Source organism: Gambusia affinis, linkage group LG19 (genome assembly GCF_019740435.1).
Source record: "Gambusia affinis linkage group LG19, SWU_Gaff_1.0, whole genome shotgun sequence".
NCBI classification, from domain to species: Eukaryota; Metazoa; Chordata; class Actinopteri; order Cyprinodontiformes; family Poeciliidae; genus Gambusia; species Gambusia affinis.
Window position 1 is genome coordinate 24,427,242 of NC_057886.1, and position 133,525 is coordinate 24,560,766.

Genomic DNA, 133,525 nt, shown 5'->3' on the forward strand with positions numbered 1-133,525 from the left:
AGCGAACTTTACCGTGGTCCCACCACTGTCTCCTGCAGCTGCTTCAAGAGAGAGAAGCTTCACCGGACCGACAGACTCGATCCCTGAGTTGACCCCGAATACCGGCTTCACAAAAGACAGCGGTCCTCTGCTATCCAGTAAAAAGGTCAGGTCCAAAAGTACTCTACAGAACCTGCGTTAAAGTCCTGAATGAAAGAACTCTGAGGAATCGAGCCGTGAGCGTCTGGGCTGGAAGAACAAACCTCTCAGTGCAGGACCCTCCAGAAACCTCCTACAGGAAAACGGACTGGCGATCTCCAACGGAGAATCTTACATGGCGCCACAAACTCGTTTTTATCAGTTGTTAGTCCAGGGGTTTTAAACGAGTGTCCTTTCTGTGGGCTGTCTGAGAGTTTTTCATGTTTTTATTGATTGTAGGAGAGTTTTTAGTTTATTGATGAGTGTTTTACCAGTTCTATTTTTATTAATGGACTGCGTTTTAACAAAGCCAATAAGTCAAAGGTCAGATTTTAAATTATTTAATTGCTGAAGCAAAAATGGCTATTTATCTGGTAGAGATGGACTCCAGGCTGCAGCTCAACTCGATGCCGTGGCTCTGGGAACGTGCAACATTTCATGCAATTATGGGGTTTTAAACAAAAACATGCAAAAACTCACGTTGTGAATAGTTTGGAGAAGATCCTCATTTTCTCACCGGGTGGGAATCAACATGCTTTAATTTAGCATTAGCTTCTGCTAAAAGCTGTCGGTGTAGCGCTTTAGCATGTTTAGCGCTGCAGGGTTAGCGCAGCTAGCTTTGTAGCTACTGTGAAGGTTTTCCAGACCCGCTTCGTTTGGCTTCAGCTTCACGGTTCTTCACTGCTTTGTGAGAAAATGATGTGAAAAGACTTACTGGATTCCTCACAGTCTAAAGGTCCAGCTTCAGGTCCAACAGAACCAGAACCTCAGGAGAACCTTCTGGTAACATCTCCTCAGCAGAAACACAGAGCTCTGAGTTCTAGATAAGCTTCTCGTTACTGGTTCTGTTGGTGGTTCTGCTGCTGACCCAGTTTTCACTCCAACTCTCAACTAAACATGATGAGGAGCAGAACCGGGCCCTGCAGATCTGAGCCAACGTGTGAAAATCCCTGACATGTTTGAGCTCCTTCATCACCGCTGGCTGAGGAAGAGGAGGAAGAGGAGCTAAAAATGGTTTTCTGCCCGGATCAACATTTTGTCATAAAAGATGAAGATTATCAGCGTTTGTCTCGTCGTCAGAAATAGCTGCTGTGTTTCTAGAGCAGATTATGGAAGATTAATTATATATACAAATATTACCGTCCAGAACCAGAACCTGGCTCTGGAGGACAGAAGTACTTGGATGAACCCGGTCCCGTCTGGACCTCCATATCCATCAGAACCCTGACTCAGAACCAGGCCACAGGTTCTGGACTTTACCCGACCCAGTTACGGTTCTGACCGGTCTCCCAGGTTTTCCAGATCTTCCTCCAGAATGTTTCGGTTCAGAGTGACGACGGTTCTGACCCGGCAGAACCTCCAGAACCTAATGGGTTTAACCAGCTCTCCATCCTCAGAGACACGCCCACTCTGGTTCTGGAGGTTCTGGAGGTTCTGATGCTCCCGGGTCACTCTGAGGGTGAAGTCCCAGGAAACGGAGAGAATCACCATGGCAATGAGAAGAGTAGTCCATTTCTGAGTTCCTGTTGTGTTTTGGACCTCAGAGGCCACCGTCCTTCTGCTCCCCCCTGCAGCAGCATGTGCCCCTGTGGCAGCGACTGGCCCTCTGACTGAAGCACACAGAGCTCACTGCTGCTGCCCCCTGCTGGCCCTGCAGGCGTTTTCTCAGCAAAAACACAAAACACTTCCACTAAGCTGGACAGACAACAACCTGGTGGTGGAAGAATCATGCTGAGGGATGATTCATGAAGGTTCCAACATGGAGACACTTTGCTTCAGTTTATTTCCTCAGCAGCTCCAATTGTTCAGGTGCAGTCTTTTTGCGATTGGTTGGTTTTTCTAAAGCAGATTTTTCTCTGGGCTCTGATTGGCCGGCTGCTGTGGCCTGATCACCTGAACATCCGGCTGATAGAACATTGGTTGGTTTTTCTAAAGCAGATTTTTCTCTGGGCTCTGATTGGCCGGCTGCTGTGGCCTGATCACCTGAACATCCGGCTGATAGAAGTTCTGTTGACTTTAACCTCCTGACCCGCTTAAGCCCAGATAGACGGGTTAATGTTTGAGCCTCTGCAGCAGGAAAACAAACGTCTCACTCAGGAACCAAACCTTCCTGCTGCCCCATGACGCCCCTCTCCTCATGACGCCCCTCTCCTCATGACGCCCCTCTCCTCATGACGCTTCGCTTCATGACGCTCGCCTCCCATGACGCTTTCTATGACGCCCGCCTCATGACGACGCCGCCTTTGGCGACGCTTCGCCTCATGACGCTTCGCCTCGCGACGCTCGCCTCATGACGCTTCGCCTCATGACGACGCTTCGCCTTTGGCGACGCTTCCTCATGACGCTCGCCTCATGACGCTTTTCTCATGACGCTTGCCTATGACGCTCTGCATGACGCCTGTTTCCCCATGACGCTTCGCCTGATGACGCTTCTCCATGACGCCGCCTCATGACGCCTCTCCTCATGACACTTCTCATGACGCGCTTCCTCATGACGCCTCGCCTCGTGACGCCGGCCACCATGACGCCCCGCTCCTCATGACGCCCCGCTCCTCTTGATGCCCAGCTCTCATGAAACTACCTCTCACTAACAGCAGCTTCTTCGGGTGATGCTCAAGCAGCAGCTGTGAAGGTGGTCAGGGTCAAGAGTTCAGGAGGTCAAGAGGTTAGGAGGAGGTCAGAGCCGTGAGAAACCTGCAGCTGCTGGTTAGACACCAGTTTAAATAAACCAGTTCCATCTTCACAAACAGCTGGTCAAAAACATTAAAATGTTTCTGAATCCAATAAATGTATTAAAACAGATTTAGTTCTTTATGTGTTACTGTCTGGTTCTGTGGATAATAAAACTGGAATTCTGAGAAAATAAATTCATAAATGACTGAAGAAGGGAAAAGTGGAGCATCAGCTTGAAGATTCAGAGGTGTAAAAATAATTTATAAAGATACATTTTTCTATTTCTAAATTCAGCAAAAACTAATTTATCATTTTGGTAGAAATTTGTTGATAAACAAAAATTCAAAATTACTTTAAACTGAATTTATTGCTGGAATAAAACAAAGTGAATGACGGAGTTTCCTCAGCTGTTTCTCTTCATGATTTATTTCTGGATTTTACTTTTTATGATCATTTATTTATAGGAGACAAAGTCAGGAGAGGCTTCAGGGTTGTTTTCCACTTCAGGAGTTAAATCCGCTTTTCCTTCACATGTTTGTGTGCGAACGTGCTGGACGAGCAGTTTCTGATGCAACATCTGTTTGTTTGGGCTGAGGGGAGGAGGAAGAGGAGGAGGAGGAAGAACCGGGAGGAACTTATAAAAACTCACCCGGAGGAAGCAGAGAAACAAAGCCGCAGCAAAACCAGAACCGAACCAGAACCGGTCCAGAACAGCTGGAAGCTCCCGAGGCGACCATGAGCCACGTCGACGTGAAGAACCTGAAACTGTCCAAGTTCGAGGAGGAATATTACGATGAGTACGACCGCTACAACCTGACGGACAAATACGCAGGTGAGGACGCGGCTCTGCTGCTCTGCGCTTCACACGGATCACAGCTAACGGGTTCTGTTTGCGGCGCAGAGGGTTCGGCCCGCAAAGGCAGAACCAAGAAGGAGGCCAGCGACAACACGAACCGCCAGAATCCTGCAGGACACGAGAGGAAGATCGTGGAAAAACTGCAGAACAGCGAGAAGAAGGCCAAGGAGTGAACCCTGAGGTACCAGCAGCATGTAGACGATTTCAAAGTGATTCCATGTTATATCATTATTAATGCAGGTTAGAAGTTAAATAAGCTCAAATGTTGACTGAAAAGATTTAAAACTTTCATTTGACATCTGGCTGGAGGTCTGTGGAAATGGGCGGCGCTGTCGATGCTTTATTTTGATCCTGTCATTTTCTATGCATCTTTGTGCAGCAGGTTGGTTTTTAAAAGTTGTGTATAAATAAACTCTGAACATTGAACTCTGCAGAAATGGGCGCGTCTGTTGTGAAATTTGACCGCTGCACTGCGGTCAAAAATCTGCCAAAAATCTGCCAATTTATCTTTAACCTTTGACCTCCATTGACAAAGTTTTCCTCTCAGTGCTTACACAAACATCTGCCGAGTTGGAAATCCTGTTTGACTTTTGGAATCTGAATGTTTATTTAGTCGTTTTATTGGTGAATTATGTCTGATGATGGATGAGATCTGGAAGAATCGTCTTTCCCTTCCTGCCAGATGCACGGACACATTAACCCTTCGAAACCTAAAACTCTTAATGTGCTGGTATTTCTCACTGCACAACTTATTGACCTGAAATATTTAAAAATCTTTGTGACAAAAGATTTCTAAAATCCAAAGGATTTTAGGCTTTGATTGGTCCAATCAGAGGTGCACCACTAAAAAGTGTGTGTGTGTGTGTGTGTGTGTGTGTGTGTGTGTGTGTGTGTGTGTGTGTGTGTGTGTGTGTGTGTGTGTGTGTGTGTGAACCCAGGGCTGGTTGGATGGATATTCCCGGTAACTGACCACGGCCTCCTTGGCGACGGATCGAGATGTTTGGATGGCAGTTTGTTGGCGCTCCGCCTGGTTGGAGCCGTCGTCTGGCTGACCCCTGCAGCTGCTGAGGCTGAGCTTCTCGGTCAGCATGCTGCTGAGTCTGGACAGGCACCGCGGCGATGCAGCTGGGATGACTGGGTGGAACTTGGAGATGCTATTAATGCTTGTTTTTATAAGACAAAATTTTATCATTAAAGGATTTTAAACAGACCATAGTTTCTGTTTCTGGTTTGCTTTGTTTGTGTCAATTATCAATTATATTTTGTGTAAAGTGACTTGAGGAAATCTCTAGTCAGGCAAAGGGAGCTTTGGAATTACATGAATAAATAAATATATTCATAAAACTTAATGTAAGCAGGGAACCTTCATCTCGATCAACCTAATTTGATGTATTGCACAATAAACCTTCAGTATGCACCTGAATGTGTATAAAATTAAAAAGTACAATACTATTTAATTTGAGTAAGTAATCGTTGTATGCACAGAGGAAACAGCGCTGACATGAAATTAAAACATTTACCAACTCTGACCTGACGCAGGAGTGGTGGCGCTGTTTGCGTCTTGAACCCAACACCCCAAAAGAAGAAATAGATGCTAATCCGAGGTTAGCTCTTGGCTCGTAAATACATAAACAATCCTGCTTGGTGAGTATTTTAGAAGCTTTCTAATAAATTATCTGGAAAATATATCAATGTTACTAATGTTTTAGATTATCATATTTATGTAGAATCTACGCAGTTGGGATTATTATATGATTAAATACGAACAGCTGCTGCTAATTGCATAACGGCTCGTTAAGTATTAAACATTTCGGATTTTTATTCGGCCTCTAAATAACCCTCGGAGCCACTTTAAAGACTAGAATATTACATAAATGTTTGACCTGATCTTGGTTTTAAAGATGGTTTAAAATATTGTTTTATTTATTTTATTCTGGAGAGAACAGAAACATTGTTAATAACTAGAGAGGTCAGTTAGAATATAAATAATGTAATGTTAATAAAATGTGCTGCAGACCCGCTAATCCAGGCGGTGTTTTCCCCAAAAAGGCGTCTAACCTCCATGCTGAGGTCAATACATTTAAACGAAAACTAAAACAGGAAAAGTTTAAGTTTTCGTGTAAAAAACGAAGAGAGAAAATCCGGCCTGCTGAGCAGCAAACAGCTGAGAGACGACTCGTTCAGAAAAACTCTTCTGCTGCTTGTTTCTGTCACAAAACAACCAAAGTTTTTTCATCCGGAGGTCAGGGTGGAGCTGCAGAGGACCTGTCTGTCTGACCCAGCAGGAGCAACATGTCAGCGGATACGAAGATCGCTGAGCTGCTCACTGAGCTCCACCAGCTCATCAAACAGACTCAGGTGAGTTCGGCCGGAGCCGCCTGCTCACCTGGCAGGAGCCTGGAGGAGCCTGGCGAATGAAGCTCCTGTTTCCTGTTTCAGGAGGAGAGGTCACGCAGCGAACACAATCTGCTGAACATCCAGAAGACCCACGAGAGGATGCAGACGGAGAACAAGAGTCAGTCAGGCTGCCGCCGCCATGTTGACTCAGGCTTACTGTGGGAGCAAGATGGAGGCCAGCAGTCCACCATGAACTGGAACTGATGTCCTTCCACTCCCACGTTTCTGGCTGCAATGCTGGCCAAGAAAGTTTTTCCTTGGACCTCTGACCCTTCCGTCTGAGGGGTCAGAGGTCCCTGCTGAAGCTGTTCCTCCAGAACCTTCAGGGCCTCAGGATCTTCTGCTCTCATTTTGCTCATCCTGACTTCACTCTGCCTCCAGCCTTCTCTCCACTTCTCTTGGGAAGCGTTGCAGCCTGAAAAGAGGAGCCAGACTGGCTGTGATTGGTTTCCATGGGAACATCAGGTGTTGCTAACCTGTCCTCTGTCTCCTGCAGCGTCTCCATACTACCGCACCAAGCTGAGGGGCCTGTACACCACAGCGAAGGCCGATGCAGAGGCTGAGTGCAGGTGAAACATTTCCTACTACCATTAGCTAGTTTGGTGAATCTCCTGCTGATGCAGCTGTTCTCTGTCTCCCTGCTGCAGCATCCTGCGCCACGCTCTGGATAAGATCGCTGAAATCAAATCTCTGCTGGAGGAGCGGCGGATCGGTAGGTCCTCTTCCAGTGAGGATCGGATCTCCTGGTGCCAGATCTCATCCTCAGCGGCTCTGTGTGTTTTTGTTCTCAGCTGCTAAGATGGCTGGAGTTTACAGCGACAGCGACCCCCCCAGGAAGACCATGAGGCGCGGCGTCCTGATGACGCTGCTGCAGCAGTCAGCCATGACGCTCCCGCTGTGGATTGGCAAACCTGGAGAGAGGTACCGCCTGGTGGATCTGGATCCAGAACTTTCCTTGCTGCTGCTTCCCCTGATCTTCTTCTGGACGTCTGAGACTGATGCTTAATGGCATTAGCATGATAGCACCATTAGCCAGAGCTAACACCATGAGTTAGAGCTAATGCCATTAGCTAGAGCTAGTGCCATTAGTTAGCATCAGGGTCAAAATATTTTCTCTGACAGATCAGAACTGATTGTTACAACTTCTGATGGATGCAGCACTATCAATAAAACATGGATGAGATTTCACTTTGTTGCAATTTGGTGCTAGCTCTAGCTAACAGCATTAGCTCTGGCTACCACATTAGCTCTAGCTAACGGCATTAATGCTAGCTAACGGCATTAACGCTAGCTAACAGCATTAGCTCTGGCTACCACTTTAGCTCTGGCTAACAGCATTAGCTCTAGCTAACACCATTAGCTCTGGCTAACGCTATTAGCTCTAGCGCTTGGTGCTATCTCTAACTTCAGTTAGCTTGTGATGAAAACACAAGCTAACAGCAGCCTCCAGTGTTTCTACCATCTTCTTTTATGAATCAAATGTTTCTCAGATAAAGTTGATTGTTTCAACCAACTGGCTGATTTGACCTCTGACCTCCTGCCTCTCTGGACCTCCCCAGCCCTCCTCCTCTGTGCGGCGCAATCCCGGCCAGCAGTGACTACGTGGCCAAGCAGGGCGACAAGGTGGCGGCGCGGGTGAAGGCCGTGGACGGAGATGAACAGTGGATCCTGGCCGAGGTGGTCAGCTACAACCACTCCACCAACAAGTGAGGTTCTGTTCGGTCCGGCTCGGTTCGGGCCGGTTTATCCAGACACCATGTTGGTCTGCAAGCAGCTCAGCTTCTCCTGCTCTGCTCTCCCTGCAGGTACGAAGTGGACGACATCGATGAAGAAGGAAAAGAGTGAGTTGGTTTTTGGTTCTGGTCCGGGTTCACACCGGACCAGAACCTCCAGAATCTCTGGAAGCTGAGAGGAACTGCTGCAAGATGGAATCATCCAATCAGAGAGCAGATCTCTGCAGTTGCTCCAGTTTTCAAGGAAATTAATATAAGGTCCTCAGATCCCATCATTTTCATGCTAATGTTTCGTTGTGAGTTTATAACAAATTGAACGTCGTCTGAGGATAAACGGGTTCAGTTTCATCGTTTAAATGATAAAATGTTCAAATCATAAATCATCGTTTTTGATGCTTCCTGGTCTAAATAACTGAATGTCGTCAGGTTTCAGTGGATTCAGTGAGTTTTGACTCTTTGCAACAGATAAAGTTTATGTTACTGCCACACATTTTCATGCAAGAGAAAAACTGTGTGTATTTATTTAAAGTTAATCTTAATACATGCCGATTTGTGCATAAAGTTTGACGCTGCACATTTCTTGTGCGTACGGCGCTTTAACGTGAGGCTCCAGGTTTGTGGTGAGCAGCATAAAGTCACGTTTCCCATCATGCATCAGTGCAGCATTGGGAGCTATTTAGCACATGTTGCAGTAATGAACTGGACCACTGAAGGAAATCTACAATCTGCTCCTTTCTCTTCTGTCTGTAGATTTTAGAATCAGTTTAATGTGAAATTCCTGTCAAGCTTTTCGGAGCCGCTCCAGCCTGACTGAGAGGCGAGCGGCTCCCTGACGCCGGCTGTGGTTCCCAGCAGGAGGCACACGCTGAGCCGCCGGAGGATCATCCCTCTGCCTCAGTGGAAGGCCAACCCGGAGACCGACCCGGAGGCGCTGTTCAGCAAGGACCAGCTGGTTCTGGCCCTCTACCCGCAGACCACCTGCTTCTACCGCGCCCTGATCCACACGCCGCCGCACAGGGTGAGCCTCCATCACCGCACGCCCACACAACCAGTCACACCAGTTTAGTGGCTGTTAAAGGGCCAGCGTCACCAAACGTTGTTGATCTTCTTATAAAGTTAGAACATAAGAATGATTCTTTCATGTTTGAGGAATCCTTTAATTTCCACGGCAAAGAGCAGGAGCTTCTTAAAGAGACAGACGCCCAATTTCAACACGTTCAATTAGGAAGTCAAATTTCTTTAAAGTCGTATTAGATGTGTGTGTACACACATAACAAAAAATATAGTTCGCTTATCCAACTGAAGGTAACATAGTTACCACATCATTCTCTAAAATGGCAGCAGGTGCCTCAAAATGCGGCGCTGGCCCTTTAAATGATCTCCAGGTGTGAAACGTTTTTCTACAGCAGATTGTGTAAACTCTGAGCCGCTGAGCTCATCGGGGCGATGCGGAGCGCCGGCTGACGTCAGCGTGTGTCTGTGTGCAGCCGCAGGACGACTACTCGGTTCTGTTCGAGGACACGTCGTACGCAGACGGATACTCCCCGCCGCTCAACGTGGCGCAGCGCTACGTGGTGGCCTGCAAGGAGAACAAGAAGAAGTGAGGCTGTGACGGAACAAACGCAACATTTCCATGGAGCATCACCTGCTGGCCAGTGCAGGAACTGCAGGGCGGAGTCACTTTTATTTACATGTAAATTGTTGCACAAAGTGCCCTGATGAAACTTTGATCTCATATCTGCATTGAAGCTTTCTGATGTTTTCATATTAATCATTTTAAATAAATAATTTCATCAGGTTTCTGACATGGAGGTCATCTCTACAGGAGCCACTTCTTACATTTCTAATTAGTTTTTATCTAAATATTTCCTATGTTTAACTTTTGTACATAATACCAACAGAAGAAGATTCAGAATAAAAATTTATTACTCATTATTTTGGTGATTCGGTTCAGAAACTCGTGTTTCAGCATCGACTTTTTCTCAACATCAGAACAAAACTAATTATTGACAAAAATGTTGGGAAAGCCTTCATGGAGAAGTCCGACTGGAGCTCTGGTTCTTCACACACAGCTGTGTCCAACGGTATTCAGAGGAAGTTGAGTGGAAGGAAAAAATGCAAAACAGCAGGCACAGCTGCAGCATGGAAAGGATTTTCAATAAAAATTATTTTAATTTTCATTAGTTTTGGATCAGAACTGGAAGCAGACCTTCAGATCTGCCAACACGAGTACCAACTATCCCACCGCAGAACCAGAGACATCAGAACCGTCTCACCTGGGCCAGGAGAACCGGAACCTTAAGGTCAGAGTCTGGAGGAAGAGTGGACCAGAACCACTGACTTCGTCCAGGACGAAGATGATTCCTCACTAATTTCTCCATCCAGACACAATAAAACATCCAGATTCACATTTTAAGATTGAAATCTTTCCAAGAACGTTCAGCAATTAAAAAAGAGTGGCAATAATTATTAAAATTCAAAACCTTTCTGTTTCCGCGCTGCAGCTTGTCTGTGTAATCTGGTGGTAGCTTCAGGCTACCTGGGATTCATTTTAACAAACTCTGAGCCCAGGTTCGGTGGAGGACAAGGACAGGCTCACGGTTCAATGCCGAAACCTTTTCCATTTGTCCATAAAATATCTAAATTATCTGAAGAACTAAAGCTGGATTTAGAAATATTTCCCTCTGCGTCTAATGAATCTAAATATTAAAATACGTATTTTAAGCCGAGTTACTAAAATACATTAACCTTTCGACAATATTTTTGTTTATATAGACAAGCTAATATAGTTAGTTCCTGAAAGCAGCGCCGATCAGGGAAAATCCCTGCAGTAAACATATTCTCCGATAGTCCGTGAATGCAGCACCAGCTGGCCATCTGCGCAGAAACAAACATGGCGGACACGGTGAGTGTTTGACAAACCTGCTGCCGCTTTTAAAACGCTTCACGTGTGGAACCAGGAGGCCTGTCGGATTTTAGGACAACTTTTAATGATTCAAAGGAGAGAAACGGAGGCGGGAAGATTTAGAGACGAGTTCAACTTTCCTCTGATACTCAAAATCTGAAAAATTAGCGTCGCTAGAACGTTCGGAGCTTTTCACAATAAGTGTCTTTTATTAAGGGTCCTAATAAACAAGAAGTAATAAAATATGCTCTATTTATCCGATAATCAGAGACTGTTTAAAGTCATTTCTTGCCATTTTGACATATCATAGTCTGATTTGATAACGGTTGTTAAAGGTTGGCTCTGATTGGCTCAGTCTGGCTCCATAATCATGAAATAAATGACGCTGATGAAACTCAGCTAAATGGACCCGACATATTAACCTCTGCTTCACGGTCCGTGATGCAGTTCGGTTCCGATCAGCCTGAACTGAAATGTAACCTCAAGGTCAGTGTTGCTCTGTTCTGGAGGATCGTTCGGACCAGATTTAACTCCTGGTTTACCTGCAGAACAAGCCCACATCGCCACCCCTCCACCACCCAGGCTGCAGGCGCTGCTCTGACATTATTGCTTTAAGACAACAGAATCAGGATAAAAACTAAACCAGGAATAAAACGGTGTGGGTTAAAGCAGGAGAGATGGAACCAGGCCAGAAGTGGGTGAAAATAAAATCAGTTCTGCCCTGCAGAAACGCCGGATGTTAAAACGGGATTTAACGACACTCCCAGTTCCTGGGCTCATTCGATGAATCTGTCTGCTCCAGAGCAGCAGCCAATCGGAACCCTCCTTCAGGAGGTCCACGTTCTGCTCAGCAGCTGACTGTCTGGTTGGATTTGACCTCTGACCTCTTCAGTTCGTCATGTTTTCAGGTGTCCAGCAGCAACCTCCAGCCTTCAGCCAAACGCAGACGCCTCAACCCTGCCGCCATCGTCCCCGTCCCCGTCTACTCCAGCAGGGTAAGACGATTTTGACCCGGTTCTGACCCGTTTCTGACCCCAAATTGGATGGGTTTTGTCTGTGTGTCCAGGTGAGCAGGAGTCTGCAGCTGAAGCCCACAGCATGCCTGCTTGGAGGGAGAGAGAACTCAGGTAAGGCACTGCAGCGGCGCTGCCGGCCACCAGGGGGCTCCACCTTTCTGACTGCATGCTGTTTCCACCTCTGACCAGATGATGGCGGTGATGAGAACCTGTGGGCGGAGTTTAACCCCCAAAGGCCCGCATCCAGCACCGCCATGGTGGAGCTCAGCGACTCCGAGGAGGAACCAGAACCTGGGCGGTTCCGATCCAAACCCGCAGAGAACCAGCTGTGAGTCGGACGGCGGCCGGTTCTGCTCGGTCTGGACGCGCCGTCGCTACCGTAGCATTGCTAACGTCTCTGTTTGTCCCAGAGGACACGCTGGCTGTCCGTCCCCGCCGCCTGAGAGCCCAGTCCAGAAGCAGTCCAGCAAGGCCCGGCGGAAGATCAGGTGAGTTTGGTTCTGGTTCAGTTTGGTCCTGGTCCTGTCCGGTTCTGGTTCTGTCTCAGGCTGTCTGTCCTCTGTCCAGTGAGATCAACAAGAAGCTGCAAGCCGTCAGCGCCATTCTGTCTCCGGAGCCTCTGGAACGGAAAACCGATCGGCGCCGGAACCGTAGGAACCAAAGGTCCGACCCGAACGATGACAGTGATGATGTCATCATCATGAGCCCGGGGGACGGGTCCGACTCGCCGCGGGAGATTCCACTAAAGATCCGCTGCCGGACTGACGTCCACAAGGTTCTGGTGCTGCCGGTACGTTCAGAACCAAACAGGTCCAAAGCTGCTCTGTCCTCCAGAACCACGACTGGGCAACATGCTGCTGGTGTGACCCGGATCAGAACCTGGTCCGGATCCACGGTGGTTCCTGGGTTGGTCCTGTGGAGGACGGTTTGGGGCCGATGGAACCAGAAGTGTAACACGGTTTGTGGCGGTTCTGTTCCAGTCGACCCGGCTCAGCGAGGTGTTGGGCCGGCTGGCCGCCATCCTGGAAGTCCCGCCCCTTCGCCTGCTGCTGCTGAGGGAGGAGCTGGAGCTGCCGGCCGGCGCCACCGTGGGCCAGCTGGGCCTCGGCATCGCAGACATCTTAGGTGAGTCACGTGGACCGGACCGGACTGGACCGGACCAGTTCGTAAACTGCTGGTGAGGGAAAAAAAAAACAATCAATCATTGGAAAGGCAAATAATCGGATCAAGAACACAAAGGATTTTCTGTTTCAGTTTTAGAATCGCTCAGTTTATTACTGATTTAACGAAACAGAAAGTGTTCCGATCGATCGGCCACCGATCATAATGTCTGATCGATCACCGTCTCTTGTTGCCGATCACAAGTATCTGACTTCTCAGCCTGCGTTGCAGCTGATCTCCTCTTTGCGTCGCACTGCAAACGCTGCGTGACGTGGAGAGAAACTGGAACGGCGAGCGAACGGGGACGTTTGCGTGTTGCGTCGGAGAACGACCTCGACGACGCAGCGCGTCAAAACGCATCAACACAACGAATCTAATAAGACATTTAAAAAACAAACACGTTGATGGATTTGGCTGCATGGAGGCTCAACCAGGAACTAAAGACGTCCGGGTCCAGTCAGCAGGTCGAGCAGCGCAGCTACCAACTCTCACCGGGTTAGCATGACGGTCAGAAAGCCCAACTAATGACCCAACAATACTTCAAGTCTTGGAGCTGCAGAGCGAGACGCCGGTTCTGTTGGAGATATTTCCCAGACGTTCACCGCTGAACGTCCAGACGGTGAACTCTGACAGCAGGAACTGGAACTGGTTTTAGAGATCTAGTGAAATGTTTCTGTTGTGTCTAAATTAGGTCAGTTTGTTGCAAGCTAATGTTTTGATTTCGCCAGATTAGGTAGTAGCATTTATAGCTAAAGAGAAAAATTAACAGGTGATTGGCACAGATCGGTGTATCTAACATTAACCTTAACCAGAACCTCCTGACCCGTCTGTTTGCTGCCAGAATGCGTGGTGATGCCATCAGAGGAGCAGAGCTGCAGCAGCAGCTGCAGCAGCAGCTGCATCAGTGTGAAGCTGCAGAGCAGAGACAGATCTTCCTCCCAGCTCTTCTTCGTCCACAGAGTTCGTACTCCTCTTCCTCTTTGCTTCCTCATCTTCATCCTCTGTGCCGTAGCTTCCTGACAGTGTAGCGCCTTCTCTCCCCACTAGGAGGCGCCGCTGAGCTCCGTGTTCTCCCAGTACCTGTCGCGACTCCCCGCCAGCGCCCGCAGGTCGGTCCGGTTCCACTTTGACGGCTCCAAGGTGGCGGGCAGCCAGACGGCGGCGCAGCTGGAGCTGGAGGACGGAGACATCATCGAAGTTTGGACCTGAAGCTTCGCTGCTGGCTCGGTTCTGTCGGGCTCAGAAACCATCAAACCCTCTCGAGTCCAGTTGGTTGGTCAACAGGTTCCGACTCCACAGCTGCGTTGTATTTGATTGTAAGGATAATTAAGTTACTGGACGGGTTCTGGTCTTTCTGCAGAACCACAAATTTACCAGATTGTGTTAATAAATAAAGATTAGAGAGTGAAACAAACTGGATCTAACTTTCATTTTCACTGAATATTATTTCATTCACTTCCTGTAGCTCCTCTGCTGTTGCCATGGTTACCAGGGTTGCTCCAGCTGGGGACATCCCGCTAATGGCTCATAGCAGAGCTAATTATTAGCTTAGCATTTGTTGCTAACTTTAGAAAAGTTTAGATTGCTTAACTTCCCCTAAATTAATTTTTCCAGGTAAATTTTAAAGCTTTAATTTTCTTGGCTGTTTTGTAAACTGTTAGTTGAATAAAGCTCAACATTTCTCAAAGGTTTGGTTAATTCTTCAAATAAATGTTTATATTCATGCTCTTATTTTGAAGTTACTGTTTACGTTGCACTAACTTTGAGGAAGTACTAATTATACAATAAACAAAAGAGGTTTAACAGCCAACCATGGCTGATAAATCCCTGGAAAATTCACATGTAAGATTTTTTCTGCCTCTTTTCTCTTTGTGATGTGTCAACATGATTGAATTTATCACTTTAGTATTAGCTCCTGCTAACTGCTGTGGTGTTGTGCGCTTCAGTGTTAGCATATCTAATGTTTATGATTAGCGCTCCTGCCTTAGCGGTAGCGCTGGTCTCTGCAGTTAGCCTGCTGCTTTTTATCCCTTTTCAAAAATGTAAGTTAAATTAAGACCTGGTTCCATTATTATTATTATTATTATTATTATTATTATTATTATTATTATTGTTATTATTATTATTATTATTATTATTGCGTTGACCTGATATAATCCCTTTCAACATTGTTTGAGGCATATTTAGGAAAGTCAGGATATTTAGCTGGTCAGTTGTTCAGGCTGCGAAGCTAAATCTCAACAGCAACGATTCTAATTATTTCATAAATTGACTTTTTATTTATTTTTGCTAAGTTTGTATTTTTGAATCATTGTTTGCCAAAATATGTAAATAAACTAATGGCTTTGGAGTCATATTTCTTTATTTTTTGACGCACTACATCTTCCACAGCCATCCCATATTTAAATATTGAGTTTTTGCCAGCAGGCTGAATTTTTAAACACATTTTAAAATTGCAACTGTTTCATTTGAACCTGGGTTGTAAATTAACCATTTAATGTTTCGTTTTACTTTTTTCATTTCATAATTGAATTTAATTTGTGAGCAGCTGTTTTAATCAGGATAAATCTTCCTGGAACTTTCTGGTTCATGAGACGTAACCAGTAAATGTGATAAATGTCCGTTTTCTGTGATTCCGCTTCGGCTCCCGGCGAACTGGCCCGGTCACGTGACCCGCTGGTCATGTGAGCCTCAGAGCGGAAGTCGGCTCAGCTGGATGATGGCGGCGGTGAACAACTGACTTTTCTAAGCGCGTCGGCAAAAACTGTCCAGTTTTATCTCTGATTCCACTTTTCCTCGAGCCGCTGGAGGAGTTTCAGCTGTAAGGTGATAACATGACTTTTAATTATTTTTTCTGACTTTCAGTGGGAGTATTTTAAACCGGCAGCAGGAGGCGGAGAGACAACCGTCCTGATTCATCCTCCCAGGTAAACACCGTCACCATGTTGGGGTTGAGGTCAGATTGGTTCATGTCGCCTTGATTTTAGCTGATGATTTTGGAGCCGAATTAAAAAGAAAACGTGCTGAAATGTTTCAAGTCCGGTTTTAGTCAATAAAAATAAACCTTTAACTTTCTGCGAGGGAAAAAATACTACAATCTGGTGAAATTTTGCTTTAGTTTGGTGCGTCAGAAAACAGATCTTCAGTAGAAATTCTGCTAAATGTGGCGCTTTAGAATAAGAAACACATTGAATCTCTACAGAATCTTCCAGAAGAAATATTTCCCCTTTAATCCCAGACGAGGATGGTGCTGCTGGGGACAGAGGACATCACAGTCTGATCAGCAAATATGGAAATCTGTGTCTGGATTATTCCAGTTTCCAAACAGTCAACATGTCAAAGTTTCTGGAGCAGATTTAAAGCCCTGATAGAAAATCAGAACCTTCCTTTTGCTTTAGTTTGGTGCGTCACAGATCTTCAGTAGAAATTCTGCTAAATGTGGCGCTTTAGAATAAGAAACACATTGAATCTCTACAGAATCTTCCAGAAGAAATATTTTTTAATCCCAGACGAGGATGGTGCTGCTGGGGACAGAGGACATCACAGTCTGATCAGCAAATATGGAAATCTGTGTCTGGATTATTCCAGTTTCCAAACAGTCAACATGTCAAAGTTTCTGGAGCAGATTTAAAGCCCTGATAGAAAATCAGAACCTTCCTGTCTTCTGGGAGTTTGTGGAAGCTGGAACAGGCAGGATCTCCTCATTCGCTGATGATCTTGTGATGTTGTGGCCTTGTCAGGCTTTTCTTCTGCTGCAGCTCTTCACTGTCTGGTGTTTTAGAAATTCCAGTTTAGTTTCTCTTTCAGCAACAGATGAAGGTGAAACTGCTTCCTCCTCAGAGATTCACTTTTCCATGTTAATTTCTGTTTTCGTTGTTCTTCCTGAAAGGCGGACTGAACTGATCTCTGGATGTCGGGCGCTCTGCCGACGCCATCTCCTGATGTTTTGGTGGGAAAGCCTCTAAAATGCTGAACCTGATGTTGCTCATCTGACTGAATTGAAGGAAATGTTGCTTATTCTGGAAATGCAAACCTGTGGATGTGCATGCTTCGACTAGTCGGTGTTTGATCATCATGGTTTTACCCGTTAACACACCTGGCTGCTGTCTCCTTCATGCGGCGACTTGTCAGCTCGCTGCGGCTGTTTCAGTCTCGGTTGCCGTCGGGTCAGAAAAGCCAGTAGAGGTCCGTCTTCAGCTCATCTTCCTGTTGAAAACCGGATTCGTATTCACAGACGTCACATGACTGCTGACAGCATTTATCAGACTTTCTCTGCTGCAGGGGCAACGGAGATCTGACACTCAGCAGAACCGCCTGTTTTCAGTCTTACTCTCCATTTCTTTATTTTTTCAGTGGAGGAAGACTTTCTAGAATTAAAACATGTTGGAAACAGAAAAGCAGCAGATGGTGAAATGGGTTGTCTTCTCCTCAGCTGCAGCCATGTCTCTGGGTCAGCGCTCGTCCGACTCGGCGCCGCTCTTCTCCTCCGACAGCGAGGCCGAGGCGCCGGAGGAGGCGGCCGGGCGGCATGCGGGGGTCGAGGAGCCGGCCAGCGGCGTGTCAGACGTCCGCGCGCGGCTCATCGTCTTCGTCCTCTGCTTCATCAACCTGCTCAACTACATGGACCGCTTCACCGTGGCAGGTAGGAGCCGCTGCTCATTTCCTCCAGATTCAGCAGAAGCCCTGACCCCTACTTCTGACCCCTGACCCCTAACACTTTAGGCTGAGGGCCAGAAATCAGGAAGCAGGTTGTTTTGGAAGAAGGTGGAGCTGCTGGTCATCGCTGTCTGATCCTCAAAAACGTTTTAGTCCGGAAGCTTTAACACTAAACCAAAGAGGAAGGCCTTGGAGAAGCTTGGAGGGGTCAAAGGTCAAACCCAAACCATCTGAAGTCCATCAGGCTCCAGAGAGGAAGCCTGCTAATAGCAGAGCTAATTTTAGCTTAGCACTTTTGCTAACTTTGAAAATATTTTCGCACTTAGCTTCCCCTAAGTTAATTTTCTAGAAAAATTCTGAAACAAGTTTTCTTGGCTGTTTTATAACCGTTCAGTTGAATAAAGTTCAACATCTGTGCTACAGTTTTCATTATGCTCTTATTTTGAAGGGGATAAAGACCGTTTCCTTTCAGTCTTTTTTTTTCCAAGTTACTTTATTTAAAACCAGAAACAGACAAGAACAAACCCAGGTCTTATGGAACATGTCGAAATGAAGAGGTTTCCTTCAGATGTGACTTGAATTGACGTTAGCGCTGTAGCGTTAGCTTCCTCTAGATACCGTGTCGTTGTAGCATTAGCTTGGAGCGAGTCATCGACAGAACAATGAGTGGCATGCAGAGGATGGATTGTTAGGGGGACGTCCTGCCGATCTGACGTATTTATGTTTGTTTATCCGTTCTGGATCAGCTGTTCTTGTTGCTGTGCTGCAGTTTTTTGCTGCTGCTTCCTGGACAAATTTCTCCTGCGGGAGACGACTAATGATCTGAGCGTGGCCTCCTTCCTCCAGGAGTTCTTCCAGACATCGAGAACTACTTCCAGATTGACGATGGAAAGTCCGGCCTTTTGCAGACAGGTGAGACGGCTTTCCTGGTCCAGAACCAAATGGATCCTGGTCGGGTTCTGGTCCAGATCCCCGAGTTCAGCCCAGGGTTGTGGACCGGGTCGGTCCAGATAGCATAATGGTTCTGGCTCGGCGCCAAGGACCTGAAACCGTTTCTTTCTTCAGTTTTTATCTGCAGCTACATGGTGCTGGCTCCTGTGTTTGGTTACCTTGGCGACAGGTACAACAGGAAGTACATCATGTGCGGCGGCATCGCCTTCTGGTCCGTAGTGACCCTGGCCAGCTCCTTCACCCCCCAGCAGGTGAGCGGCTCCAGAACCCGCCGGGCCTGGAACCGGTTCCTGTCTCTGACGGTGATTTTTGCTGCCGCAGCATTTCTGGGCCCTGCTGCTGACCCGAGGCCTGGTCGGCGTGGGCGAGGCCAGCTACTCCACCATCGCCCCCACCATCATCGCCGACCTCTACGTCCAGGAGAAGAGGACCAGCATGCTCTCTGTCTTCTACTTTGCTATCCCTGTGGGCAGGTCAGTCACCTGCAGCCTGACCTCTGACCTCTAAATCAGCTCACATGGAAATTTGAGCTTTTTGAAGTCAATAATTCCTGAGTGTTGATGAAAAAGTGGCAGATTGTTTAGTTTAAACTGGAGCTTTTCATTATTTATTCATGAAAGCTGTAAGTTAATTCAGTTTTATTCACTTGTTGTAGAAAAGTTTTACAGTGATGAACATCATCTGCTCTGATTGATGTAAGCAAGTTATAAAAACCTGATCAGGGCAGAAAATTCACGTCAGAGCTGGTTTCATCTTCAGCACTGATTGGCCGGTCCTACTGGTGACATCACAGGTTCCTGGTCCAGTCACATGATTGTTAGTGACAGATGATCAGAGTCTGATATTTAGCCCCAGAGTGATTGGGTGTGTGGTGTTCCTGCTTCCAGCGGCCTGGGCTACATCGTGGGGTCGCAGGTCAGCGTCCTGGCCCAGGACTGGCACTGGGCTCTGCGGGTGACCCCGGCGCTCGGCCTCATCGCCGTCCTACTGCTGCTCTTTGTGGTTCGGGAGCCAAAGCGAGGCGCCGTGGAGGCGCGGCCCGAGCTGCACCAGACCAGCTGGCTGACCGACCTGCGTGTGCTCAGCAGGAAGTAGGTGACCTCAGGCGGAGGAGCGGCCCGAACCTTGCCGCCCGCCTCGCCGCTGACCGTCTGTTCTCTGCGCAGCCGGAGCTTCATCCTGTCCACTCTGGGTTTCACGGCCGTGGCGTTTGTGACGGGCTCCTTGGCGCTCTGGGCGCCGACCTTCCTGTTCAGAGCCGCCGTGTTCTCCGGGCAGAAGGCGCCGTGCGCGGACGAGGCCCACTGCGCCTCCTCAGAGAGGTGGCTCCTCCCCCTCGCCGTCTGCCGCCTCCAGGCCCGCAGCAATCCTGACCCCCCGTTTCCTCCTCCGCAGCCTGATCTTCGGCATCATCACCGTCATCACCGGCGTGCTGGGCGTGTTCAGCGGCGTCCAGGTGAGTCGACGCCTGAGGAAGAAGACGCCCCGAGCCGACCCGTATGTGTGCGCCGCCGGCCTGCTGCTGTCGGCGCCGTTCCTCTACCTGGCCATCATGTTCGCTCAGGGAAGCACCGCCGCCACATACGTGAGTTCAGAACACTGTGGATTCTGGTCCAGGTTCTGGTTCTGGTCGGTTTGGTTGAATGTTTCAGTCTGTAATTATTGATCATTGATTATCAGCGTCAGACAGTCGAGATCCGATCCTCGGTGTTTCAGACATCATAACCTCCTTCCTCCTCCTCAGGTCTTCATCTTCCTAGGAGAAACCTTCCTGTCCATGAACTGGGCCATCGTTGCCGACATCCTCCTGGTGAGAACCTTCATCTCTGATATTTGCAGGTCCGATCAGGACCGGACTGTGAGGTTCTCCAGAACCTGTCTGTGACCCGGTTTCGTCCCGTCTCTCTGTGTTCAGTACGTCGTGGTTCCGACCCGCCGCTCCACGGCTGAAGCTCTGCAGATTGTCGTCTCTCACCTGCTGGGAGACGCTGGGAGTCCCTACATGATTGGAGTGGTAAGTCCTGTGGGACCGGACCGGACCCGTCTGTTTTGCAGTGGCCTAGTCAAAGCCTAAGGCTGTCTCTCCCGTGCCGCAGCTCTCCGACTCTCTGAGGAGGTCCGACTCGTTCCTGTGGCGGTTCCGCTCCCTGCAGCTCTCTCTGCTGCTCTGCGCCTTCGTGGCCGTGGTGGGCGGGGCTTTCTTCCTCGCCACCGCCCTCTTCGTGGAGAGCGACCGGACCCGGGCGGAGAGCCACGTCCCCGCAGGTGAGCCCCGCTTTCTGCCTCCAGACCCACCCGACCGGAACCAGACCTTCTGAGTGATCGATGGTTGTTGTGGTTCCAGCAGACGAGCCCATCGTGGTTCCGAAGAGCGGGCGGTCCGCTCGCGTGCCGGTGTCCAGCGTCCTGATTTGAAGCCCCGCCCCCTGCGCCTGATTGGCCCGTCCTTCAGAGAAGCCGCTTCATTGGCTGAGACGGAACCAGGGAGCGGTCCGGCCGACCCGTTTGGAGCGGCATCCAGAACCATGTAGCTCTGTTTTATAACGTCAATAATGACGTTACTCTCCTGATGAAGAAGTTCTGACCCGGTTCCAGATGTTTCTGGGTTTTATTATTTAAAATTTGCTTTTAATTCATCTTTGATTTTAACCTGATTTTTGTTAAAAACTAAATAAAAGTTTATCTTTTCATTCTTTGTGTTTTTATTGGGACCCAGCAGAAGTTCTGATGGAAACAGAACTTCAGAACGTTTAACACATTTTATTGATTTTCTCCAGAAATACTTTTTATGCAGCTCATTTCTACCCGGTTCTGGACCCGGTTCTGTTTTGGACCGGGTTCGGTTCTGGTCCTGGATCCGGTTCGGTCCTGGTCCCGGTTCTGGTCCTGGTCCTGGACCCGGTCCTGGACCCGGTTCTGGTCCTGGACCCGGTCCTGGTCCTGGTCCTGGACCCGGTTCGGTTCTGGTCCTGGACCCGGTTCGGTTCTGGTCCTGGACCCGGTTCGGTTCTGGTCCTGGACCCGGTTCGGTTCTGGTCCTGGACCCGGTTCGGTTCTGGTCCTGGACCCGGTTCGGTTCTGGACCTGGACCCGGTTCGGTTCTGGTCCTGGACCCGGTTCGGTTCTGGTCCTGGACCCGGTTCTGGTCCTGGACCCGGTTCTGGTCCTGGACCCGGTTCTGGTCCTGGACCCGGTTCGGTTCTGGTCCTGGACCCGGTTCGGTTCTGGTCCTGGACCCGGTTCGGTTCTGGTCCTGGACCCGGTTCGGTTCTGGTCCTGGACCCGGTTCGGTTCTGGTCCTGGACCCGGTTTGGTTCTGGTCCGGCTCGGAGCTGTGCTGATGCTGCTGGTTCTGGTCGGGTTCTGCAGCAGCAGCAGGTGCTGCAGCGCTGCTTCCTGTGTCGTGTGGTTTCCTGTCTGTAGGTGGAGGATGTTCAGGCGGTTGCTGCAGCCGCCGCAGCTGATTGGTCGAGGCGTCTGTGTGAAGTCGTCACTCGGCGCTGCAGAGGAGCCGCTGCGGCAGAACGGCTGGTCGGCCCACTCAGCAGCGCCGCCGGTACCGCCCGGCCGTGACTCAGACCCGCACAAGCTTCGGGTGCCGGCGTCGCCGACGCCACGCGACTCAGTGAGACGGCAGACATCTTGGAAGATGGTGGCTCTCTGGCTACAGTAGCTGATCTGGATCTTCGGCGCCGAGTCTCTGGGCTGCAGGTGGGTTCCTCCTGGCGGCTCCCTCAGCACCACTCCGCCTCCGCCGCACCCCGAGCGCTTCGGTTCTGATCGCTGCGTGAACAGAACTACAAACCTGTTCTGGTTCGTCACGTTCCGGTTTCCTGTTCTGATCCGACTGCAGCGCGAACGCAGCATCAGAGCGGCACCGTGTTCCTGCTGCAGGGAGAAGACCAGCATCAGAACCGGGACGGGCCTGTTCTGACCCGGAGGTCGGTTCCGAAGCCGTCCAGTGGAAAGGTACCGAACTCCATCTTCCTCACTGTGACCCGGCCGGTTGGACCGGTTCCAGGTTCTGATCCGGTTCTGGCTGGAAGGCAGCCTGACTTCCTGCAGTCGGTTCTGACCCGGTTGTGGAACCAGCAGGAAGTCAGGGACTGCTTCACACGTTGCTTTTTATTTCAGCGTCTTCCATTCGGTTCTGATTCTGAGCTGTTCTGGTTCCGATCCAAGGCGGTTCTGGTTCTGTGTTGTTGGGCTCATCTTGGGAAATGATTAAAATGTTCGATGAGTGAAAACTGAATCATGAGAATCGGATCATTCTGATGATTCGGTGGTTTGGACCCAAAGTAATATATGTGGTTCTTGTCCGGTCCGGTCCATCACAGACGACACCGTGGCCCAGGACATGCAGAGAAAGTTGAGTGGAAGGATAAAGTGTGAGAAATATCTGGAGCGGATTGTGGGAGACTTTCTGGGTTTGGACCACAGCTGGAACCAGAACCAGATCCAGAAGAGCTGCCACACAGACGGATCCGGGACTTGGACTATACCGCCGCAGTCCTGAACCAAAGACAAGTTCTGACAGCAGGTCCCATCCAGAACTAGAGGTTCTGGTTCTGGTTCTGTTGAGTTGTCTTTCCTCTCATTTCTTCAGATTTTCTTCCAGATCAATGTTTTGCTTCGGACTTTTAAAGTCTGGATTTCTGGGTCGCTTCAGAACATTTTGGACCAGATGACGTGATGTCGGTCGGGTCTCTTTCGGTTCTGGTTCTGTTACCCTATTTTTGACCCGTTTGGATCTTTTTGGTTCAGATTTCTGGATGTTGTTTGGGTTTAACTTGCGGTTCTGAGTCGGGTCCAGTACATGTTCTAGCTGTTGGTTCTGCTCCAGAACCAGGAGTTTTCAGATTGGGTCTGGGTGGATCTGGTTCTGGAAGTGTTCTGGACTCTGGGCCGTATTTTAGATCCGTATTGTCTTATATCCTGGAATATTTATTTCTGGGTTCTTGGTTCTGGACGGGTTCTGTCTTGATGTTTAATGGTTTTGTTAAATCCTTCTGTCGGGTCAGAAATGGATCCCGGACATTTTGTGTTGAATCGGTTTGGACTAAGGTTCTGGTCGGACCCGCTCCGGCGCAGAACATCAGAACATTTTTAGCTGCACTGAAATATTCCGGACTTCGTCTTCGCCTGCATCTCCGTGGTGTGAATGGACTCATCAGAACCGGTTCTGTTTGGCTGCAGTAACAGGTCCGGTCCAAGCTTCAACAGGAAGACGTCGGGAGCCTCCGGCCCGGCCCGGCCCGGCCCGGCCCGGCGCTGGAAGCCGGTTCTGTGTTTTTGCTCAGGATGTTGTGCTGCAGCTCAGCGAACGGTTTGATCTCGGCTTCCTGCCTCGCTTCCTTCCTGACCCGGTTCTGTCAGCCTGTTGGTTTCTGGGTTCAACATGGCTGCCGCTCCAAACGCTGCCATGGTAACGTCGGTTCTGACTGTCTGCTGAGTTCGGACTCGCTGGTTCTGAAACAAAGAGAAAATGATCAGATCCGTACGGCCGCCATCACGGCCACATTGGGTTCTGACTCAAGGAAACATGCGGTTCTGATCCGGTTGACGATGCGGTTCTGCTGTGACCCAAAGGACTGAAAGCGGAAAGCTGCTGGTTCTGGTTCTGGACCGGTCTGGAGTCCAGACTTGGTACTCTACAGACTGAACTGGATCAGAACTTCCTGTTTATTTTTACTGGACTTTGTTTCACCTGGTTCTGAGTGACTTTTAATTTAGTTCTGAAACCAGTTTAAAATTTTATTTTAAACTGGTTTCTAAACTGGTTTCAGGCTGCAGGTGAACTGGACTTTTCCAGTTTACTTTTGTTCTAAGTCGGTTCTGCATTTGGACATAAATCAGGTTAATTTGGTTCTGGACTTTGGATCCCGAAGTTTTGCTTTTGGTGGCTGAACTGGTTTTCCTGGTTTCATCCTGTAACTGGTTCCACTGCTGGTTGGAAGTTGACATTTTGGACCAGTTGGGTTTCAGGTTGCAGCTCTGATGAAGGTTTGGATTTAAATGGAGTTCAGTGTGAACCTGGTTCCAACCCCACCAGGCTCGGTTCAGACTGCGTTTTGGACCTTGGTTCTGAGTTAACTTAAAGCTGGTTCTGTTGGGTTTGTCTGGTTAGAAACTCTGCTCTGGTTCTGGTTCTGCTGGGATTATTTGTTCTGGACCAGCTTCATGCTGACGGGGAAACGTCTCTACTTCCTGCTGTTGATCCGATCAGAAACATCCGGAGCGACGGCCCGGAGAATCCGCCTCAAACCAAACCTGGAATATTCTGGAATCTTTACTGGGTTTGAACTGATTGGCAGCCATGTTTCCAGACCCAACTGGTTTGTGACCAGAACTGAACTGGGTTCAGTCTGAGGCGTTTTCCTCTTGGTTTGGACCAGCGTGTCTCAGTTCTGCATGATGTCCATGAGCTCCAGAAACCATTTCAACGACTTCCTGACCTGCTCAGCTGGAGGAACGGAAACGCCTGCTGTTCACACCTTCCTTCCTCTACAGGAAATGTTCTGACCCGGTTCGGTTCCGCTCCACTTCAGACCCACTGAACAGATTTTTAACTGAGCAATTTAACAACTGGGTTGAATTTCCATGAAATAAAGAGAAACCGATGAAAGACACTGGAACACCGGACCAAAGGAGCAGAAGCCTTTGGACGGGTCCAGTTGGGTCAGAACCCTTTGGTCCGGGTAAAGGGCTGCACAGGGTGTCGGCCGTTTCTGCTCTTTGTGCCGCCCAATCAGAGCGTCTCATAGCAGCCAATCAGAGGCAGGTTTAGTTTCTGATGAGAACTGGACAGAAACTAAAACCGAATCAAGTTCAAGGTTCATTTGGAACTGATCTGGGTTCTGCCTCTCTGGTTCAGGTCTACCTGTTCAGCCGGTCTCACCTGGTTGCATTTCGTCCTCGGATGAACGATGGACGTCTCCTGGCTGTCTCTGCTCATGATGGCCGCCGCCTTCGCCGCCTCCGTCTTGCTGGCCGCCGTCTGCTTGGACTGCGGCAACAAAAGTCCTCTGGGTGAGCCGAAGCGCCGCCTCGCACATTAAGACGTGGCAGAGATTACTTCCTGTGGTTTTACAGTCGGACCTCTGAAACCGCGCCGACACCAGAACTGTTTGATGTTTGACGTGTCGTTGTGTGTCTGCAGCCTCCATCAGCCAGACGGCGGCATCAGAGGAATACGTCCCGTAAGTCTCCTGTCTTCTGACCCGTTTGGTTGCAGTCCAGAAACACCATCAGTTCATCCACCGTAATGCTTTTAATGGCAGCTCCACATCAATCATTGAGTGCTTCTAATGCCACTGACTGGAAATGTTTCGACTGAAGATCACACTTTAGCTTGCAAACTTTTCCTTCCAGTCCTAACTCAACATTTCTCCGTTCGCTGCGTTTGTCCCTCCATCTATTTTCCTGCTAGCTGATTGATCAGTGTCCTTCTGCCTCTTCTCTTCCTCTTCACAAATCCACGCTAGTTTTTCTGCTTCTCTTGTTTTTTCATCCAACTAGTAGATCAGTGATGTTTCCATCATCATCCTGCTAGAAAGGGTTGGGTTTAGCGGTTAGCTTAGCATAACTTAACGTACCTTAACATTTAGCTTAGCGTACTTTAACAGGTAGCTTAACCTTTACAGCTAGAACTCATAAATTCCCCCATAACGACGGCCGGGTGAATAATTCAGAGTGATGAACTGGTTTTTCTTGAAAACTGATCAATTTTTGCTGCTTTTGACGACATTTAAACAAATTACCTCCATTAATGACTGAATGAGTTTTAATAAAAACTAAAATCTCTTTTCTTCCTATCAGGAGTTCTGGATTCATCGTCGTCCATCCATGTGAGTCTAAAACATCCAACAATCATCCATCCATCCAACAATCATCCATCCATCCAACAATCATCCATCCATCCAACAATCATCCATCCATCCAACAATCATCCATCCATCCAACCATCATCCATCCTAATGATTTTCCTCTCTGGTCGGTCCAGTTGCCGGTCAGGCCCGGTTGGACCAGAACCTGGTCCATTCTCCCACCACCCTGAAGCCTCAGTGAGTGTCTTCTCTTTTAACCAGTTCAGAGTTTAGTTTGGATCAACGCGCCAACAGTCAGTCAGAAGGTTTCTGGTTTCCTCAAATGAAAACGGAGGCCCTTCACATTAAAAGCCTTTTGTTTCTGTTTTTTTTAAATCTGTTTTTGTGTCTTTCAGCCCGATCCCTGCTGGTCGCGGTTCTGGCCAGCCACTCCGGCCCTACACACCGACAGAAACCGGTGGGTTGATTATACATTAGGAACCGTTTCTCTTCCTGTGGGCGTTTCTCAGCTGATGTTTTCCTTCCACAGAGAGCAACCCGAGTTATGAGAACCCGGCCCTGGGTAAGAGCCGCCATCCTTCCTCTGAGCCAGATTAGAGACGAAGCCGAGCGGCGGCGGATGTTCTTTATCTGTTCATCTGCAGACCACAGCAGGCACAACGAGTCTTCATGAGAGCGATGGAAATGCTCTGAGCCGCTCTTAAAGAACGCAGCCCACTTCCTAATCCTTCTCAGTCTAAACTGAGTTTAAACTCAATTAGCTTCAGTTTAAAGCCACAATCTGGATTTTGTTCCTAGTCAGAGGGAGGAAACTAACTGGGACGACTAGGAACTAGTGAGCTGCACCTGCTTATCTTGGCACTTGGACCTGGTCTGAATCTGTCATCTGGCTTAGACTCGTTTGGGTTAATGATGCCTGTAATTTGGACGGGACTTGGACTGAGTGAGGGACTAGTCAGGTGAGGAAACGGGTCGTTTTGATCTACAGAACATGAGAATCTTTTTCATCTTTTTCTACAGAAACGGATTTTCCCGACAGCGACGCTGAAGGCAACGGATACATGTAGGTCCGATCCGATCCAAGTCCTCTTGGTTCAGTCCAGTTCCCTCCAGAATCTGACCAGATCCCCTTTTTCTCTGATTTCTGCAGAGTGGTCCTTCCTGAAACTGAGCCGAGCCGAGCCTCCACTCCCAGTTTAGGTACTGGAAACTCTTCAGACCAGAGTTCTGATCCAAATGGACCACGCTCCATTTTATTTTGATTGGTGAAACAGACACCGATGTTTTGACCATTAGCTGGAATCAGGAGAAAAATGTTTACGGGTCACTCAGGCATTTCACCATCCAGTTTTTCTTTGTGTGTAACATTTTCCTTCAATCCAAACCCCACCAGTATAAGCTAATTATTCTTAACTCTAAGAAAACCAATTAACTACAGATCAACACAGGGTGGAGCAAGACGTTCACTTGAAGTAATTTTTAACAGCAAACTTAAGTCCACGCTAAGTTTCTCCGATCGTTTCCTATGTTGAACATTTCCACATTTTGGCTACGACTTTCCCAGATAGTATCTAGTGAAGATGTTTCTAGTGTTATAACCATTTATAAATGTTAATAACTGTTTTCTAACGGCCGCCATCATGTGTTACTAGCTTGCCTGTAGCTTCCCCCACACACACACCTGCCCCCCCTCTAACCCCCCCTCCACACACACACACACACACCTGCCCCCCCTACCCCCCCTCCACACACACACACACACACCTGCCCCCCCTACCCCCCCTCCACACACACACACACACACCTGCCCCCCCTCTACCCCCCCCCCCCCACACACACACACCTGCCCCCCCACTACCCCCCCCCCCCACACACACACACCTGCCCCCCCCCACACACACACACACACCTGCCCCCCCCACACACACACACACACCTGCCCCCCACACACACACACACCCTGCCCCCCCCCCACACACACACCTGCCCCCCCACACACACACACACACCTGCCCCCCCCCACACACACACACCTGCCCCCCACACACACACACCTGCCCCCCCACACACACACACACCTGCCCCCCACACACACACACCTGCCCCCCACACACACACACACACCTGCCCCCACACACACACACACCTGCCCCCCACACACAAAAACACCTGCCCCCCCCCACACACACACACCTGCCCCCCCCCCCACACACACACACCTGCCCCCCCCCCACACACACACACCTGCCCCCCCACACACACACACACCTGCCCCCACACACACACACCTGCCCCCCCACACACACACACCTGCCCCCACACACACACCCACACACCTGCCCCCCACACACACACACCCACACACCTGCCCCCCACACACACACACCCACACACCTGCCCCCCCACACACACACACCCACACACCTGCCCCCCCCCACACACACACACCCACACACCTGCCCCCACCCCACACACACACACACACCCACACACCTGCACCCCCCACACACACACACCCACACACCTGCCCCCCACCCCCCACACACACACACCCACACACCTGCCCCCACCCACACACACACCCACACACCTGCCCCCCACCCCCACACACACACACCCACACACCTGCCCCCACCCCCCACACACACACACCCACACACCTGCCCCCACCCCCACACACACACACACCCACACACCTGCCCCCACCCCCACACACACACACCCACACACCTGCCCCCCCCCCCCACACACACACACCCACACCCTGCCCCCCACCCCCCCCCCACACACACACACCCACACACCTGCCCCCCACCCCCACACACACACACACCCACACACCTGCCCCCACCCCCCCACACACACACACACACCTGCCCCCCACCCCCCACACACACACCTGCCCCACACCCCACACACACACACCCCCCCCACACACACACCCCCACCCACACACACACACACCCCCCTCCACACACACACCTGCCCCCCCTCCACACACACACCTGCCCCCTCCACACACACCTGCACCCCCTCCACACACACACACCTGCCCCTCCCTCCACACACACACACACCTGCCCCCTCCACACACACCTGCCCCCCTCGCTGCCTCTTCATGAACATTTCCTTCTTACCGGGCTGCAGCAGATAATCAGTCTGTTCCTGGTCACGTCTCCCTCGTCGTCCTCCGACAGCAACAAATCCCCCGAACCGCTAATTCTCCGTCCTTCTCCTCCTGAATCTGCTCCAGCGGTCAGACTTCATGTGGTAAACACATCGGATACATTTTTCTGGATGGACTCAGGTGCTGTTAGTTTTTGTATAGCTAGTTTTTGTTTTTCTGACCCGCTCAATTCTCTCAAACTCAGGTTAGCTATCGGCGCCATTTGTAATTTCAGAGGAGAGGGGCGGGGAAGGTTGGCCAAGGACGGATTTCATTGGATAAACCCAATGTCCTTCGATAAAATCAACCAATGGCTTGTCGCGGTCTAGAAAAATTACATTTAATATACTTTGTTAAATTACGAGAGCCCAAGGCTACGGAATCGTATTGTTATCACGGAGAGGAAAAATTAATACGCTATCACGTTATAACGTGATACTTATCTTGTTTAAACGTGATAGTTCCATGTCCAGCAGGTGGCGGTAGTGTGCTTTTCCTGCAGGCATAAAGAAGGCTAGCACAGTGGCTAACAGGAGTTAGAGTTTGAAACAGGAGGAGAGACTGAGGAGTGGACCAGCTCAGAGTGGGAGCCCAGAACAGATAGAAAAATCTAAAAGTTATAACTTTATTTCTCACTGGCTTCAATATAGAGCTTTTAAAACCATCCATCCATTTTCTGAACACCCTTCGTCCCTGATGGGGTCAGGAAGGTTGCTGGTTCCTCTCCAGCTACGGACAGGTCGCCAGTCTGTTGCAGGGCAACACAGAGACACACAACCATTCACACTCACACCTAGGGAGAATTTAGAGAGACCAGTTAACCTGACAGTCATGTTTTTGGACTGTGGGAGGAAGCCGGAGAACCCGGAGAGAACCCACCATGCACAGGGAGAACATGCAGACTCCATGCAGAAAGACCCCGGGCCGGGAATCGAACCCAGGACCTTCTTGCTGCAAGGCAACAGCTCTACCAACTGCACCACTGTGCAGCCCCCTTTTAAAACCACAAAATAAAATTTGAATATTTTTCTAGAAAAACCCTGGTGCTTTAAATGTAACCTTTAAATTATGATGTTCCCCAGATATTCATTTCTATCTACCTGTTGGTTATCAGTCATCCAGGATATGGCAAAACTAAAACAGGCTTTAAATAGGCCATAACTTCTATTGGCAGCCATCTTAAATAAATCAATGTTTATGAGGAATTTTATTAAGAACAGTTACTCATTAAAGCTTTCTTATTTGGAGCCTTAAATGTTTGTAAAGGTGTAGCAGAGATTAGATCAGTCAGACTGAACAAAACTATCTAAGCAACATTTGAGTTTTTTATTTCTCTGCAGGCTGTTTACTGAGAATAAAACATGTTTGATGTGCATTAATAATCATTTTGGTCCTGCAGCTTGAATTTGGTGTCAAAACTTTCTAAACTAAATCTTACGTTACATTTCACTGTAAGAAATGTTTCTGTTTCTGGTTCCCCAATAATGAGAAGAGATTTACTCCCTTGGGGTTAGCCCAGGTGTCTGTTAGCATGTTCAGTAGCTGGTGGTTAGCCTGTCTGTTAGCATGTTCAGTAGCTGGTGGTTAGCCTGTCTGTTAGCATGTTCAGTAGCTGGTGGTTAGCCTGTCTGTTAGCATGTTCAGTAGCTGGTGGTTAGCCTGTCTGGTTTCTCTCCACAGATAGTGCCGACTACGTCAACCTTGGTAAGTTTCTTTTTGCAGCTCAAAGAATAAAAAGTTCTTGGTTCTTTTTTCTCTTTGCTTTTAGTTTCTTCTCTTGTTTCAGGAGATGAAAACAAAAAACAAGCTCTAAAACTGGAACCAGAGCAAGAGCCAGAGCCAGACCAGGACTCGGACTCGGACTCAGAATCTGATCACAGTAAGTCCGGCGCTGGTCTCACCTTAGCAGAATGTTCTGGGTCCGGTTCTGATGATCCATCAGTTCTTCTGTTTTCTTCCTCCAGACTACGAGAACGTGAAGTCAGGTGAGTCAAACACCTGGTCTCTCTACTGGACCGTTCTGGACGGGACAGAAACCCAGAAACCTTTTTTCTAGAACCTTTAGTCAGAACCGGGTTCTGAAGTTCGCCTTCCTGCTTCTCTAGCAAACGGATCTCCTGCAGCCTCGACGCCAGACGAAGACGATGAGAACTACGTGAACGTGTAGGTGGAGGAACTCACTGGCCAGGTAAACCTCCACCTGTGGAGCCGGAGCCAACCCAGTTACTTCCTGCTTTCAGATGATCCGGATGGCCCAGATGGAGGGCCGGTTCCGACAGCTCTTCATCCTCATCTTCCTCAGAAGCAGGATCCTCCAGGCTCCGATTACACTGCTGTTTCACCTCTTAGCTTGATTTTTGTAAACTTTGACTAGACCTCTAGACTGACTTGCGTGGTTAATTTAAGGCTAAATAATCTGACTGACAGAGAGCTAAAGATGAGGGTGATGGACTGAGGCCCTTCCAGCCTCTGGGACAGTCTGACTGATGTGAAGCCAAAAAAAGTGTTTCTATTAATGAGAAGGGTGGAAATACTTAATTTATTTTTTTCAAATAAAAGTAGAAAGGGATTTTTTTTGTTTTGGGAGTTTTCTATTTTCCAAACAAACTTCTTGTTTGTTTGGAAACAACCTTAACCCGATGAGGAGGAGGAAATATGAACGTCTCTTCTTTCTGTCAGAATATTGAAGCTCCAGAACCGAAACACGATTTTGATTGTTCAAGATTTTCTCCATCTCTTGGATGATCCAGCAGCTTCAGAAACAAATCGGGTCAATTAGCCAATCAACTGGAAAAACTTTGTTTAGTGTCATTTAGTGTCACTAAACATGGTGACATGGTGACTGGCCTCACTCGTTCATGGACGCCAGTTTATGATTGATTGAGGCTAAATGCCCAAATTATTGCTGTTAACTTTTGATTATGTAACTTTTCAAATGACACACATGAAAGGAAACGTCTGACTTACTTGGGTAGGCAAATGCGAAGGTCAGAGGTCAACCAGTCATTCTGGATGAAATGGAGAACACAACCCTGTGGAACTAACTGGGATTAAATAAACCAACCATCCTAATCTGTTAGAACGAGCTGACGCAGACCCTTAATCTAGATTGGGTTGTCTCCATGTTTCTGCTTTGACTCTCCAGATTTTTCAATAATTGGATCAATAATTTGAATTATTGATCACCATTTATCTAAAGCTTCACGTTCACCTCCTAAGAATTTCCTTTAAATGTGACTTTTACATCCAGAAGAGGAATCTCTGAAACATTTAACCAAAAATCCAGATTAATCCAGATTAACCCCATGCCTTCCTGTTGTCAGGCATGGGGTTAAATATTTAGTTTGTTAATTCATTGTGATTTTCCAAATGATATTTGGTATTTCTGCTGGCGTTGGACGCCGTTTCATTTCACTGACGACTCCTGAGAATGTTTTTGATGCAGCATCTATTTAAATGTTTCCTGTCATCTAATCTAGAAATGTTTTTATCTGAATTAAATCAAACATTTTAGAAAAACCTGAGACTCTGGCTTCCTTCACTCGTCTGGGGACTGCAGCGCCCCCTGAGGACAAACTCCAGATCACCATTAAATTATTTCATCTGAGGACAAATCTAGAAAGTTCTCTGGAATATTTTCCCCGTATGTGTCCAGAACCAGAACCTCCACTGCTTGGATGCAGGTTCTGGTTCTGTTCATGATCCAGATCTTAAGCAGCAGAAACTAACTCGTCTGCTCCAAGAGTCAAGAAGCAGAAGACAAAAAAATCCAGACTGCAGAATCCTGTCTTCTCCTCCGGGCGCCGGCAGCCATGTTGTCCTCCTCATGTGGATCGGGTCGGCTGCTCTCTGAACGCAACGGGTCAAACATTAGGAAGCATGGTTCTCGGTTCTGGAATCAGTTCCTCTGATCCTCAAGATTTTTGTCTCGATTCTTTTTGACGATTAATTTTTCTCACCCCGTTTTCCTCCTGAGCCGCCAAGAACCGATCTGGACAGGATGGACCAGAACCTTCGGCCCAAACCAGGACAGAAGGAATAAAAGACGCCACATCAGGTTGAATGTTTCACTATATTTATATTATATCATTAAATTTGATGTAGTACCTGAAACTAACCACACAGGACAGCGCTGTCTGTCCCCAACAAACGGTCCCAGCAAAGAGAGAAAAGAGACAGAGAAAGGCACAGAGAGTCTTCCAACTGAGACAGGTGGACATGGAGGATACAGAGGATACAGAGGACACGGAGGACATGGAGGACACGGAGGACATGGAGGACATGGAGGATAAGGAGGATACAGAGGACACGGAGGACATGGAGGACACGGAGGACATGGAGGACATGGAGGATACAGAGGACATGGAGGACAGTGGAAAGGCGTCGCAGGCTGATGAGCAGACAGACACAGAAAGGCACAACTAGAAATAAGTTCTCTGAAATGTTCTAGAAGTGTTGATGATGAGGACAGCAGGAAAACAGCAGGAGCTCCGTTCATCGTTTGTCCCCAAAATTAAAAAAGGCACAAAGACATCAGAGCTGAGATGGAGACGGAGTTAGAAAACCAAACTAGAAAACTTTAATACTATTCACCTGACCATCGTTATTATTACTGTCTCTGTCCACGCTTCTCTGACTGGGTTCTGAGGTAAATGGTTCCGTCCCACTCCAGACCCAAAACCTTACACAGCGCCCTGCTTCCAGCCAATCACAAGCGGACTGTACAAGTGATGCAATTTCCTGTCAGGAATCAGTTTCATTTGGATAAAGTGACTTATTGCTCAGCTTGTTCCGAAACTAAACCAGGACAAGTGGAGACATCTGGAGGGGATTCTTCTAGAGAGCGTCTGTACGGGCCGCCGCCCCCAGGACGCGCCGCCGCCCCCAGGACGCGCCGCTGCCCTGAGGACATCTGCACGGGACGCACAGAGGACGCGCCTAACCCTAACTCTAACCCTAACCCCCAACAAGTCAAAGGGTCATTAGTGTTGGTTCTGTCAGTAGTGGTAATGTACTGGAGGTCAGAGGTCAGAGAAACCAGACAGGCTGTTGGGATCAGAACCGGTTTGGATCTGGGAGAGAACAACCACCCAGCCAATAATCCAACCTAATCTGAACAAATTAACTCCAGATCCTGGATTAAAACATCCTGAACTTCCCCGTTTCCCTTCCAGTGACCTGCAGCGGACCCAGACGAGGGGTCAAAGGTCAGGAAGGTCAAAAACCCACAGTGAGCTTCTTTCCTTCCAGTTTCTGGACTAGTCCAGAATCGGGCTCAGAACCAGAACCAGAGCCGGTAATCTGGGTCATGTTGGATCTCCAGCAGGTGAAGAACATTGGGGAGATCTGACCCTTGACCTTTGGGTCTCTGTGTAACTGGGTCATCTTTGGGATTTTCCAGGGATCTATTTGGGTTCAGAACCTTTTACTGGGTCGAATGGTTCTGTAATCTGAAGCAGGTTCTGGAGAACCGCCAGTCTGGACTTCTCCAACGGATTGCAGGCGGCGGACAGAACCGGGCCTGGACCGGTTCCAGGGACGGTGTAAGGTTCTGGTTCTGTAGCGTATGTTTGGCTGTCTGGGCAGAACTGCGTGAGGTTCTGGTCCTGCTGGCTCCACAGGCTCGGGTTTCAGTCGTAGTGTCCAGAAGGTTCTGCGAGGCGGAGCGGCGAATCGGGCCGGCGGTACCGCTTGTTAGTGTTTCACTTGTTTAGTGTTAGAACCCCCCAAGATGGCTGCCGCCTCAGAAGAAGGAGTACTGGTTGTCGACGGCGCGCGGCGCCCTCGCCCCGTCCCGCTCCTCGCCCTCGGCGGCATCCAGCTGCCGGAGGGGCGTGTCCTCCCAGTCCTCCGCCGGCCCGCCGCTTCCTGCCGCCGGATCCGGCTCTGATCCTCTCTCCTGGGGAGGGGTCGGCGGCGGCGGGCGTCCCGGCGGCAGCGGGGGGGGCTGGGGGGGGCTACGGGGTCTGCTGGTCGAGTCTGCAGGGGTCCAGGAGGAGAAGAAGAAGAAGCGATGAGTTAGAGAGAGAGAGGAGGAGCGGATGGAGGGAGAGACAGAATGGCGGTGAGTGGGAGGAGTCAGGTGGTTCTGGACTCTCAGGGACGGGTTCCCATGGTCCAACAGAACCTCTGGTTCTGATTGGCCAGCTACAGAAAGTTATGAGGTTCTACAGGCTGCAGCTCAGATCAGCCCAACTGGTTCCAGAACCATTACAGCTCTTCTTCCAACACACGGGTCAGAACCAGAACCTGGCAAGTCCGGTTCTACCAATTTTCATCATCTGAAATTATTTGTATTATTTTTGTAATTTCACTTCTTCTAGACGCTGTAATGTGCAGCAGAGGCCAGTAGGGGGCAGTGAGACATAGAGCTGCGTGGTATAGAATGGCACCATCAGGAAACCCAGCCGGTAGAGCCGGTTCTGGTTCTACACCAGGCGTGTTAAAATGATATTTCACATCGTTTGAATAAAAATGTCGCAGCGTCCAATAAGAACTTCCTGAAATTAATCAATCCTGATCTTTTGCCATCGATCAGTCGCTCCAGAATTTCAGGATTGTTTTCACAATCAAAATGATATATTTTAGAAATATCTATAAAATGTATTTCTGCTTAAGACATTAAAGGTGCCTTTTTGTCAGTGGCCACATGGATCAAAGATGGGAGTAACAGTCAGAAACATCGTTTGCAATAAATTGAAAATCGTCGATTTCCTGTGAATTTTGGAGACGGCTGAACTGAGAAAAACTGGAATTGAGCAACTGACGTGATCTGGCTCCTGGAGGGCCACCTAAAAAGTTAAGGCGGGCTTCATTTGGCCCCTGGGCCTGGCGTCTGACAGGTGCAAGGGATCTGAATGGTTCTGGTTCTGGCCGGACCCGGAAGCCGCCCTGAGAGGCCGGACTGAATGGAGACGCGTCCTCGCTGCCACACACTGGTCCTCCGGGCCGGGTCGGTCTCACTTACACACAGTCAGAGATGGGGGTTGATGGAGAGTCGGGATGGCGCGTGGTGATGGCGTCGCAGGCCGCGGGCCGACTGCCCGCCCGGTCCCGGCCTGCAGGGGGCGAGCCAACCATACAAGACAACAACAGAGAGGTCAGATGGGTCCCACGGGGGGCGACGTCTCCTCTGCTTCATGGATCAGTACAGCATGAGGATGAGGATGGTGACCCATGAGGGACAGGATGAAGGCTTCACACCTGTCCAGGGACCGGTCTGGGTTCTGCCGACCCGGTTCTGATCGTACCTGGCTGTCGGACCGCCGTGGCTCCCACGAAGCTGATGAGCGTGACATCAGAGGCGCCGCCCGACTCCAGGGGGATGGGATGGACCCGGAAGTGCTCCAACATGTCGAAGATGGACTGGAACCAGAGGTGCTGGACCCGGCACTGGCCGTCCTCGTTCAGGGACAGACGGAGGTGCTGCGGGACCCGAGACACGGAGACATGTAGCGGCAGAGACACCAAGACGGTCCGCCCCCGCCTCCTGGACTCACCTTGGCCTTCCCCTGGAAGTTGAAGGTGAGGACGTACTCTCCCCGCCGCGTCTCGCTCTGTCGGACCAGGAAGACGCCGTGGCTCGCCGGGCCTCCAGCCAGAACCAGCTGGGCCGCCTTGAGACGCGACAGGGTGCCGTGGAACCACTGGCACTCGCTGAGCGGGTGCTCCACGGCCTCGGAGGTCACCGCGTCCGAGAACAGGAACGACCCTGCAGGGGAAGCGCGTCGGACCCGGTCACTCAGGGTCCCGGTTGTTTCCAGAACCAAACCTGCACGGGTCATCGTTACCCGTCGCTTCTGGCGTCTCAGCAAAAGGCGTGCCCAGGCCAGCCCCCACTCCCCCGAAATTCCTGCCATCCGGCTCGTCCAGTGGCGCTCGAGGTGGAAGTTCTGGAGGAAGCGGATCCATGAGGGGGGAGGAGCCTCCGATCCCTCCGTAGCAGACTGACGGGTCAGAACCCGGCCGGTGAGAAGGAGCAGAACGGGGTTAGATGTTCATGAACCACCACAAAGATGCCAGACCGGTACAGAAGTTCTGATCCAGCCTTTGTTTCCACTGAACCCGGCTCTACAGTGGCCCGGATCAATGGCCTCCTCAGGGCTTTTCAGTTCTTCGGTTCTCTGGATCAGAACTTTTCCTGGCCCAGCACCGGGACAGGAAACCCAACACTCACCTTGTGAAAGACGGTCGCCGATCTCTGGCGTTCCACTGACGTCCAACGAAGCCGGACACACGCCTTCGCCGTCGTCCTGCTCGCTGCAGCAGGAAGCAGTTAGTCACAGCTGACTTCACCTTGTGTTGTTTTATTTAACGATCAATAAAGTTTCCCCGACAGGCTGACATTAGCGTTAGCTGCTACATGTTAGCATTCATACGCTACTTTAGGGTAGCATAGTTTTGCTGCTAGGCTAACACTTTTAGCACAACTGAACACAACAATAGTCTTTCCCAACGTCCAATCAGATCGTTTAGAAGCAGAAATTAACCCTGATGTAACTTCCTGAGGTTCTGCTCCGATCGGATCAGTACCTGAGACAGATGGCGTTCCTGATGTCACTCAGCCAAGCTCTCATCTGTACAGCGTCTCGGGTTTCGATAACATACTGGGCCGACCCGTCCAGCTGCGAAAGAACAGAGACAGGGCAGCTCGGATCAGAACCAGGCCCGGCCCGTTTGGGTGAGAGTACTTATAAGGAAACGTCTGGACCTGCAGCAGGAAGGTGTTCTCCTTGTCCGGGACCTCCAGCGCCGTGGTGCTCCTCACGTCCACGATGGAGAAGCAGGGAACCGTCAGCCGGGGCTTGGAGGCCTGGAACACACAGAGGTTCTGGTTCTGACCCAATACCATCAGCTGGTTCTGACCCGATTGCACTGACCTTTGGTGGGATGAAGAACTCCAGGTAGTACTCCTCTCCTCGCTCACCCCCTTCTCGGTCTCTCTCTCTCAGGACCAAACGACATTTGTGCCAGCGGCCCCCCCTCCAGGGGACGGTGCCCCCACTGGCCAGGGGCAGCACCGGGGTGGCTTGGGCCCCCGGCTGGGCCCCCGGCGCCGTGCTGTTGCTCTCTGCGCCGTGATGCAGCAGTCCGAAGGAGAAGCCGGAGAAGCCGTGGCTCCCGCCCAGCTCGTCGCTGGAGGAGCTGACGCTCACCCCTCCCTCCCGCACCAGCCGGCCCACCTTTTTGGGGGGGCCCAGGGCGGCGGCGCTGCTGGGGGGCAGCGAGTTGGAGCCGGGGTGGGGGATCTGGGTGAGGATGGGCGGTGGCGAGCGCGACAGCCTGAGTTTCTCCAGCCGGTGGCTCCACTTGTCCTTCTCGCCGCCCTCGCCGTTGCTCCGCCGGCGATCGCGCGCCGCCTCGGACAGAGACAGCGATGTGGCGCTGCTGGAGGACGAGGGTGGCAGGGAGGAGGAGGAGGAGTGAGGAAGGGAGAGGGGCATGGACAGGGACACGGGCATGGAGCAGGTGGGCGTGGGGGGCTGCGTGGCGGCGCTTCTCTTGGCGGCGCCGGAGTCCTGGACGCCCAGCGTGTAGCTGTAGCTGCAGGGCAGCGGGCTCTGTGCCGCGTCGCTGGAGGCGCTCCTCCAGTGCAGGATGCCGCGCACGCTGCCACGCACGCTGCGCCCCACGCTGCGCAGCGAAAAGCGCTTCTTCAGCTTGTTCTTGGAGGAGCTGGGCGTGCCGTTGCCTTTGGAGTCGGGCGGAGGAGTGACGGAGGAGGGAAGGAGATGAAAAGAGTGATCCGCCTCACAGGATTCGTCGTGCTCCGCGCCGTCACCGGCCGAACTCGCTCCAACCCAGCTGTCTTCCGCTTCCTGCGCACCGCTGTTCCCAGGGCCCGGCGCCGCGCCACGCTCCTCCCGCCTCCCGTTGTTCCCCCCCACCGAGGAGCAGCAGGACGACGACGAGGACGGCGGCAGCACTTGGCCCTGGGCGTAGGAGTCCTGGAATCGGTCACCACCGCGGTTCTCCAGCACCAGCCGGGACGGCGCCGGCCTGGACGCCCCCTGCGCCGCGCCCGTGGGGAGGGGGAGCGGCGGGCCCCCGGGTCCTGCCAGCGGCGAGACCGCCTCCTCTTCCAGGGAGGTGGCGTCCGATGGGGGAGCCCAGCTCATCATCTCGTCGCGTCCCGCGGCGCCGCTCGGAGGCAGCGCCCCCTCCAGCTCGCTCTGGAAGTGGTGGACGAAGCGGTCGGTGAAGCGGCGGCAGAAAGCCGCCGCCGAGTCCGCGCTGTAGTGCGGGTTCTCCAGGAGAAACGCCCGAAAGTGGCGTGCAAAGTCTCCGGCGGCGACACGCGCATGGAGCTCACAGAATTCGGTCCAGCTGAGGGACGGCGAGGGAGACGGCGTGGGCGTGTCGGACAGGGAGGACGGCGGGGCCGCCGGGCTCACCAGGGGGGACGGGGGGGGCGGCCTGGAGGACAGCGGCAGCAGGGAAGGCAACGGCGGCGACGGGGAGGGTGAGGGGGGCAAAGGGGAGGAGCCAGAGACCCGCGGGCTGGGCGGAGTCAGCAGAGAGCCGTTCATCCTGTGAAATGTCTGCGACTCAGTTCAGTCCAATCGCTTCCACATGCAGAGACAGGAAGTGAGAAAAGCCAGCAGCTCGTCCACAGCATGGACCCATAAACCTGCAGCCGATCGCAGCGCCGCGGCTCGCTGCTGCTCACATCCTCCGCTGCTGCAGCAGAGCCAGCTCCTCCAACCACCTGCAGCGCTTGACCTCACCACGCCGGCTCGCCTTCATCTGCTGACGGACGCCCAGAGAGCCGAGACCGCAAGCTGCAGGACACAGAGGAAGGGTCAACAGGAAGCTCTGCACACGGTCGCCGCCAGACGGGTCGCCGTCAGTCGGGCAGCAGCATGAAGACCAGGAAACTGATGATATGCTCAACATAAAATAAAAACCACCTGGCCTGCTCTGACTCTTCAGTTCATGTCGGAAAGCCAGAGCAGCTGGTCGGATACCTTACATATGTAGCAGATATGAGAGTTACATCTAAGATATCCGCTGCACTCACGAGTTCAAAGTGTGATTAGAATATATATGAATATTCAGGCTATTTTTGTCCGATTCTAATCAGCAGCTGTTCCATGTATGGTGACATGAGGAACAGCGAGGGCCCTTTAAATAACCTGCCACCAGCGTCATTTACCTGATCTCTATCAATTATTCCTAAACTACATGTTTTATTAGGAAGTAAACAGCCCCTGGGTTATTTCTCACCAGGGTGTTTTTCTGTAACTTCAGGAATAGCCAGTAGCAGAGAGTAGCCATTTTGCTCGTACAGGTCTGGTTCTGTTGGAGGTTTCTTCCTGTTAAAGGGGAGTTTTTCCTGTCCACTGTCACTCCGTGCTTGTCCATGAGGAGTGAATAGAAGAACTTTTTAAACCAGTATGACCCACTGGAACTGCACTGCTTGACCAGTAGAATCAGCTGGAATGACTGGACTGGAATTATTTTTGAGCCTCCAGAGGACTTGCGTTGGAAATTGGTGATATCTAAAGAAACTGAATTGAAACTGTCTCTTTAAGTGGATCATTAAATGAAGATCCTTCCAGAATTTTCCAAATGGATCTAATTTCACCTGCAGTCGGTTATTGTAACCCGGGGCAGCAGAATAAAAGAGGAATAACCTCCGAGTCCGTCCAGCACCAGAGGCTGCTAAAAGCGATAATTCAGCCCATTACCCTGCTAACAATAGCTGTCCGCTCTCCCTCCAACCTGCCGCTTGTTGCCCGCTGGAGTCACACCCACGATGGGATTTTAGCTGCTCCGTGGGGTTCCGTGTTGGCTGTGCGGAAAATAATCCGAGGACTGAATCAGAAACCTGCAGCTAACGCCAAACATTAGCTCCAAGCTAACGGCTACCTGCTAACCCGCTAACTAGCTGCTACTAAAGAACCGACTGAGCCGTACCTGTTCATCGCAGCCAGGCGTTTCACCTGCGGCTGAGGCGGCCGCACATACCGGCATCCAGCCTGTTAACGCAACAACAACACCATCCTCCGCAAACCCTGCTGTCGCTGTTGTTGTTGCTAAATATGAATATCGCTGTGCCTTGACTGGACCCGTTTTCTCGCTCTGCTTCCTTTCTCGCGATATTTACAGGAAGCTCGGTCCTGTTTGGACTCGCAGCTTCAGTGTTGAAACACGAAATAATCAACCTATTTTATCTGATTAACTTTAGTTTTTTCCCCCCCTAGTGTCCCTTATTTGAAAGTAGACTGAAGAAGAGTGGGGAGAGACATGAGGTCCGGGTCCGGGAATCGAACCCGAGACCGCCGCGTCGAGGACTGAAGGCCTCCAAATATGGGTCGCGCTATCCCCTACGCCTCCACAGCACGCCTGATCAACTTTAGTTTTAAAACATATTAAATGTTTGTTAGTTGTGTGTATCTCATTTGTTTTAAATTAGAGACGTTTCTTTGGTTCTCTCCCCCCATACTTTTTAGTTTACTTTACTCTCCAGGTCTTTTTCAATGCCTCCAGAAAAGTTTATATACTCAAGAGTTAAAAATTAAGGATTGGAACCATGAGGCTCGTCTTCTCAACATTTAGTGAAGAAATGTTCTTCGGATCCTCAGGAGTTTAGATGGGGACAAAATATGAAGCTGGTTTCATTAGATTTTCTTTGACCCGAAACCCAGAAAAATACAAACATTGATCAGAAAATTTGATTTAATCTTTTATTTTACTGTCCAGCAAAGAAAGAACGTGTTTACACTGTAAAGTCTTTGCAACTTTAATAATCAAACATCGAGTTTTTACAGCTCAATTGCGATCATGATGAAGACTCAAGAACATCTGAAATTACAGCTCAGTTTTTAAAACATATTTCACAACAATAAATATTCTGGGAGAGTTTTTCTCATCTTTATTACATCGTCCAGCAGCTTTAAGATGAAAAATACATTCAGATGCAAATTATATTTAGAAAGAGGAAGAAAAACATCAAGGTGAGGAAAAGGTGAAACCTCCAGCGGTCCTTCAGTCCACCTCCTCCACAGTGGGCCCCTGGCTGTGGGCTCCTGCCTGCTCTCTGCAGCTCCCAGTGGGCCTCCCTCCCTGGTACAACTTGCTGATGATGGGGTTGCACACCTTCTCCAGCTCTTTCTGCTGGTGTTGGTACTCGTCTTTCTCAGCCAGCTGGTTGTTCTCCAGCCAACTGATGGTCTCCTGGCACTTGTCCACCACCTTCTTCTTGTCCTCCTGGCTGATCTGGCCCTTCAAGCTCTCATCCTCCACGCTGCTCTTCATGGTGAAAGCGTAGGACTCCAGGGAGTTCTTGGCAGCTATCTTGTCCCTCTGCAGCTCGTCCTCGGCTTTGTTCTCGCGTCCTGCACCATCCTCTCGATCTCCTCTTTGCTCAGTCGGCCCTTGTCGTTGGTGATGGTGATCTTGTTCTCTTTGCCGGTGCTTTTGTCCACCGCCGACACGTTCAGGATGCCGTTGGCGTCCACGTCGAAGGTGACCTCGATCTGCGGGACCCCTCGTGAGCGGGCGGGATTCCCGTCAGCTCAAACCTGCCCAGCAGGTTGTTGTCCTTGGTCATGGCTCTCTCGCCTTCGTAGACCTGGATCAGAACCCCGGGCTGGTTGTCGGAGTAGGTGCTAAACACCTGGGTCTGCTTGGTGGGGACGGTGGTGTTGCGTTTGATCAGGGCCGTCATCACTCCTCCGGCCGTCTCGATCCCCAGGGACAGAGGAGCCACGTCCAGCAGAAGCAGGTCCTGGACGTTCCCCGACGTGTCTCCCGTCAGGATGGCGGCCTGGACGGCGGCGCCGTAAGCCACCGCCTCGTCCGGGTTGATGCTCTTGTTCAGCTCCCGGCCGTTGAAAAGTCCTGCAGCAGCTTCTGGATCTTGGGGATTCGGTGGAGCCTCCCACCAGGACCACGTCGTGGATCTGGCCCTTGTCCATCTTGGCGTCCCTCAGAGCCTTCTCCACGGGCTCCAAGGTTCCCCTGAACAGGTCGGAGCACAGCTCCTCAAAGCGAGCCCTGGTGATGGAGGTGTACAGGTCCACGCCCTCGAACAGCGAGTCGATCTCGATGCTGGCCTGGGAGCTGGAGGACAGGGTCCTCTTGGCCCTCTCAAGCTGTGCGCAGCCTCCTCAAGGCTCTCTTGTTCTGGCTGATGTCCTTCTTGTGTTTCCTCTTGAACTCCTCCACAAAGTGGTTGACCATGCGGTTGTCAAAGTCCTCTCCTCCCAGGTGAGTGTCTCCAGCCGTGGCCTTCACCTCAAAGATGCCGTCCTCGATGGTCAGGATGGACACGTCGAAGGTGCCTCCGCCCAGGTCAAAGATCAAGACATTTCTCTCTCGACTTGCCTTTGTCCAGGCCGTGGCGATGGCGGCCGCCGTGGGCTCGTTGATGATCCTCAGGACGTTGAGTCCCGCGATGACGCCTGCGTCTTTGGTGGCCTGTCGCTGGGAGTCGTTGAAGTAGGCGGGAACCGTGACCACGGCGTTGGACACCTTGTGGCCCAGGTAGGCCTCGGCGATCTCCTTCATCTTCACCAGGACCATGGAGGAGATCTCCTCGGGGAAGAAGGCTTTGTTCTCCCCTTTGTACTCCACCTGGATTTTGGGCCTGCCTCCTTCTGAAAGCACCTTGAAGGGCCAGTGCTTCATGTCGGCCTGCACCACGGCTCTTCAAACTTTCTGCCAATAAGCCTCTTGGCGTCAAACACTGTGTTGCTGGGGTTCAGGGCCACCTGGTTCTTGGCCGCGTCCCCGATCAGCCTCTCGGTGTCGGTGAAGGCCACGAGCTGGGGTGGTCCTGTTGCCCTGGTCGTTGGCGATGATTTCCACTTTTCCGTGCTGGAAAACCCCACGCAGGAGTAGGTGGTGCCCAGGTCGATGCCGATGGCCACGTTTTTAGCTGCACACATCTTGGCTGGGTTTCCTTTCAGGACTAAACGAGCAGAGACACACAGGAGGAGGAGGAGGATTATTCCCTCTCAGAAACACTTCATACATACTACACTTTAGGTTTTTACTAGACTTTGTAGCAGGTTTTGCTCCAATCCAACAGCTTCTGTAAAGCTGCATTCAGCGACGCCTCGAAGACGTTCAAACATCATTTGCTCCACAAATCTGTTCGGCATGTTTCTGTCTTTGACTAAACTCTACAACGTGTGTTTCTCTGTCCCTCCACCAGTTAATAAGAGCATGAATTCAGTCTGCAGTCGCAGAGAAGAAGAAACGTTGGAACTTACTGTAGTCCAGAGTTTCCTGCGCAGCGCGCTGTGATGCTTATTTCTCCTCTGCTGGATCTCCTGATGCTCTCTGAAGGTCTCCGAGTCTCTAACTGTCTCAGCTTCGCCTTCACCGCTATTTATACCCCCTCACTCACTTCTCGCTGCTTCTCCAGCCTTCGGCCAATCACAGAGCGCGGCGAGGCACCGTGCGTCATGACGTCACCCGCTAGAAGTTTCTCCCAGCTTCTGGTCGCTCCGAGAAAATGTCAGAAAGTGACAGAAAAACCCGATGAATTCACAACATTTCCAGAAGCTCCCAGAGCGGAAATGACGGAGACAATATTAGAGCAAAAATATCAACATTTTGGTTTAATAAAATCCTCCTGAAGGCCGAAGGTTTATTCAATCTGTTATCTGATATTTCAGGTTTTAGACTGAAGGAAACTCGGAGGACTTGGAGCCGCTGCAGGACTGGGACTCTCCAGGTTCACTGAAACTTGGATCGGATCTGTTTTAAGGAGAAAATTGTCCTATTAAAAACATTAAATTGTAAACACATTATTTAATTGAATCTATTTAAAAATGTCTCGCAATTAGACATATGTATTCTGCACTGCGTTCCTTATCAGTTTATTTATATTGTTTTTATTTTTCTTTGAACTCATCAGGCTTTCCAGGGTCAGAGGTAATCTTGAGATTAATTTATTTTAATCAAACTATCACAGCTGATGCTTTTTTGGTTTTATAACTTAATAAATTAGTTTTATTTTCTCTTTTTTTGCATCTAAGCATCAAATATGGAAGTAATAAATCATTTATGTTGAAGCTCCTTTAGTGATGAAGATGATTGAGTTTCTGACATGAAGCTGGAATAATAATAACAAAGCTACTCCTGTAGTTCTGTAACTGTGGCCCTACTTAGAATGATATATATATATATATATATATATATATATATATATATATATATATATCTATATATATATATATATATATATATATATATATATATATATATATATATATATACACATAGGCCATAATGTAGTGAAGCTCCAGCTGCTGCTCTTTCTGCTTCCTGCTCATATTTCAGTGATGTTTTTCATTAGTGCCTAAATTATTACATTGAATAGTGAAAAGATGATTTTTGTTTTTGCCAAAGCAACTCAAGTCATTTCCCCTAGTTTCTTTTTATTTTGTTTCAATATTGCACATATCCCTAAAATATTATTAATGCACACATCAGTAGTAAAAACTATAAATTATTTTTTATTTATATTTTGTAATTCTATTTTATGTATATACAGAATTATTTTTCCACAAGATTATACTGCAATTCTATTTTGTGTATTTCTAATAAATATTACTTTTACTTAGTACAGGTTATTAAAGTTTTTTTTCCACTTCACCAAAAAAAAAAAAAATTTGTTTCTCTGAATTAATAAAAGTACATCCATCCATCCATCCATCCATTTTCTGTTCACCCTTCGTCCCTAATGGGGTCAGGAGGGTTGCTGGTTCCTCTCCAGCTGCGTTCCGGGCGAGAGGCGGGGTCACCCTGGACAGGTCGCCAGTCTGTCGCAGGGCAAATAAAAGTACTTATTCTTAGAAAAGTGAATGTTCCACTGATGGTTTCATAATTGTGTCTCTTAAATGTGACTGTGGCTCCACAAGCTAGAAATGTAAAACTAAATCTGTAGCTGCATGAATACTTTATCTGTGTTTACCAACCGTCAGGAAAGCTGCAGGGTCTGACTTTCACTTTTTAAAATACTCTCAGTAAAACTTTATTTGACAGGGATCAGTGCCTCCAAATCCGAGGCCATGGTTTTGAGCCGGAAAAGGGTAGAGTGCCTTCTCCGGGTCAGGGGGGGTGTCCTGCCCCAAGTGGAGGAGTTCAAGTATCTCGGGATCTTGTTCACGAATGGGGGAAGAAGGGAGCGGGAGATCGACAGGTGGATTGGTGCAGCGTCTGCCGTCAAGCGGGCGCTGCACCGGTCTGTCGTGGTGAAGCGAGAGCTGAGCCAAAAAGGGAAGCTCTCGATTTACCGGTCATCTACGTTCCCATCCTCATCTATGGTCGTTCTTTCGGGTCATGCCCGAAAGAACGAGATCACGGATACAAGCGGCCAAAATGGGTTTTCTCCGTAGGGTGTCTGGGCTCTCCCTTAGAGAGAGAAGCTCAGTCATCCGGGAGGGACTCAGAGTAGAGCTGCTGCTCCTTCACATCGAGAGGAATCTAGGGTGACCATATTTTCATTTGGGAAAACCAGGACACCTTGGAGCCGGTTCTCTGCACTGCAGCAGGCCTACGTAATCCTACAATAACATGATATCGCTTTGGCATGTTGTTGGCGTACTGACAGCCACGCTATCTATCTTCTGATTAATAACAGGGCTGCCAGCACTGACGCGGCTCAGGGATTACGTCACACACAGCGCTGTGCGCAGGGCCCTAGTGCCCGTACATTTAATGGTCCATTGAAGGTAATTTAAAAAACAGGACATTTCCTCACTTTCTAAAAAAACCCTGGGACGCCCGGGACAGGATATGAAATACGGACATGTCCCGGGAAATACGGACGTTTGGTCACCCTAGAGGAGTCAGTTGAGGTGGTTCGGGCATCTGGTCAGGATGCCCCCTGGTGTGCAACCCCATCATCAGCAAATTGTACCAGGGAGGGAGGCCCACTGGGAGCTGCAGAGAGCAGGCAGGAGCCCACAGCCAGGGGCCCACTGTGGAGGAGGTGGACTGGAGGACCGCTGGAGGTTTAATATTGTGAAAGTCCAACTGTTTACCTTGTTCTGTTCATGAGACTTGAATATATTTTTCCTCTTTGCTTTTTTAGTTTTTCTATTGCTTTATATTAATAAACGTGATTGAATTTAATCTGTCTGGTTTCTTTGCTTCCAGAAGTTAATGTTTTCTAAATGTTAGTTTAGATTGATCCCCAGGTTTCACTGGAGCGATTCACAGAGTGATGCAGCCGGATGGGGATCAGTGGTGACCGAGGGGAAGAGCCGTTGGTTCCCTGTAGGAGCTGACCCCTGGCCCGGCAGAGGGAAGTCTCCCTGGTTAGGCTGCTGCCCTGCGACCCGACCCAGACTGACTGTGGGGTACTAGAACAATCCAGCAGTATCTAAAATCACCAGCAGGTGTCACTGTTTGTTTTCCAACAGGAACATTTCTTTGTGAGATGCCTGTAATTTCAGGAGAGGACAGGCGGTTCTGTCTATGGTTACATCATCCAGTCCACAGCAGCAGGGAGGCTTCCTGATGAACTCCTCTCACCAAACAAACAATTCATCTGTGATTCCCGGTTCACCTGTCTAATATCCTGCTGTAGCACAAGATTCGTGACCATCAGCTATAAAAAGGTTCATAGAACAAAAAGATATGGATCGTGGTATAAATTAAAGCCTAATGTTTTTTCAGAAAAAGTGAGGTAATTATTATAATCGATCCCAGATGTTCAGATTTTTCCGTAACTCGGCGTTTCCGGGCGGTCACACACAGCTGCACTGTGGAAATGCGTGATTTCCCGCAGCTTGCCTCGCAGCATCACCATCTTCATCATCATCTTCATCTGTATGTAGGTCGGTTTATTTTTGAAGCGGAAGTCTCACCGGAAGTGGAGCTGGTGCCGCTCGGACTCCCGCCCCTGCCATCTTGTGTTTAGCAGGAACAAAAAACGGGAGGAGGGACGGGTCCAGATGGAGGATGGGGTGCGGGTTCTAGGCCCACTCTAGGCCGGTTCGGTGGGTCAGTATGTCCGGACGGGAATGTTTGCAAGGAAACATCAGCCACACCCCGCGGAGCAGCTGATGATACCGTTAGCCTGCCAGCTAACGCGCTAAGCTATTAGCTCAGGAGCGGCGCAGACCGCAGCTGCGGAGCGGACCGTTAGGGACCCGCAGACCCTCCCAGAACCAGCGGCTGGACCGCAGCGTCTCCCCAAAACCCAGAAGAACCGGGATGGATATAAAGCAAGAGTTCTGCTGAGGGAAACCCGCGATATGAGGATCGAAACTGGCTGCTAGCTTTGCTGCTAACCGTTAGTTTTTCGGTCCAGAGAGGAACCTCAAGAAGCTGCGGTGAGTTCGGCCACGTCCGGGTCCGAATCTGGGCCCAATATGGTCCGAACCTGTGGGCCAGTAGCGTCAAAACATGGGGCCAACCTGGGGGCCAGTAAGGCCAGGAGGGTCTCCAGTACAGAAGGTTTCTTAGCAGCCTAAGTTGATTTCTTCTTCCCCCAGGTTAGCTAAATGTTTCCGAACCACTTCACTGCGACGGTTCCGTCAGTTAAACCTGGTTTATTTGTGAGATTAGGCCAATAAAGATTAGTTGCATTTTAAAATATATTTTTTATGATCCTCTGGATAAAAGCAGTTAATCAGAGTGTTAAAAGCTTACTGTTCCTAAAAACAGATATCATGTTCATATCAATAAGTTATTATTGATGTTATATTATTAGTCCCTGAAGCTCATAGGAACAGATTATTGAGTCAAGTGGAAATATTATGACCGTAAACATGGAAGCTCAGGTTGTTTTTATGTAGAGTTTTATTTCTGTCGTCTTCAGTGAGTCAGAGCAGCTTCACCAAACAGTGCAGCGCTATTGTTGCTGACCCGGTTCTGCAGGTTTAGCATTTATGTTTTATTATTATTATTATTCAGATGCTTTGTGCTGTTTTAACTTTCCTGACCTTTCCTCGTTGCTGTAGATGTCTGTAAACTAGATGTTGCTCGCTCTCTTGGCATATCATTAACACTGTTGGTGGGCAACATTTACTGGTCGCCCGGCGTTTTTTCTTTCCCATTCCTTAAAATTTTTAAAAGGCAGCGTAATAATTGTCTGCAGTCAGCTCAGACGCTGCTTTCCAAAAGTCGTCTGCAGCTGCAAACATCACCAAGCTTTCCCTGCCATTAGCAACAACAGCGTTTATTTTCGGAGACGGCGCGATGCGGCTGCGCTCCAGTCCTTTACATCACGTTTTACTCTCCGCCTGTTGTCTGCGGGTGAAGACAAAAGCAAGTTAAGTTTTCAGAAATGTGATTTAAAAACTACTGAGCTTCAAACCGGCCGTGACCTGATATGTCAAAGGAGAGCAAATTGAAGATGGGAGACTCCAGCCCTGCTGCTGCTGGTTGCTGCGTTGTCTCTGTCTCCAGTGATGCTGCAGCTCTTGCTTTGGATCCATCCTCTGTCTGTGAGCCAAACTCTTTTATTCTTGTAGAGATGATGAATCTCTATTGTTAGCTCAGATCCAGACATGTGACCGCCTGGAGCTGCTTCCTCTTTGGGATTTCCTGCGGCGGCCCAGGCAGGAAGTGAAGGAGACGATGTTCTCCAGGATGTGAAGGATTAACATGGCTGCTGTCAGAGCTCGCTGGTTCCCATCATCGTTACTGGAACCAGGTCTTCAGTTGAACTGGAGGCTGCAGAGGTTAAAAAAAACTAAAGTCAACGTTGGAACTCTGGATGCAGTCTACCTGTGCCTCTTACCTGATCTACGCTCCTATTGGCTGACAGGCTGGAGCTCAGAAAGGAGGAGAGACCACGTTTAACCGGAAATATAGAAGAGAATCAGGAAAATCCTTATTGTTCCATTCATAAAATCATTATCCATCCCAAACAGAAGCGACACGTTGTCGTCACTCAGAGCATCTTCAGCTGCTGTGGGTCCAGTAGTAGTCAGTCTACCAGCGACTTTGAACAGTTCCTCTGACTGAAGACTGTTTTGGTATGTCGTCTCATGCCAACAACTGAATATCAGCTAATCCACCTCCTTTGCTTTTGCTGCTCCTGATTAATCTCTGTCTGGTTGTGCATTAGAGTGAGGTTGAAGTAAGGGAAGAGAACTCCCTCTGAGGCATAGGGTCAAAGTTCAGGGATTATTTGAGCCTTTGAGATGCTAGTCAGCTCTTCTTAGTTGTAAAGACAATACCTTGTTGCCATGGTTATGCACCATAACTATCGTAAAGTTAAACGGAGCACAGTCGTCCCCCAGCAGTGCTCCGTTTATGGCACTAAAGATGGCCGCCGTCTCTGGATGGATTTCACTAAAGATGCTGACAAACAGGAAGCCCAGCTAACTGCAGCGGGTGTCTGTGGCACATTGACTGCAGTTTCTGACCCGGTTCTGACTTGGTTGTGTTGGCTGCAGCTTCTGGCCCGAGTCATAACGGGGACCAGGGCTGGTGGGTTGGACTGTGATGCGTTCACTGACTCAGGCTGCTTTCAGTTCATAATCATTTTCAGCCATTGTTTATTTTTACCGTCTGCCTTCTTCTTCTTCTACTGAAGTCTCACGTTGATGACGTAACAGTCAGGTAAGTGCGACTCGGCTGTTCTGCCGAGTCTTTGAGGTTTTCCAGGGAACGGTGGGCGTGAAGCCACTCATCCAGGATCAACTGTCTCCATCCTTGTTACCATGGAAACCTGGTCTTTCTCTCTGCAGGAACTGATTTATGTTCGGGATGAAAACCCGGTTTCACGTCCAGTCTGGACCCGGGTTCTGATCAGACCTGCTTCAGTTCCTCCAGATTTTCCAACCAATCAGAAAAAGTTTGGAGACGAAGCAGGGACACCATCACCTGGCCGTCCCTGCATCGTCCCCACCGTCCTAATGTCCTCTGCCGTCCCCCGTTCCGTCCCCAGGTGCAGCCATGCCCTCCAGTGCGCGTGCGGGGAGCCTCAAGGACCCCGATGTGGCCGATCTGTTCTGCAGAGACGATCCGGAGAAGCTCTTCACCGACCTCAGGGAGATCGGACACGGCAGCTTCGGAGCCGTCTACTTTGTGAGTACTCCAGTTCTGGAGCGGCTGCAGAACCGGAACCCACAGAACCGCTCGGCCAATCAGGAGGGGTTCCTGAACGCGGCGCTGCAGAACTCCATGTAGAACCACGACTGGAGTGGTTTGGATCAGATGGAGCAGAGGAGGCCTGAAAGCGTCTCTCTCTCTGTGTGTGTGTGTGTGTGTGTGTGTGTGTGTGTGTTTGTGTGCTGTCTCCTGTAAGCTGGTCCTGAGTGGGAGGCAGACGTTCTCTTCCACGCTGTTGTGAGATGCTCCTGAGTGTGTCAGAGCTGCTGCAGAAACAACAAACTTCCTGTAGCGCGCACACACACACACACACACACACACACACACACACACACACTAAACTGAGGTACAGCAGTTGTTTGCTGATGTGTTTCCCTGAAACCCGCCAGAAAGTCTCCTGTTGGCCTCCAGCTCAGCTGCTGTGATGAATTATTCAGTTTCATCTGGATTGAACGTCGGTCTGTTTCCATGGACGTAAATCCCAAGCGGGTCGAGAGGGTCCGGACCACCCCAATCCTGGAAAAGTCTATAATTGCCCCCCAAAGAAAAGGAAACCTTGTATTTAAACAATATCAATATGAAAAGGCAAAATAAAGAAAAAAATAAGAATGAATTTTATTTCCCCATTATTAGAACAATGGTTCAGTCCAAAGTGCAACAGCAGCTGAACGGAGAGGAGATAGTTGTTAGTTGTTAGCTGCTAGTTGTTAGCTGTTAGCTGCTAGCTGTTAGCTGCTAACAGCACAAACATAAACCCTCCAGTGTAAATACTTAAAGCAAAAGACATGAAAAACATTTTATTTCCTTTCACTGTTCAATAGGAAGAAACATGTTAACAACAAAAAATCAGACTGGAGTTTATTATTTTGTTATTTTGAATCTTGATAACTTCTTGTCCCTGCCCCCGCTCCCGGTCCTGGTCTCCGTCCCGGTCCCGCTCCCGGTCCTGGTCTCCGTCCCGGTCCCTGTCCTTGTCTTGGTCCCTGCCCCGGTCCCGGTCGCTCCCCCTGATTGGACGTTTGTTCTCCATGTGCCTCCAGGCGCGTGACGGACGCAGCAATGAGGTGGTGGCCATTAAGAAGATGTCCTACAGTGGCAAGCAGACCAATGAGGTAACAGCTCCGCCCCCTTGTGATGTCATGAGTTCCTGAGCCTGTGGCTCCGCCCATCAGGTGCTCTGAGCTCACTTCCTGTCTGCCAGTAACTGCAGCATGTTGTGATGTGCAGAAATGGCAGGACATCATCAAGGAGGTGAAGTTCCTGCAGAAGCTCCGTCACCCCAACACCATCGAGTACCTGGGCTGCTACCTGAAGGAACACACGGCGTGGGTAGGTACCGGCGGCCATGTTTCCGCCTCCTCCGGGTCGGTCTCTGCTAACTGTCTGTCTGTCCCTCAGCTGGTGATGGAGTACTGCCTTGGCTCGGCCTCTGACCTCCTGGAAGGTCAGTTGAGCTCTGCGTGTCGGCCATCTTCTCTTCCTGCTGTGTCTCACCTTGTTTCTGTCCTCAGTCCACAAGAAGCCGCTGCAGGAGGTGGAGATCGCCGCCATCACCCACGGAGCGCTGCAGGGTCTGGCTTACCTGCACTCTCACAACATGATCCACAGGTACAGCTGCTGCCTAGCTCCTTCAGCACTGCTAGCTCTGTTAACTCCTTTATCACCGTTAGCTCTGTTAGCTACTTTAGCTCTGTTAACACTGTTGGCTCTCCTAGCTCCTTTAGTGCTGTTAGCTAAGCTAGCTCAGTAAAGTCCATTAGTTCTGTTAGTTCTGCTAGCAGTGTAAGTGCTGTTTGTGCCGTTAGCTCTGCTAGTTCTTTTAATGCCTTTATCACCTTTAGCTGCTAACAGTTAGATCCATTAGCTCTTTTAGCACCATTAGCTCTGCTACCTTTGTTACTGCCGTTAGCTCTGTCTGCTCCTTTAGCTCTGTTACCATGAGCTCTTGTAGTCCTGTGAGCTCTGTTGGCTTGTTAGCTACATTAGCTCTGTTAGAACTGTTAGCTCTGTAAACCACATTATGTGCATTAGCACAGCTGGGTCCCTTGAATTGCCTTGTTCAATGTGCTTATAAATAAAATCACCTGCCTTGCCTTTAGCTCTGTTGGCTTGTTAGCTGCATTAGCACCAGTTGCTTCAGTCTCACCTGTTGAGAGGTTCCTCAGGTGATGAGCTTCAGGCTGGTCCTTGCAGATGATTGGTGGAAGTTCGGTCCAGAACCGTTCCAGAATCTGTGGTTGAGGTCGGGTCAGTTGACCTGCTGATGTCGGACCCTGGCTGCCGTCTGCTGGAGTGGGTCAGGCCTCAGATCCTATCCTAGGAGAATCCTTGAATATTTTTTATTACAAAAGCTGTTTATTAAACATCAGTATTTTCTGTTTAATTTTCCATTGAAAGAAAATTATGTCAGCAATAATTTTTCCCTGATTACAAATAATCAGTGGCCCTTGGATCACATCAGTCCAAGGGCCAAAAATGGCCCCCGATCCGCACTGTGGACACCCCTGATCCGAGCTGTTTGTGCTGTAAATGTCTCCTGGAACACAAAACATGAAACTCATTAATAACAGTTATCATAATAACTTAATGGAAGCAGATTTTTCTCCTTTTTTGTGGACATTATTTACAGTCTGTGCAACATCTGGCTGTTAAACGTATTTCTCTGATTGGCCCAAATCTGCTCCAGTCCTCCTCTGGAGGAGCCGCACTGCTCACTGCCACCGGCTGCCAGCGGTGCTTTGGATGGCACTTTCTTACCTGAGCATGAACCGGTCCGACGGGTTCTGGTGCAGGAACCAATCAGGGGAGGGCTGCTTGCCCAGATTCACACTTTCTCTCTAACAGGAAGAAGAATGGCTCTGCGCGGTTTTGATGCATTAGAAAATCAAAAAACTGACTCGCAGCCATTTGCATCTTGGGAATACGGTGCATCAAACCAGGCAAGGCGCCAAGTTCAGGCGATATCTGCAGAGGCCTGAACAAGAACAGACATGAAAACCATGTGAATACCCCGCGCTCCTCATGTGACGGATTCAAACACCAAGCGGTTCTAAAAGAGATGATGCAAAGCTGTAGTCAGACGTTAATATTCCTGAACCGATCTCTTCAAAAGGTTCAGAAACACCGGATGATGTCTAAATAAATCTGTTTCACTGTTATCAGTTTGTTCGACGTCATCCTTCTAAAACCCAGACCATGGTCAGCTTATCGATCCGGTTCTGTTTGCCTTCAGAACCAGTCCATCTGCCTTCAGTCTCCGTTTCCTTCCAGAACTGCGAGTCGGGCAGAACATTTTCAGGTTGGGCGGGGGAGTGATGCATTCACAGGATGTCGGATAAACGACACTAGCAGTGAATTTGGTGCAGAAAGTTTATTTTACAAACAGCGATGGCTGCAATGGATCCGATTCAACCGTCGTAGATTAGATAAGTGTCGACGCTTCGCTTGGTCCTGGTACCAGGGCGGTTCTGGCTGGGCTCACTCTGTTGTTCTGTGGTCAGAACCTCTCACACCATCCACCACCATCTGATGTCCATCCTGGTTCTGCCACAGAGAGAGTTCTGGTTCTGGTTGGGTTCTGGAGCATCCCTCCGGCTCTGACAGGTCAGTCTGTGTTTCAGGGACGTGAAGGCCGGGAACATCCTGCTGACGGAACCGGGTCAGGTCAAGCTGGGAGACTTCGGGTCGGCCTCCATCGTGTCTCCAGCCAACTCCTTCGTCGGAACGCCGTACTGGTGAGCTCTGACCATCCGGTCGCGTTCTGGCCCAAACTGGTCGTGAAGTGTTGAGGTGGCCTGACAGGTCGGTTCTGTCTGACCCGGTCTGTGTTGCAGGATGGCTCCAGAGGTGATCCTGGCCATGGACGAGGGTCAGTACGACGGGAAGGTGGACGTCTGGTCGCTCGGCATCACCGGCATCGAGCTGGGTGGGTAAAACCCGACCCGGTCCCCACCTGGGCGGAACCGTCGGGTCCTAACGTGTCTCTGCTCTGTTTCCAGCTGAGAGGAAGCCACCACTCTTCAACATGAACGCCATGAGCGCCCTGTACCAGATCGCCCAGAACGAGAGCCCAGTGCTGCAGTCCAACCACTGGTGAGACGCCGTCCGATGAACCGTCTGTCCGATAAACCGTCTGTCCGATAAACCGTCTGTCCGATGAACCGTCCGTCCGATAAACCGTCCGTCTGGCGAACTGCTCCGGTCCGGCGAACCGGCCCGTATAAACCGTTTGTTCGATGAACCGGCCCCGTCCGATGAACTGGCCCGTCCGGCGAACCGGCCCCCCTGTGTCCTCTCAGCTCCTAACACCTGGTCCCCCTGCAGGTCCGACTCGTTCCGCAGCTTTGTGGACTCGTGTCTCCAGAAGATCCCTCAGGACCGTCCCACCTCAGATGTCCTGCTGAACGTAAGCCCTCTGGTTCTGGTTCCTGTTCTTGTCCTTGTTCGGGTCCCGTTTGTGGTTCTGGTTCTGTTTAGCCCCTGCTGTCTCCTGCAGCACCGCTTCCTGAGCCACGAGCGCCCGCTGACGGTCATCATGGACCTGATTGCGCGGACAAAGGATGCCGTGCGGGAGCTGGACAACCTGCAGTACCGCAAGATGAAGAAGATCCTGTTCCAGGAGACGCAGCAGAACGGGCCGCCGTCAGAGGGCGGCGACGACGACGAGGTATGACCCTCCAGGACAGACGCCGACCCCTCGGAGCGCTGCGATTGGTCCGTTCAGCTCTGGAAGGCCCGCCCACTGAGAGAAACGTGATGTACACAGAGTTTCTCCAGTAAACCTGCTGAGCCCGGCGGGCGGTCCACCATGTTTTAGTATTAAAGACGTTAAGTAGTCAGGAAAAGTAAAAATATTTCTGGGTCATTAAATGTTAGGGGAACACATGGCCAGTGAAACGATATTTAAACCCACAACTAGTCTAAGAAACAACAAATCAAAAAATACAATTAAAATGAATATTAATTATTTGCATTTCTGTTGAATCCAAATGAAGTCAGCGGCTCCATGAGGCCCCCAGGGCTTCAGGGGCCACAGTGATAATATTTTAACTCAGAGCACAGATACAGAAATATAACATTTATTTATTGAGAGATGAGCAACAAACTGAGATTTAATTCAATGCTGCTAATGTGGCTTTAACAGCTGTAACATTTCTGTCTGTTGAGTTTTAATAAGAGTCACAGAAACTGTTTTAGTCGCTCCAGTTTATGGGACGAGTTTCTCTGATCTCTGCGCTCATTAACTCTGTCTGGCTAAGTGGACAAAGCATTTGATACGCTTTGATGCTTCGTGTGACCGGAAAAATAATAATAGAAATAAAAATAAAATAATATAAAACCAGCATGAAGCTCCTCACCGGCTGAACCTGCATGATGAGGTTAGCGCTGGTTGGCTAACGCTCCGACCAACCAGGAACACAGACATGAGCTTTACAGGGCAGACAGCGCCACACGCTGGGCAGCGAGGTGAGATGGAAAAGCCCCACATCATTCTTTGTTCACTAAGATAAATCATCCTCAACGCTCCTCTGAAAGCCACTAAAGTTATTCCTGCTGTTCATAGAGCTGCACAACCAGAGCGAACACGGCGGCTTTGAACTCTGACCTTGATGAGGAGTTCTCTACAGAAACATGATTCCTCACAGGATGTTGATGTAGATACCCATACAGGTCAGCCTCCGTCCACTCTGAGTGGACGGAGGAGCGCGATCCCTGCTGAGGTAAACTTAAAAGACGGAGCAGCCGCAGCGCGCTGAGGCGCCGGCCTGTGATTGGTCCGCTCTGCCGGATTTAAATCCATAAAGTATAAACATATCTTCTATAAACCTGTATTTTAGGAATAAATCTGCCTCCCCAGCGAAACGCTCAGGGTCAGTCTCACTGCTGGGCCGCCACAAACCAGACATGTTAAAGACGGAATAAGATCCCTCTGGTTTAACGTATCGATACGATGAAAAATCACTTTTATTTAACAGCCCTAGTTCTGAGGCACCACAACGGGTCGGGTTGCTGTGCCGCCCTCATGGTGTGTGTGTGTGTGTGTGTGTGTGTGTGTGTGTTAGGAGGCGGAGCCCTACCTGCTGCAGGGCGGCACAGTGAACAGCATGGAGAGCTCCCAGTCTGTTCCCAGTATGTCCATCTCGGCCAGTTCCCAGTCCAGCTCCGTCAACAGCCTGGCGGACGCCTCCGACGACAGCAGCGGCGACATGGCCATCCTGCAGGAGGGCGAGAACACCGTCACCTCCAACAGCTCCATCATCCACCGCCCCACGGTGAGCCCACGTTCTGGGTCGTGGTCCGGTCCGGTCCGGTCCGGTTCCTCTCTAACTCGTCCCTCCTCTGCAGGGTCAGGACAACATCTACGACGATCCGTACCAGCCGGAGCTGGAGCAGCCGCAGGCCCCCTGCGCCGGGCGCCGCCGGGCCTTCTACCGGAACCGGGACCACTTCGCCACCATCCGGACCGCCTCCCTGGTAGGTTCCGGAGAGGACGGGTCCCGGCCCGTGTCCAGGTGGATGTGTGACATGTCGCCGTCCCGCAGGTGACCCGTCAGATCCAGGAACACGAGCAGGGCTCGGCGCTGCGGGACCAGATGTCCGGCTACAAGCGCATGCGGCAGCTGCACCAGAAGCAGCTGCTGGGCCTGGAGAACAAGCTGAAGGCCGAGATGGACGAGCACCAGCTGAAGCTGGACAAGGAGCTGGACGCCCAGAGGTCCGGATTCTCCGCCGAGCTCGACAAGCTGGCCCGCAAGAACCAGGCCGTCCTGGAGAAAGAGGTCCGCTTCGGCCGCTCGTCCGCTTCCTGTCCCGCTCCCGGGGCCTGACGTCTCCGCTCTGCGCATCCTGCAGGTCAAAGCCGCTCTGGCCGAGGAGAAGAAGTTCCAGCAGCAGATCCTGGGCCAGCAGAAGAAGGAGCTCAACTGTCTGCTGGACTCCCAGAAGCGCCAGTACCGCCACCGCAAGGAGCTGCTGAAGGAGGTAAGACCCGGAGACGGAGCTGGATCAGGAGCAAGAGACGGCCCAGCCCTTGATCCGGTTCTGGTCCTGGTCCTAAGCCGGGTCTTCTCCCCTCCCCTCCGGAGCAGGAGCTGAGTGAGAACCAGTCGACCCCCAAGAGGGAGAAGCAGGAGTGGCTGATCCAGCAGAAGGAGGTGATGCAGCAGCTGATGGCGGAGGAGGAGGCCGGCCTGCTGCGGCGCCAGAGGCAGTACTACGACCTGCAGTGCCGCCAGTACAAGAGGAAGATGCTGCTGGCCCGCCACAACCTGGAACAGGACCTGCTGCGAGAGGTAGGGCCGCTCCAGAACCGCCGCAGAACCCGATCCGGACCCGCCGCCTCCCTAACCCTGCTGTCGCCCCAGGAGCTGAACAAGAAGCAGATCCAGAAGGACCTGGAGTGCGCCATGCTGCTGCGGCACCACGAGTCCACCCAGGAGCTGGAGTTCCGGCAGCTCGGCTCGGTCCAGAGGACCCGGGCCGAGCTGATCCGAACCCAGCACCAGACCGAGCTCACCAACCAGATGGAGTACAACAAGCGGCGCGAGGACGAACTGCGGCAGAAACACGCCGTGGAGGTCCGGCAGCAGCCCAAGAGCCTCAAGGTAGCCGGGTCAGAACCGTCCTGGGGGCCCGTGGGCCAGGACCGGCCCGGCCCAGATTACACCCTGTCTGTCTTCATTTCAGTCCAAAGAGGTCCAGATCAAGAGGCAGTTCCAGGAGACCTGCAAGATCCAGACCCGGCAGTACAAGGCGCTCCGGAACCACCTGCTGGAGACCACGCCCCGGTCCGAACACAAGCTGGTTCTGAAGCGGCTGAAGGACGAGCAGACCCGGAAGCTGGCCATCCTGGCCGAGCAGTACGACCACTCGGTCAACGACATGCTGTCCACGCAGGCCGTCAGCAAGGCAAGCCGCTTCTGCCCGGTTCTGACCCGGTTCTGACCCGCTAGCTGCTTCCCAGGGTTTCAGCCTGGCGGGCTTTCAGGCTTTAATCACCCCTGAAAGGCTGAGTGTTAGTTTGAAATGGTTTGTATAAACCAGTAGCAGAGGCAGACTGGTCAGGTTTATAGTTCTCATCAAATTTTCAATTTCACATTTTTTAACACAAAAGCATTCGGGCCGCTGTAGCGCCCCCTAGCCAAACCTGCAGGTTCTGACCCAACATTTGTCCTCGCAGCTGCGGCTTGACGAGACGCAGGAGGCGGAGCAGCAGGCGCTGCGGCTGCAGCTGCAGCAGGAGCTGGAGCTGCTCAACGCCTACCAGAGCAAGATCAAGATCCACACGGACGGGACGCACGACCGCGAAGCGCAGGAGCTGGAGGCGCGGGTGGCGCTGCGCCGCGCGCTGCTGGAGCAGAGGGTACGGCTCCGACCCGTTACCGACCCGTTACCGACCCGTTACCGACCCGTTCTGACCAACCTCTCCCCGCAGATCGAGGAGGAGATGGTGGCGCTTCAGGCGGAGCGGTCTGAGCGGATCCGGACGCTGCTGGAGCGCCAGGCCCGGGAGGTGGAGGCGTTCGACTCAGAGAGCCTGCGGCTGGGTTTTAGCGGCATGGCGCTGGGCGCCGCCGACGGCTACCCGGCGCCCGGCCCTGCCGCCGGTCCCGGAGGCTGGCCGGCCCGGCCCGGCCCGCGCTGCGGCGGCCACTGGAGCCACGGCCTCCAGAACTCTCCGGCCGGCCCGGCCTGGCGCGGCCAGAACCACGGCGCCGGCTTCGGGCGGGCCGAGCCAAGAGCCCGCGCCCCCTCTCACCACCAGCAGCAGCTGTACCAGCACCACCAGAGCACGCCGCAGCTGTACCGCGACAGCCGGGACCGCCAGGCCCGGGAGTGGCCCTCCGGCGGCGGCGGCCACTACTCCCAGCACGCCCGGGGCCTCCAGCAGCTCTCCTACCACGCCTCCTCCCAGTCGCTGGCCGTGCTGCCTCCCGCCGCGCCTCCCCCCATCTCCTTCTCCTGTTCCTCCCCCGCCTCCTCCGCCTCCTCTTCGTCCTCCTCTCAGGGCGGCTACGGCGGCGGCCTGGGCGTCCGCGGCCCCGGCCTGGCCCTCAGGAACAGCCCCCAGCCACTGAGACGCACGGCGTCCGGAGGGCCTGGCGGGGGCGGGGCCGGCGACGGGGGGCTCAGCCGGAGCACCTCCGTCACCTCCCACATCTCCAACGGCTCCAACCTGTCCTTCTCCTGAGACGGCCGCGGCCTTTCCAGGAGCCACTGGGCGGCGCCGCAGAGGGGCCACGTGGCGCTCAGCAGCTCCTGGGAGTCAGCTGCTGTCTCCAAGCGGTCCGAGGAAACGGCGCTCCAGGACCTCCTCCAGGCGCTCCAGGACCTCCTCCAGGCGCTCCAGGACGCTCCTCCAGGCGCTCCAGGACCTCCTCCAGGCGCTCCAGGACGCTCCTCCAGGCGCTCCAGGACCTCCTCCAGGCGCTCCAGGACCTCCTCCAGGCGCTTCACGCCACAGCAACCCAGGAGTCTTTATGTCTCTGAGGAACGCCACCATCTGAAGAGCTCTGAGGAGCATCCTGGAGCTGCAGCTCCTCCAGAGGCAGCGGGCAGTTGGCCCTCAGGGACCGGAAATGAGAACCGGTCCAACTGAAGGCGATGTTCATCAGAACCTCAGGAGGCCCGGTCCTCAGACCGTCGATCCCTCAGAAGACGTGACATCATCAGGAACCTGGACGTTCCTGGCAAGTCGTGTTGCTGAACCAGATATTTCCTGTCGGGTCCCTTTGTTGGTTCCGACCCGCTGAGTTGCAGAGACCAGGACAGAGCTGATGTGGACGCGTGTAAATATGGGCGTCCAGCAGGGGGCAACGTTGATACGGCTGCTGTCCTTCTCCAGGTTGACCCTGAAACGATCGGGTTCAGAACCTGGGGTCGTCTGCAGGTTTCTTCCTTTCTGGTCCTCATTCAGAACTTTTCTAACGATCCGGTCAGACCCGGATCAGTGCGCAACATTAATCCTCAGGATTAAAGAACTTCAGCTGGAATGTTGATGCTGTAATTCCTGCTGGCTGCAGATCACAGCTGTAAAAACACTAACAGGATCATCTGACTGAGGATCCAGCAAACCGGGAATCCTGCACACCTGTCCTCCAATCAGAAGCAGCCGTGGTGTGTGTGTGTGTGTTTGTGTGTGTGTGCGCGTGTGTGTGTGCGCACCAGGTCAGACGGCCGCATGGAGTCGCTGTACAATGAACATGATGCACACTACCTATTTATAGCTGACACCAGGTGAGGCAGGTGTCCTGATGGGGGCGCTGTTCAACACTCTGATTGGCGTTATTATTGTTGTACATAGAAGCACTAACTTTAAGACTGTAATAAGTAATAATGATTATTTTGTCACGTGATTTAAGCCAATTTGTACTAGAAGCAGGCAGACGCCATCCCATAATAACTACTGCAGCAGTCGGAGTATTTATGTTAAGATGTCATTGCCTATATTGACCACTAGGTGGAAAATAAACGCAATGTTACTGTGATAGAAGTATAAGAATGAAATATTTCCAGGAGGACTACATTTCCCAGCATTCCCAGTGAGGTCTCAGGGCGGGGCCTCTCGCTGTTGGCGGGGCTGTGACGTCTCCTCCAATTGGTTTGCAGCCAGTATTGAAGCTGGAGGATCCGCAGTGCAACAGACTTTAGATGAGTTCACTACATTCGTGCCATGTTTTTATTCTTCCTCCTGGTCTAGTCCAAGTTTTTCCCTGGAGCACAAAGAGATGAACGATCAGATAATCCTGTGGATGAACTGTGATCGGTATAATCTGTAATTTGTTCATTCAAATTGGCTCAAATAATGATTGTTGCCTTAAGATTAAATTCTAAAAATATCAAATATTTATAAATATTTGAATTAAACTGAATCAAATTTTTTTTTACATTTTGTTTAGAAACTTTTAGCTTATTTTTTTTTCTCCACATGCTAAAGTGATAAAAGTCCCATTCTAAAGTAATTAAAATAGAAATGGAGGCTGAAACAAAATATCACATTAAAATGTTTTAAACAAAAATATTTGCATAAATGAAGATATTTATATTTAAAGAACTGAGAGAAAACTTTGATTTACATCATAAAGAGTTAAATTAAAAATTCTAAAACTGTCTTTTTATTTTTGAAGCAAATAAAATAATTATATTTTGTTTTATATTTTCCAAAAACTTCTGGCAATATCTTTGAAAATAGACGAAACATTAAGATGTGATTTTGATTTAAAGTAATTTTAAAAAATCACAATAATGAATAACAGATGAAGCCATATACGCTTTGATTAATACAACTGTTCCCATGTATTATTAAGGCCATGTACAACCAGATGATTTATGAATTCAACATTTGTCTGGTCACAGTTTATCCACACAGGATTATTTGTTTTCGCCTCCTGCCGTTTTTGCCCCTCTGGGCCTCCGTAGCAGGAATCTGCTCCGTGTTTCCCACAGGTCGGAGTTTTTTGCACAGAGCCGTCCAGCCGTCTCCGTCTCCACGTGTCATGTCTACCTCATTTGCACTGAGAATAAGAAAAATGTGGAGCGGGTTCCAGAGGAAACGGTTCTTTCCTTTTCTTTGTTTTGGTGTTTGTGCAAATGTTGACTTGGCGATGGGTGGAAGGACAAACGGACACATTCCGTGTTGGACAGAAAGACGTTTGGATGTCAGGAGTCGGAATCTGCTGGCCTCCATGGATGAACTGGACTTTTTGTTTCAAACTGTGAGATTTCATTTTGCCAACTTTAGTTTAATGTGGATCCTGAGGCGGTGAAACGCTGCAGCTGCACCGCAAAACCAGTCAAACCAACTTTCAGCTGCCTTTTAATCAACTAGAGGCCACGTGTCTTTCTGTCACATCTGCTTTTAAATGCTATTTTTATTTTCTCCACTGTTCTGATGAAGGCATCATTTAATCTAACATCTAGGTATTTTACTTGAATCTAACCCCTAACCAGCTCATTCTGGAGATCCAGGGACAATCTCACATCCCAACGTTATGTTAAAGTTAAATGTTGAGAGCCTGCTGCACCATGTTTTACGGTGCAGCTCCGTGGAAACCTCAGCACGGTTCCCAGCTATTGTGATGATGGCGACCAGCAGGAGGCGCTGTGACGAGGACGATGTGTGAAATGGAGAATGAGCTGTACGAAACAAAATACTGTTGGACAAATAAAATAACAAAAACAGAAGCTGTTTTATTTTGAAATCCCTCTTTAGTCACTTGGTGGCGGGAAAAGTCGCATTTAAAACAAAAGAAATGATTCATGAGAGTAAAGCTTCAGGAGAGGTCTATTTCTGGTAGGCTTCATCCTCTAAGGCTATCGCTAACACCGGCTAAATCGTGCGCGCGCACGTCTGCACTGCGTCGCTCTCCGCGTCTGTTCGTGCGTTACAGCGATAACTCCGTGGGGAGTCCTCTGTCCGCCCAGCGTCTTCCTCTCTGGTTGTGAGGCCATGTCACAGGCTTAACTTCCTCAGGACTGGATCCTCCAGAGCAGTGGTCCCCAACCACAGGGCCGCGGACCGGTACTGGTCCGTGGACCAATTGGTACCGGGCCGCGCAAGAAATAATTAAATATGTCCATTCTATGTATTGAGTTTGGAGGAGCTTTTATTTTGAAAATCCTAAACCGGATGCTGTCTGTTACGTCTTGCGAGCCAACATGCAGCAGAATGAGTGAGAAACAACGGCATCGGTCTCGGTCCTTATAACGGACATCACCCCCCCTCCCCTCCCCTCGGTCCGCAGAAAATTTACGAAGGGTTGACCGGTCCGCTGTACTAAAAAGGTTGGGGACCAGACCTCTGCTCCAGAGGATCTGAGAGCTCACTGCACCAGAGGGGTTTCCTGTCTGTGGAGGTCATTTGGCCAGGGCCGGTCCAAGCCTCCATGGGGCCCTGAGCCAAACGAGGCTCTGGGCCCCTCTAGTTCTGCTAACAATGTGGACCGGCTGCAGTCAGCAGTCCGATCAGTACATCATTCACACACCTGCTATAAACTGATTGCCTCTCTGGCTGTTTACATTATATTCATGTTTAATAGGAAACATTTATTGTCCAACTGGTTTATCCACCAGTTGGTTTCTGGGAGCCGATTTCCTTCATTTTGGGGCGTCGTGATCAGCTGATACTTCCATGTGAAGCTGATCTGATCTTCATCAGTAAAGGTTTATAGATCATCTCTGTCCTCTTCTGCTCTGAGGTTTGACTGACAGATCAGGTCTGAACGTTTACAGTTAACAATATTAACCTCATTGTTACCAACTCACTGACTTTATTTCTACATTTAGCAACATTTAAAAATTCATTTCAGCCTAAATCCAAACCAGCAGGTCAGGCTGTTTAAAGATGGTAACCAGACAGAAACCTGCAATCGGTGCAGCTCTACACATATTCATCACATTCTTTGGTTAAATTCATTTCTCTTAAGCGTTACTCCAATAGCTAAACATGTAATTTATACCAGGTGAGTCTTTCTCCCCTGAGAATGTGGACCAGTACCGGTACCGGACTGATTCTGAGCCTTCAAATGATTTTAACAAAAGTTTCTCATAACTTATTAGTTGATGTAAAAATAATGTTTGTTTTAGCCACTAAATGATTTTGTTCAGCAGCAAACAACAAATCCCAACTGCAGCTCATCGTGTAGCGGCTCATCGTGTAGCGGCTCATCGTGTAGCGGCTCATCGTGTAGCGGCTCTGTATCCTGACGGAAAAAGATTTTACTAGACAATGTCAAACATTGACAGGTTTTAATTATTCTTATCAAACCTTATCAAACACGGTTTGAAGCCAAAATACCTCAGAAATATCCAGAAAATCAACTCATTTAAAGTTTAAACTCAGTTTCACACAAATACAAAGTATTTATGTTTCACACACAAAGTGGCGGAAGGCCACCAGGGGGCGCCAATTTATAATGCTAAGCTCAATTTAGTTTAGCATTATCCATCATGGCGGCACCGCTCAGACCAAACTCAATTGAAAAAACAGCCAGCATAAATGTTTGTCTGTTGAACTGGACCGGTCCAGGTCGCTATAAAGCTAATGTTCTGTTAGCAGCTTTACTAATCTTTTACATTACATCACCAAGGCTCATTAAAACAAACCTTTATCTTGGCTTTTTTCTGTTCTTCCTCTTTCTTTTCTCCCTCCCTGGAGGATCAGTCCTTTTTAGAGACATTGTTTTGCTAACTTAATTTCTGACCGGAGCTTTGGACCTTTGGATGTTCAGCTCGTTACCGGCGAACCGTGCGGTACCTACCGGTACCTACCGGTACCTAATTTTCTTTTTATCCATAAAATAATTATTTCTACATACATTATCAAATATATATTATTGTTAAACCAAATCAGTTCACAGTGAAATTGTGTGTTTCTGATATTTTAACAAGATAGAATTTTTTTTTTTTTTAAATCATCTCCACTGAAGGGGCCCCTTAGTGGCCTTGGGGGTCCTGAGCGGTTGCCTAATTTGCTTATGCCTTGGGCCGGCCCTGCATTTGCACAGCAGCTTCCTGGTCATCTCAGGACCAGCCCAAGGCATTTATTTGGTTTTTCCTGTGTGATGTTCCCACGTTCTCTAAGACCCGTTCTGTTCTTGGAGTTCTGACAGAAATACATGATGATGTTTTTCAGTCATCATCTCTGTTGTAACTGATCAAACCTGCCAGGGTTTTCCCGTGTTGTGCCCGTTGAACACTGAGTGGCCTTTTCTGCTGCATCATCATTTATGAGTTGGCTGATGTTTAGTACCGCATCATTGTGTTATTTTTTCCAGGAAGTTCTGTGTTTATTGCAGAACAACATGGTTGTCCATAGTGCTGTGTAATAAGTTACCCGCTCTCTTCATCGTTCTGCTGTTACAGTTCATAACCTTCGTTGTTCCTGTTCGCAGCAGCAGGTCTGTTTATCGTATCTCCTCTCTGGTCTTGCTGTACTGGAGGCCGGGACTCTAGACTGAGACTGTCTTTGTTATGCAGCAGATGCTTGATGGTGGTGGTCTGGATGGACCCAGTGAGATTTAGACTACATCCAGCTTCGCCGTTAACCCACTAGCAATAGCCTTAATGGATGAAGCCAAATCTCATAGAATCTGGGTTACAATATATAATCAATGGTTTGTGCTCTAGTTATTATCATGATCTGGTCTGACCTCTGACCTTAACATTTTTAGAACCAAAACTATGGCGGCCATCTTTTCTGCATCATGCTTGTGAAAATGAATCAACTTTCCTCCTGATATTATGAACACATTAATATAAAGCAGAACACAGTGCTCAAAATAAAAGTTCATTATTTCGTTTATTTTTGTAAAACAAATTTTTTAAATTTGATTTTAATCCTCAGAAAATGAACGTTTGTCTTTAAAGCAGTGGTGTGTACAGTCGGTCCTCTGGATCCTGCTTGGTTTGGATCTGCAGAGGAGAAAGTTCCCGCCACCAGAGACTGAACCGGAACACGCCCGTGGATTAAAGTCTTCAGGAAACTCAAGGTTCGGTTTCCTTAGAATCCGTCCCTGGATCAGAACCGCCCACAGAGCGACCTTTATTCTGAAAGCACGTACCGGATGTACCAGCTTCCGTCCTTCTAGCCGAACTGTCAACAGCAGAGGTCTCATCGCGGAACCGACCCAGACACGCTGAAGGTTCGGATCAGGATCCGGGACCGAACTCCACGATGACCCAGGAAAATATTTTCCTCTTTGTTCCGAATTTAATCGGTGAGTTTTTTTCCTCCATCAATTTAGCTTAGCATTATCCATCATGGCGGCACCGTTCAGACCAGACTCAATTGAAAAAATGACAAATTTATAGAATCTGTGGTTCTGACTCGGTTCTGTTGCTATAATGACGTCTGGAGTCGAAGCTTAAAGAACCCAAAGAGTCACTAAAAATAATCGGACTTATTTTTATTCTGTTTTAATTCGCTGAAATAACATTTGGAGATCTTATGCGTTTTAAATATGAAGTCCCGGAAGTGTCTTTAAACTGTGACGAAATCCGAGTTTTAATAAGTTATTGATCTGCTTACTCGGATCAATAACAATCTGTGCAACATGGTCCCTTCCCGAATCACCAACACCAGCGTGTACCACCTGACCCAAATACCTGCTGGTTCTGATCAAACCGGTCCAACCGATTCACATGTTCTCCATTCTAACCATGTTTATTCTTCCATTGGATTTTATGTGAAAGAAGCTAAGTGGATCAGAACCGAAGAGGAAGAAACATGACTTATGGATCTGAGCATTTCTTTTGTTAATAAAAAGCTGAAAAGTGTGGCTTGCACTTATGACAGCTGTAAGTGAACCTAGTTAGGGCTTCAGACTTTGTCTGATCAGAACCAGTCCAGATGTTCTGGTGCAGCAGCGGGTCAGAGAGGTTCTGGTTCTGTTTGAGGCAGGTTACGCCCGTGTGTTTCTGGCGCTGCTGTCCTTCTACCTGATGCCCAGCAGTCCGTGGCCGGCCGTCTTCTGCTACCTGCTGAGCGCGCTGCTGGACGCCTTCGACGGCCACGCCGCGCGGGCGCTGGACCAGGGTACGCGCCGCCTCCAGCAACCCGCCCGCATTCCTTCGGTGACCTCTGACCTCTGACTGGTTTGCTTCCAGCCACCAAGTTTGGCGCCATGATGGACATGCTGACGGACCGCTGCGCCACCATGTGTCTGCTGGTCAACCTGGCGCTGCTCTACCCCGCCTACGCCTTCCTGTTCCAGCTCAGCATGAGCCTGGACATCGCCAGCCACTGGCTGCACCTGCACAGGTGAGTCTGCTGCCGCCGGACCGGAACCGACCCGGTGCTGGTTCTGCTGACTGCGGTCTCCTTCCTCCTCAGCTCCACGGTGAAAGGCTCAGGGAGCCACAAAACCATCGACCTCTCTGGGAACCCGATCCTGCGGCTCTACTACACCTCCAAGGTCAGAACCAGGCCGGACCGGACCGGACCACTGCGGTTCTCATGACTCAAGGCTACAGTCAGTTTCAGACGATTCTGGTTCTGTTTCAGCCGGTTCTGTTCGTGATGTGCGCTGGGAACGAACTCTTCTTCTGCTTGCTCTACATTCTGCATCACATCCAGAACCCGGCAGGTAGGCCCGCAGCATGACACCGCCACCTCCGAGTGTCCCTATGTGTCCTCACCGGATTATTGATCTGATTATTGATCTGATTATTGATCTGGGTTCTGTAATCCCTCCGTAACATCTGAACGTTTTCTTCCTTTGGAGTTTTTCCTCCAGCGGAGCTAAAGTTAAAGTGGTCCACTTCCTGCTGCAGCGGTTCTGGGTCAGACTCAGAACCAGACAGACCCACTTTAATCCTGCTGCTAATCAGCCCCCCCCCCCCCTCTCTCTGCAGGTTGGCTCCGCCCCCTCCTCGCGCTCTGCGGCGCCGTCTCCCTCCTGAAGGCAGCCATCAGCGTCCTCCACCTGGTCACCGCCTCCCAGAACATGGCCGCCCTGGACGCCGCCGAGCGCGCCAAGAGGCTCTGAGTGGCCCGACAAACTCGGTACCGGTTCTGGTCCGGCCCGATGCAAATGCCTCATTCATGACCAAATTTCACAAAATCACAAATATTCCATCTTTCCGGGTTGCTTAGCAACCAAATATTACAGATTAGAGACAAAACATCCCTTAATCCTTGGACTGGTCCGGTTCTGATCCGGTTCCGCTCCGGCTCTGATCATGTGTCCAGCACATCCAGACCAGGTTCTCTGGTTCTGGTGGACCTGTCGAACCGGGCCTCAATTGTTCTGAAGGTTCTGCAGAGTCCTGAACCGCCGGGCTTTGGGCCCACAGAACCTCAGCAGAATCAACAGAACCCGGCAGAACTTTATTCCTCCTGAACTCATCCGGGTCAAACCGGGCCCCGTTCTGGTTCTGGTCGGCTTACTGCTCCGATTTCTTTAATGTGATAAAATGTTCAGTATTTGGTGTCCAGAACCCGGCCCGGTTCCGGACGCGTGGAACTGGGCCCGGTTCTGGAGCTTTTATTATGATGTAATTTATTATTATTATTATTATTGAGAAGTTCCAATAAAATCTGGAAACTCACCGTTTCTCCAGAAAGAGGTTCTGGAGGTGGGTTCTGGTTCTATTGGACCGGGTCATGTTGTCTTTGATGCACTTTGTGTTTTCATAGGAATTCTGGGAATCTGTTTTATTTGATGTGAAATGAGAATAAAGTTTTTCTGCAGCTGGTCCTGACCCGGTTCTTTTCATTATTCAGAACTTTGTCTGAATCCTGGTTCTGGTTTCAGTGAAACAGAAAATAAAAGCGATCAGAACCAGAACCGTCCCGACATAATTTTCCTCTGAATAAAAGTATTTAGAATCTCAACATGAAATGGACCTGGGATTAGAACCACTCACCCGTCCAGAACCAGCAGAACTCTCGACCCTGTTCCTTGAAGATTCTACTGGATCAGAACCAGAACCCAGCAGGTCCAGAACCTGTCCTGCCTCGGTTCTGCACAGCGGTTCTGTAGGACCTGGCCCAGGTGGTTCTGACCCAGTCTGACTACAAGCATCAGCGCCTCCCAACAGAACCGGTCCAAAACAGACCGCTGGACGCTGCGCCTAGCAACCGGATGCTGCCAGATCGTTGCCATGGAGACCAGGGCTCCAGAACCAGCCATGACCCGGTCGGCCATCAGCAGCTCATCACTCAGCCTCTGGACCCACCGAACCGCCCGCCAGAAGTTATGGATCACCGGAACCGGGTCGCCCTTGCTGAGTGCTGACCGGAACCGGCTATATTTGTCTCGCGCTCGGAGGAAAACAGGAAGTGATTTATATTTCTTCTTTTATTTTTTTATTTGTAGTTTTCCTGAAAACCTGAAACTACGCGAACACAGATCAAAAAGCTGCTCAGTAAAAGAATCCGGCTGGTTCCGGACGGACCTGAAGAACGCTCTATGGCCCAAACAGAACCAGAACCCACAATTGGGTTTTTTCTCTATGGAGTTCGGCGAGCCGCTCGACCAGGCGCCCACGTCACGCTCCGTCCAGCTGTTGCACCTGCGCGAATGTTACCTTAAGATGCTCGAGGGATAAAGCCTCGAACCGGACTCCATTGCAGCCCGGAGTTCGGCCAGCCCGTCCGGACCGGCCGGCCCGTCTCTGATCCTGACCGAGCGCTGCGGAGAGGTTCGGTTCGGCGCTGAGGACGGATTAGTGGCTGGGTCTTTCTGTCGGAGGAGACCCACGGCACGAGACGGGGTCCGCGCGGAGGGAGCACGAGCCCAACCCTTTCCCTTTAAAGCGCCGACAGAGGGGGGAGAAGAGGAGATCAAAGAGGAGGGAGGAGGGAGCGAGAAAAAAACAGAAACACCTCCTCCAGACGCCGAGGCGGAGCCACGGACTGAGCCGGGCCGGGGCGCCGCTGAGCGGGGGAGGCGCTGCAGGAAGCACCGAGGCTTGGCTCCTGCAGCGGAGGCCTTCCTGGAGATCCGAATAAAACTGACCTGAAAAGGTCTGCAGAACAGAACCGAGCCGGTCCAACTGCCCGGTGGCTCCAGCCTGCAGCTGTTTGTATTAAAATGCACCAACCATCACTGGGCCTTAGCGGACCGCAGAACCGAACCCTGTTGGACTCTCTGAGCTGTCAGTGAGCAGGAGCCACCAGGCCCCATAATCGGTACCAGAACATTTCTCCCTGGGTTCCGGGCCCTCCTCCTCCCTCCCCTCTCTGGGCCCTCAGCATGGACACTTCCTGGAGCAACTTCCTCTTCCAGGTAGGTGTTGATCCGGTTGTAGGGGGTCAGGGGTCATAGAGGTGTCAGGGGGGAGCTGCAGGTGCGCTTCAGAGGTCCACCAGGTTCTGCTTCTGATGAACTTGGTCCTGTTCGGATGTCCATAGCTCAGTTGTCCAGTCCATCAGAACCATCAGCCAGAGTCTAACAGGGTCACAGGAAGCTGCTCCTTCCCCGACCCAGTTCTGGTCCATTTTTACAGCACCCCAGTTTCACTTTGAGGATTTTCCCCAGTACATTCAGGTCAGAGTGGTGATGGTTCTGACCGGTTGGAACATCCAGAACCTTCTGGGTTTAGCCAGTTTGTCCATCCAGTCGCAAGTCTTTATGACTACTGGAGGACTTCCTGGTTTCTGTCCAATCAGAGAGGAGGAAGACACGCCACTCTCGCTCACCTCTGATTAACTCCGGACAAAATGGACCTGGAGGTTCTGTTGAACCTGCAGCAGAACCAGAACCATGGAAACCCAGCAGGAGGTTCTACTGCTGCCGAGTCAGAAATAACTGATTGAAAAGGAGGGAATCACCATAGCAACCAGCTACTACTAAGGGCTACTGGGGCCGGGGATAACTTTCAGACTGAAAACGGTCTGAAAGTACTCTTCAAAATAAGAGTCTGACTCCGTCCAAGTAGATCGTGTCACCTCTGGAGCAACGTGATTGGTTAACCTGATGCAGAGGATTCTGGGAAACAGAACTACAGATTAATCCAGACGTTCTTACAGACGACGCCGACCCAGACCCAACCCGATGCGGCGCTTCAGGCTGAGCTGCTACCGGACCTGACCGGGTCGGCCCAGAGTCCCCCGGCAGAACACATTGTGACGCCCCCGTCCACCGTTGACACAGCCGCCCTGAGCGAGGAGCCGCTGCCAGGTGAGCAGAAACAGATCTGGACCAGACCTTCCTGTGGGTCTGGTTCTGGAGCTCAGAACCTGACCCGTGTCTGTTTAACCGTCCCGCCTGTCAGTCAAGTCGCTGCCCAAGCCGACCCGGCCGGCCCACGTCTGCTCCACCTGCAACAAGGAGTTCAAGAACAGCTACAACCTGCGGCGCCACCAGTCTGTCCACACGGGCGTCAAGATGAAGGACCGCGCGGCGCGGGACAAGGAGGACGGCGCCAAGGCGGGCCGGCTGGAGAAGACCACCATCCCTCTGTCCCTGCTCCAGCTCACCCTGCCGCCCCAGCCGCTGCCCCCGGCCGGCGCCCCGGACGCCCAGCCGCTCTCCGTCTCCATCGCCCCGGCAACCGTCACCATGGCCGCTGCCCCTCAGTCCATCCAGGCGGCCATTGTTGTAGTGGGCTCCATGGAGCAGGTGGGTCAGCTGGTTTCGAAGGTCTGAATGCCGGTTCTGAACTTCCTGAGTAGTTGGGCTTCCTTTGTTCCGTCCGCATAGAATCCCAGTCCCAGCCCGGTGCCGAACCCCAACCAGGTGAGGAAGAACCATGCCTGTGAGGCGTGCGGGAAGGCCTTCCGGGACGTGTACCACCTGAACCGGCACCGGCTGTCCCACTCGGACGAGAAGCCGTACTCCTGCCCCGTCTGCCAGCAGCGCTTCAAGAGGAAGGACCGCATGAGCTACCACGTCCGCTCGCACCAGGGCGGTGTGGAGAAGCCCTACATCTGTCCGCACTGCTCCAAGGCCTTCTCCAGGTAGGACCTCCTCTCCAGAACCCAGAACCCAACCGGCAGCCATCCTACCGTTAATCACTTCCCTGTCCGTCTGTCTCAGACCGGATCACCTCAACAGCCACGTCCGACAGGTCCACTCCACCGAGAGGCCCTTCAAATGCACAGTAGGTCTGCCGAGGGTTTCCCTGAGATGGTCTAGAACACGACTAACCCGACGAACGGTACCAGCCACCATCTCTAACGTGTTTTCTGCAGACCTGCACGTCAGCGTTCGCCACGCGGGACCGCCTCCGTGCGCACCTGATCCGCCACGAGGAGAAGGTGCCGTGCCACATCTGCGGGAAGCTGCTGTCGGCGGCGTACATCACTGACCACATGAGGGTCCACAACCAGTCGCAGCACCACTCCTGCCACCTCTGCAACCGCAGTAAGATGCAGCTTCACGTGCACGCTCATGCATGCATCCCTCGGTAACCAGGCGTGTATCAATCTGCTTCAGAAAGTAGACCCACCTTGACCTTTTCTGATTGGTTCTGGCGTCGGGACAGCTCCAGATCCTCGTCTTTTCTGGATTTGTTGAAAGTTGTGCAGAGTTCTGAAGGTCCGGTTCGTTGCAGGTTTCACCACCCTCACCTACCTGCGGGTCCACGCTCAGAAGCATCACGGCCAGGAGTGGAAGGAGAGCGGCGGGGCGCGGGGGGCCTTCGGCGGGGCCGGCGGCGTGCTGCTCTGCCAGCTCTGCGGGGTCCAGTGTAAGACGGCCACGCAGCTCCAGGGTCACATGGGCACCCACGCCCAGCAGGGCGACCCGGCCCCCGACCAGACCAGCACCGAGCCCGTCGGCACCACCGGCGCCGCCGTCACCGTGGCCAGCCCGCTGCCAGTGGGGCTGCTGGTCACCGACTGCTCCGGCATCGGACCCCAGCCCCACAGTTAGCACGGCGGGGGCCGGGGCCAACAGTGCTGCCAGGTGAGGTCAGGGGAGGTCGTGAAGGGGTCATGGGGTTTTGGGGGTCAGGTCAACCTTCTGGTTCTCTTGTGTTGGTTTCAAAGACAATGATTCCAGGTGAGTTGCACACGCTCAGTCCAACTACGCAGGACAAACTATTCAATCCCTGAACCTCCACCGTTTGGTTCCGGTTTCTCTGCAGAAGAACCGTTTGGGTTCTGGTTCTCCAACCTAACAGTCATCAGCATTTTTCAAATGGTTAAACAGCTTCCTAACTGAACCAACTGTTTTGACTCCTTCCAGTCTGGTTTCCATGGTTACCACAGCACAGAGACTGGCCTAGTCAAAGTGTTCAATGACATCCATATAAATACAGACTGTGGGAGAACCACAGTGCAGGTTCTGGTTCTGTTGGACGTCGGTGTCAATCGTATTACTGAATCGACTGGAGAGTTGGGTCGGACTCTCAGGTTCTGGTTCTGGTTCTGCTCTGCATCCAGAACCAGAACCAAACGAGAAGAAGCAGCTTTCAGCTTCTATGCGCCACAAATCTGAAAAACTGTTTTCTGTTTTCTTGAAAACTATAAAACAGCAGAAACACTGAGATCCTTTAAATCCAGACTAAAACCGGCTGGTTAGTTTTATTGAAACGTAATCAATAATCAATTTAACGATGGAACTCGACTAATGTCATGTTTGATTGTTGATTCTATGCTCCAGGACTTTGTTTTTCTTTTTTTTCCCTTATTTTTTCCTTCGAAGAGTTTTTGCGGTGCTAGTGGCTCGTATTTTTTGCGGCAGACAGGAAGGAGGTTGAGGGGGGAGACATGGGGGAAAGGTTGCTGGGAATCGAACCCGCGACGTCCCGTCGAGGACTGAGGCCTCCAACGCGGGGCGCGCTAACCCCCCGCCCCACCACAGAACTTTGTGTTTCCATGATGTAAAGCTCTTTGAAATGCCTTGCTGCTGAAATGTGCTACACAAATAAAATTTGATTGATTGGTTGATTGATTGATTGGTTCTCTCCGATCAGAACCACAATCAGGATCCAACATGGCTCCGTGTTCCTGACAGCTTCCTGTTTTTCCTTTCCAGGTTTTTCCGGGCCTGGACCAGTAGAACCTTTCTGCTACTGACTCGGCTCTGAGACTCTCACAGACTGAACCCGGATCAGAACCTGGTCCAGGTGCAGAACCTCTGTTGGCTATGGAAGTGTATTTTTATTCTCATCTCCATGGTAACCAGTCAGCTGCCATCTCCAGAACCTTTGCTGGTTCTGCTGTTTTAACCCATTTATGCTCCATCTATCAGTGTTTGGTTCCGATGAAATGGACCGGACTTCTATTCAGAACTGCCAGTTTGCCTTTGTTGGAGCAGGAGAAGCTCAGAAGCAAGGTTCTGCCGGGCCGGGCCTCGGAACCTCTGGTTTGGTGTAAATTCTCCAGAAGCGGGACGCGCGGCGATCTTTGACCTTCAGTGACTTTCTGCCATGTTCTGTGCTGACTCTTCTTCTGTGGTCGTGTTCATTGATTCATTGATTGATTGTAACTGATTATTATCACTGGATTAACCTGCAGTCAGTGCAACGCTGCGGACAGAACCAGCTGGATCCACATCGCCTATTTAACCCGCTGTGTGATTGGACTGGACCTCTGCAGGCGGCTGGATCAGAACCAGAATAGAAAATGTTTAGAAACAGCATCCAGTTTAGTTTTATGGAAGCCTTTAACTGCAGGAGCTGCTGCTGTTCTCCTTTAAATCAGTAAAATATTTTAATTTTCATGAGATTATAAAACTCTTTGAGACCAAAAAGAATCTTGTTTTTTACCTAAATTTTAGAATTAGCCTATTTAATCTAAAACTAAGATGAGATTTATATGTAAAAAGTTTTATATTTGGCTATAAAACAAAAAGTCATGAGAAAATATAAAACTAGTTATTGCATTAAAAATCTCTTCATGTCAAATTATAAATCTCATAACAAAACCTAAAACTTCCCATAATTAAATATCAATCTAGTTATTATGACATATAAAATGTTTAGTTGACACAATAAACCCGTAATAAGAAAAAATCTCCTTACTGTCAGATTTTTTTCAAATGAGATTGAAACTGGATTATAATTTTAATTGAATTCATTTATCAGCTCTGGCAGTTAAACGCTTCCATGGAAAATATTATTATTTGTGAGGTTTTATTATTTTTTGACAATAAAGGTTTGTTTACATGTGTTAAAGGAAAATATTGAGGGATTAGGAGGGACGAAATGACCCGGTTCTGACCCACAGAACCCAAACAGACCTCTATCATTGTGGCTTCCAGAATGCTGCCAGACCGAAGCACTTCGGTATGATTCGGTACAGAGGTGAACAGAACCAGCACCCGGTCCATTTGTTATTAAAAGACTCGAAATGGCCTCCCCCGTACCCCCACCTGCCCCTGTTGTTTACAGCGCAGATGAAGCGCCGCCCCTCCCCCATCGGCTCCACCTCCTCTTCCTCCTCCTCTTCCTCCTAGCAGCTAACCAGCTAGTTGTAGCTGAAGCTGGGAAACATCCCGATCTCCGGCTGGTTAACGGGGAACCCTGCGCCCCACCTGGACGAGCCTTCCTCCTGGGAGAACCTCAGTCTCTTCCATGGCTTTGTAGGAGCCGCCATGATGGACAGTTAGCAGCGGGGTTAGCTGCAGTTAGCTCCGGGGGAACCGGAGCCTCTAGCGCCGCTTTTTAGCCCCAAAGGTCGGATTAACTGCTATGTCATCAGCCGCTCTCTTCCGCCAGGTCTGTGGCTTTTATTCACGGTTCTAGTCCGCTTAAAACGAAGTAGGTCACCGCGGATGGTTATGTGGGTCACAGCCGCGGATGGGTTAACTAGTCCCCCCGAACAGCTGGTTAGCTCCGGAGCTAACCAGCATTTCAAGGGAAAAACAGCCTGGAATGACATTTTTCCAGATAAATCCGCTTCCTGGTGGATGGACAGAGACACTGCATGTTTCAATTGACTTCTTATTTGTTCTCTTTGTCGGTACCAACTAGTTTAACCGAGTTAACCAGCATCTTAGATCGAACAAAGGTGACTGGAACCCTCTGGTCACTGGGCTGGATCAGGAACTAAATCCCTCCTGCTGACAGCCGGAGCTGAAGTTGGTGTCTGATTGAATCTGGGTCTCGCTACAGAGATTCTGGATCAGATTCTATAGGTTCTGGACCGGTAGTTGTTCTGAATCAGCATCTAAAGGTTTTGGTTCGGATGTGATGATGTTGTCGGACTGTTAATGGGTCGGTTCTGGACCGGTAGTGGTTCAGGATCAAAATCTTAAGGTTCTGGATCAGGATCCAGTGGTTCAGCGCAGGGACTGTTTGGTCCTGGACCGGTACTGGTCGATTCTGGTCGTTATTCCTGTTGATATTGGGTCAGATCGAGGTTGACGGTTTAGAATCTTAGATCGGCTGCTCAGGTCTGGACTCGGACCCTGCGCTCATTCCAGAGAGTTTCTATGATCCAGACCCGCTCAGACGAGCGCAGAGTGATGGATCTGAAACGTTAACGCTGATCTCGGTTCATGAAATCACCAAAACTGGAAATTTGTATGATCCTCCGGACCATAAACGATGATAATGTTAGAAAATTAGGAAAATAGCAGTTTTTCAGAGAGAAGATTGCAGGTTTAACTGTCCAGATAGTCTATCTAGAAAAAATATTCAAAGTTTATTTAACTATAAGGAAACCAGAAAGAGTTTTGATCCAGAATCGCTTCCATAAAATGTTCAATCTTTTCTCCTATTAAGGCGATAAAGTGACAGTTAAGGTCACGTGGTCTCTGGAGGAGTTAATCTGCCCGGTAACAGGCAGGCGGCTATTCGTAACGGCCGATAAACAATATTATCGAAGTTACCATGGAAATCCGGGTCCAAAAGGACCTGATGCTGCTCTTCTTTGAACTCTACAGAACCAGACAGAAGTTCTGATGAATGACCCGGTCCGGTTCTGCACCTGTAAAACGTATTGTTTATTTAAAACTTTGTGGGTTTTATTTTGAAAAGTTTTATTTAAATAAAGCTTGACTCCTTGGAGGTTCTGGTTCTGTGACCCGGTACTGACAGATTAAAGTGTCAGCTTTGGTTCGGAACTGTTTCTGCTAGAAAAGATTCTGGTTCTGGCTGCAGGTCTTGGTTCTGATGAGGTCCAAGTCTGACTCCCAATTTTTGTCTCTTCCAGAACCCGGTAGGACCATGTTGAGCGCGCGGTGCTGGTTCTGAGCCTGAGCGGGACCAGCAGCAGCAGCAGCCTGGTACCGGCACCGCTCTCACTGCCTGGACTTATAGTGGGTCGGGTGGGGATGGCGTTCCACGGCGCTGGCCGCCAAACCGTCTGCGGCGACCTGTTCCCGGGTTCGGACCTGGGCCACAAGTTTTTCTGCGTGGGCTCGTCCTGCGGCGGGCCGTCGGCCGGCCTTGGCGCTGCGCCGGGCCTGACTGGACCCAGCGCCCCGGCTGGAACCCCGCGCCATCCGACGGCGCTGGGGGGCGGCGCCGGCGGTGGGGCGGCGGTACCACAGCCCTACAGCAACCCAGCCAGTGAGGTACCGAGCCCGGCCGAGATGGAACCGGACCGGCCCATCGGATATGGAGCCTTCGGGGTCGTCTGGTAAGAATCGGGTCTGGTTCTGATCCGGGCAGAACCGGGTCTGATGCACTGATTGGTTGTAGTGTAACAGGAAGCTTCCCCCCACTCCTCCACCAATCCTGACCTTTGACCCCAGGTCGGTGACAGACCCCCGTGACGGCCGGAAGGTGGCGCTGAAGAAGATGCCGAACGTCTTCCAGAACCTGGTGTCGTGTAAGCGGGTCTTCAGGGAGCTGCGGATGCTCTGCTTCTTCAAACACGACAACGTACGGCGCCACCGCTTCTGAGCGCGCTCAGACTGCCACTCCCTGAGGTTCTGACTCTGGTTCTGCTCTGGTTCTGCAGGTTCTGTCGGCTCTGGACATCCTGCAGCCTCCGCAGATCGACTGCTTTGAGGAGATGTATCCTTCAGGTGGTTCTGACCCACTTTAGTCCTCTCTGATCGGGTTCGGTTAGCGTCCTTAACGGCCCGGCAGCTACGTCATCACAGAGCTGATGCAGAGCGACCTTCACAAGGTCATCGTGTCGCCGCAGCCGCTCACCACCGACCACATCAAGGTCTTCCTCTACCAGATCCTCCGAGGTCAGTCCAGAACCGGGCCGGTTCCACCAACACCTACGGAACCTGTCCAGAATCTGATTGGTTCAAGGATCTGGACCGGTTTTGGATGTGTTCCTGGACTCGGGTTCAGTTGTTATTTCTTCCGTTGGTCTGCTTCTCCTTGAGCGACCCGGGTCGACCCGGCTAACGGCTCCTCGTCCTCTCCAGGTCTGAAGTACCTCCACTCTGCTGGGATCCTCCACCGAGACATCAAGCCTGGGAACCTGCTGGTCAACAGCAACTGCCTGCTCAAGGTGAGCCGCTCACCTGGAGGGGCGGAGCTTAGATACAGAGGAGGCGGGCTTTATCTAGGACACTGAGCCCTCCTCTCTCCTCAGATCTGTGACTTCGGCCTGGCCCGCGTGGAAGAGCCTGACCCGTCGCGCCACATGACCCAGGAGGTGGTGACCCAGTACTACCGGGCCCCGGAGGTTCTGATGGGCTGCCGGCACTACGGGTCGGCCATCGACGTCTGGTCGGTCGGCTGCATCTTCGCCGAGCTGCTGGGCCGCCGCATCCTGTTCCAGGCGCAGAGCCCCATCCAGCAGGTGAGCCGGATCGGCAGAGCTGGTACCGGAACCGCCACCGGTACTGGAGGAACTAGAGGAAACGACAGCAGAGGTTCTGGAGCTTCTGGGTCCAATGGTTCCGGGTTGGTGCTGATTGGAGGTTTATGGTATTTTCTCAGGCTGAAACCATTTGTTGTTCTGCTGCTGGTCGGATGTTTTGAATGAATCTGGATCCAGAACCAGAACCGGTTCTACTGATTGTTCTTCTCTGCAGTTGGACCTGATCACGGACCTGCTGGGAACGCCGCCGCTGTCCGCCCTGGCGTCGGCCTGCGAAGGGGCCCGAGCCCACATCCTGAGGGGACCTCACAAGCCGGTAGGAGGTTCTGCCAGAACCGGGGGGTTCCGGTGTTGGCCGTGTTGGGGCACGTGATGCTTCCTCGCAGCCAGCTGAGCAGCAGCTGATCAGACGTTTCCAGGTTCTGTTTGGTTCTGATCAGTAACGGGTTCTGTTTCTGGTTCTGCAGCCGTCGCTGTCGGTGCTCTACATGCTGTCGGACGGCGCTACCCACGAGGCCGTTCACCTGCTGTGCCGCATGCTGGTGTTTGACCCGGTGAGTGGTTCTGGTTCCGGTTGTTGTTCAGGGTCTGGTTCCGGGTCTCAGCCGGGTTCTGTGTGCAGGCCAAGCGGATCTCCGGCGGTGACGCGCTGTCCCACCCGTACCTGGACGAAGGCCGGCTGCGCTACCACACCTGCATGTGCCGCTGCTGCTACTCGGTGGCCGGCGGCCGCGTCTACACGCGCGACTTTGAGCCGGCGGCCGAGCGCCCCTTCAGCCACAGCTACGAGAACAGCCTGCTGTCCGTGTGGCAGGGCAAAGGTGGGTCGGAACCGGGCCTGGTCCGGGAACCTCCCGAACCGGACCTGACGCTGCCGTCTGTCCTTCCAGAACTGATCCATCGCTTCATCACCGAGCACCAGCAGGGCAAGCGGGTCCCGCTCTGCATCAACCCCCAGAGCGCCGCCTTCAAGACCTTCATCAGGTGAGGGGTCGGGGTCTCCATGGCAACCAGCGCCCGGTGTCATCTGGGTGGGGGGAGTTCTGGATCTGGACCCTTTGCACGTGACGTCACACTCTTCAGGACTCCTCCCACTCCGCCACGACGGCCGTCAAACCCATCAATCCGCTGCCGGTCGCCTCATGTCGCTTCAAGTTAGGTCAGTGGTTCCCAAAGTGTGGGGCGCGCCCCCTAGGAGGGCACAATGCCATTACAGGGGGGGCTGGAAGCTGTATGGATGAATGGAGAAAAAAAACTGTTACCAAAAGAGTTTGACTGTAAAGATGGTTTGTAGTTTTGTTGCAACCTGAAGTGTGAAATAAACTTCAGTGTGTAAAAGTTTAAGGTTGAACCATGTGTGACCAGTTGATTTTTTTTTTGGGGGGGTGGGGGGGGGGGATTTTATTGTAATCTATTGGGGGCCCAGAAAATCTTTGGGAACCACTGAGTTAGGTGATGTCACTTTAAAAATGGCCGCAGGGCGCCGCGTGCTCGGCTGCTCAGACGGACCAAATGTCTCACTGACTAGCTGTTAGTGACGGGCAGCGCTATACAAGGTACAAAAATTAATTTTCATAAACTTTATAACCAACATGGAGAAAGTCGGCGACTCAGTAACCATGGAGACGGTGCTCCACCATCATGTAGCCTAGCAGGTTAGCATCTTCTATACGTTTTTATTGCTGCTCCGGTGTAAAGGGAAACGCTGACAGAGACACGAACCAGGTGGTGTGAATTCAGGCGAAGTCGGATCGACTCGAGGTTCTGGTCGGTTTTCGGAGCGAGCCGCTGTACATCCTGCCGTCTGCGAGCCCAAGCAGGTGAGTCCAGGAGAACCGGGCAGGAACAGCTCTGTTCAGTCCATCAGGCTCCTCCAGCGACTCAGAGACGTAGTGCAATGGGTCAGTAACTGACCCGGATCCGGGTCCGGGTCATGTGATGTCATTGCTCTACTTGCTGTTGGGTCATGTGATGTCATCGGTCCTCAGGTCCACGGCGTGGCATTCCTCCAAGGTCTCCAGGAAGGAGGAGAGATGAAGGCTCCGGATCTCCATCATCATCATCATCAGCCGGCGGGCGAGTTAGCTCTCTCTCTCTCTCTCTCTGTCTCTCTCTCTCTACCCCCCGACCCAAACGGACCGACCTCATGTTGATTTGTTCTGGTTCTGCCGGATCCACCTGGACGCCCCCGGAGCCAAGCTGCTGCTGGAGCACTGGGACGGGTCAGAACCGGGTCAGAACCCGCCCGCCTCTAACGCTCCTCATCTCTCACTGTGTTGTCGTTTGTGGCGTTGCCATGGCGACAGTAGAGCAACCTCACCAGATGTAGCAGGTCTAACCACGCCGGTTCTGGTCCGGTTGTGACCCGGGGGAAAAAAACGACTGGATTCCCTCAGAGACCAGAACCTTTCATCTAACCCAAGTTAACCTCGGACCGGTACCGACTGGACCCAGTTACCTCAGAGTTCTGAAGAACTTTTGGACCGGGGCCAGAACTCTGGATAATTTTGTAACATCCCTCCAGTTTTACCTCCTCCTCCATTTCTGACCCGGTTCTGACCCGGTTCTGGGAGCAGGACTTATCAGAGAAAATGCTGGTGGCTTGGTTCTGGTTCTGATCCGAAACGCAGCACCCCGGCGCCCATCTGGACTGGGTCTCAGAACCCGACCCGCTGCCGGTTCCTCCAGTGACCCAACAGAACCTCCCGTCCACAGCTGGACCATTTGGACCATCTGGTTCAGGTTCGGTTCCGATATTATTTCAAAATAAAATCACGACCCAAAAGAACCAAAATGAAAGAAATCATGAGAAAACTTCTGGTTCTCCTAACGGTACCAGAGATCCGGGCCGGACCTGATTTAATTTGGACTGGCTGTGGTTCTGACAAGTCATCAGAACCAGAACCGGAAAACTGGGTTGCTGTTCGGACCGGTACCGGTTCTGGTTTCCAGCAGAATGACTTTGCAGACGGTCCGGGTCAGAACCGCCAAACCGGGTCGCGTCCAGAATGTCGGAACCTGCTGCTGACCCGAGGGCCCGGCTGCAGCAGCGCCAGAACCTCCTGTAAATGTGCATGTGTGTTTATTCCCTGTGAGGTCCAACAGAACCGGCCCAACAGTACCAGTACCGCTTCATTCAGCCTCTCCCAGAAGAGGTTTTGTGTGATTCCTTTGGTTCTGGTTCTGGTTCCGGTTCTTTCCTGCACTCTCCAGATTCTGGAGGAAAAATCCATTACCTGGGTTTACTGACTGGACCGGTTCTGGTGGACCCAGTTGGGCCCGTTTGGACCCAGAACAGAGCCGGAGGTTCTGGTTGTAATCTGGTTCCTCTGCGTTGGTCAGAACCTCTAGAACCCATTTTCTGTTCTAGAACCTTTAGAACTCGATGTTTATTATTCTGAATATGGATCCGATGTTTCTGTCTGTTTTAGCTCAAAGTTCTGTTTTGGTTCTGGTTCTGTTCTAACAGATACTTGAATTTAGAGTCAAACTAGTGATGGTGAATAAAGAAATGGACACTGGACCGAACGGTTCTGCTGGTTCTGCCGTGTCGTCTGTTCTCCCGGGTCCGGTTGGGGTCCGGGTCGGATGCAGCTGCTGCCTTCTTCCTGTAGTAAATGTGAAGGTTCCCTCAGAGGAGCAACAAACGACCCAAACGTTTCAATATGAAGTTAAACTTTAAGGTCGAACTTTGACCCCCGGACCTCCAGTTTGGCTTTAGATGTCGCCATGGAGACGACTGAAGGCCAGAGACAGGCGGCCAGGAGACACAGCAGGTCGCTGCTGAAAGCCAACAGTAGTCATAGAAAGTTAAGTGGAAGGAAAAAGTGACCCAGTTAGAACGGCAGCCTTGACTGGATTGTTGACAGAATCCATTCAGTCAGATTCATCTCTCCAGAAAGTTTCTCCAAGGACGGATGGATGTGAATCTAAATCCTGTTGCCATGGAGATTAAGTGATTTCTCAACACTCCGGTTCCGGCCCGACTCCTATCCGGTTCCTGTCTGGTTCTGGTTCCAGTCTGGCCCAGGGTTTGATGAGGAGTAACATGATGGGAAGCTTACAGCTGGTTTTCCATGACACCGCCCCTTTAAAACAGAGCTTGTGTAGAAACAAGAGGTCTCACTCTGACAGGCAGTTAAAAGCTGCTAGTTCTTCCTGCCAGGACGTTTCTGTAGTTTAACTACCGAGCAGCTCGTCATGATAAAATGACTCAAAGCTAAAGTATAAAGAACTGTTCAGTGAAGCTCCTATTGAAAAGTAAATTTATTTCTTTAACTCATCAAGTGAAACATAGATAACTGAAGCTTTAATATCTTTATTTCTCTTCATGTTGATTTTCTGCTTCTAAATAAAAACACATTAAAGATCAGAATATTACATCAAATGATTTTGGAAAACAGAAATGTCTTCTTACTGAGAAGTTTGTTTAAAACTTCATTAAAAGCCATTTTTAAAGTGGTTCAATAAATCGTTTCTCCTGATTTACTGAATGTTACAGACTGTGGTCGCCATGACAACACAATCATGGCTGTGAAAAATAAATCTGCTCAGGATTTTAACAGAAGTAACTGATCACATTAAAGCTCTGCATGAAATCTGGATTCTCACCGGATCCAGATTAAAATTCAGGAACATTTATTAATCCCAACCAGAGATTAAACCTGATGGAGTTACGCGACTACAAACTGAGCTCTGATTGGCTGGCTGACATTCAGGGGGCAGAGCTTCAGCATCCTGGGTCTGATTCTGGTTCTGGGCTGAAGCTGAGGGACAGAAACAGATAATCTCTGAAGACATAACTGCTCCTGATCCAGTCCAGAACCGGTCCAGATACATTTTAGAACCGGTCCTGATTTGGTTCAGATCCAGTCCAGGACCGGGGATTAGCTCCTCCCCTATCACCTCTCCTCCTCCCCAGGTGGCTGCAGGAAGCTCCGCCCCTCTGATCCTCTCTGAGCTGCTGACACACACACACTCTCTGTGTCTCTCTCTCTCTCCGACTCTCTCGCCCCGGTCCGGTCCGGACCGGTCAGCATGCTGGTTCTGCTGGCAGCCGGTTCTGTTTTCTTCCCGGGAATCTTCCTGGGATCAAAGCAAATCCTGGAGCGGCTCATGGGATGGAGTGAGGCGGACGCCGTGGTGATCTCAGCACGGTGACACACAGACACACACACACACACTGAGACACACACACAGAGAGACACACACACACACACATAGACACACACACACACACACAGAGAGACACACACACACACACACACTGAGATACACACACACACACAGAGACACACACACACACACACACACACACACACACAGAGACACACACACACACAGAGAGAACACACACACACACACACAGAGACACACACACACACACACACACACACACACACACACACACAGACACACACACACAGACACACACTGAGATACACACACACAGAGACACACACACACACACACACACACACACACACACACTGAGACACACACACAGAGAGACACACACACACACACATAGACACACACACACACTGAGATACACACACACGCAGACACACACACACACACACACACACACACAGAGACACACACAGACACACACACATCCCTGCTATACAAACTGAGGACTTTGCATTGACCTCCGTCCATTTCTCTTAGTTTATTTATTCAGATGTTTCCTCTGATCCAAACTAGTCTGTCCCTGGATCAGAACCAGAACTCCCAGCTGAGCTTCAGAACCGAGCAGTAGATCTGCAGATGAAGTGAAACTGCTCCTCTATCTGTAGCATGTAAGAGCACGCAGCCTCCGGGTCCGGTCCAGATTGGGTCCGGCCCGGTCCAGATTGATTGTTTGTCTCAGTTCCTGATTGTTCTGTTTTATTTGTTCCTTCATTCACTAATGGTTCTGGTTCTGGTCCGGTTTCCGTTCTCTCGTTTTCTGCTGCCCCTCCTCTTCCTGGAAGCGAACCGGAAATAAAACGTTGGTGTAACCATGGCAACGACATAGCAGCCATTAATGTCTAGTAGATGGTCCCAGGCAGTTACCATGGCAACCGACAGTCAGGGACCCTCAGGGTCCAGAGGACAACATTCATGTCCCAGTCTGACCAGTGCTCCCTGTCCTCCAGTCTGGTGTCGTCTCTCCAGGCCGTCATGGCGTCCTCGGCCGGATGGACCATCGTCTCGTCCTGCAGGGACGTCCTGAAGGACAGGTGAGGACATCCTGCTGACTTTTCGTCCAGTGTGAAAAGATTAATTTGTCCTCCTGTGATGATGTCATCAGGTGATCTGATGACATCATCACAGGAGGACAAAAGAAACGCTGCAGCAGAATTCCTGTCAGCCTGTAATCTAATTACTGATTTGGCATTATGGAGTCGAGCTGCAGGTTATTTCAGTCGCTGGCTGATCCTTGCTGAGCATGCTGGGAAACGGTGGCGAGGACGGAGGTTACTGGTTTCCTGATTTCCCAGTCAAAGTTCAGCACAGGTCCGACTCCCATTTGGTTACCAAATCACAGCAAGAGCAGAAAGGAAGTCTGGGATGGCGAGGCTCACCTGCAGCAGTGCAGAGGGATTCATATCATTATTATTATTATTACTAATAACAACAATAATATTGTTATACTGATGTGAACAGTTATATTAAAACATTAGTCACCCTAACCTTGTTCACATCAGTGCTGGTAAATAAAATCCAAAACATAAAAATACACAAAAAAAACTCTAAAGAAGGTTCAACCCAAACCTCTGAAGGCTTTCACCATAAAACACACGAAACAGAAACTTTTCCATGTTTTATTATTAGCATTATTTATTATTAATTATTGTTATTATTATTATTAGGATTACTTATTGTTGTTATTATTGTAAGATCAATAGGATTTTCCATTATTGAGATTTAATCTGGGATTTTCAGATTAAATTATTGTTTTCATAATTACTGATTATTTTTCAGACATTCAACTGAACAGAACCAGAAACGACCGGGTTAGCAGAACCTGCTGCTGGTTATGGGTGTTTCTGGGAGTCCAGAATGACCCGGTTCTGTTGGTTCTGATGACCCAGTGGCCATCTTTGACCTGTTCTGCTTCCCCTCTTCAGACACTGGCTGGCCGACGCCTACATCCTGTTCGCCACGCCCTATTTCTGCTACGACCTCCTGGCCATGTTCCTGTGCTACTGGTTCAGGCTGCGGGTCAAAGGTCACCAGAAGGCGGGGCCTGACGGCAGCTCGGTGCGCGCCGCCGTGTTGGGATTCCTGCGCCGGGAGGTTCTGATGGTTCTGCATCACGTCTTTATGGTGGCCTTCTGCTGCCCCGCTTCTCTGGTAACTATGGCAACGCTGGATCCAGTTCAGGAAGAAACTGGAACCAGTTTGATGAAAAAACTGGAGAATGTCTGACATCACATCTTCTTCATCTGTGGTTCTTTTTCTATTCTGGCCCAGTCCAATATTAGGTCAGAACCAAAGGGTTCTGATCCAAAAGTCTGAGTGAACCGTTTGTTAAACCAGTTCTAATCCAGATCTGAAACCAGATTAAACCTAAAAATCAATTCAGTTTGACCAATGTCAAGCTGGTTCTGCCGATTCTTACCAGGCCAGGGAAGTTCTGTTGCAGCCTGTAATGAAGCCTCCAGCCTGCAGGTGGCGCCACCTGTCTGTTACACAGCCTCATTAACTGACTGTGAAACTGGGTTCTGGATCTGGAGAGAAGAGCCTGATAAAGATGAGACGAAACCGCCTGGTCCAGATGGGTCAGGGAACCGTCCAGAGGTCGCTGACCCCTGACCTCTCTCCCTCAAGGTGTGGCGCCGGGGGCGGGGTGATTACTTCCAGGGCCTTCTGTTCCTGGCTGAGCTCAGCACGCCGTCTGTCTGTCTGGGGAAAGTTCTGATCCAGGTAACCTCGTGTTCTGGACCCGGTCCGACCCAACAGAACCGCTCAGAGTCCAGTCGGGTCCAGGTGTTTGTACCTGACCAGGTGTGTCCATCAGTTCCAGAAGCAGGACTGGCTGCTGCATCGGATCAACGGCGCCGCCATGCTGCTCATCTTCTTCTGCTGCAGAGTTCTGCTCTTCCCCTACCTGTACTACTCCTACAGCAGGTAACACACCTGACCTCACCTGACCTCTCTGACCTGGGGTTGACCTGCTGGCAGGTGAAGCTGATATGGTCCAGGTCAGGAGGTCAGGAACTTCATTGATGCTATTTACCTCAGATCATCTGTTTTCAAGCTGACCACAGCGCCCCCTATCTGCTGCTGCAGGTATGCCTCCATTCCACTGTACTGGGTCCCCCTGGTGGCCCCCTGGCAGTGCAACCTGGGAGCCGCGCTGCTGTGGCCCCTGCAGCTCTACTGGTTCAGCTTGATCTGCAGAGGAGCACTGAGGGGACGCCGTGTGATGGGGGGACGCTGGGGAGGCTCTGGGGGGGGACGATGGGGGGACGATGGAGGGGCGATGGGGGGACGCTGAGGGACAGGGGGACGCATTTTCATCTTTTCTTCAAACTTCAAATTTGCTGCTAAATGAAATAAAAAATAAACAACTCATGTAACCATTTCAGTTTCTGGGGTTTATTTTGAAATCAAACATTAGAAAAAAATCTCAACATGTTTCTATTTGAATCACCTGAAGATCCGTTTCTTCCTTCTGCACCCGCTGTTCTGACTATCTGCGCTACCTCGTCAGATCGTCCTACTGTAGCACGGACAGATAGCTAGGTCCATCTGTCCGTGCTACCCGTCTAAAGCTGCTACCGTCATGTTGACAAACTACAGATAGTGGTAAATATATTGGATAGTTTTAGTGACTGAAGTATCAGACAGGGAAACAGGTTTTTATTGGAATTAAATTAAACAGATAAAAATAGATCACTGTGACTTTTTTTGTATTGATCCGTTTCATAGCATCTGTTAGCAATAGCAGCTACAATGTGTCACTGGAATGATGGGATATGATTAATATATCCTAATATTACACCTCTATTACAGCTTCAATACCACATAGTATCACTACCAACAATTATTTAGCAAAGTTTAATAAGAAAGAGCATAATTAAACGAAAATATTTTAAAGTATAGGAACAAAATAGCTACAAAACATATTTTGTCCAGATAAACTGCCAAACAATAGGATACGAAATCTGCTGAGTCACCACATGACTAGCTAATGATGGCTAAATAATGACAAGGTAATGTTTGCTAAAAGATGACTAGCTAAAGTCATCATTAGCAAGTCTAACCCTTTTAGATACAATGTTAGCTAAAAGATGACTAGGTAATGACAGCTAAAAGATGACTACTTAACATTAGCTAAAAGATGACTAGCTAATTTTAGCTACAAGATAACTAGCTTATTTTAGCTACAAGATAACTAGCTAAAGTCATCATTCGCTAGTCTAACCCCTTTAGCTACAATGTTAGCTAAAAGATGACTAGCTAATGATGGCTAAAAGATGACAAGGTAATGTTTGCTAAAAGATGACTAGCTAAAGTCATCATTAGCAAGTCTAAGCCTTTTACCTACAATGTTAGCTAAAAGATGACTAGCTAATGTTAGCTAAAAGATGACAAGCTAATGTTAGCTAAAACATTAGCTAACATTAACATGTTAGCTAAACAATAACTTGGTAATGTTAGCTAAAAGATGACTAGCTAATGTTAGCTAAAAGATTACTAGTTAATGTTAGATAAAACATGAGTAGCTAATGTTAGCTAAAAAGATGACTAGCTAATGATGGCTAAAAGATGACTAGCTAAAGTCATCATTAGCAAGTCTAAGCCTTTTACCTACAATGTTAGCTAAAAGATGACTAGCTAATGTTAGCTAAAAGATGACAAGCTAATGTTAGCTAAAACATTAGCTAACATTAACATGTTAGCTAAACGATAACTTGGTAATGTTAGCTAAAAGATGACTAGCTAATGTTAGCTAAAAGATTACTAGTTAATGTTAGATAAAACATGAGTAGCTAATGTTAGCTAAAAAGATGACTAGCTAATGCTAGCTAAAAGATAACTAGGTAAAGTCATCTTTAGCTAGTCTAAGCCTTTTAGCTACAATGTTAGCTAAAATATGACTAGCTAATGTTAGATAAAAGTTGAGTAGCTAATGTTGGCTAAAGGATAACTAGCTAATGTTAGGTACAAGATGACTAGCTAAAGTCATCTTTAGCTAGTCTAAGTCTTTTAGCTACAATGCTAGCTAAAAGATGACTAGCTAATGTTAGCTACAAGGTGATTAGCTAATGTTAGCTAAAAGATGACTGGTTAATGTTAGAAATCCAAAACAGCAAATTTAAGAAAAATAAAATTAACTCAAAAAAAGAAAAAGGAGGCCACATTACCACAATAAGGGCTGCAGTTTGACAATCGACTTTGTCATCGTTTCATCAGATCTGTGGCTGTATGTCTTGGACACTTGGGTGAAGAGAGGTGCGGTTCTGACCACTACCTGGTGTGGTGAGTTGGCTCCGGTGGTAGGGGAGGATGCAGGTCAGACCTGGCAGGCCCAAACGTGTCGTGAGGGTCTGCTGGGAACGTCCCCGGTGAGACGAAGCTTTAACTCACATCTCCAGGAGAACTTTGAACCCTTTGGTGACGGATGCTGTGAGGCTGAAGAAGGAGCCTCATGGGGCCTGTGAGCATTTGGTTTTTCTGTGTGTTGATTCAGGTTTCTGTGTTCAGCTGAGTCTCAGTGTTGTCCCGCCTAACCCTTTATTATCTCCAGCTGTCTCTTGTTTCCCCTTGATTCCTCCCTGGGTGTATTTAACCCCACCTGTTAAGAAGTGTTTCTTTTCGATTCTGTCGTTTGTCCTGTCTATTGTCTTCAGTCTGATGCCAGCTGCTACCAGTGTAGTCATTATTGTTGCTCACTTGTGCTGCTTTGATTATTATGTTTATTCTTCATTAAAACCATTATCGTTATTCAGCAACCTGGGTCCACCAGGTCTACCTCACCATTCCACCTCCACAGATCATGACAGGACCTTTTTGGCCTGTGGGACTCCGGAAGCAGCTGATGGGTACCGGCGGGCGAAGCGGCTCGGGTGGTTGCTGAGGCAAAAACTCGGGTGTGGGAGGAGTTTGGAGAGGCCATGGAGAAAGACTTCTGTACGGCTTTGAGGCGATTCTGGTCCACCATCCGGCGTCTCAGGAGGGGGAAGCAGTGCAGCACCAACACTGTCTACAGTGGGGACGGTGTGCTGCTGACCTCAACTCAGGATGTTGTGGGCCGGTGGGCAGAATATTTCGAAGACCTCCTCAATCCCACCAACATGCCTTCTATTGTGGAAGCTGAGCCTGGGGACTCTGGGTTGGGCTCTCCAATCTCTGGGGTCGAGGTCGCCGAGGGGGTCAAAAAGCTCCTCGGTGGCAGGGCCCCGGGGGTGGATGAGATCCACCCGGAGTTCCTCAAGGCTCTGGATGTTGTAGGATTGTGTTGGGTAACACGACTCTTCAATATCACATGGACGTCGGGGGCAGTTCCCCTGGATTGGCAGACCGGGGTGGTGGTCCCCCTGTTCAAAAAGGGGGACCGGAGGGTGTGCTCCAATTACAGGGGGGTCACACTCTTAAGCCTCCCTGGCAAGGTCTATTCAGGGGTTCTGGAGAGGAGGGTCCGTCGGATTGTTGAACCTCGGATTCAGGAAGAGCAGTGTGGTTCTGGTTCTGGAACACTGGACCAGCTCTACACCCTCAGCAGGTCCTGGAGGGTTCTGGGAGTTCGCCCAACCAGTCTACATGTGTTTTGTGGACTTGGAGAAGGCGTTCGACCGTGTCCCTCGGGGAGCCCTGTGGGGGGTTCTCTGGGAGTATGGGGTACCGGGCTCCTTGATACGGGCTGTCAGGTCCCTGTAGGACCGGTGTCAGAGTCTGGTCTGGATTGCCGGCAGTAAGTCGGGCTCGTTTCCGGTGAGAGTTGGACTCCGCCAGGGCTGCCCTTGAGTTTTAAACATTCCCAGAGTTTTTTCTTCTCCATCCATGATTTCATCAGCAGCTCGTTTCTATTCTGGTCCAGTTTGATCTGAACTAGAACCAAACCAATTTGTTTCCTGGTCCAAAATATCTGAGCTCAGCCGTTTCCTCCCAGCTGAATCATTTCTGAAAGTTTGAACTCGGGATGACTTCAGAACCGAGCTGACCACAACATTTATGGGCTCTCGAAAGTTTCACATTTCCTTTTCTGTGTCTTTATGTGCGATTAAATTTAATGATTAAATCTCAGCAGAGGAACTGACCTCTGGTTCTGCTCTTCATCTCACTCTGATGTGCTTCATGCTTTAGTCTCTGTCACTTTGTTTTACTTCATATTTCTCTAATCTCATATCAGAGGTTGATGTGAGGGATCTCAGGTTTCTGTTTTGTCCTCGGGTCCAGAACTGGTTCCAGCAGATGGGCTCCAGGATGAGGAGGAAGAGTCCGGGGAGGCGAACCCAGCTGGGTCGGGGCGCTCTGGGTCCGCTCCTCTGTGCTGGGTTCTTGGGCCTGATGAGGACGATGCAGACAATCTTTGCCCAATCGGTGGCTTCCAGTACCTAATGTGGACCTTTACCTGGTGACTTTTAAAGACAATTGTTGAATCCAGTTTTTCATCAAAAACAACTATCTTGAATCCACGGAGGTGAATTAGAAGAAAATAGCTTGAACTGGATCGTTCCTTGGGATTTTGAGTTGTTGGCTCCCCCTGGTGGCTGAGACTGGCTGCGGACCGGGTCACAGTGTGGAGAAATCAATATGGAATAATCAAGTACATTCATGCTTTGAGTTGAGTTTTGGATATTTTGAATATCAATACTTCATATTGCTGCATTGTATTAACACTTTAGAAACTGGTCTTACAGGTTGAAATGTTTCAGCTCATAATAAAATTAATAACTTTGTTTGCCAGTTAGACGAGGAGAACCGGATGCAACTGCTCAGAAAGTTCTAGAAGTAGAAAGTGAAACATTAGTAGAAAACTCGACTCCTTAAATGACTGGCGGCCAGCAGTGGAGTGTTTGAATAACTGGAGGGGAACGCCGAGGATGCCCCCCCTACCAGACCCCACCCAGCCTGGAATAAGCACCGTTACAGGGGGAGGGGCCCCGTAAGGCCCTATGGGCTCGTCTTCTCAATATTTAGTGAAGAAATGTTCTTCGGATCCTCAGGAGTTTAGATGGGGACAAAATATGAAGCTGGTTTCATTAGATTTTCTTTGACCCGAAACCCAGAAAAATACAAACATTGATCAGAAAATTTGATTTAATCTTTTATTTTACTGTCCAGCAAAGAAAGAACGTGTTTACACTGTAAAGTCTTTGCAACTTTAATAATCAAACATCGAGTTTTTACAGCTCAATTGCGATCATGATGAAGACTCAAGAACATCTGAAATTACAGCTCAGTTTTTAAAACATATTTCACAACAATAAATATTCTGGGAGAGTTTTTCTCATCTTTATTACATCGTCCAGCAGCTTTAAGATGAAAAATACATTCAGATGCAAATTATATTTAGAAAGAGGAAGAAAAACATCAAGGTGAGGAAAAGGTGAAACCTCCAGCGGTCCTTCAGTCCACCTCCTCCACAGTGGGCCCCTGGCTGTGGGCTCCTGCCTGCTCTCTGCAGCTCCCAGTGGGCCTCCCTCCCTGGTACAACTTGCTGATGATGGGGTTGCACACCTTCTCCAGCTCTTTCTGCTGGTGTTGGTACTCGTCTTTCTCAGCCAGCTGGTTGTTCTCCAGCCAACTGATGGTCTCCTGGCACTTGTCCACCACCTTCTTCTTGTCCTCCTGGCTGATCTGGCCCTTCAAGCTCTCGTCCTCCACGCTGCTCTTCATGGTGAAAGCGTAGGACTCCAGGGAGTTCTTGGCAGCTATCTTGTCCCTCTGCAGCTCGTCCTCGGCTTTGTACTTCTCGGCGTCCTGCACCATCCTCTCGATCTCCTCTTTGCTCAGTCGGCCCTTGTCGTTGGTGATGGTGATCTTGTTCTCTTTGCCGGTGCTTTTGTCCACCGCCGACACGTTCAGGATGCCGTTGGCGTCCACGTCGAAGGTGACCTCGATCTGCGGGACCCCTCGTGGAGCGGGCGGGATTCCCGTCAGCTCAAACCTGCCCAGCAGGTTGTTGTCCTTGGTCATGGCTCTCTCGCCTTCGTAGACCTGGATCAGAACCCCGGGCTGGTTGTCGGAGTAGGTGCTAAACACCTGGGTCTGCTTGGTGGGGACGGTGGTGTTGCGTTTGATCAGGGCCGTCATCACTCCTCCGGCCGTCTCGATCCCCAGGGACAGAGGAGCCACGTCCAGCAGCAGCAGGTCCTGGACGTTCCCCGACGTGTCTCCCGTCAGGATGGCGGCCTGGACGGCGGCGCCGTAAGCCACCGCCTCGTCCGGGTTGATGCTCTTGTTCAGCTCCCGGCCGTTGAAAAAGTCCTGCAGCAGCTTCTGGATCTTGGGGATTCGGGTGGAGCCTCCCACCAGGACCACGTCGTGGATCTGGCCCTTGTCCATCTTGGCGTCCCTCAGAGCCTTCTCCACGGGCTCCAAGGTTCCCCTGAACAGGTCGGAGCACAGCTCCTCAAAGCGAGCCCTGGTGATGGAGGTGTACAGGTCCACGCCCTCGAACAGCGAGTCGATCTCGATGCTGGCCTGGGAGCTGGAGGACAGGGTCCTCTTGGCCCTCTCGCAAGCTGTGCGCAGCCTCCTCAAGGCTCTCTTGTTCTGGCTGATGTCCTTCTTGTGTTTCCTCTTGAACTCCTCCACAAAGTGGTTGACCATGCGGTTGTCAAAGTCCTCTCCTCCCAGGTGAGTGTCTCCAGCCGTGGCCTTCACCTCAAAGATGCCGTCCTCGATGGTCAGGATGGACACGTCGAAGGTGCCTCCGCCCAGGTCAAAGATCAAGACATTTCTCTCTCCCGACTTGCCTTTGTCCAGGCCGTAGGCGATGGCGGCCGCCGTGGGCTCGTTGATGATCCTCAGGACGTTGAGTCCCGCGATGACGCCTGCGTCTTTGGTGGCCTGTCGCTGGGAGTCGTTGAAGTAGGCGGGAACCGTGACCACGGCGTTGGACACCTTGTGGCCCAGGTAGGCCTCGGCGATCTCCTTCATCTTCACCAGGACCATGGAGGAGATCTCCTCGGGGAAGAAGGCTTTGTTCTCCCCTTTGTACTCCACCTGGATTTTGGGCCTGCCTCCTTCTGAAAGCACCTTGAAGGGCCAGTGCTTCATGTCGGCCTGCACCACCGGCTCTTCAAACTTTCTGCCAATAAGCCTCTTGGCGTCAAACACTGTGTTGCTGGGGTTCAGGGCCACCTGGTTCTTGGCCGCGTCCCCGATCAGCCTCTCGGTGTCGGTGAAGGCCACGTAGCTGGGGGTGGTCCTGTTGCCCTGGTCGTTGGCGATGATTTCCACTTTTCCGTGCTGGAAAACCCCCACGCAGGAGTAGGTGGTGCCCAGGTCGATGCCGATGGCCACGTTTTTAGCTGCACACATCTTGGCTGGGTTTCCTTTCAGGACTAAACGAGCAGAGACACACAGGAGGAGGAGGAGGATTATTCCCTCTCAGAAACACTTCATACATACTACACTTTAGGTTTTTACTAGACTTTGTAGCAGGTTTTGCTCCAATCCAACAGCTTCTGTAAAGCTGCATTCAGCGACGCCTCGAAGACGTTCAAACATCATTTGCTCCACAAATCTGTTCGGCATGTTTCTGTCTTTGACTAAACTCTACAACGTGTGTTTCTCTGTCCCTCCACCAGTTAATAAGAGCATGAATTCAGTCTGCAGTCGCAGAGAAGAAGAAACGTTGGAACTTACTGTAGTCCAGAGTTTCCTGCGCAGCGCGCTGTGATGCTTATTTCTCCTCTGCTGGATCTCCTGATGCTCTCTGAAGGTCTCCGAGTCTCTAACTGTCTCAGCTTCGCCTTCACCGCTATTTATACCCCCTCACTCACTTCTCGCTGCTTCTCCAGCCTTCGGCCAATCACAGAGCGCGGCGAGGCACCGTGCGTCATGACGTCACCCGCTAGAAGTTTCTCCCAGCTTCTGGTCGCTCCGAGAAAATGTCAGAAAGTGACAGAAAAACCCGATGAATTCACAACATTTCCAGAAGCTCCCAGAGCGGAAATGACGGAGACAATATTAGAGCAAAAATATCAACATTTTGGTTTAATAAAATCCTCCTGAAGGCCGAAGGTTTATTCAATCTGTTATCTGATATTTCAGGTTTTAGACTGAAGGAAACTCGGAGGACTTGGAACCGCTGCAGGACTGGGACTCTCCAGGTTCACTGAAACTTGGATCGGATCTGTTTTAAGGAGAAAATTGTCTTTTGATTGAAATTCCAACTATAAATATCAGATCAGTTTATTGGGGTAGTTTATGGAAAATGAAGCTTTTCCTGCATGTAGATTTATTATGTTCTCCAGATTTTAATGGACAGAAAGAAAATATTTAAACTGAAGGAAAATATATGGAAACATTTCAGAGAAATGAGCAGAATCAGTGGAACTAGAAACCACCGTTTCTGTTCTACTTCTGTCCACTAGATGGCAGCAAAGGGACTGCAGTTCACCGCCATGAGGAACTGAGGTCATCATCATGACTGTTGATGGAGGGTTCAGCCATCAACTGCAGTCTGATCAGTGATCAATGATCAAACTGATGACTGTCTGATCACCGAGTTCGACTCCTTCACCAGACGAAATGGGAAATAAAGGCAGACGGAGCAGAGCTGCTGCCTCTCCTTCCTGTCCTCCACCTTCTCCAATCCAGCTCCACATTCGCTGATTTATTTATGGCTTCAGATGATGTCACTGTGAGCTGCTTTTAGACTCTGGATTGTTTGTGAACACAGCTACACCTGGACTCACCTGGACTTATAACGGGTTTGAAAGGTGCAAAACTCTTAATAAAATTTTGTAGATAAGAAATAACACTCAGGGAAGAGTCCTTTTGCTGCCGGCCACAGCAGTGGAAATGTATTACACTTTTCTATAATACATGTTACAGTTACAATATTTCACAAGTTCCCAAAATCCCCCAAATCTCAAAGTATCTTTAGGTACAACCTGTTTTATAGAATCTCATTTTCATTGGTGTGGCTTGGGAAGTTTTGACCAATAGTATTGCTGCTCGTGTTTTACGTAGGATCTCTGGAGGCCTTTGAATTGAGAGTGTATCTGTTTTTTTCCTGTTCAAACCTCTTGACCTCACAGCTGCTTCATTTCAGGGTTGCTGAATAACCCAACTCATCACTATTGTTATACTTATCTATCCAAACATCTTGCTTCCCAACCCATATGTGGTCCAATTTTGTGCTTCGCGTTTAGGTATTTGACCTTTAGTGGCGCCAGATTTCCTCAGTAAAAAACAACTCCATAAAAAGTATTTCTGCTCTTACAGACTCACCTGGACTCACCTGGACTCACCTGGACTCACCTGGACTCACCTGTCTGCAATGCGGCCCAGAATCTGACGTTCAGCCTCTGTTGGTCGGCAGCCTGACCTCTGAAACCCGGAAGCTCAGGTATCTGACCTTTGACCTGCAGCTCAATGTTCATGTGTGACGCCATCAGTGGCTTCAGAAAGCAGTGAGAAAATCTCCTGTTGAGTTTTAATGATTTAAAGTTTATTTGGTTAAAACAATTAAACTTTAAATGTATCTGTCGACTGGTGAGTCAGTGAAGAATAATAATGAGGGACAAGCAGCAAAATCATTTACAATCAGATCTACACTGGATCACTGGATCACTGGATCATCTGGATCATCTGGATCACTGGATCACTGGATCATCTGGATCATCTGGATCACTGGATCATCTGGATCATCTGGATCATCTGGATCATGTGGTTTCATTAACTTCAATCTAACTTGTAATTTTCTGCTGCATCTTTATCTGCGTATAAAACCAGCAGGGGGCGCTGTGTGCGCTGCATGTGCTTCCTGAACCGTCCCTAATAACTTAAATAAAAATACATAAATGGATGAAATAAAAAACAAACAAATAAACAAAAAAGAATAAAATAAGTGATACATTAAAGAGATAACATTTTCCAGTGTGGGAGGATTTCCATGTTTGGAGCTGTTTGTTGTGTTTGCAGTGTGTGTGTGTGTATATATGAGGGTGTGTATATATGAGGGTGTGTGTGTGTGTGTGTGTATATATGAGGGTGTGTATATATGAGGGTGTGTGTGTGTGTGTGTGTGTGTATATGAGGGTGTGTGGGTGTGTATATATGAGGGTGTGTATATATGAGGGTGTGTGTGTGTGTGTGTGTGTGTGTGTGTGTATATGAGGGTGTGTATATATGAGGGTGTGTGTTGTCGGGTCGGTTCAGAGCAGCATTTCTTCATCTTCTTATCTTGAGAGCAGAAGCTCCAGAGTTTCTTCGTGATGAAGGTCGGGTGGTCTTCCTCCAGAGTCCTGCTGCTGCTGCTGAGCCTCTGGGCTGCAGGTGAGTCTCACCTTTGTGACGGTTCAGAGCAGAAACCTGGAAACCTGCTCAGCTTTGAATCGGTTGAATTCCTACTGAGTTTCTGACCTCATTCTGGATTTATCAGAACATTTAAACAGCAGCTGTTAAAAAAGAACAAAATTGAGTTTGATGAATAATAATCTAAAAACTCAGCATTAAGACGTTTGAATAAAGGTCAGTATAATTCTTTTATGTTGTAATTTAATATATTATAGTATAACACTAAAACTTATGTTGGTAATTTTTTTTACTTCTGTCTCCCAGAAAGTCTTAATCCCTAATAAATCTTGATTCAGGAACATTTTGACATGTAATCAATGTATCAGAATAGAAAGTTCAAATGTTTGCTTTGAGGTTTTAAACGTTCCTGTTCAACATTTAGTAAAATCAGGAAGGTTTTGGTTCTTTTACCTGTTTGAGAAAGCAGGACTTCATGTTGGAGATTTTTGTCTTTATATTCTTACTTACAGATGGGAAACTTTTCTTGTTGCTTTTTTCAAAATATCTTTGCTGTATTTGTACAAACATAATACAGTATTATGTCTAAAAATATTACAGTTGTCCTCAACATTCTGTCTTTGATGTAAACCACTGGACCCAGCAGGCCCAGGAGGGTTGAGTGCTACCAGTGTAGCACGGTCAGCGGTTAGCCAGCCGGTTAGCCATTAGCCAGCCGGTTAGCCATTAGCCAGCCGGTTAGCCATTAGCCAGCCGGTTAGCCATTAGCCAGCTGGTTTTTTATTGCCATTTGCTTAAAGCAGTTCAGAAACCAGAATTACTTTCTACATAACAACAGAGGACACTAACATAGTGGAAGTGACAGGCGCAAGTAATTTAAATATAGGCAGTAGAAATAAAAACTAAATGCTTAATGTGGTTCAGTATTTGGCAGCGGTTTGCTAAAAGGATGCTCCCACTATCATAACATTGATAACTGTCCTGCTTTCAGTCTTTTCTACAAACCTTCACTCTTCACCGGGAAACAAACCGGCTAAAGAATTCGATTTGGGACTCTCTACAAAAAACGGTCCAGAGGTTAGAAACACCTGGAAAATCTTCCACATTCACAAATAATCCTCCTTTTCTGTCGGATCCAACCCAACCTGACTCCACGGTCAGGTTGGGTTGATGCAGCAGGTGATGACCTGCAGTCAGACTGTTGACCTTTGGGTCACTGACAAGAGGCCGGTCCGGTCCGGCCGGTCCGGTCCGGTCCGGTCCATCAGCGGCCCTTCCCTCCATTCAGCTCAGTGTTGATGATGTCGATAACTTTCTAATAATAACATGTTTTAATCCTGAGGTGTGAAAGGCTGGAAAACTTTCATTGGTCCATTATGGGGATTGTTCTGGACCTGATAGCCTCCATGCTTTCTCCTTTCTGTGAACTTTGACCTCGTTGGCTCAGCAAACAAAGAACAAACAAAGCAACAACCAAGCAGTGTAGAAATAAAACAAAATGTTTCCCAAACTGGTACCAGTTCTTCTGAGTCCAGTGTTTAAACTGGCGTTTCTTTAGGAGGATTCCTCACAGATTATTATTAAAATAACTTTTTATATTGTTTTATTTTATCTCAGATAATGTGCAGAATGAGGAGAAGCAGCCAGTTGTTGTTATCATGCGATGTTGGACCTGAACATGTTTGAATTCTTCTCGCCGCTTCGTCTGCCGGTGACAGAGAGGATTCTGGGAAATCTTGTTCAAAGATTTGTTTAGATGCAAAAATACCTGAAACTCCAAACAATCAACAATAAATAGAGTCTGTTGAACCAGTTGAACCAGTTGAACCAGTTGAACCCTGCCCCAAACCAACATGGAGGCTTCCAGTTTCACTCAGCAGAGTCCAAACCTGAAACTCTGGCCTTTAAAACCAGTCAGAGTGAAACTGAGGGCATTCCAACTCAAAGCTCCGATTTCCAAACCTCATTAAAGCTTTGATTTGATTCATTGATTCATTATTGCTCACAGGGATTTAAACTCAGGATCTCCATCATCTGTTCCCACATTTCTAACAACAACATGTTTTAATGTCGGGTCCTGAGGTGTGAAACGCTGATAAAGGTTCTGCATCTGGATGAATCCAGTTTGTTCAGATGTAATCTTTTCTCCACCAAACTGTCATGTGAGGCGCAGAAACCAAAACGCAGGCAGGAGTTTCAAAAAATGTAAATTTAGAGAAAAACTGGTTGAGGGAGAGAAAAGGGAAGAGATGAGCTCACCGGTTTCTGAGCAACAAGAAACAGGAGGAACCAGGAAGAAAAACCCTGAAAGTCAAACATGAACAGAAATAAAACACAAAGGAACCGGCAAAGATCTGACAAAACAGAAAACCGATTTTTATTCACAGGAAATGAACAGCAGTTGTTTCAACTGGAGCCCAGTGAAACAGTCTGAATGTTTCCAGTTGACTTTTCGATTCACCTTTTAATAAATAAATTACAATCAAACCTCTGAAATGTAGAAACATTTTCATTTCTCTACTATCTAACATTAATCTAAGTGATGCTGCGTGCTGACAGGGCAGATCTTCACCTGCTTCCTGTTTACCTGCAGTTTCAATAAGTTGAATTTCTGCTTTGCTCTTGAAAATTCCCCCAGCCTCACCTGGAGGAAGAACCGGTCCGGTCGGAACCGTGACTAACTATCTGCTTTTCCTCCCACAGGAAGCAACGCACAGCTTAATGGTGAGTTGTCATCTCGTTCCTTCTGAAACCTGAATCTGTTAAAGAAATCCTACAATGTTGTCATTATTATGAAGAAGTGAAAAGTTTCTGAACCAAGAATCCAGATTCCAGTTTAAGTCCTGCCTGGTTCCGAATGAAAAACATCGGACCAGAAAAATATGAGCCAAAATCTGTTGGTCCTTCAAGTGATGCTTCCTCGTCAGACGGTTAGTTCTTTGCGTTTTGCTGCCATGATTCTAACACACCTGAGCAGCAGCAGGTGTAAACCCGCTGTTCTGACTATCTGCGCTACCCCGTCAGATCGTCCTACCGTAGCACGGATAGATAGCTAGGTCCATCGGTCCGTGCTACCCGTCTAAAGCTGCTACCGTCATGTTGACAAACTACAGATAGTGGTAAATATATTGGATAGTTTTAGTGACTGAAGTGGAAGCTTAGCAGTTATGGTTAGCTTAGCATTGGAACAATTTCTATCCATGATGAAACCACAAGAAGATCACTTCCTGTATCTAAATATCCTACCAGTTTAAAATGAAAAGCTGTAGATGTTGCACTAATCCTTTTATCCTACCTGTAAAAGTATTTTAAATACAGAGGATCTGAATAAAACAGTATCAGACAGAGAAACAGGTTTTTATTGGAATTAAATTAAACACAGACAAAAATAGATCACTGACTCTTTTGTGGAGATACAAAAGTAGTTAGCTACATTTGGCTATTTGGTTTGAGCTTAGAGCTAAATATTTATAGCAAAATATTTAGCTTCAGACTAAATGTTCAGATATCAAGCTAAATATGAAGTTTGAAGCAGAGAAATGTATAATTCAATAATTAAATGTATTTATATATAAATAATAAAATAAAACCTGCAGAAATATGAACTGATGGTGATTCATGGTTCTGATCCGACACAATATCCCCATTAAATCCTCATTTAAATATCTTGTAATTTTAATAACTAAAGAAGTTAAACTCAGTGAAACTGTTAACATAGAGAATAAAATATAGAACTGCAAATCTCCATTAAATAGATCTGACTCTGTTTGGAGAACCTGTGGAACCAAAATGGAGTCGCTGTTCCAGTTCAGATCCCAGTTTATTCTACCGCCAAATATATAACAAATATATTACAGATAGAAATCAGATGAACTTTAATTTCATCTTTCACTTTAAATGTGGTTTTAAAGCTAAACTGGTTTCTAATAAAATAGTTTCTGGTTTTGTTTCCCAATGGTTGGTTTAAAAAGATTGGAAGCATAGATTTTGTTCCTAGATGTGACTCTGGTGTGGACAGACTTCCTGTTAAATGATCTGCCTTTACAATCAGGTTTTGTTGTGTTGGAAACTTCTGAACATGAACAGATTCATTCCTCACCAAACTCCATCTGGAGCCACAGAAACGAACAGAAACGAGTTTCACAGGAAGAAATCTGAGTTTGGATCACTGGATGGAAAAAGGTCTTTGGGCCAAAAGACATTTTCTAAATGATGGTGGAGATCGGTTGTCTCATGATGAATCCTGCTTATTGTACAGTTTGAACTGCTCACACACTCAGTTTAACACAGTGATGAACTCTGACCCCTCTGCAGTCAAATGTCTGGTTAAAATAGAAACATTCAATCAGCCAACCTTCAGTTACTTCATCTGTTTAATTTCACCTTTTGGACAAAAGTCATTCTAACAAGCAGATGCATCAGCATCTGACTAGTTTTATATTTCCTGTCAGAACAAATAAAAACTCCATTTTAAATCTGTTTTCTGATTCAGGGGTCAATAAGTGGAGAACTGTTGACCTTAAATAACCTCTAAGTCCTAAAACTGAAGAAGTTCATTTTAAAATTCTCAATATATTTCCATCCAGGGAATCTTTAAGACAAAGATTCAACTTTGATACCAACAGCTGGACCTTTTGTGACATTGAAACTACAGATTTTACTTTTTATTTGTTTTTTAATTGTCTTATAATTATGTGTGCCATAAGCCTGTATGACTTGTTTTCTTGTATGTACATGCCACGTGTTTTTGTACATTTGTTCAAAATTGTTTAATTAAAAAAACCAAACAAACAAAAACAAAACTAAAAGTCTGAAACAACAATCACTTCCTGGAGGCCAAGCCCTGCAGGAAACGACGTAGAGTCATTTGACCTTGGAGGTGAAATGACACTTGAGTGATTAGCTGCTGCTTTAGCATTAGCTTCTGCTAACTACTGAGTTCGTGTTGCTGGACGTCTAGGTGAGAGTAGCTAACGTTTCCGGTGGCCTGATCGCTCTAACGTGTCTCTGCAGTTTGCGGCGCCGCGCCGCTCAACACGAAGAGCGACACGCGGATCGTGGGCGGCCAGCAGGCGGCGGTCGGGGCGTGGCCGTGGCAGGCCCAGCTGCTCATCCAGGACGGGCTGTGTGGAGGATCCCTCATCAACAGCCAGTGGGTTCTCTCTGCCGCACACTGCTTTAAGAGGTGAGTTCTGGACCAGGGAGTTCCAGACGGGTTCAGTTTAATCTGGACTTTTCTTGTCATAGACACCGTGAAAACTGTAGCATGAAATAAAGGACACAGAATTGTTGGACATGCTTAACTCTAGTATAAAATTAACATATTAACATACAAAGAAAATAATACGTTGTCCTTAGCTCGTCAGCACACAGTTTCGTTTTTAAACAAATAAACCAATAACGTTTTAAATAAACATTTCTTATCACAAATCACAGTTGCGCATCTTCATACTTCATCCTGTTTTCCAAGGGCTATTTTAACGACTTTCTTCGGGTTCCTTCTGGATCTAACGCTGTCTCATCGTGCTTAGTAAGAACAGGAAGTGCCGCATATCACAAAACACACGAAGAAGAAATCTAGCGTTCTTCAAAATAAAAGCATAAATTAACGACTAGGTGTCACTGTTTGACCAATGAACAAGAAGGAAAATTTTACCGTTTAGCCATTTACACATATGACATCACTTCCTGTTCCAGGCGGCCTTTAGACTCACAGAGGTTGTCGAGCAGCAGGTTCTGAATCCTGAACTAGTTTTCTGATATTTGAGTCATAAATGAGAAGTTCTTGGAGGAAGTATCCAGCGTTGGTTTTGGAGTTCGACCATAAACAAAATGTCGCCTGTTTCTTTCAGCACCAGCACGTCAGGCGTGACCATTTCCCTCGGCCTTCAGAGTCTGACGTCCTCCACTAACGTGGTTTCCCGCAGCGCGGCGCGGATCATCGTCCATCCGGACTACAGCTCCAGCACAAACGACAACGACGTGGCCCTGGTGCAGCTGTCCTCCACCGTCACCTTCACCGACTACGTCCGGCCCGTCTGCCTGGCCGCCGACGGCAGCGTCTTCCCGTCCGGACTGGACTGCTGGGTCACCGGCTGGGGGACCCTCACCGAGGACGGCAGTAAGATTCACTTCCTGTCGCTTCGCTGAAGGCAACGATGATGTGCAGGAACAACCAGGAGCCCTCTTGGGGTCCTGCACGGTTCCCTGGTTCAACACACCTGGCCCAGATGGTCGTTAGCGGGCCTCTGCTGAACTTTGACCTCATAGAGGAAGTTCTGTCATTGGGAGAAAAGTGATGCCCCGCTTTGGGGCATTAAGGTCTGAGCAGAGAAGCAACAAACGGCCAACCGGGCCAGGAGTCCATGCAGCATTTACATTCACCTGCACAAGGTCAGAGGTCAGGGCGATGCATGTGTCAGAAGTCAGGGATCAGAGGTCAATGTACTGCATGATTTATTCTCTCACATCAGTTGCTTCTGTCAGTAACAGATTTTGTTCTTTAAAAAGATCTAAAATAAGAACTGAAAATTTATAACAGCTAAAAGTCGCGGATGGAGAGAACAGATACAGGAAGTTACGGCCACCGAAACAGGAAGCGGTCCGGTTCCAGGCAGCCCGTCTGCAGCTCGGCCAGTTCTCCGATGTTTCCTTGGATAGCAGCAATTCCTGATCAGTTATGGATTTACTGAAGGACTCAGTAAAAATTTGATCATTGATTGGTCCGTTGTCTCCCCCTGCAGGCGCTTCTCAGACACTGCAGGAAGTGGATGTTCCCATTGTGTCCAACAGCCAGTGCAGCGCCTCCTACAGCTCGTTAACAAACAACATGCTGTGTGCCGGTCTGACCGGTGGAGGGAAGGACTCCTGCCAGGTGAGTCACCTGTTCCTCCCTCTAAGAGGTTAAAGGTCACGCTGGAAGCTTTCTGACCTGAAGCCGTTCCTGTGGCGCAGGGAGACTCCGGCGGACCTCTGGTCACCAAAAACGGGACGGTGTGGGTCCAGGCCGGTGTGGTGAGCTACGGGCTCGGCTGCGCCCGGCCCGGCTATCCGGGAGTTTACGCCCGAATTTCCAACTACCAGACCTGGATCAACAGCCAGGTGAGCGGCGAGCAGCCGGGATACATCACCTTCCAGGGCGCCGCCGCTCGCCCGCTGCCCGCGTCGCTGCTGGCCGTCCCCACGCTCAGCCTCGCCCTGCTCCTGTCCTGAGGTCCAGAACTGGAGCGGTGACGGCTGATTATTAACAAAACTGCTATAAACAGAAACAATTCTTTATTTCTGGAAAATTCTTAACAATGTGACTCATTAATGTCATAAAAATCACTGAAAAATTGTTTCAAATATTGGGGACTTATTTCTTTCTTCGTAAAATAAAATGAATGACTTTTCAGCAAAACATTAAAACCACAATTTGATCTTTAAATAATTAATTTAAATATTTTTTTATTTACAGAGGGTTAGGGTAACCTTCACCATATGAAAGTATTCATAATAAAGTTTTGAATATATTTAAAAACAATAAGAAACTTTCTTCTCCCTGATCATCAGAACTGAGATTAAAATGAGATTTTATTGAATCTTTACGGTGTACATCAGTGGGTCCCTGAGGGCCGGATCCTGTGTTTTTTAGTCTCTGCCTGGTTTAACGCACCTGGATCAAATGATGGATCATTAGAGGCCTAAGAAGAACGTCGACCTGCTGAAAAGGTTGTTACTAAAACCAGGGAGAGACTAGAACCTGCAGGCTGCCTCAGGGACCCACTTTGGACCCCACTGATGTACGTGATTATAAAGTGTCACATTTAAATGTTATTTTCTGCTTCTTGGCTGCAAACTCAGCAGGATTCAGTCAGAAAAAGGTTGAAAGGTTTTGCTGTTGAAATGTTTTGCACAAATTTTACACAATGTAACTGATGAAGTTTTTAGTTTCTGATTCTTTTTGTTCATGTTGGAATTGTTTTTGTTTTTAAACCTTTACTGTGATTTATTATTAAATGAGGACATTTCCATGTTTGTGTCTTGATAAAAATACTCAGGAATCAGCTTTTCTTTGGTACTATATGAAGTAAATCAATCAAATAAATCTAAATATTTTTCTGTTGGACTTTCCGGGTGTCCCTCTGTTTTTGTGTTGGGATCGTTTCTGTAACCTTTTTGTTCTGTGTGTGTTGCCGTATTCCGCTCTATGGGAACTGTCCAGGTCACAGGTGTCAAACTCCAGTCCTGGAGGGCCACTACCCTGCAACCTTTAGATGTGACTTTGCTCCACCACACCTGAATAGAATAATTAGCTCATTAGCAGGACCCCTCTTTCATGAAAATACCTATTACATTCGAAAAATATATGTTGTACTGTTTTCAATTTTCACAACAATTACAACAACCATTATTATGTTTATTAATTATTGTACTATTTAATAATACCTATGCCTCTTATCTATATTATTAAAAATATTTTTAATCCCCGCCGGAAGTTCGTTCAGAGTTCAGTTTATGAGCTCGTAAAGCCCAGTAAAGCCCTGGAACTGAGGAGTTCTGGTTTTTCATGGTGTCCGTGAATGCGCCATTAGCCGAATTTATGTGACGCTTTGTGATTGGCTGCCAACCCGGAAGTACAATAGCCGCAGCTTGCTGCCGGTTAGGAGCTGGATGGGATTCGGAGCGGTCCAGTTTGTGGCTGCGTGGCTGGTCTGGACCGCGGGAGCGGAGGACGGAGGATGGTGTGTCCATGGAACCGGGACGCCGGGCTCGTTTCGGGTCGACTCACTAATAACGGCCCGCTGTATTGCACAGGTCCCAGTCGGAAGGTTCCGGCCTGGAGGATGAAGGCGGCTGCTCCATCGAGGTTCTGGACGGGTCGGAACTTTCGCAGCAGCAGTTCCTGGAGAGGTAACCGAACCGAACCGAATCGAGAGGAACTGACCAATTAATTCATAAAAAATAAACCCGGGGATTGAATAAAATTGTGAAAATAGATTTAAAAGTTAAAAAATAAACAACAAAAATTACAAGTAAATTTGAAAAAAAAAAGATTAAAAAAAGAACTCATTTATTTTAAAATAATATAATGTAGTATTGTTTATTCTCCTGTTAATAAAGTTTACATTTTTCAAGACATTAAAGCGATAAACAGACAAAAACAGATCACTGACTCTTTTTGCATTGATCCGTTTCATAGCGTCTGTTGTCAGCAGCAGCCATATGATTAATATACACTAATATTACAGCGCTACTACAGCTTCAAACCCACATAGTATCGCTACCAACATCTGTTTAATAGTGTTTAATAAAAAAGAGTATAATTAAACTAAAATATTTTAAAGTATAGGGAGAAAATAGCTACAAAACAACATATTTTGTCCTGATTACCGCCAAACAATGACTTGTTTACAGTAACAACTTTGCAGATGGCAAACTAAAGACATAAATATAAATTTACAAGCTACTGTAATGTAAACTAAAAACATGAAGTAATACAGCAGCTTAATGAAAGCCAGATGTAAACCATGTTCTAAATTATTATGCAAGTGATATCCATCCATCCATCCATCCATCCATCCATCCATCCATCTCAGGAGGGTTGCTGGTTCCTCTCCAGGGCGAGAGGCGGGGTTCACGGGGTCACCCTGGACAGGTCACCAGTCTGTCTCAGGGCAACACAGGGACAAACAACCATTCACACACACTCACACCTAGGGAGAATTTAGAGAGACCAATTAACCTGACAGTCATGTTTCTGGACTGTGGGAGGAAGCCGGAGAACCCGGAGAGAACCCACCATGCACAGGGAGAACATGCAAACTCCATGCAGAAAGACCCCGGGCCGGGAATCGAACCCAGGACCTTCTTGCTGCAAGGCAGCAGCTCTACCCATTTCACCACTGTGCAGCCAAGTCATGAACTATTAGAGTATAAATCAGATTTTATTTAAGAAATCTCAATATGAGAACAGGATTTTTTTTTTTTCAAAAATAAAAAACTCAAAATGTTCTAAATTATTCTGCAGCAGATTTTCTAAACATTGTATGGATTATAAAGAACTGCAGACGGTCATTCTGTGAATGTGCAGCATCACATGTACTAAAATCAAAGTTATTTCAATCAGAAACATCTTAACAGAACCGGTTCCATGTTAACAGAACCGGTTCCATGTTAACAGAACCGGTTCCATGTTAACAGAACCGGTTCCATGTTAACAGAACCGATTCCATGTTAACAGAACCGGTTCCATGTTAACAGAACCGGTTCCATGTTAACAGAACCGATTCCATGTTAACAGAACCGGTTCCATGTTAACAGAACCGGTTCCATGTTAACAGAACCGATTCCATGTTAACAGAACCTTCTCTGGTATCAGAACAATTCTTCATCCTTTAACTTTGAGTTTGTGGAAAGTTTCTGTTGAATTTCTCTGCAGGACGTCAGAAAACCTTCCAGAGCTGCTGGTTGATCTGAACTGGATTCAGATCTTCTGCTGGAGGAAACTCCAGAGGTTCTCAGTAGGGTTGGGGTCAGAGGTCAGAGGAGGATGGTGACCTCACCATGAGTTTCTGCCCATAGCAGCCGATGACTCAGTGGTTTTCCTTCAGCATCAGATGATTCATCATCATGATGAAGATGATTTTACTGCTGAAGGTTCGACTCTTTCTGGACCAAGACAGAAAGTGATCAGTCAGAAAGTCCAGATACTTTGCTGAGGTCATTTTCACACCTTCATGGACTCTGAAGGGGCCGACCAGCTTCCTCTCTCTCTCTCTCCCTCTCTCTCCCCATGATGTCGGCCCACAGCATGACTCCACCTCCTCCTTGCTGACGTGTTGGGTCATGGTGGTCGTCCACCACCGATCCACTGCTGCGTCCATCTGGACCATCCAGGGTTGCCCAGCAGTCATCAGTGAACAAATCTGTTAGAAAATGAATCTTCATATCCGGCTGGGCCCACTGGTACCGGTTCTGCCTGTGAGTTCTGGTTAGGGGCCCAATAGTAGATTGATGCACCTCAATCCTCTGGAGGATCCTCCACCTTGAGGCTCCAGCAGCTTCTAATAACTGTTTGCTGCTTTTTAAGGACATTTTAACAGCTGATTCTTGATCCCATCAATGTGTCCAACAGAAACTTTCCTCATTCTGCCTTCATCTGTAGAAACCCATCTTTGTTCTGAATCAGCCACAGATCTCTTTACAGAACGATAACGCTTCAGTTTTCATTAATATCTCATGTTTTCATACCTTGTCATAGTGCCGTCAGCAGAGATCCTTTCTCCTTCCCATATTGATTGAAACCTGTGGCCTGCTTAATAATGTGGAACATCCTTTAAGTAGATTTCCTTTAATTGAGCTCAGCAAACAAACTGATCAACCAGCTCTCTGAAATTAGTGATTCAAAGAGCCCTGACACACAATACCGTCTATAAATTTAACAGCAGAACAAAACGTTTAGTTTTTTTGACACTTTAATCCAATTTGCATAATAATTTGGAACACAGTGTAAAATAAATTAAATAAAACTTATTATAATCTGCCGTGAAATAAAACACGAGACAAAACTTCCACAGGAAGGATAAAAAAATCTGCCGAGTCAGCAGAAGGTGACGTAGCATCAACGTTAGCATCAACGTTAGCATCAACGTTAGCATCAATGTTAGCATCACCTCCAGGTAGCATGGATTTATGGGCAGCACAGATAGTTAGAACACCTGACCCGTACCGCTGAGGTCCAGATCTGGTTCCGATGCTTCATTAGAAACCCTAGCTGCTAACTGAGCAGTTTGGGTTTAGCCTTCAGCAGAACCGAGCCGACCCGGTTGATCCAGAGCTGGTTCTGTTAAAGTCTCCAGAACCTGGAGTCCAGATTGATCCACTGGTTCTGTTCGCAGGTTTGCCTTCAGCCGACCCGTCATCATCAGAGGCGTGACCAACAACACGGTACCGAGGGGGGTGATGGTGGTGGTGATGATGATGATGAAGATCAGATTTTTATCTGGCGTTTCGTCCCCAGCGGTTCCGGGTTCTGTGCTCCAGGTCCGGTTTGCTGCAGGAGTACGGTTCCCTGACCATCAGGCTGAGCACGGCTAACACCCACTCCTACAGGAAAGGTCAGAACCGGGTCAGAACCAGGCCAAACTTTGACCTCTGACCCCGGCTAACTCTCTCTCTCCCGTCAGTGGACGTCACCTTCCAGGACTACGTGGATCAGCTGCTGAGGCCGCAGGACGTCGCCGCCCTGGGCAGCGGTGAGTCGGACCCGTCTGGTTCTGACCCGGTCCCAAACCCGGTTCTGACCCGGTTACTGTCCTCTGCAGAAACACTGTACTTCTTTGGAGACAACAACCTGACTGAGTGGCAGAACCTTCTGGACCGGTACCGGGCACCGCCGTACTTCCTACCAGGCCACAGCGCCGCCTACAGCTTCGGCATTGCCGGTCAGTGGGAGGGGATTGGACTGGACCGGACCTACTGTGGGCTGCAAACGGCCCATGAACCGCCCTTTGGACTCATCAGTCTATAACAAACGGTCCAAATCATCCTGGATCCATCAGAACCATCGGCTCCTCTCCAGAACCTCCGGGGTTCTGTCCAACCTGCTGGATCAGAACAACTGGTCCATTACTGACAGCAGAGCTGGATCAGAACCTTTAGTCTGAATCAGTTTTAATAAACGAGTAGTTTTTATTTTTGTGCATTTTGTTCATTTATTTTATTTTAGTTTCTGATCCAGAGGTTCTGATGAGGTTCTAATCTGATCTGCTTCCTGTTTGGCCCTCAGGTCCGGGAACCGGAGTCCCGTTCCACTGGCACGGACCGGGATTCTCTGAGGTCATCTATGGAAGGAAGGTAATAGAACTGGTTCTGGCTCTGACTGGGTTCTGGTTCTGGTGAACTAGGTTTGCGCAAGAAGAAGTATTATACCTGGTCCAAAATGTTAGCATGAACATGCTAACGATAACATGCAAATGTTCATGCTAACACTAAAATATTCTTTCAGAATCAGAAAATGAACAGTGGAAACATCTGAGAAACTTCTGTTCTGGAGCCAAAATTCGCTGCATTAGCCCTTAGCATTAGCATTTAACTTTACCTGAAGCTAACTTTTCATGTTGCTATCTTAATGCTAAGCAGTGAGATCTTTTATCTGAGTGAGCACCCGACACGTGTGATGATTCTGTTCACCAAGTCTGAAAAAATATTAGCTGCTTTTAGCTTTAGCACACTAGTATGAGGTGTTAGCATGCTCATTAGAATTATGGTAGCATAAGCATGTTAACATAACATAGTAGTATTAGACCAGTGCTAACCTATACTGTTAGCATTAAAGCTAAGTAGACTGATTTATTGCTGTTTATCTCAGTCTTGGTTAATGTTGCCATGGCAACCAGTCTTCATTTTAACTGGAAACCTGTGAAAATCTACTAAATTCATGACAACGATGATGCATCATTACACTTATTGTTTGATAAACATTTTCTGGACTGGATCAAACAAAGTTCTGTTGTCGTTCCCTCGGCACCGCAGCGCTGGTTCCTCTACCCGCCGGACCTGGAGCCTCGTTTCCACCCGAACCGCACCACCCTGTCCTGGCTGACCGATACCTACCCCGACCTGCCGGAGGCCGAGGCGCCGCTGGAGTGCACGATCCGACCCGGAGAGGTCAGCCGGCCTCTGTTTATCCAAAAGTTTTCGTTCAGGGTTTTTCTGTCGGTGCTAACCGATTCCTCTCTGGTCCGTCAGGTTCTGTATTTTCCAGACCGTTGGTGGCACGCCACCCTCAACTTGGACACCAGTGTCTTCATCTCCACCTTCCTGGGCTGAGAGCCAACAGGAAGGAAAACTTGGCAGAAACCGGATTCACGATTTACTCCAGGGATTCAAACTGACTTGTCCTGGAGGATTTATGCTTTAAAAAATTTAATTAATGTTTCAATTTAAAACCAGAAAATGAAATTAAAGAATTAAAGAAAACTTCCGCAGATCACTGATTTTATTTAATTTTTTTTTTCATTTCTGGAGAACAGTAAGTTAGAAATAAAAACTGAAAAAGTGAAACACTGTTTACTGATTTTAGATTTTACTCAAATAAATACAAGAGTTTTTTTTGGATGAATCAGATTATTTACAGTGCAATTTACACAAAATGTAAGAGTCTGGTCGGAGTGAATCAGCTGCAGTCGTTTTCAGACGCCCAACAGGAGGCCGCGGACCACCAGTGGGCCGCAGGCACGCCGGACGCCTGGTACAATGTGACGTCACTGGGTCGGTCCCGCTCGACCTGGCAGTTGATCCACGCCCGGTACCGGGAAACCCGGCTGTAGACTCCAGGGAACCGGGCCGAACCGCAGTCGCTATCATAGCTAGCCACACCGGCCTGAACTCGGCGCAGGGGTCAGACAGGTCACCACCACAGCAGACTGAACGAGAAGGACCTCGCTGCAGCCAACAGAAAGTCCCATACCTTATTTGGAAATGGGACTATTGCATTCCGGAAATGAAGGGGGCGCTATTTTCATAATCACTAGTATAAATACCTTAAAGACGCGGGGTTAAGAGGAAAGAAAGTTTAAGAGGTTCTTCCACTGGTGTTCAGCACACGATCAACAAAACCCACAAAGTCAACAAAAGGTATTCTTACTTTCTTAAATTTTTTTCACATAGTAAATCAATACGCTTTTCTAGATTAGGTTGAAAATATAATTAACAGCCGTAAACTAGAGAAATTCGTAATTCATACAGGGGAAGACTAATTTTAGCATGTAGCATAGCAAATTATTATCCTGCAGGGCAACATTAGATAAAAATAGAAAAGTAGAGTACGGAGCCCCCTAGGGGACATGGGGAATTTTTTTTATTTTGCGTTCCCTCGCAAAACTGTACTGATCAGTTATGGGGCATAATTGAATACTGTAAGTCTTTCTTACGGTGGCCGCCGTACTTTCTGATTTAATATAAGGTTATGTAAGGTTTTTCCATGAATGTTAATATATCTCGTTGTGAAATATCTGAAGTTTTATATCTTTCTTTAGAATACAAAGGCACCACAAACCTATGATATAAACAGAAACCTTCCATAAGTAGGAAAGAAATATATATACTGTACATCCAAACTATATTTCTGAGTTATTATCGCGGCGTAATAACTCATCTGACAGTTTTGATTGTGTCTCTGTTGTGTTGGTTAGCTAAATGGTTTAAAGAGCTGCTTTTATGTTCAGTTCCATCTCAACCTTAACAGACATAAATATGCAGTAAATTAATCGATTTTCAATCAGTTTTTTGCACCAAAGACTTCATAATAATAAACACGTTTTATTATTAAAAACACGACAAACTAATTATGGTAAAGGGCCGTATTGGGTTAACTCGGGGAATCTCATCTGTCCGTGTATCAATTAGCTCCAAACCACTTCTTTGTTTTGTCACATTTATCGATTTATTTCATTTTGATTATTATGCTCCAAACTTTGCAAGAACTGACCAACCCGCTCACCGTTTCCTCATACACACAAACCAGCAGGCCAGTAACCTTCCCATTCATACTTGATGACGTCACTCCCACATCGGCACACCCACCACCTAAGTGTCAGTCGCGTGCTCCTATCATATCAATAATTACTTATTTCATTCATATGGCTCTTACAGAGCCTAAGTGAAAACGTGAGAGAAGATTCTCCCGTTTTGCATAAACATAAATATTACTGTCCTCTTTGCTCGTACCAGGTACAGAACCATGTAGCACAAACCGCTATGGTTCAACATAACGGGATGGAAAACTACACTTGAAAGATAGAAAAATTTTTTTACATACACACCAATTTTCTATTGTTTTTCTTTTATTTTTAAAGGTTAATCTTTTTAAAATATATTTTGTACACCAATGTTAAATTTCTGGAAAGTCTAATATATTTTATAAACTAACAGCTGCAATAATAGGAGGGTGTAGATTCCAGATGTGATGCTGTAATGAGAGTAGCACTACTTCAATATATTTTTAGTAACTGTGCAAAAAACGACACAAGTAAGAGTAACAAAGTATTTGGTGAAATGGTTATTATTAAGTTCTGTTTTACTGATCATAATGTGCAATGTAATATTACCCATTTATTTCAGCAGACAGGAATAAAAATGAAGTTATGAGCACTGTTAGGTATTTTAAAACCAAAAATGACAAATATTAATACAAGACAACAAATTAAGATTAGAAGAAACCCTAACAAACATTTATCTGTTTCATGTTTTATTTTTTATGGATTAAATGTGTTCTTCATTCAGTTAAGTTACTTTCATATCAACTAAATGTACTCAAGAGTTTAACATATGGATAAAAAGTCATAACTTTAATTAAAACATTTATTTTGTCAAAAGTTGCAGAGTAATTGAGTAAATCTAATTAGTGAACACCTGCACTTGGCTGCTTGAGGGCAGGTGTCACTTTTACTATTTCAATTAATGTTTTGCAGAATATATATTTGGTATCTGGAAGCCATTGTGAGTTTGAAAATTAATTATTAAATCCTACAAAACAGTAACAATAATGTTAAAGAATATACAGTGATTAATTCAAACATGTATATTTTCTACCAATCATTTGTATATTTCCTGATGTGTAAAACCTTTTTCTTTTATGTTAGTAGTTGTTACTTTGTGTCCATGCTCTGTTTTAAGTGGGAATGAACCACGTCTTGTTTTAACAAATCTCCAATGTATGTAGATGTCATCTCACCTCTGTCTTTCATTCTCATACATGTTTGTAATTTTTATGTTGTGAAATATGCCCTTGATAATTTTTAACTTAAAAACTTTGTATCATCAGAGAAGTCTGTCTTCAGAGGTCATCTGGACCTGGACAGAATCTGTTCTGTAATGATGTTAAGGTGAGATGTTCTGATGGGACACTTGTGGTTCTTTAGAGCTACAAGATGTTTATTTCCAACCATTCCTGCTTTAAATGTTTATAATCAACACTGTGGGTAAGGCTGTTTTCATTTACCTCAATTTAATTGTTATAATAATGACACATTAATTTTCTTCTCTTTTCTTGAATTTTCTCTTAAACACCACAGGGATTGTCTGAACAAGGACTGTCCAGCAACTGTTTTAACATTTATAGTCATGGTAACATCCGCTTCCACCCACCATATTGTTGTATTTATAGATGTAATAATCCCATTTTTCTCAACAGTGTACACTGTACTTTGTAATGGGAGCATCATGTGATTTCAGTGAGGTAAGGAAACAGATGAGAGTTTATACTTTCTGTTGGAGATTTCATTAAATGTGAACCTGTGAAATCCACAGGATGATATGATGACAATATGAAGATGGTCTCTCTCTCTCTCTTAAGAAACTTTCCTGTGAGGTCAGAATAATAATGGTGCTCTGTACCACGTCATGTTACACATCTGTCAGTTTTTTAAGAAAACCTTCAATTTGTCCTTTTTAAAAGGTCCAGAGAAGAAGAAAGAAAAGTCTGAAAGAAAATCAGGATAGAAGAATTAAAAGTGTTGAAGCAGTTTGGATGTTATTTGGACTTTCATTCATCTTTCACTCAGAAAATATCTGTATTTACAGACTGTGTGCTGATGACCACACCTATCCCAAAGCAGGCGAGGCACAAATTAAGGTTCATTTTTTAAATGTACACATAACTAGTAATGTTGATACCTGTCCAGGTGACCCGCCTCTCGCCCAGAACGTAGCTGTAGAGGAACCAGCAACCCTCCTGACCTCCTGACCCCGTTAGGGACAAAGGGCAGCAGAAAACGGATGGATAGTCATTTTGATTTTTGTATCTTTATGTGCAAATGGGACTAAAACCCTAAATGATTTAAAAAATAATCATTTTAATTCATTATTTGGACAGCGTTTTTATACCATGAGAGATGAAAGAATAAAATACTGAGAGAGATAAAGTGTTAATATTGTTCTGCACCTATTACCGTTAATGCGGCTCGAACTGCTGAATGCACCCCTACAAAAGTGGTATCCAAACGTGCGGCTTGATCACAGCATTGGAGCTTTTACTTCTGGTGGGATTCTGAGATAATATGGCGACAATAAAAGCAAAAAACGCTTTTAGCCATTGTTGTGTATGGGGACAGATTGGATGAGTCATCACAGCTGCCAGTTCATGACTTGACAATTAAATACCATAGCAACGGAGCAATCAGCACGAACAGCTCATACAGTCAGTCTGGTGCGTGTCTCGTGATTGGTTGAGAGAGGAGGAGGAGGGAGGAAGAAGGACAGCACACTGAAGGTAGAGAACGGAGGATGAGACGGTGCTCTTCACCATGCAGGTACAAAGGATAGCACCAACCTCACAGGTCAGATTCATCCATCATCATGTGTGTCAGAGCCATTCTTCCTGCAGCCAGGGCCCCTGTTTCTGTATTCAAGGATGTTTTATATTTTTGTGCATGGACTTGAAGCTGTTGTCAGGAGGAGGTTTAATCAATGACTACCAGGATTTTGACAGCACCGATGAAAATGTTCCAATTTGTTCTGGCAGCGTCCATCTTGAATGCTTGCTTGTTATTGGTCCACTTTTGGACTCTTTACGCATTGGGGAGGAGGCGTCAAGGGAAATATTTTACAATGGCGGACAACAGGAAATATGACAGCGGGCAGAAAAGAAGGAAGAGAAAAGAAAAAGAGCATCGCCAGAAGCGACAAAGAGGCGACAAAATGCCTAAATTGACAGGCTTTTTAAACCTGTTAGCGGAGATGGAGCAAACATCATTATCCCGCTCCTCAAACCCTTAGCTATGCTAACACCGGCACTAAGATCCAGAACCTATAAGAGTCGGTGGCTGGACTGGCGTCTGTGGAGTCAGAGTTGGTGGGCGGGATCTTCTTCCAGATGGGAAATTGAGCTTACTGGGCTGAGCGAGGACGGAGAGCTGTCAAAATATGAATGTTGGCTTTCAAGCATCAGAAGGGTGTACAAGCATCTCAAACTTTGAAACTGGTTTCAGATATTGTTTATATCCATGTTCTGTCTGACTGGCAGAGAAGCACTTTTTGACATTTATTTCCTCCACTATTTACCAAGAACTTTAAAACCAATGAAAAAGTTTGAGTTTTGATATATTCACTTGTTGGACTTGTAAATGACAGTGGATATTTGTATAAATATTGTTTTACTTGCTTTGCTTTGTAAAAGTAGATTTGAGCATTGCACTTTCTTGCACTCAATCTGTTTTATAGTTTGTGTTGAAGTCCAGGCAACAATAAATATTCCGTGATTTTATTTTGTGTTGCAAGCATCAGATTCTAGTTTCAACCCCAACATGTGGTTTAGTCTTTCTAGAAAAGAGTTCAGAGTTGTTTGTAGTTGGTGACCACTGGCTTATTAAAGTTGTAAGTTGTCAAAACATACTGTTCGGTCATTTTCTGTTCATCCTCTAAAACAAAACAAACACATACAAATATATATATATAAAAATATATATATATATATATATATATATATATATATAAATATATATATATATATATTGACTCTAGCCCAGGGGCCCCCATCCTGACTCCAGCCCAGGGGCCCCCATCCTCCTAAATCCGGCCCTGCTCACAGGTCAGATTCATCCATCATCATGTGTGTCAGAGCCATTCTTCCTGTTTCACAGTCTTGCAATGCACCTGTTTCTGTATTCATTTGTTTTTTTTTATTTCCAGATGCCTCTGCATGGACTTGAAGCTGTTGTCCAGGAGGAGGTTCTGACCCAGGTTCTGACCCAGAAGACACAGCTGACCTCACCTTGGCATTGACCTGCAGGTCCTTTCATTGTGTCTGACCCGGTTTTCATGAAGAAGACTCACTTTGCTTGGCTGGACGGTGAGGACCTTTGACTGTTTTCACCTAAACATGTGAAATTAGATTTTAACTACATGAAATCAATTTTTCATTAACAGATCAACTGGGGTAAATTTTCAGAGTCATTCCAGGCAGAAAACCGGATTCCTCTTGCTGTTGTAACGTGTTCTTCCTGCCACCGGTGATATAAAGACTGTGGGCTTCACCGGCAGTGGAAGACCAGGAGAGTTCCCTCCTTCTTACTGTGATGGGTCTTCTGGACCCTGACCTGAATGTCAACACTGAATGCAAGGAGAATATTAGTTGTTTTCCACAATCTGTCCCACATTTCAGTCGTCACACGTTGTTGTTAGTTTTTTTTATGACATGTTAAATAGTTTCTGATAAAGAATATTTACCTTTTGACTTGTGCAGGGATCCTTTTTCATAATGTGTTCTTTCAATATTATTTACATTTTTGAAAGTTTCTTTTGTTGTAGCTCAGTCGATTTACATCATTTAGTTTTCATAGAAATGGTGTCGTTTCCACATAAAGTTACTTTGTGGCTGTAATTTGTTGGAGAGACAGTGGAACCAATAAAGTTGTAAATATATTTTAACAGCGTTAACAATTGGAAAACCTTGTTTAAACATTTTAAATGCAAGCCAAGTTAATAACTTGTTATATTTATATGTATAAATACAAAGTTTCCTGAACATTTTGAACAATGACTGGAATCAGTCCAGATTTTCTTCCCAAACCCGACAGACAGACAGACAAGTTGTTTATGTTTTAACTGTCAGAATCAACTGTTGGTTTTTATAATAAAGCGAATACATACAGAAACATATTGTTCAGTTACAAATCATAATACAAACATAAGATTAAAGTTATCCTGAGCAGGTGAGATGAAGACAGTTAGAAATTACACATTGGTCTAATTTATGTATCCAGTGACTTTATCCAAAAAGGTTTTCATGTAGAAAAATTATGATTCTCTCTGGTGGTTACCAGCTCAGTGTAACAGCGTCTTCACAGGTCTGTCCAACAAATCAATCAAACAGCTGCAGCTGATCCAGAATGCTGCTGCTGGAGTTCTGACTAAAACCAGGAAGATAGAGCACATAACACCAGTTTTAAAGTCTCTCCACTGGCTCCCTGTAGCTCAAAGAATAGACTTTAAAATACTGTTAGTTTATAAATCACTGAATGGTTTAACACCACAATACATTAAAGATCTGCTGCTGTTGTATCAACCTTCCAGAACTCTCAGGTTCTGGTTCTGCTCTGCATCCCCAGAACCAGAACCAAATGAGGAGAAGCAGCATTCAGCATCTATGCACCACAAATCTGGAACAAACTTCCAGAAAACTGTAAAACAGCTGAAACACTGACTTCCTTTAAATCTCAACTAAAAACCCACTTGTTTAGAGTTTTATTTGAAACGTAATCAATTATAAATTTATTGACGGAATCTGACTTGATGTTTTTATTGTTGATTCTATGTTGCATTGTGTTTTTGTGTTTGATTTGATGTGAAGCACTTTGAAATGCCTTGATGCTGAAATGTGCTATACAAATAAAGTTTAATTGATTGATTGATTTACTGCTGGGATCAGAAAGCTGAAGATTATTTCTTGTCAAATAAACTTTCTAAAACCAGCTTTCTGTGTGAGTCTTTCCAGGTTGAAGCTACATTTAAAGTTTTAATGAATCACTTTGGATTTTGGAACAATAGGGTTGGGGGGGGGGGGGGGCTTTAAAATCCTTCTTAGAGTTTTTCAGACAACAGTGGACCACACAAATTACTCACGTTTTTTATTTTTTTGTACTGTTTTTTCTACAATCTCCTCTTCAGTTCAACCTTATCAGTGAAGACACATTGTTGATGTTACCATTATAAAATAGCTTACAATTAAGTTTTGGCAAAGATCAATGTGATTTTCACAGGAGGTGGAGCGTTGTTGTTAGCAGCTGCTGAAAGTAACTAAAAAGTTACTTTTAGTGTAACTTAGTTACTTTCCAAATCAAGTACTCAGTAATATAACTAAGTTACTTTTTCAAGGAGTAATCAGTAGTCCGATTAAAGTTACTTTTTCAAAGTAACTATGCCATCACTGGGTGTAAGGATAGATAAATACATCTCCATAATGACTCACTTCCCTTCCCTTACACCCTTCGTCCCTAATGGGGTCAGGAGGGTTGCTGGTTCCTCTCCAGCTGCGTTCTGGGTGAGAGGCGGGGTCACGGGGTCACCCTGGACAGATCACCAGTCTGTCGCAGGACAACACAGAGACACACAACCATTCACACACACACACACCTAGGGAGAATTTAGAGAGACCAATTAACCTGACAGTCATGTTTCTGGACTGTGGGAGGAACCCGGAGAACCCAGAGAGAACCCACCATGCACAGGGAGAACATGCAAACTCCATGCAGAAAGACCCCGGGCCGGGAATCGAACCCAGGACCTTCTTACTGCAGGGCAACAGCTCTACCAACTGCACCACTGTGCAGCCTCCATAATGACTCATTGTTGCTTATTTTAGATTGTTTGTTACTAATAGAATTTTAAATGAAGCTTTAAAAATAAAAAAGGGACATACCACGTGACATATTACATGTTGTAGTCATTTCTTTACTATTTAATTTGTATTTTTGATTCTTGGGTGTTTTGAAAGGCGTTGTCAATGTAACCAATTTGTGTAACTTACTAACCGATCAGTTAGTAAGTAAAAAGTTTGTTTTTTTAATGAAAATTTGTGGGGAAAAAAACAAAAAAACAAACAAACAAAAAAACAGTCCACAAGCATCCTCATTCCAAACACGTTCACTTTCATTTTCACCACTTGGTACAAGTTCACATTATTTATTAACTGTATCGAATAATATCAAATATATTTTGAATTTGACTGAAGATATGAAGGTTGGTCAATTCGCCGACCAACCTTCACTTGCATTGGACCAAAACAGTGGATTCCTGTTGAAAAGAAGGGTGGCTGATTCAATCGAAGGCGTGCAATGGGAAGGTCTGCAATCTTTGGATTGACAGGTTGAGCTCTCCATTTCTGGCCCTTGGGGCAATAGCGCTGTTCACTCCTTATGGCTTCACGGCCCCTAAGAATCCAGTATTTCCTTCTCAACTCGGCAAACAATCTCTCTGCTCCTGGGTGCTCTGCTGTTTTTTGGCATGTCAATCAGGACAGAGGCAGACACACCTCCTGCTCTGTGACAGAAGCGGACATGGATGTATTAGGAAGGTGGTGATCCATCTTCTTGCGCACTCCTTCGGTTGAACCTGCCAGTTGAGGAGCATCTGGTCAGGATGCCTCCTGGACGCCTCCCTGGTGAGGAGTTCATGTCCCACCAGGAGGAGGGGAAACCCAGGACACGCTGGAGGGACGATGTCTCTCTGCTGGCCTGGGAACGCCTTGGGATTCCTGGGAACGCCTTGGGATTCCTGGGAACGCCTTGGGATTCCTGGGAACGCCTTGGGATTCCTGGAGGAGCTGGAAGAAGAGATTGGAGAGGGAAGACTGGGCCTCCCTTCTGAAGCTGCTGACCCCACGACCCGACCAGGATAAAGGGGAGAAGATGGATGGATGGATTGTTCAATATTTATTGTTAAATCCAAACTTGTTTGGGTCCATATTAAAAGATTCATTTGTTCAACCTTGACTTTGTTCAATTTAAAATGTTGGCCTGCAGTGTATTTGAGTTTGACACCGCTGGTCTCCTCACTCAAACACCTCCTGGATCACCGATGAGCTCCACAGACGAACCAACCAGCAGTTCACATCCACAGCAGGATTAACAGATCGCTGCATGACGCAGGTCAGAGGTCACACGCTACGCCATCTCGCAGCAAATCCGGAAACGAGGAAATAATCTGATGATCATCATCATCGTTTCCTCTGGGCTGAATTATAAAAATAATGTCAAATAAATTGTTTCCTATTAATAAACTGATTAAAACAAACATATGAGATGAAAATGTGCTAATATTGGTCAATAGAAAAGGAACTGCTCATGCGCACCAAGCAGGGCAGATCTCAGCACCAAGTCACTTTTTGTTTGAAGGAAATTAAGTTTAGACTTTTAGGAAGTGGACATTTTTATAGAGATGAGAATATTATTAAACATTATTATAATAATTGACAGAAAATGCAAATAAGTTGCCTTTTCTGTCAACTTATTTGTTGTATCTGTTACAACAAACTTCATATTTTAGTTTTACATCAGCTGAAATAATACAGCTGATATAATTGCTAAGGTAGGAAAACTACCTTAGCAATTACTTTTTCCACTCCTGTTCTTCCAGCCCAGAAAAGGAATCAGACCAGAAGATCTTGACTTGGACTGATCAACCCGATCAGGAGAATCTAGTTTACATCCTTTGGATCAACATTATTAGATTTTTGCTCTTTCCTTTGGTTTCTTATTTTGTTTGCATTTCCTTTTAATTCATGTAAAGCACTTTGAATTGCCTCGTTACTGAAAATGTGCAATAGAAGTAAAACTACCTTACAGAATAATGAACTGAATAAAATATTGATATAATGATATCCATGAGTAAGGACTCATTTTACGGCATAGTTTGAGCCTTTTAAAATATAAACATTATATAAATACCCAGCAGCTGGTACTGGATCTGCACACATGAAGTTATAAATTGGGAAACGGAAATGGGCGGGGCTTCACAGTCAGCTTTTCTGCTATTGGTCAACATCAAGATTGAAAATTATTACCAAATTTTTATTTAGTCTGTAAAGTGAAACAATTAGATTTATTTATAAAGAAACCTTTATAAATCAATATGAATAAAAATGAAGTTGAAAAAGTTCTTTTTTTTTTTTGGGACGCCATCTTGGTCACATCAGATGGAGAACCGCTGGCAACAGAACCATAGACTGTACTGGTCCAGAACCAGAACCATGTTCTTTATAAAACAAGAAGAAGCAATCTGAAGGCACACAGGTTCTTCTTCTTCTACAGTTCTGCCCTCCAGACCTCCTCTCCAGAGATGTAGGTTGTTCTGACCCGAAGCCCGTCGTCCAGCAGAACCAGGTCTGTGATACGGAGACAAACACAGTCAGAGCAGCTCCAGAACCTCCAGAACCGTCCAGAGGGAGAAAAGGACCTGCATCGGCGCCGTACTGCAGGCTGCCCTTTCTGTGGCTGATACCGAGCAACCGGGCCGGATGCAGCGCCGCCGCCTCCAGGGCGTCCTCCACACTACAGCCTGGGGGCGACAAAGAGGCGGAGTCAGAGGGGGCACAGTCAACCAGCAGGTTCTGTAGAACCAGCGACTGGAGCCCAGCCCGACCCCATGGCTCTGGCGGGGGAACGTCTCAGGGCCTGAAGAGACTGTGAAGCACGGTAGTGCAGGTATCATGCTGTGGTGTTGGTTCCATTCATCACTGACCAGAACAATGGATCTGGTTCAGCACATTTTGAAAAGAAATGATTAACACACATGAACCAGTACTAGTAACCCAGTACGGCAGCTCAGTATCGCAACAGAACCAGCAGCAACATGGAAACAGGAAGTGGCGGCAAACTGACCTGCAGCCTGCTTGAAGTGGCGAACGCACATGTCCATGGTGGCGATGCTGCCGCTCAGGGTCTTGGTGCCTGAAACACACAGAATGTGACCCTGATTTACATTTCCACTCTGCCCCCTGACCTCTGACCTCAACCTGAACCACAGAGTTTGCACATGTGCCAGTTTAACTGAAACATCATCCAATCAGCAGACAGCTTGCTGACTGGACCAGGTTTCAGATTAACCAAAGATTTAGTCTTTCCACTCTGGTCTGGTCCAATTAAGTCCGGTCCAGTCTGATATGGTAATCTATATTGTTTCTGCATCTTCTAGTCCAGTCCAGATTTTCATGCTGATCCTGTGCTGTGACGGTTTTGGGGGCTCGTCCAGGAGATTAATCAGATGACTCACATTAATCCCACAGGATAAGCTGGGAATGATTACAAATACACAGTATTATATTATTAGTATCGCTGTGTATTTCACTCCCTTTCAGATTTCTGATGCTGCTTCATAAAACGGAAATGCTGAAATTCAGAAGCCCTTAATTGATCCCAAAGGAAAATAATTTGGTTTCAGATTAAACTAACTTTAATGGGAGAAAGACAACAGCTTTAACCTGATAACTTCACTTGTTAAAGAAAAAACTCCTAAACCCAAAGAATTTGCAAAGAAGTATTCATCCCTTAAAAACTCAATCTGACAGCTGACTAACATCACTGTGGATGACCTTTGACCCTGTTCTGCTCATCTGATTTCAGACAAATGGGAGGCATGGATCAACCTGATTAAGGTCTCAGTCTGATTTATATTCAGACTTTGACTAGGCCAGCCTTGAAGTTAGATCAATATTCCCTAAATTGTTTTAAAATTCAAGTCGTCCTCGACTTTAATCAATAAAATGAAACATCTAAAGCAGAAGGAATCCATAGGACTCGAATACTTTTCCCCTGCTCAGCAGCCAATGGCAACGATGGTGGCGAGGGAGACGCAGACCTGCCACGTAGGCGTGCAGTCCCTGGATCTGGACAACCTGCTGCCCCAGCGTGTGGCGGCCCGGAGGGAGGCCCATTGCCATGATGGCGTCCGTCACCAGCACCAGCCCTGAGGGACACACACATCCTCAGAGACATCCTGGACATTTACATGTCTCTGGTCCGGACAGAACGTCCCGGAACTGACCTGAAGGGTGTGCCCGGTGTGCGATGCGCAAGGCGGCCGGGTTGGTGTGGATCCCATCAGCGATCATCCCGTAGAACACAGTGCGACCTGCCGGGATCTGGTCGCTGGTCAGGAGACCCACGATGCCCGGGTCGCGGTGGTGGAACTGGGCCGGGTAGAGAGAGGGCTGGGTCAGAACCTCCTGACTGAGCCAGGTCCTGACCCGCCCCGGTTCTGCTGGGACTCACCGGCAGCATGGCGTTGAACAGGTGGGTGATGAAGGAGGCCCCGTGGCGCACGGCATCCTCCGCCTGGGACAGGTTGGCCACCGAATGTCCTGCAAACAGCGTCTCTACGTCACATGGCTGACCCGACTCACCAGAACCAGAACCGTGTGGTCAGGGAGAACCACCTAGAGACACAGTGACGCCTTTCTGCCGCAGCGTGCTGACCACCGATTGGCTGTGGGGCAACTCGGGGGCCAGTGTCACCATGGCGACGTTGTCCAGGCTGCCATAGGTCTCCATCAGGTCATCTGTCCCTCCGGACTGGAACGTCCTCAAGAACCGCTCCGGGTGGGCGCCCCGCTTCTCCGAGCTGATGAATGGACCCTCCAGGTGGAACCCTGGGCACCGGGGGAAATGAGACGGGAGTCTGTCCATGGGGGACAGGCTGGACAAGCAGGAGACAACATGGATTGCCCTGTGGTCCAACAGTCTGACTGGATGCAGGTTCATTTCTGTTCTTCATGGGCTTCATAGGTTACTATGGCCTAGTTAAAGTCAGACCTGAATCCCTAAAAAGTGAGGTTCTCAGATGTTCTCCTTGAAGACCGAATGGCAGGAAATTCTACTGGTTTCTGTCTCTGTGGACCTGGTTTAAAATCCTGCCACACTGTTCAGAAGGTTCTGCTCTACTTGGTGCCGGTCGGACCAAGAAGACACCAAAAACAAGAATTGAACTTTTCCCTCTGGTCTTACCCAGGACTCCGGCTCCATCAGGTCCTCCATTGTGAATGTTGACCTGAGGCAGAACCTGAAACATATTCAAGATGTTAAACCCAGCAGCAGGACCCGTTGGACAGTTTGGACCTTCAGGTCCTCCAGTCAAGAGGAGGACGCCACCTGGTGGTAGACGGCGGGTGGAGACGTAACCAGGGTGGGACAGAAGGACGTCACACCGTGTTCCAGGATCTTCTTGGCCACCAGAGACACTCCGGCGGAGACGTCTTCACAGGGCTGGGAGAAGTCCACGCCATAGCCTCCTGCGGGACGAGAGAAGACGTCTGAGCGTCCGTCTCCTGGCAGTCCTCTTGTGGGACGCGTCCCTCACCGTTGATCTGGACGTCAATAAAGCCCGGGGCGACGATGGCGCCTCCGCAGTCGAGGCGGCAGTCGGCGTAGCCCTTCTCATCGAAGAACAGCTTCTCTGGGTCCAGGATCTTCCCGTCCCGGACCCACAAGTCCTCCCTGCAGGGACAAAGGACGTCCAGGTAACCCGTCCTCCATTTTCAAAATATCCAAACATTTTCAATAACAGAGAAAAGCTCGGGTTCTGAATAAATTTAGTGTCAGAGCTCATTTATGACCTTTTACTTCAATTCCAGATAATGATCAGAGTAGAACTGGCCTAAATAAAACCTCTTCATGGTGTTCTGAATCATGAAGTATTGGAGCAACCCCTTCCTCTAGGAGGTGATGACGGAGTTATCAGGTATCTTATATTTAGCCAGTTTAGCAGATATACCTGACACTTAGCTAAACAGGTCATGTTGCTTTGACCTTTGACCTGCCAGTACCTCTGCAGCTTGTGCTCCCTCAGGATTCTACAGTTGGTGAACTGGATGATGGGAGCGTCAGACACGGACTTGTTGGACGGCATGTTGGTGCCTAGCGACTCAGCCAATCAGACGCTCTGCTCGATCGTTGGCTCGGCCAATCAGACGCTCCGCTCGGTCCTTGGCTCGGCCAATCAGACGCTCCGCTCGGTCCTTGGCTCGGCCAATCAGACGCTCCGCTCGGTCCTTGGCTCGGCCAATCAGATGCTCCGCTCGGTCCTTGGCTCGGCCAATCAGACGCTCCGCTCTGACGGGAATAAAATAATTAAGAATAAAACCAAATTAAAGACCTCAGTCGGAACCAAAGGTTTTTTAATAGGTTTTCAATTTTTTTAATTAAAGGTGAATAAAATTAAATGGCTTCAGCATCAAAGGAGTGGGGAGTTGGACAGGAACCCCCTAAAGAACCGGTTCACAAAAACACATAAATCAAACTCAAACGTCTCAAGAACCTGACAGCCCCGATTCTGTTCATGACGAAACGGGATGCAACCAGCAGGAAGGTACTGGCTCTGTCCCGCTCTGGACTCAGCCAGTTGTTCCACCCTGGACTGGTGTTATAGATTAACTGGTGGCGGCATCTGGAAGAGACAGATGTTTCTGTGGGCGTGGCTTTTTAGGACCCCTTTACCGAACCAGGAAGTAAACAATGCAATAAGATTAAAAAGCTAGAAAATTTTTGCAAAAATACTATCCGACTCCGTAAGACAACCATTAAGATCTCGGAATAACTAATTAGAGACACTTTTATTGGTACAACATGGTATGTTGCCTCTTTGTTTTTTACATTGATTTGCAAAATCACCAAAACAGGTAAATTACGCAGAACTTGTCCTGATTTCTGTGTCGCTTCAGAGGTTGAAACTCGTCAAAGGAAGATCGAAAGATGCCGTAAGCAGATCTCAAAGCAAAGATTAATCCCTGAAAGTGACATAAATGTTGAAGAGCTGTGGGATTAAAAATAAAATGTTTGAAAAGATCCACTGACTGTTGTTTTTCACATCTCCCTGAACACAGACTAACCCTGTAGATATGGATCATAATCTGTTGGTATCTGACAGTAATGTAGGAACGTTTATTATTAGCATTTTGGCGCGTCAATTTGGATATCACCACCAACTACAACATTGGCTAACTTTATATAATTTACATGAGATTTTATTGCAGTATAACTTATCGACATTGCTTGATATTCCTCTCTATTTTAAACACCACAAGCAACACCATCAGGTATGTGATTTAAATTTTATTAAATATGATGACAACAACCTCATTGTTTGTAGCTAAAAAAAAAGAAGAAAGTTCAGAAACAGTTCGGTTTCCTTGCAGGATCTGATCCAGAAACACACACTGGGCTAGAAGGGTTAATAAATCACATTACAGGAACTTGAGAGTCAATTTCAATGTTTTTCTGATCAGAGCTGGTTACAAAAGCAGAAAGCTTCCACTTAGGTTTACATTGAGGCTGTTCATGAGATGAAATTAATTTATTCTGGTGAACCTGAATGGGATTGTCCTGTTACTCATTGTTCTGGTTCTGACCCAATGCGGTGTTTTGGAAGCGAACTCAACGCTGCTCTGAAGAAACTTGTTTTGAAATGTAATTTTCACCTGCAACATTAAACATATTTGCTTCAAATGGGAATTATAGTAAAGTTTGAATACGGTTTTGTCACACAAGTAGCATTTTTCAACAGGCATCAACACAGCCACCTACAATTTAGAAACATCTGCGGTGAGGCAGGTTTCAACCAGCTAATTTAGCCACCAGTTAATATAAAACACCAACCCCGGGCCAATCAGAACCAGAACCCGTCCAGCTGGAGCCCGAACCATCTACACAGCCTGTCTGGTTCTGCCTGACTCAGAGGTTTTCATTTCTAGCTTCTGTTGGAGTCCAGAACCGGTACCAGAGCCAGCGACCTCCTTGTTTTATTGAGCTTTTCCTGTGAAGCAGCCATCATGGCGGACTCCTGTCTTAGCTTGTCTGCTGATGCGAACTTTGACCCCTGACTTGTTTCTGCCACTGTGGCGTCTCTGCACCGGACTGCGTTTTAAACCGGTCCGTTTCTGAAAGAATCCGGTCTGACTCCGGCTTCTTACCTTCCCACAGAAACCGCTTCAGAGCTCCACGGGTCATCCTACCTGGAGGTTCCTTCGGCACAGACTAACCCCCGGAAACAGGTCCGGTTCGGACTTCTGGACTCCCAGTTAGAACTGCTCGGGGATTTACTGGTGTAACTGGAGCTGGAGGGGTCAGTAGAGGAAGCGGTGCAGTCATGTGACAGAACACAGCTGCAGGTCAGCTGACCGGAAGAGAAAAGTGTTTTTTTTTGTTTTTTTTTTTAATGTTTATATTACCTTCATATACAACAAACATATCGGCATCAGATGTTCACAAACCTGAAAAACCTGAAGAAGGTCCAGGCTGCTCCCATTCTTACAGAAAGGACAAAAACACAAAAGAAAACAAAACATTAGCGGTTTTCCATCACTTTCCAATAGTTTATCATATTTCCCAATTCTGCATCTTGTTCTGTGTCCATGAATTGTAGAGATAAGAAGAGGAGGCAGTTCCTTGAGAAAAGATGGTTTGGCTTTTAGAAAACCACATTAGTGAATGAAAAACTTGCCCATAATAATTATTACATTTAGTAGCATTTCAAATTTTTTTTCTTTTCTCAGGATCCCATAAATAATCTTTCTTAGAAAATTCAGGTAAGTTTGTAGTTTCAGGGAAAAGCCAGGAGTTGAACATCATAACAGAAAGCTTTGCAATAAACACATTCATAAAAAAAGATGTTCAGTCGACTCAATATTACAAAATAAACAAGTTTAATCATCAATAGCAAATCGAAGTCTGAGGATTCCTTAGAGGGAAAAACACCTGAACGGTTTTAAAATGGATTTTCTGGGAAATTTTAAATCATTTGTTCTAATTTTTACCCTTTGAACCTTTGAAAAGAAATGTGATATGAAATTTGGATTTGATACAAACAGAAACTACTAGTAAAGCATTCTCTAATTTTTGAGTTTTTTAGTTTATTATCTGTGATATTAGGTCCATTAATCCTGGAAGTGAAAAGCTCATCTCCTGCTGAAGATCTGAAGAAAATAAAACATTAATTTATGTTTTAATCAAGTCAGAAATCTGCATCCGAATATTCTCTGTTTTTATTTAAGACAGTTCTGTGAGAAAATCTGGAATTAATAAAGGACGTTAAAATATGTATTCAGTTTCACTGCTCTTTCTTACATACTATATGTCTAAATATATTTTGGTTTTTCATTCAATTAATCCACCAAATATCAAATTGAATCCATTATTTTACATGAAATATTGTTTTTGTATCTTGTGCAAAACTTCTTATATTCTTATCTACTTCTCAGACTTCTTCAGTTTGAATATGAAATGTTATATTTTTCAGTTTAACTGAACCAAAAAGCTCAGATACTGTTCCAGATTCTTCACCAATCAGAAATCAGTTTGAAATCATCTAAACACCTTTTCTGGTCCCGTCTTCATTAAAGCTATTTAAACTTTTATTCTAATGGCAACAGAGCTATAAAGTTAAAATCTGGAACTTCATCTAGATTTCAGTTTCCTGGAGGATTCAGGCAGTTCATCCTGTTCCTCCATTTCTCTTCCTCCTACCGGCCAACTCCTTTCAGGCTATCGCCTTAGCAACAGGAATATACTAATAAGCCAACTAGAAAGTATAAGTTCCCCCAGCTCTTGATATTATTCAGATCTTTTCTAGAGTCTCTGGTTTATTTCTAAATGTCAATAAATGTGAACTTTTTGCTACTAAGGATTCTGTTCTGTCCTCTATGAGCAACTTAAAGCAGAATGTTGTATATTTAGGAATCACCATCACCAAAAATGATAAACGTAGATGTGTAGAAAACCTATCTCTTGTTATTACCAGAACCAGAACCTGGTTGAACCTGATTCTGGTTCTGGCTGCACAGAGATCTAACTCTGAGGGAAGGACAGAGTCTGTAAGGCAGAAGGGCTTTTTAGTTTGGTTCATTTGGTCTCTAGTTTGGTTTATTTGGTCTCTAGTTTGGTTTATTTGGTCTCTAGTTTGGTTTATTTGGTCTCTAGTTTGGTTTATTTGGTCTCTAGTTTGGTTTATTTGGTCTCTCCTCTCTGTAGACAACAGCACATGTAAACATTTTGACCAGTTATTATACAGTTTTCTTTGGAATATTATATATTCTCTCTGTTGGGTGATCTTGATTTTATTTTGCTCTGTAACTTTAATCCTGGAAAATCCCAGTCAAACTGTCCAAACCATGTTTGCTATCTTTGATCTATAAAGACAAATATTCTCCTCAAAAACATATAATCAGGCATAATAAGGATATTTTATACAAAAATAAACGTCTACATTAACTACTGGAAAACAAGTAATATAATGTATGTAAGGCAGCTGTTTAATAACCAAGGATTGTTCAGTTACTGTGAATTTCTGTCTCATCTTCAGTTTCCAGAAGCTGCTGAGGATCCGATCGTTCCCTCTGGCCCGGTTATGGTTCTGAACAACATCATCAGTCAGAAGCCAGAACCGCCTCATACAATGTAATGGACACCTCTGTTGCTAAAAATTGTCTGGTGTCTAAATCCAAACACAAGAAAGTCTGTTCCCTTTTCCAACAGCTGATCGTTTCTCCAGGTTCCTGATGGTCCCACCTGGTGAAGATTTGGTTTCTGTTGCATAAACTCTTTACTAACAAAGTTAAAGATGTGACTGAGATGCTGCCCAACCAAACAGATTCAACACAAATATTGATCCATTTTGCTCTTTCTGACCCACTCAGGCTGAAGACAAGAATTATTTGTTTTGGAGCTTTGACTAGAAACTCTGGGACCAAATTATCAACCTCATTCTTACTATTTATCCTCAAACTCTTCTCAGTTTTGAAGCTGTTATTCTGGCTTTACTGCTTTTGACAAGAAGAACTGATTAATTTTTTGTCGTCAACCTCATTATACTTCTTGCTAAATTCTTTATACATAAAAGGAAGTTCAGCATCTTGATTAAAGAATTAAATATGTACAATCATCTCATTATGTCTTCTAATAATCCAAAGGACATGAAAACCATAAATTTATTACACAAATTTAATACCTTGTAATTCTCTCTAGATGATTTTCTTGTCACTGTATGTATAAAATCCCCCTGGCATATTTAATTTAGTTTTATTTATATTTTTTTTTCTTTTCTTTTCTTCTTACGTTTGTATACAATATCAATGTTTCAAAGATGGCTAATAAAGATGTGAAAAAATAGAAAAAAATAAAAACAAAATAAATGAACACCATAAATAAATAGAAGCCATAAAAAAAACTGGCAAAAACAAAAACTAAAGAAAAAAAACTCACCTTTTCCGTTTAGTTCGGTCATTTCTATTTTCTCCGTTTGTTTATCCCAAACTCGTCCTCTAGGGGGCGCCACACCGCATACAGAAGGAGTCCCTGCGTTTTCTGCTGTTGGACCAGAACCCGCTGACAGCGGGAGACTAAACCGAACCAGAACCGAACCAGGTCTCAGCCCCCCTTCCCGCCCTTCCCTGCTCCCTCCCTCCAGTCCTCCCAGTCCATATTAAAACCAATGTTCCCAGTAAACCCAGATTCTTCCCCCAGCCGGCCCGTCTCCATGGCGACTGGGCCGAGTGGGAGCCAATCAGGAGGAAGAATCTGGGAGCAGCTGTTCCAGCAGAACCAGAACCAAACAGAAACAACCACAGGAGGTTCTGCTGGTTCTGGTTCTGCTGGAGGAGAAGGTTGGTGCCGGTTCTGTTAATGAACTGGCACCGTGTTTGGCTGAATCTTCCTGCTGGAGGTTCTGGAGGTTCTTCCCGGGTCCAGTCTCCTCCCTGCATTCCTACCAGTTAATGATTGCCGGTCCGGTCCAAGTAGGGGGCAGCGCCGCCAACGGGCCGGGCCCAGAGGTTCTGGGAGGTTCTGGGAGGTCGGTTTGTGGTCAATGATTCTCACAGCGCCGGGTTACTGGATCACCGATTAGAGCCAGAGGTTCTGATCCAAATGCTTCCTCTGAACCCGACCTGTTGGACAAAACAGATCTGAGGTCCTGTTCTGGACCCGATACTATCAGCAGAACCTACAGGCAGACATGGTGGTAGCAGTACGGTGCTCTGGGCTGGGCTGCAGAACCAGGACCAGGACCAGTACGAGGTAACTGGACCTCTGCTCGTCCAAAAGGTTCTGGATGATCATCATGGTGGGTCAGAACTTTACATCCTTCTGGACTCCAGAGGGTGTGAATACTTTCCTGCTCCAGAGCTTTCAGTTTGCAGCGTCGCATTTCAGCCGCAGGATCGTCTTACCTGCAGAGCAACACCTGCTTCAGGTTACCATGACAGCATTATGAGGTCATCGTTTCCTCATCACTGGGAGGAGGGGGGCTGCACCCCCCCACTGAGCCAATGAGGGAAGAGGAAGCAGCTGACAGAGAGCCACCATGATGGCAGGAAGATATCAGGCTGGACACCATGACAGTCTGGAAAACTCTGGAATCCGAGGAGACACACTCCTGCTAGCTAAGCATCACCTTGCTGACTCCGGGGTGTTTCCTCTGACAACTGTGCTAGCATAGCTAGCGTAGCGTAGCATAGCTAGCGTAGCATAGCTAGTGTAGCACCTAAGCCGACTCCAGGCCAACCGACACGGAGCTCCGAGTCTGATCTGAGTCTGTGGTCAGGGTGTTACACTGTGACCTCTGACCTCTCTCCAGCAGCACAGATCAAGTCTGTCCTCATGTCAGCTTTTAGTGGAACTTTAGCCAGGATTTTAGGAAAACCTGCAATCTTTCAGGAACAAGTTTCCACCTGAGTTTTTCTGCTTCTTTATGACAGCAGCAGGTTTTTATTTAAATGGACTTTATTTATAAATTTGTATGAAAATACAGTTTATGAGCCACTGAACGAGAAATAGTTCATGTTGAAACATAGCTCAGAATGTTAAAATATTGAACTATGAACATGAACCCATTCATAACAAATTCATAACAAAACATGTCAGAACAAATTTCACTACAACACTATAAACTACAGATTTA

General features: G+C 48.0%; 16 protein-coding genes, 2 long non-coding RNA genes and 1 pseudogene across 30 annotated transcripts in view; 14 read left to right on the forward strand and 5 right to left on the reverse strand.

Annotated features, from left to right (window-relative positions):
- The first annotated feature begins 3,422 nt into the window (after positions 1–3,422).
- Positions 3,423–4,916, forward strand: nupr1b (nuclear protein 1b). The gene is made up of 3 exons (XM_044099734.1): positions 3,423–3,682; positions 3,752–3,887; positions 4,645–4,916. The coding sequence occupies exons 1-2, from the start codon at positions 3,586–3,588 to the stop codon at positions 3,877–3,879; spliced, it is 225 nt and encodes a 74-aa protein (XP_043955669.1). The 5' UTR covers positions 3,423–3,585; the 3' UTR covers positions 3,880–3,887; positions 4,645–4,916.
- A 303-nt stretch (positions 4,917–5,219) lies between these two features.
- On the forward strand, positions 5,220–9,641 carry sgf29 (SAGA complex associated factor 29). Of its 5 annotated transcripts, none has more exons than XM_044099729.1 (10): positions 5,220–5,350; positions 5,949–6,064; positions 6,146–6,221; positions 6,600–6,672; positions 6,751–6,815; positions 6,895–7,024; positions 7,663–7,809; positions 7,909–7,944; positions 8,689–8,854; positions 9,324–9,641. In XM_044099729.1, the coding sequence occupies exons 2-10, from the start codon at positions 5,999–6,001 to the stop codon at positions 9,438–9,440; spliced, it is 876 nt and encodes a 291-aa protein (XP_043955664.1). In that variant the 5' UTR covers positions 5,220–5,350; positions 5,949–5,998; the 3' UTR covers positions 9,441–9,641. The 5 variants fall into 5 exon arrangements, with proteins under 5 accessions (XP_043955664.1, XP_043955667.1, XP_043955663.1 ...); XM_044099732.1 differs by having other exon boundaries at positions 8,692–8,854; XM_044099728.1 differs by having other exon boundaries at positions 5,223–5,350; positions 5,954–6,064.
- A 1,002-nt stretch (positions 9,642–10,643) lies between these two features.
- LOC122821632 (nuclear factor of activated T cells 2 interacting protein) lies at positions 10,644–14,332 on the forward strand. The gene is made up of 9 exons (XM_044099727.1): positions 10,644–10,741; positions 11,650–11,736; positions 11,808–11,868; positions 11,947–12,085; positions 12,168–12,245; positions 12,325–12,547; positions 12,738–12,882; positions 13,760–13,878; positions 13,966–14,332. The coding sequence occupies exons 1-9, from the start codon at positions 10,694–10,696 to the stop codon at positions 14,125–14,127; spliced, it is 1,062 nt and encodes a 353-aa protein (XP_043955662.1). The 5' UTR covers positions 10,644–10,693; the 3' UTR covers positions 14,128–14,332.
- Positions 14,333–15,565: 1,233 nt separating this feature from the next.
- spns1 (spinster homolog 1 (Drosophila)) lies at positions 15,566–21,215 on the forward strand. Of its 4 annotated transcripts, XM_044099736.1 has the most exons (13): positions 15,597–15,646; positions 15,784–15,845; positions 17,351–17,560; positions 18,421–18,486; positions 18,640–18,776; positions 18,847–18,998; positions 19,413–19,616; positions 19,692–19,847; positions 19,921–20,110; positions 20,270–20,335; positions 20,441–20,539; positions 20,622–20,790; positions 20,870–21,215. In XM_044099736.1, the coding sequence occupies exons 3-13, from the start codon at positions 17,359–17,361 to the stop codon at positions 20,938–20,940; spliced, it is 1,512 nt and encodes a 503-aa protein (XP_043955671.1). In that variant the 5' UTR covers positions 15,597–15,646; positions 15,784–15,845; positions 17,351–17,358; the 3' UTR covers positions 20,941–21,215. The 4 variants fall into 4 exon arrangements, with proteins under 4 accessions (XP_043955672.1, XP_043955670.1, XP_043955671.1 ...); XM_044099737.1 differs by having other exon boundaries at positions 15,566–15,845; positions 20,873–21,215; XM_044099735.1 differs by having other exon boundaries at positions 15,567–15,845.
- An 823-nt stretch (positions 21,216–22,038) lies between these two features.
- Positions 22,039–33,036, forward strand: LOC122821638 (linker for activation of T-cells family member 1-like). Of its 3 annotated transcripts, none has more exons than XM_044099743.1 (14): positions 22,039–22,494; positions 25,400–25,554; positions 25,685–25,724; positions 26,344–26,372; positions 26,528–26,588; positions 26,747–26,808; positions 26,881–26,913; positions 27,372–27,414; positions 27,502–27,551; positions 31,198–31,221; positions 31,307–31,396; positions 31,482–31,502; positions 31,623–31,680; positions 31,758–33,036. In XM_044099743.1, the coding sequence occupies exons 2-14, from the start codon at positions 25,452–25,454 to the stop codon at positions 31,759–31,761; spliced, it is 618 nt and encodes a 205-aa protein (XP_043955678.1). In that variant the 5' UTR covers positions 22,039–22,494; positions 25,400–25,451; the 3' UTR covers positions 31,762–33,036. The 3 variants fall into 3 exon arrangements, with proteins under 3 accessions (XP_043955678.1, XP_043955676.1, XP_043955677.1); XM_044099741.1 differs by having other exon boundaries at positions 22,044–22,494; positions 31,304–31,396; XM_044099742.1 differs by having other exon boundaries at positions 22,104–22,236; positions 31,304–31,396.
- Positions 33,037–33,757: 721 nt separating this feature from the next.
- On the reverse strand, positions 33,758–41,623 carry sh2b1 (SH2B adaptor protein 1). 2 transcript variants are annotated; one of them, XM_044099740.1, is made up of 10 exons: positions 41,437–41,620; positions 38,397–40,298; positions 38,228–38,329; positions 38,050–38,141; positions 37,694–37,776; positions 37,308–37,463; positions 37,017–37,228; positions 36,768–36,942; positions 36,485–36,575; positions 33,758–35,496 (listed from the first exon to the last, which is right to left on the reverse strand). In XM_044099740.1, the coding sequence occupies exons 2-10, from the start codon at positions 40,044–40,046 to the stop codon at positions 35,475–35,477; spliced, it is 2,583 nt and encodes an 860-aa protein (XP_043955675.1). In that variant the 5' UTR covers positions 40,047–40,298; positions 41,437–41,620; the 3' UTR covers positions 33,758–35,474. The 2 variants fall into 2 exon arrangements, with proteins under 2 accessions (XP_043955675.1, XP_043955674.1); XM_044099739.1 differs by lacking the exon at positions 36,485–36,575 and having other exon boundaries at positions 41,437–41,623.
- Positions 41,624–42,180: 557 nt separating this feature from the next.
- On the reverse strand, positions 42,181–44,428 carry LOC122821639 (annotated as a pseudogene).
- Positions 44,429–48,334: 3,906 nt separating this feature from the next.
- Positions 48,335–63,729, forward strand: LOC122821640 (serine/threonine-protein kinase TAO2-like). Its single transcript, XM_044099745.1, has 20 exons — positions 48,335–48,815; positions 51,383–51,522; positions 52,587–52,658; positions 52,774–52,875; positions 52,945–52,990; positions 53,058–53,154; positions 55,167–55,280; positions 55,380–55,471; positions 55,545–55,638; positions 55,870–55,951; positions 56,042–56,212; positions 57,609–57,818; positions 57,892–58,020; positions 58,089–58,325; positions 58,399–58,527; positions 58,635–58,838; positions 58,911–59,150; positions 59,233–59,454; positions 59,726–59,908; positions 59,981–63,729. The coding sequence occupies exons 2-20, from the start codon at positions 51,391–51,393 to the stop codon at positions 60,734–60,736; spliced, it is 3,312 nt and encodes a 1,103-aa protein (XP_043955680.1). The 5' UTR covers positions 48,335–48,815; positions 51,383–51,390; the 3' UTR covers positions 60,737–63,729.
- Positions 63,730–66,942: 3,213 nt separating this feature from the next.
- On the forward strand, positions 66,943–69,741 carry cdipt (CDP-diacylglycerol--inositol 3-phosphatidyltransferase (phosphatidylinositol synthase)). The gene is made up of 6 exons (XM_044099753.1): positions 66,943–67,262; positions 67,946–68,080; positions 68,152–68,305; positions 68,378–68,459; positions 68,549–68,630; positions 68,899–69,741. Exons 1-6 carry the CDS (start codon positions 67,220–67,222, stop codon positions 69,030–69,032), a joined length of 630 nt encoding a protein of 209 aa, XP_043955688.1. The 5' UTR covers positions 66,943–67,219; the 3' UTR covers positions 69,033–69,741.
- A 132-nt stretch (positions 69,742–69,873) lies between these two features.
- Positions 69,874–76,202, forward strand: LOC122821643 (myc-associated zinc finger protein). Its single transcript, XM_044099748.1, has 8 exons — positions 69,874–71,276; positions 72,020–72,170; positions 72,265–72,611; positions 72,693–72,949; positions 73,029–73,092; positions 73,184–73,355; positions 73,546–73,898; positions 74,973–76,202. The coding sequence occupies exons 1-7, from the start codon at positions 71,244–71,246 to the stop codon at positions 73,863–73,865; spliced, it is 1,344 nt and encodes a 447-aa protein (XP_043955683.1). The 5' UTR covers positions 69,874–71,243; the 3' UTR covers positions 73,866–73,898; positions 74,973–76,202.
- A 133-nt stretch (positions 76,203–76,335) lies between these two features.
- nlk1 (nemo-like kinase, type 1) lies at positions 76,336–83,205 on the forward strand. Its single transcript, XM_044099747.1, has 12 exons — positions 76,336–76,656; positions 78,095–78,523; positions 78,639–78,768; positions 78,848–78,903; positions 78,979–79,085; positions 79,272–79,357; positions 79,442–79,651; positions 79,887–79,988; positions 80,140–80,226; positions 80,295–80,493; positions 80,563–80,656; positions 81,661–83,205. Exons 2-12 carry the CDS (start codon positions 78,216–78,218, stop codon positions 81,707–81,709), a joined length of 1,428 nt encoding a protein of 475 aa, XP_043955682.1. The 5' UTR covers positions 76,336–76,656; positions 78,095–78,215; the 3' UTR covers positions 81,710–83,205.
- A 921-nt stretch (positions 83,206–84,126) lies between these two features.
- On the forward strand, positions 84,127–87,794 carry LOC122821646 (ceramide synthase-like). Its single transcript, XM_044099752.1, has 5 exons — positions 84,127–84,828; positions 85,813–85,896; positions 86,788–87,013; positions 87,491–87,586; positions 87,681–87,794. The coding sequence occupies exons 1-5, from the start codon at positions 84,710–84,712 to the stop codon at positions 87,792–87,794; spliced, it is 639 nt and encodes a 212-aa protein (XP_043955687.1). The 5' UTR covers positions 84,127–84,709.
- A 5,117-nt stretch (positions 87,795–92,911) lies between these two features.
- Positions 92,912–95,636, reverse strand: LOC122821641 (heat shock 70 kDa protein 1). The gene is made up of 2 exons (XM_044099746.1): positions 95,486–95,636; positions 92,912–95,181 (listed from the first exon to the last, which is right to left on the reverse strand). Exon 2 carries the CDS (start codon positions 95,156–95,158, stop codon positions 93,239–93,241), a length of 1,920 nt encoding a protein of 639 aa, XP_043955681.1. The 5' UTR covers positions 95,159–95,181; positions 95,486–95,636; the 3' UTR covers positions 92,912–93,238.
- A 2,357-nt stretch (positions 95,637–97,993) lies between these two features.
- On the forward strand, positions 97,994–106,211 carry LOC122821644 (prostasin-like). The gene is made up of 6 exons (XM_044099749.1): positions 97,994–98,125; positions 100,808–100,828; positions 103,118–103,289; positions 103,957–104,225; positions 104,848–104,978; positions 105,059–106,211. Exons 1-6 carry the CDS (start codon positions 98,065–98,067, stop codon positions 105,314–105,316), a joined length of 912 nt encoding a protein of 303 aa, XP_043955684.1. The 5' UTR covers positions 97,994–98,064; the 3' UTR covers positions 105,317–106,211.
- A 421-nt stretch (positions 106,212–106,632) lies between these two features.
- Positions 106,633–112,038, forward strand: jmjd8 (jumonji domain containing 8). The gene is made up of 9 exons (XM_044099750.1): positions 106,633–106,827; positions 106,901–106,996; positions 109,984–110,032; positions 110,106–110,202; positions 110,272–110,340; positions 110,410–110,529; positions 110,874–110,941; positions 111,620–111,754; positions 111,836–112,038. The coding sequence occupies exons 1-9, from the start codon at positions 106,757–106,759 to the stop codon at positions 111,914–111,916; spliced, it is 786 nt and encodes a 261-aa protein (XP_043955685.1). The 5' UTR covers positions 106,633–106,756; the 3' UTR covers positions 111,917–112,038.
- A 3,798-nt stretch (positions 112,039–115,836) lies between these two features.
- LOC122821648 lies at positions 115,837–118,236 on the forward strand. The gene is made up of 3 exons (XR_006369043.1): positions 115,837–116,424; positions 117,675–117,935; positions 118,013–118,236. It is a non-coding gene; the product is annotated as an uncharacterized LOC122821648 (long non-coding RNA).
- Positions 118,237–122,410: 4,174 nt separating this feature from the next.
- On the reverse strand, positions 122,411–128,746 carry amdhd2 (amidohydrolase domain containing 2). 3 transcript variants are annotated; one of them, XM_044099754.1, is made up of 12 exons: positions 128,544–128,746; positions 126,402–126,687; positions 125,936–126,072; positions 125,728–125,867; positions 125,584–125,638; positions 125,016–125,228; positions 124,852–124,940; positions 124,625–124,769; positions 124,439–124,546; positions 123,463–123,531; positions 123,038–123,139; positions 122,411–122,966 (listed from the first exon to the last, which is right to left on the reverse strand). In XM_044099754.1, exons 2-12 carry the CDS (start codon positions 126,482–126,484, stop codon positions 122,887–122,889), a joined length of 1,221 nt encoding a protein of 406 aa, XP_043955689.1. In that variant the 5' UTR covers positions 126,485–126,687; positions 128,544–128,746; the 3' UTR covers positions 122,411–122,886. The 3 variants fall into 3 exon arrangements, 2 of the variants coding, with proteins under 2 accessions (XP_043955689.1, XP_043955690.1); XM_044099755.1 differs by having other exon boundaries at positions 122,637–122,966; positions 128,586–128,746; XR_006369044.1 differs by lacking the exon at positions 122,411–122,966 and having other exon boundaries at positions 124,386–124,546.
- Positions 126,695–131,236, forward strand: LOC122821650. The gene is made up of 3 exons (XR_006369045.1): positions 126,695–127,670; positions 130,931–131,025; positions 131,104–131,236. It is a non-coding gene; the product is annotated as an uncharacterized LOC122821650 (long non-coding RNA).
- Positions 131,237–133,508: 2,272 nt separating this feature from the next.
- foxj1a (forkhead box J1a) overlaps positions 133,509–133,525 on the reverse strand; it is a 2,564-nt gene continuing 2,547 nt past the window's right edge. The window contains exon 3 of the mRNA XM_044099817.1: positions 133,509–133,525. This exon is cut by the window's right edge and continues 882 nt beyond it. The gene's annotated coding sequence lies outside the window, so the exon portion shown is untranslated.

What these genes read in the sequence shown, in the direction of transcription:
- LOC122821644 (XM_044099749.1), top strand. Translation starts at nt 98,065, where the DNA reads ATGAAGGTCGGGTGGTCTTCCTCCAGAGTCCTGCTGCTGCTGCTGAGC. An exon ending in AAGCAACGCACAGCTTAATG is followed by an intron (nt 100,829 to 103,117) that starts GTGAGTTGTCAT and finishes GTGTCTCTGCAG; the next exon opens with TTTGCGGCGCCGCGCCGCTC. An exon ending in GACCCTCACCGAGGACGGCA is followed by an intron (nt 104,226 to 104,847) that starts GTAAGATTCACT and finishes CTCCCCCTGCAG; the next exon opens with GCGCTTCTCAGACACTGCAG.
- LOC122821646 (XM_044099752.1), top strand. Translation starts at nt 84,710, where the DNA reads ATGCTGGTTCTGCTGGCAGCCGGTTCTGTTTTCTTCCCGGGAATCTTC. An exon ending in GCCGTGGTGATCTCAGCACG is followed by an intron (nt 84,829 to 85,812) that starts GTGACACACAGA and finishes CCTGTCCTCCAG; the next exon opens with TCTGGTGTCGTCTCTCCAGG. An exon ending in TGGGGAAAGTTCTGATCCAG is followed by an intron (nt 87,587 to 87,680) that starts GTAACCTCGTGT and finishes TGTGTCCATCAG; the next exon opens with TTCCAGAAGCAGGACTGGCT.
- sgf29 (XM_044099729.1), top strand. Translation starts at nt 5,999, where the DNA reads ATGTCAGCGGATACGAAGATCGCTGAGCTGCTCACTGAGCTCCACCAG. An exon ending in GATGCAGACGGAGAACAAGA is followed by an intron (nt 6,222 to 6,599) that starts GTCAGTCAGGCT and finishes TGTCTCCTGCAG; the next exon opens with CGTCTCCATACTACCGCACC. An exon ending in ATTGGCAAACCTGGAGAGAG is followed by an intron (nt 7,025 to 7,662) that starts GTACCGCCTGGT and finishes GGACCTCCCCAG; the next exon opens with CCCTCCTCCTCTGTGCGGCG.
- amdhd2 (XM_044099754.1), bottom strand. Translation starts at nt 126,484, where the DNA reads ATGCCGTCCAACAAGTCCGTGTCTGACGCTCCCATCATCCAGTTCACC. An exon ending in ACACCGGGCACACCCTTCAG is followed by an intron (nt 124,547 to 124,624) that starts GTCAGTTCCGGG and finishes TGTGTCCCTCAG; the next exon opens with GGCTGGTGCTGGTGACGGAC. An exon ending in ACTGCACGCCTACGTGGCAG is followed by an intron (nt 123,532 to 124,438) that starts GTCTGCGTCTCC and finishes TGTGTGTTTCAG; the next exon opens with GCACCAAGACCCTGAGCGGC.
- LOC122821641 (XM_044099746.1), bottom strand. Translation starts at nt 95,158, where the DNA reads ATGTGTGCAGCTAAAAACGTGGCCATCGGCATCGACCTGGGCACCACC.
- cdipt (XM_044099753.1), top strand. Translation starts at nt 67,220, where the DNA reads ATGACCCAGGAAAATATTTTCCTCTTTGTTCCGAATTTAATCG. An exon ending in CACTGGCTGCACCTGCACAG is followed by an intron (nt 68,306 to 68,377) that starts GTGAGTCTGCTG and finishes CTTCCTCCTCAG; the next exon opens with CTCCACGGTGAAAGGCTCAG. An exon ending in GGCTCTACTACACCTCCAAG is followed by an intron (nt 68,460 to 68,548) that starts GTCAGAACCAGG and finishes GTTCTGTTTCAG; the next exon opens with CCGGTTCTGTTCGTGATGTG.
- LOC122821643 (XM_044099748.1), top strand. Translation starts at nt 71,244, where the DNA reads ATGGACACTTCCTGGAGCAACTTCCTCTTCCAG. An exon ending in GGAGCAACTTCCTCTTCCAG is followed by an intron (nt 71,277 to 72,019) that starts GTAGGTGTTGAT and finishes ACGTTCTTACAG; the next exon opens with ACGACGCCGACCCAGACCCA. An exon ending in CTGCCACCTCTGCAACCGCA is followed by an intron (nt 73,356 to 73,545) that starts GTAAGATGCAGC and finishes GGTTCGTTGCAG; the next exon opens with GTTTCACCACCCTCACCTAC.
- LOC122821632 (XM_044099727.1), top strand. Translation starts at nt 10,694, where the DNA reads ATGCAGCACCAGCTGGCCATCTGCGCAGAAACAAACATGGCGGACACG. An exon ending in ACAAGGTTCTGGTGCTGCCG is followed by an intron (nt 12,548 to 12,737) that starts GTACGTTCAGAA and finishes GTTCTGTTCCAG; the next exon opens with TCGACCCGGCTCAGCGAGGT. An exon ending in AGCTCTTCTTCGTCCACAGA is followed by an intron (nt 13,879 to 13,965) that starts GTTCGTACTCCT and finishes TCTCCCCACTAG; the next exon opens with GAGGCGCCGCTGAGCTCCGT.
- LOC122821640 (XM_044099745.1), top strand. Translation starts at nt 51,391, where the DNA reads ATGCCCTCCAGTGCGCGTGCGGGGAGCCTCAAGGACCCCGATGTGGCC. An exon ending in GCTTCGGAGCCGTCTACTTT is followed by an intron (nt 51,523 to 52,586) that starts GTGAGTACTCCA and finishes ATGTGCCTCCAG; the next exon opens with GCGCGTGACGGACGCAGCAA. An exon ending in CCACGCAGGCCGTCAGCAAG is followed by an intron (nt 59,455 to 59,725) that starts GCAAGCCGCTTC and finishes TTGTCCTCGCAG; the next exon opens with CTGCGGCTTGACGAGACGCA.
- sh2b1 (XM_044099739.1), bottom strand. Translation starts at nt 40,046, where the DNA reads ATGAACGGCTCTCTGCTGACTCCGCCCAGCCCGCGGGTCTCTGGCTCC. An exon ending in AGTTCTTCATCCCACCAAAG is followed by an intron (nt 38,330 to 38,396) that starts GTCAGTGCAATC and finishes TGTGTGTTCCAG; the next exon opens with GCCTCCAAGCCCCGGCTGAC. An exon ending in ACTTCCAGGGGAAGGCCAAG is followed by an intron (nt 36,943 to 37,016) that starts GTGAGTCCAGGA and finishes CGGGTCCCGCAG; the next exon opens with CACCTCCGTCTGTCCCTGAA.
- nlk1 (XM_044099747.1), top strand. Translation starts at nt 78,216, where the DNA reads ATGGCGTTCCACGGCGCTGGCCGCCAAACCGTCTGCGGCGACCTGTTC. An exon ending in GCTTCTTCAAACACGACAAC is followed by an intron (nt 78,769 to 78,847) that starts GTACGGCGCCAC and finishes CTGGTTCTGCAG; the next exon opens with GTTCTGTCGGCTCTGGACAT. An exon ending in GCCTTCAAGACCTTCATCAG is followed by an intron (nt 80,657 to 81,660) that starts GTGAGGGGTCGG and finishes ATCGGTCCTCAG; the next exon opens with GTCCACGGCGTGGCATTCCT.
- LOC122821638 (XM_044099741.1), top strand. Translation starts at nt 25,452, where the DNA reads ATGGACGTCTCCTGGCTGTCTCTGCTCATGATGGCCGCCGCCTTCGCC. An exon ending in GCATCAGAGGAATACGTCCC is followed by an intron (nt 25,725 to 26,343) that starts GTAAGTCTCCTG and finishes TCTTCCTATCAG; the next exon opens with GAGTTCTGGATTCATCGTCG. An exon ending in CTACGAGAACGTGAAGTCAG is followed by an intron (nt 31,503 to 31,622) that starts GTGAGTCAAACA and finishes CTGCTTCTCTAG; the next exon opens with CAAACGGATCTCCTGCAGCC.
- spns1 (XM_044099735.1), top strand. Translation starts at nt 17,359, where the DNA reads ATGTCTCTGGGTCAGCGCTCGTCCGACTCGGCGCCGCTCTTCTCCTCC. An exon ending in GTCCGGCCTTTTGCAGACAG is followed by an intron (nt 18,487 to 18,639) that starts GTGAGACGGCTT and finishes TTCTTTCTTCAG; the next exon opens with TTTTTATCTGCAGCTACATG. An exon ending in GCTCCTTCACCCCCCAGCAG is followed by an intron (nt 18,777 to 18,846) that starts GTGAGCGGCTCC and finishes TTGCTGCCGCAG; the next exon opens with CATTTCTGGGCCCTGCTGCT.
- jmjd8 (XM_044099750.1), top strand. Translation starts at nt 106,757, where the DNA reads ATGGGATTCGGAGCGGTCCAGTTTGTGGCTGCGTGGCTGGTCTGGACC. An exon ending in CAGCAGCAGTTCCTGGAGAG is followed by an intron (nt 106,997 to 109,983) that starts GTAACCGAACCG and finishes TTCTGTTCGCAG; the next exon opens with GTTTGCCTTCAGCCGACCCG. An exon ending in CACCCACTCCTACAGGAAAG is followed by an intron (nt 110,203 to 110,271) that starts GTCAGAACCGGG and finishes CTCTCCCGTCAG; the next exon opens with TGGACGTCACCTTCCAGGAC.
- nupr1b (XM_044099734.1), top strand. Translation starts at nt 3,586, where the DNA reads ATGAGCCACGTCGACGTGAAGAACCTGAAACTGTCCAAGTTCGAGGAG. An exon ending in CCTGACGGACAAATACGCAG is followed by an intron (nt 3,683 to 3,751) that starts GTGAGGACGCGG and finishes TTTGCGGCGCAG; the next exon opens with AGGGTTCGGCCCGCAAAGGC.